General features: G+C 46.6%; 2 protein-coding genes across 4 annotated transcripts; one reads left to right on the plus strand and one right to left on the minus strand.

Moving 5' to 3' along the window:
• Nucleotides 1-31661: 31661 nt before the first annotated feature.
• On the plus strand, nt 31662-101065 carry LOC125326907 (neuroblast differentiation-associated protein AHNAK-like). 2 transcript variants are annotated; one of them, XM_048305542.1, is made up of 7 exons: nt 31662-31758; nt 70715-70803; nt 71564-71653; nt 72408-72464; nt 73071-73212; nt 73554-73729; nt 74513-101065. In XM_048305542.1, the coding sequence occupies exons 1-7, from the start codon at nt 31677-31679 to the stop codon at nt 100076-100078; spliced, it is 26202 nt and encodes an 8733-aa protein (XP_048161499.1). In that variant the 5' UTR covers nt 31662-31676; the 3' UTR covers nt 100079-101065. The 2 variants fall into 2 exon arrangements, with proteins under 2 accessions (XP_048161499.1, XP_048161498.1); XM_048305541.1 differs by lacking the exon at nt 31662-31758 and adding an exon at nt 52568-52691.
• A 3497-nt stretch (nt 101066-104562) lies between these two features.
• PLD4 (phospholipase D family member 4) lies at nt 104563-119861 on the minus strand. 2 transcript variants are annotated; one of them, XM_048305544.1, is made up of 12 exons: nt 119721-119828; nt 119041-119224; nt 116737-116826; nt 114364-114602; nt 113499-113682; nt 111979-112099; nt 111504-111631; nt 111135-111335; nt 110590-110729; nt 107429-107594; nt 106305-106401; nt 104563-105060 (listed from the first exon to the last, which is right to left on the minus strand). In XM_048305544.1, exons 3-12 carry the CDS (start codon nt 116797-116799, stop codon nt 104852-104854), a joined length of 1548 nt encoding a protein of 515 aa, XP_048161501.1. In that variant the 5' UTR covers nt 116800-116826; nt 119041-119224; nt 119721-119828; the 3' UTR covers nt 104563-104851. The 2 variants fall into 2 exon arrangements, with proteins under 2 accessions (XP_048161501.1, XP_048161500.1); XM_048305543.1 differs by lacking the exon at nt 119041-119224 and having other exon boundaries at nt 119721-119861.
• Between the last annotated feature and the right edge of the window lie 1539 nt (nt 119862-121400).

Here is a 121400-nt window from a genome sequence, read left to right on the forward strand (position 1 = left end):
GAGGACCAAAGGCTCCCCAGAGCCCATCAACCCAGGGCTGCCTGGAAGTGAGAGTTGCCCCAGGGCTGCATCCTGCAGGTCTTTGTAGGCTGCTTATTTGTGTATTTCTCTGTGTTAAATGAATTTAGGATTTTATCAGTAATTGCTACACTGAAAGCAAGCCAGCAGTGATGTGATGTAATGTTCAGACTTATTATTATCCCAGGGAGATTTTCTCTTCTGACTACCCTTGAACACTCCTGCTCTTACCTTGTCACAGTTCTTCACTCTCCTTCTGGATTCTTCTCTTGCCTCTAGGCCATATTTTCTCTTCAGTCTTTCACTGCCTCATGTGTGTTCAGGTGTGCTGCCTGTGTCCTTCACCCTGACCTTACTTTGTGCCATCTTCCATAGCAGCCCTTCCACCAAGAGCATCATCTCCAGGGTGTGCTGGTAGCTCCTCCAATAATCCATTAATACAGACCCACGTGCCAGTCCTCTCTCTTGCTGGTTTGTGCTGTGCTTCTCCCACACTTCCCCCCCTTTACCTCCATCCTAGAGGACTTTTCCAACATAAACAATTCTATGATTCCATGATTCCTGTGCCCTTGCATGAGATGCATGCACAAACCAACCTCTTAGAACTTTTCACCACAATTAGGCAACAACAGAGCTCCTGGAGGAGGAAAGTTCTGTACCTCTTTGGTGAGAACCATGGTGCCTGTGGGCAGGAGCACAGGAAAAGCTGAGGGAGCTGCAGAGCTGCTCCTGGTCAGAGTGGGGCTGTGAGTGGAGTAGCAGGGAGGCTTTCTGCACAGAGTCTTGACTGCAGAGCATGCTCCACTCATCCTCCCACTTCCAGGCACTTTGGCTATGAGGTAGTTGTGATAACTTCCTATTCTATTCATGCTGCCACACTTATAAATTAAATATAGTACGCTTGGACCAGAGCCTGCTGTCTGCTGGACATGACCCACCCATGGCCCATACTCAGAAATGCTAAAGAAAGGTAATAACAACATAAATGTCTTTTCATCAGTGGATCTGGGAGCGCTCCATGAAAAATGCAAGGGCAGTATCCTTTGTATGAAGGGGAAGCTGAGACTCTTAAGGGTCTTGTCCAAAGTCACCCAGCAAGCCAGGATTCCAATCCAGGGATCCTACACTACAGCACACTCCTCTTTGTTGTAGGTCTTTAAACAAAATGGCATGAAACCTTTTCCTCAATTCTCACCTTCCCAGAATAACAAAAATTACTTTGAAGTCCCAGGTCACATTTCACACATTGCCTGCTGAGAGTCTGCAGCCACCCTCCCCTCTGGCCTGGGACCAGGAGGATTGTTCAAAACAGCAGAGAGACTGTTGCATGGACAAAAGCCTCTGGCATGGGCGCATGAGGGTTATTGCACTTTCAAAAGCCCATATGTGAGTTCTGCTGGCACAATCTGGGCAGGAAATTTCACAAACATGCCAACTTTTCTTTGTAACTTCATCTCTCCTGACAGTGTATGTATGACTCATTCAGACATATCTTTACTACATACTTTTCCCATTCCCTTTCAATTTATTTGAACTGTGTCTCTTTCTTCTTTCCTCCAGAGAATGCCCTGTCATCTCACCAGTACACAGGAAAAAATGTGATTTTTTTTTTTTTTTAAGTAAAGAGAAAAAAATAATATTTCAGTCTATTTTTTTGTGAGTATTATGATGTCAGAATTCATCAACAACAACCTTCAAGTCAGGGATCACAAAACCAATTAGGTTGGAAAAGACTGACACAGTCAAGCTCTTTACCTCTTTTTTATTTATATTTTTATATATATATATATTTATTTCTTTTTTATATATTTTTTTCGGTTATTCATTACAATCTCTTCTTTTATAGCTTCCTTTTCCTTATAAACACATCTCTTTTTTATACCTTTTGGATCACACTGTGGCACATATTTCTGTTTTCTTGGGGTCTGAAACAGTACAGAGTGGTGCTGGCTGTGGAGTATGTTACAGCTAGGGAGTTATTAGCAGCAAATTAAGCGAGGATTAATTCCTCACCCACACATTTCTTGCAGCAATCCAGATCTGCTTATCTCTTTGGTATGATGAGCTGGCAAAACACACGGTGAGCTCTCGCCATGCCCGTCTGCAGGGCTGAGCAGCAGCTGCAGCAAAGTGTCAGGAAGGATCTCAGTAATGTCCCAGCTCACAGGTGGGACATTGGTTTGGACAAGGGAAGCCTCAAGAGGTCTCACCAGGGAGAGTCACTTCAGAGGTATTTTTTAACAGCTGGAGAGGTGACTAAAGGTCTACAAGCCTTCCATGACAGTGCCTTGTGTGGCTGATTGCCAGAGACAGAAAGTTTTGCCATAATAATAATTAGCATGTATTGCCTAATGTCTTCTCTTTTTGGAGGTGGATATTGTCTAGGATTTTGCAGGGAGGAAGCAAGGTCTGGAAAAAGGAGTTACAGCTCCCAAATACCCAGTTTAGCCCATCCTGTCAGAAAGATACCAGAGCATGTGACCAACCACGGGGCTTGGGCACGGAGCTGGAGGTGCTGAGGTGCTGAGGACTGAGGTGCAGTGCCTGGTGCTAACCTTTTGCCTTCTTCTGGCCAATCCAGCTCCTGACTCGGTTTCCCCATTTGTAAAGCAGTGTTAATGATATGTTTACTCCCTCTGTGAAATGCTTTGAAGCCTACTCATAGTATATGTTACCTACAGGGCTGGTAGCAGCTATTATAATGAAATTAAAATCAAATTATATATAGATCTATAATTCACATTTACATTATAATTAAAGTATAATTAAAACTGGTATTAAATTATTTTTTTCATGGCTTGAGACAACATACACAACAGCTCCCAGTAAGCCAGAAGATTGAAAGTTCATTCAATATAGAGCAAAAGTGACATTAATTTCAAGCTGGAGTTTTAGTGCAAGCAAACCAACAAAGTAAAGCCTAAATTAAAGAAAAAGTATCAAGGGATTCCAGAGTTGTTAGTACTTCCCTGAGCATTTAAGGTATTTAAGTAGAGGTGCTTTTCAACATTATTTTGACAAATACATAAAAGTAGAAGTAACAGAGTTCAGTCCTCCGCACCTAAACTGGAGATCCAGATCTGATTTTGTCCATTTTTGTCTGTTTTTTTCTACTTAAGCTCAGCATTCCTAATTCATAATTGAGACAGATGTGTTGACATTTTGTGAAACTGGCAAAAGGTTTGATTCTTCCTTAATTTAAGTGGCTGTTGGCTGCCAATCAGAGGAAACTTTACTCCTTCCCACTGGTTTCCAGTATCAGACTAGTTCAAGCTTTGCATTAATTTGAAAGCTCTTTCCTAAAACTATAACTTCCAGCAGTTGTTCAATCTAATAAGAAAAAGCTGAGCTGACATGTAAGACAAGTTGATTTATTTGTGACTCAAATTCTCTGGGAACATGATCTCCAAAGCAGAAAAAGAAAAGCATTAATATAATGAAGCAATGTCAGATGCAGGACACAGTTCTCTAGCTGAAGATGGAGTGAATTGCATTTCCAATTTACCAACACATCAGTCACCTCTGTTTCAGAAGCTCTGTGACATTGAATGAGTTTTTCTTCTTAATAGGGCACTGGATGTATTACAAAAAATAGGGTTAGATCCAGAAATGCATTTTTATCTGCTTAATGCCTAATTTCCATTAATTTCATTAAGAGTGAGGTGCAAAAATAATGTTGTGGGTTCTGTTTGCATTGAGCTGTGATGGCTTTATTTGTTAGTGGAACAAAATTTAACCTTTGCTTAAAATGTTCAACTCTCCAACTCTCCTTTTTTTTTTTTTCATTGCTCTGGCAAATTCACCAAATCCCATGCTCCAGTGGGCACCTTCCCTTCAGACCCTCCCCAGCAAGCCTGTGAAGAGCCACAGCCAGTACTAACAGATTGTGGGACTCCCTTTTTGCAGTCACCACCTAAATGTCCCCTCAGCAGTGGGTTTTCTAAACACAGACCACACCACGATGCTCCTCCAGCTTTGCAAGCCTGGAATTTGTGCAGAAATTGGGCACAGTGAACCCAGGAGAATAACCACACTGTGGTCTCACTATGAAATGAAAAGTCTGTAGTTTGTACCATGGACCACCCAGACCCAGGGCTGAGCCCTTCCCACCTGTTGAATGTCACCTAAAGGACCTGGGCAGCAGGAACAGTGCACAAAAAGCCTTCTCCAAGAGCAGGCAGAGAGAGCTCAGCTGGACTTGGCTGCAGCTCTCAGGAGTTATTTGGAAAACACTTGGCATGTTTAGAAAGATGCCCTCAGCTCACCTGCCTTCAAATGCCTCTCATTTTGCGTACAAGAGGTGCTGTGAAATCCCACCAGTTCTGAACTCTCAACGAAGGCAACACAGCTCCCACAGTCAAAGCCTGAACGTTGCTGTTCCTTCAGGAGAAGCTCTTGACGTGTTTGTCTCTTTGTGCTGAGACAGCAATCCACATTGCTCTGCTCTATGTGATTAAATAAATTACTGTTCTGTGGAAACTGCGCCTGGCACACGCTTCCAGCTCAGTATCTGGGGGAAAACTAGGGCTGATTTAGGTTATCTGCTGCAAGGAGATAAAGTACTCCCTGCACTTCTTGTGTAGACATGAAAGCTTTGCCACCACCTGTAGTTTATTTCTACTGTGTTGCTGTTCAAGGTGTGTTAGAGCCCCCAATTGAAGGAAATCTCCTTTGGTGGATGCTGCAGAGAACACAGTGCCTGCCACCTAGCCCCAATGGATCTAAATGAGTCTAAAGAAAGTCATCAGGAGAAAGGCAGGATGGCACAGGCTGGGCATTGAGGCTGAGCTGCACTACTGCAGGGTCCTTAGCAGATACTGCCCTAACTCGATGGGAATCAGGAGCCTGCGTATGAGAGAGGAAGTTTAGTCTGAGCAGCTTGCTGAAGATCACAGTGGGAGCCTGGGGTACTGAAAGGAACTCAAAGAAAATGCCAAATTGTTGGTCAGTGCCTGGACCACAGGGCAGTTTCCTGACCATGTTCTTTACTGTGCTTTTAGAACATTTCACAGTTGCCAAGAAAGAGGTAGAGGGCTTGGTCTGGCAATAATGCTCTGTGAGAATTTGCCCTTTAGGACCTGCAGGTTTCCTTCTTTCTCTTATCCCTGAGGGTATCTTTGCAGCTGTCAAACCTGAGTGAGTGCTTCCAAGCTTTAATTTCTAGAAATACAGGTAATTATTTTTGCCTTGATTTGCTTTTTTCCAGCAACAGGTGCTGTTGGAGAGTTTTGCAATGGCTCAGGTGGGAAAGACTTCAATGGGGGAGAAGGCAAGGAGCCTGCTGGGAGATCTGAAGGGCCTCCGGGTTGAGAAAGGAATTTTTGAAGAAGAACCAGAGAAGATTTTCTCCACAGATAAAGAGTGTGAGCAGGCAGGAGCCATACTGCAGCAAGAGACAGTGGGCAACAACGATTGATAAAGGTGCTTCATTCTGCTGAAACCTGGTTTATTTTGCTGAAACTCATTCAGTAGGAAACATCACTTTGGATGTGAGTTTCTCGTTCTCAGCTCCAAGTGAGCCCTCCCCAGTGCCACTAGGCTACTCAAGATGAGTCCTTTCGAGGCTCATGGACACACCAGGTGTACCTTTAAGACAGAGAGAGATTTTGCAAGAACTGGGAGAAATCAAGATTTAGCATGTGAGATAAAGGTGGAAGCTGCTTTAATTATAGATTCAGAGCACGTTGCATTAAGGGTTACTCAATGACGAGATGACCACTCAGTCCCCATATAACCTCATTAAAGACTGATAGGCTTGTCTTTTAAACATGAGCTTTTCCCTGTGCCAGATCTTAAATGCTTCTCTCCCGGTAATGCAGCTGCACCTTTAGCAGACCTTTAGCTTTTTTTAGGTTATTGAAGATGCATAAAAAAAATGAATCTGCAATGCTTCAAATCTGGGATCTTAAATGCTGACTGCTTAGCCTCTCAGAGGGCCTGGGGAGCAGCTGCTGGGCTTCTAAAGGTTAAATTCTGCAACCAAATCCCATTAGGTTTTTAGCAGCCAAGCCTGGCTGGCCCAGTAACCAGCCTGGTGAGTGCCACACAGGCAGCCCTGCGTGGTCAAAGGTTTGGATCGTGCCTCATGTCTGCATTTAGGTTTGCACTTGCTTTCCCTGGATCTCTCAAGACCTACAGAGTCTTTTGTGATGGTTGTGAAAGGACCACAGGGGATGTGAACCCACCAGGACAGATGTGAAAACTCCAGGGGGAAGGAGGAGAAGTGTTGGAGGCACCACCGAACAATGCCTGGGTGTTTCTGGCTAGCTCTCACTCATCTTGAAATGAGCTTAGGACATTTCCTACAGGAGGAAAACAGTCTTATGCATCCAGGACACTATCCAGAGTCAATGCCACCTTTTCCATAGATTCCTCCTTATTCAGACAAATAAGTTACCTTTTCCCTGCCCCTTTCTCAGAAAAAATAACAAAATTTGCCTCTGATTTGTCTCCCACTAAGTCATGAGCATCTCAGCTGGGGTCAATGGATTTGCAAGGATGTAAAAACAGGGGAAATAAACAGTGGTCAGTTACAAGTCTACTTAGATTTGAGGTGTGCCTGGCTGTCTTTACACCTCTCTGTATGATGTGTATATAATGCTTGGCACACTATGCCACAATCTCAGCTGGAGTCATTAGATGATTCTATCCTATAATTAATAAACACTGTTGTCTAAATATGACATGCACCATTTCTAACAGCAGAGTATTTTTCATCTGAGAGTCTTAAAACACTCTCAGAACAAACCCTGATTTCTGCTTTAGAAATATGTGCTTTTCACTGGTCTCATGGAAAGAAAACAGCCCTCCCCCTTGTCTCTCAATCTAGAGAACACAGGGTAAAAAAGCATTTCTATGTCTTTGCATTCTTGCCAAAGTGATTATCAGTGTCTTCAACAATTACAGTATTTTGAAGTGAATCACCAGCCTACATCTCATCTGAGCATCTATTTTTTCCCCATAATCTGCTTTTAGAGGGGCTTTTAACTGCATCAGATTTTTCTTTCCCATTAAAATGCTGTCTGGATGACTGGAAAATAGAATAGCCAGTCCTCACTGCTTAGTTTCCATAGTGAATGTCTGGAGCAAAGGGCTGTGGGATTATTCAATTACTGCAATAATGGCCTTTGACCTGCTAAAAACAATCCAGAAGACAGAATTCATATATTGGATTATTTTTAACATTAATCATATTCTATTTAGAAATCACAGTAGAGCAGCTAGGGTTGAAGACAGACTGTAAACTATTTGTGTATAGTTTATTGAAGTGGCGCAAATTTTTATGTTGCATAGTTGTACAAATGATGCCTTCAGGGATTTTCCTCCCCTCCCCACATTTATGTACTTTGCTAAATGTGCTTCAGACTGCAAAGCCTCCTCCCTCAGCAGTGCATTGCTAAATACAACGACCAGTGTGATCCGAGCACTCTGTGTAGATATTAAATTGCAGATAAAAACTGTTCTTGATCCTGAAACTGCAGAAGAGAGGGAAAGCAGCAACACCTCACACTTGAGGCCAAACTGTTTGTTTCCATGAACTACAGGAAGAGTAGGGGGACTGAAACTGTCCCCCCCTTAACTTCACCCCCTGTCCACATGTCATAACCTTCCCCACAACTCCACTTTTTGCTGGACATTACTTTGGAAAAGAGTGAATCTCTACCCTGGACAAACTCCAGTGAAAGATTCCTGGGCTCACCAACACATGCGTCATCTGGACGTGCTCCCCTGACGTCCAGAGCCACTGACTGATGCCACAGCACAGCCATGCCACCTCTCCCAGGGAAGGAGGAAAGACACAGGGCTTGAAAAGGAGGATATAAATAAGGATTAGGTTTTAAGTTCAAGTACCAGTTGAAAAACACTCATTATTCCTGCAACCTAATATAGGATCAGATGCCCTTGATGAAATTTCAGGTTTTTATTGGCACTAAAGCTACACCCATAACAAGGACACATTGAGGACACTGGCAAAACAAATAAACATCTGAAAAAGGAATTCACACAGCAGCAATGCTGGCAACTCGCAGCTTCCCACCCAGCTGTTGTAGAAACTACAAAATACATTTGCTTGGAAACCTGGTGACTGTAAAGAAGATGCACTCCTTATCAGGAGCACCATGACTGTTTTAAACATCTTCATCCCCCTGTGGGAAGAAGGAGATTTGTGTTTTGGCATGGAGGCAGTGGTACCATGGGCACCAATCTCTCCACACGGGCCCTCAAGTGGGAGCCACTCCCCAGCTGCTCACAGCAGGTTTGCTGGATGCTGAGCACATCTCACTGGTGCTGTAACCATGTGGCAGTGTGTCTGTCACTGACAAAAGAGTGCTCCTGCTGGGCTGATCGAGAAGGGATGGGAGCACCCTTGCCTCCAATGAGATCTCCCTCCTGCCATGTCTGCTCATCCAGCAGCTCCCAACAGCACCAAACACTTCTGTGCCTCTGCTCCCACACCCCTGTGACCACCAGGACTCTTCACATGCAGATGTGGATGCTGGTTTTGTCTCATCTCATGAAAACAAACATTTCCAGTGAAACCTCCCTCCTTTTGGGGAAGGTGTGTTTACTTCAGACACACAGTAAAACGAAAACTTTGGTGGTACAAAGGGAGGTCTGCCCTGGAGCTCCTGAAATATGAGGTGAGGCAAACCCTGCAAACTGCCACTACAGAGAAGTGGTTACTCTGCTGTGACTGTGTGGCTGTGCCTTTACACAGGGGCCAAGTAGAGTCCAAAGGAGTTTAGATGCTCAGTTTGTCCTGGCTCTGCCCCAGGGCTGGATGACTTTCAGAAATCCCTTTCAGCCCTTATTTTTGATGGTGCTGTGATAAAATTTCAGAGGACAAAGAAAAGATATAACTTTTTCCCCCCTAAATATAAACTAGTAATTTCCTAACAGAGGCATAGCAAATAAATCAGGTGTGTGCTCACTCTGACAGCAGGATCTATGGCACCTTGTGACAGGTTTGTTATAAATGGCCCAGCAGAAATTCACACTGGGTGAAATCAGAAATAATTGTCAGAGCAGGTGGCATGAATGTGCTGAGGGGAAAATCAGATGTTAGAAATAAACTGTTACCTAGAGGAAGAGGCTGGATGCAAAGGGGTTCTTAAAAGCTCAGCTCTTCTCTGAGAGCTCTCCAGGTCCCTTCCAAATCACTGGAAGCTTCACTGCTGCCTCCTGCTTGGCAGGAATGTGTGTGCACACACACATATACATATGTTTCTGTGTGTGGCCAAGATGCATGTAACAGAGCCCCCAGTGGCACTGCCCTGGTTTATCAGTCAGCCTCTGCTGATAAGGCTCTGTGCTGAGAGGAAGGAGGCGTTCGTGGGGGCAAGATTCAGCTGATCTGAGGGGATAGTTGCACAGAGCATGGTTTTGCAAAAGCTGGTTATGCTTTACCCCCTCAAATGCAATGGGATGGAAAAAGCAAAGCAAATCTGGAGCCCACCACAGTGCACTGCAAGGACAGACTCCAGGCAGAAGGGGTGAAAGCGAACCTGCAACTTCATATCCCTGCTTGAGGAATTGCCCCACAGGCAATGAGAAAAGCAGCCGACATGCAGTGCCAGTGGCAGCTGGGACAAAAGGAGTGCTGCCAGATCCCAGGCTGAGCATCCCAGCATGAGCCCCTTGCTCAGCTGGGGATGGTGTTAAACACCTCCTGCTGCACAAGGGGTGTGAGGGTTGGTGCAAACCAGGGCTGTGCCCCAGCCCATGGGGAGCAGACAACCCTCAAAATTGGAGTCTTCCAGCCCTCCCCAAAACCTTGGGCCCCACAGCAGCAGCTACAAGCCTTCCCTCCATCCATATGCTGCTTTCCAAACCCAGCCTGTAAATGAGACTTCTGTCCCCAGACCGCCACAAGCCAGAGCTCAGCTGCTGAGCAGTGTTACAGTAATCCCTGCTGAGGAAACACAGGTGAGCCAGGAGGACGATAGCTCTCCTGTGCTAAAATGCAGTCGAGCACCATCAGTTTTCTATCAGGTTCAGCGCTAACTGGATGTTTCCATTCAAGGTGATGGCAAACCACTTTGAGTCACCAACACTTGATGGCAAAACACTCTGTATCTTAGGACTGGGGACTTCCAGTGCCCTGCCTTGGAGCAATGACCTTGCAGCACCTCTGCCCAGTTACCCACCACCACACCAGAGCTTTTGGCCATCCAGCTGCTGGGAATGGCAAGCAAGTACCTAGAAAGAAAGCCACAGCTTCAAGATGGGAGAGGTATAGACAGGTTATAAAAAAGCCAAGCAAGCACACACTAGCACAGGTTCCTGTAAAAGTAGGGAGAGCTAACCCACCTCACCACAGAAGTGCTGCCTTCAATAGGGCTCTAACTGGGAATTTTTATTCAGCGTTGACTCTCTTTTACCAACTCCTTGTCTGCATGAAGTTCTTTTAGGCATGGTAAAATGAGATTCATATTACCACATTCCTGCTCCTCCGGGCATTTTCACATCACTTTTCCCCTCTGCAGATGAAAAGCAATGCAGTAATAAGTGGCATTTCTGTAGAATATACTGCCTCCAGACACAAACTGCATGCACAATTACTTCTCCCTGTGGGGAAAGTAAGGCGACTGAAGATGTAACGATAAGAGCACCTTGCCTTCTCTAGGCTGCTTTGATCCTGGAGGATCTCACCGATTTCCAGAAAATCTTATCCTGAAGCAATAAATCATGGGAACTAGGCAAAAATTACTGAGATTATTCTTTTAAATACAAACAATGGTCATACATGGACAAAGCCCAAGAGGTTCTGTCAGATGTCTCCCATGACAGCTTTGCATAAAAAGAGTGAGAGAGAATGAAAAATACCCATGGATAAGCATACACCCAAACATTCTGTACTTTCCTTAAAAACTGAATCTCTTCCTTGTGTTTTCTGCATCATGTCAATCTGCTATTGAGGAAATGTACAGGTAGGGAATATGGCCCCTCTAAGTGGGGCTGGGAACAGCCCAGAGATTTGGAATAAAAACGTTTATTTCTTTTGTGGCTGCAACAGAATGGAGTTACACCCATCTAGTTGTGGGGAGACTTGAGTGCCCAGCTCAGCTCCTGGAAACCCCTTATCCCAAGTATCCTATATCCTGGAGGTCAGGGAAATACCCCGTTAGAAAAGCTTGCATTGTACCATGTGGATAAGGGCTTTGGGTATGTGTCTTCTCTATCCATAAGTACGAGCTCTCTGAGAGTAGCTGTAGCCTCATCCCTCCAAGTTCTTGTTTTCAGGGCACAGGCAGACCTGCACCAGCCCAGAAAGAGAAATATACATGACAGCAGGGATCAGATCAGGCAATACCAGTGGTGTTGCATTTTTTAATGTCTCCATTTCCTTTCCTAACTTAGGTTAAAGACAGCTGATGTCAAACAGGTGCTTTGCAGTCAAATAGCACATTCAGTGCCTGGGATATTCCATGGGAGTAGTTTTAGCTGCAGTACTTCAGAAAATATCGTAGCCTGACCACCCAAGTCACTGACCCAATGTAGCTTTTTAGGAGTGAGCTGTAAAGCACAGTAGGGGGATTTTAGAAAACTTTTGGCGATCTGGCTCTCTTTAAGTAATAAAATAAATGTAGAGAGCCTGTGTATGAACAAATACTTCACAGGCAATTGGAGTTTCTGACCACTGCCTGAGTCATGAAAGGACACACTAGCAGAGGTGCAGAGACGCCGCATGCAAATTCTGCCATCAACAGAACTGCAGCTCTGAGAGTTTCCTTTGGTCTCATCCTGTGCTGGTGGAAAACTTTACTTCCATCACCTAGCTCTCAGCCAGACTTCACTTCAATTTGGTTTCAAACAGCCTCATTAGACCATTCCTGAGGTGGCTTTGGTTGGTGAAACTTGGCTTCCTGAGCCAAAGCGAAGTGAGAAAGGAAAACCTAAAAGGTAAGGCAGGATGATTTTGCTTATCAGCTGTCAGTCAGCAGGCTTGACTAGGAAAGTTTTCCCAAAATCTGCTTTCATAAGCTCTCCAATCTGCTCTCTGCTGGCTGGCTCACGGATACTTTGCTGGCTCGGTAATGAGCTGTTATAAGTGAGACTTCTGTAAATCAGATGACTCTGTAGTCATTTGATGCTTATACTTGGCGTGCTGAGTCACAAGGACAGGGGTTACATCATGTCAAGCTAATCATGCAAAACGAATTACAGATAGAGCAGAGCTCTGGGGTTCACACAGGGAAGGTGCATTTGTGCTGCACGGGTGGCCCTGAGATGTGGGAGATGGGCAGCCGCCATCCTGCCCTTATCCCACTGTCACTGTCACTGGGGCTCTGCCCCTCACTTCTGCTCCTGGCACAACTCTTCCTCCTCCTCTGGTAGGAATATCTCCTTTAAACAGTATTTACAGCAGACCTCTACAAGGCCCCTACCAGATAACATCTGGTCACACACCCAGGTTCAGAGCAAGGTCGGGTAGGGCATCCCAGCACAGACTTACACAGAGGACTCTATTTTTCTTTGAAACAGAAAAGCCAAATTATTTTATTTTCCAACACACTGTTCCCTCTAACAGCCTGTCCCTGACCCCGCCTGTTGGCTGTACACTTCCCTCCCTGAGCCATAGCTTCATCCCCGTGGTTTCTCCTCTGCTGCGCCTTCTTGCTCCCGGAGTGGTCCCCAGCCCTGCACCCTCTGTCTCCTCATCTTCACACCCATGTGCTGGCTCTTACCCACTGATAAATGCTAGGCAACCTGTAAAATACCTAAAGAAAACAGCCTTCATTTAAGGGCTTAATGCAGTAGGGAAGCCACAGCAGCCTCTCTCAGCAACCCGTTTGGATAATTAGAGCCGCTGTTAAATGCTGCCCTGTGCTGCAGCTGGAGGTACCCACCTTCCCCATCAAGCTGTGGGATCTCTTTGTACCTTCGGCAGCTCAGAGTTGACACCAAAACCACTCAGAAAAGCAAAGGGGAAAACAGCCATATTAACACCTATTTTTTTCATAGGGGTGCAGCAGTTTAGAAGAAAGAACATTTCTCTCCATTAGTCTTAGGGTAGTCTTGCATCATGAAATAACTCAAAAACCTGCAAGCCAAAGCCAGGACAAAAATCCCATAAGCTCATCAAAAAGCAGTGTTTAGATAATGGTATTCTGGTATTCCCCAGCGAAATATTTTGCAAGTTACCTCTGACAGGTCACTCTTTTTCCTTCAGATTATAGAAAGCAAAGAAACCTCAGCACATGCAGCAAGGGAAAAATGATGACTTTGATGTTTAACAGTCAAGCCACTCACCTAGAAGAAGGGGCACTCTGCTCCAGAAAAGCATTTCCTTTTTTTATGTGCTAAATATTTAATGCAAAATGTAGAACAAGGTTTGGCAGCCACCTACTTACCTCGACCATTAAATCACAGTCATATTTGCAGTGGTGCCTCTCTATCTGACCAGAGTCTGAGCTTCTTGCTGCACAGCAGACCCATTTTCAGGAAATGTGATGGGAATTCCCACAGATCCCACTGGACTACCTTGATGAGCAAGCATGGATTTGAATCCCATCACTCAGCAAATCTGGCTCCCCAATTCTTGGACCAAAGCTTCACTTAAAAGGTGGAATGGCTTAATTCAGAGAGAAAAGATTCAGCTCTGGTGAGGTCTGTGAGAGGTGGTGTGTCTGCACCTGCCTTCAGGAAAGGGTCCTGGGTGGTGGATCCCAGCTGGGTGTAGGTGTTTCCTTGCAATCCTGAGGGACAGGTGTTCAGGTCATATCCTGTGCTGGGTGGTGACACTCCTGAGGCAATGTCAGCCACTGACAGTGTGAAGAACCCAGTGAACTTAATGGGCCACTGCAGCTGGACACCGGGAGAAGGGCAGAGGGAGGTGGCCAGCAGACCCACCCCAGGTGGCTGCAGGAGAGGGCTGTGTTCCAGCACAGGGTCTCTGGCTGAATGCTCACAGTCTCTGCAAGGCTCAGTGCTGTGCTGAGCAGCCCTCACTTCCCACAGAGCAGCAGGGGGTTATTTCTTAGGGATTCCATTATCTCTGGTGGGATTGCAGTTACCCTCCCTCTCAACCAACTCTTATCTGTCCTCCAGACATACACATATTTCAGTTATGTGACCATTTTCTGTTTGGGATCACATTTTTGTTCACATGCAGGGTATTTTCCTAGGGAGATCCATTCAAGAGCATCACACATTTGATTTTTGTCCCTATTTTCTGGAGAACAGCGCAACCTGCCTGGAAGTGTCAGGCTATCCAGGGAGAACAGCCCTCCCTGTAAACCCTGTTTCAGAGATGCTGCTGTGCAAACCATGGCCCCTGTTAACATCAGAGTGGGAACTGGTCCCAAACTTTCATGGCAGGTGAAGAGCAGTGGCTGCAGCTGATGGTGTGTCCTTGTGCTCTGGTGGCATGGCTGTCCCACCCCTGTGCCTGGCTGAAACTGTAAATCCCTGTGGGAGCAGCTGAGTCACTCTCATGCTTTCCCTTCACAGAGGTACTGCACATATGAAATAAATAGCAGCAGCCCTGCTGAAAGGCTCCTGTCTTATTGAGGACCAGGTTGAAACACCAGCAGGCAACTCAGAACTGTCTCCCTCCTCAGAACTTGCTCTCCCTGCCCTCCTCTTGTGAGCAAAACCACAAATATCCCACAGCACAGCCAGACCCCATCCTGGAGGGAGAGTGGATGCCTGGGCTTGGAGGGGCACAGCTCTCACTGCCAGGGAGGGTAGAGTGAGGTCTGCATGAAACTTTCAGGGTTTCAGGCTTTGGCCTCTTGTAAGCAGGAAGAAAAACACTCTCCCAGCAACCCTGAGGTTGGTCTGCAGCACGAGCAAGCAGAAGGGTGCAGTCCCTCACCCGCAGAGAGCAGCCACAGTGCTTGCCTCAGTCCCTGGTCTCCGGGAAGTTGAGCCTTTGCCATGCTCAAATATCTGATCCCGTGTGAGTCACAGCTCTCCTCAGTGTGATAGAGCCTGGTGAGCTCACAGCAAACAGCTCAGTCAGATGTGATGGAGGTTGCAACACCAAAATCATCCCGCAGCCTTCTCTGTCCCAGTGTAACAGCAGCCCCAGGCACTGTCCCTCCTCTGTCCCCAAGCAGAGCTACTGTGCGATATGCAAGTGCTCCGGTCTTTGGAGAAGAACACCACGTACCACTTGATCTCTTGAGGATAAGTAATTATAATGCTGTCTGCTGGTGCCTGTGGGGACCAGCAATGCATGTCTTGGCAGCCCTCACGTGTTGTTCAAGGCAGATTTCCTGCTCAGATCCAGGCGCTGGATGACAGCCGCAAGCAGGACGGAGATGAACGCGCCCGCTCAGGAAATGATAAAGGAACCAAGTGAATGTTCTTGTTTGTGAAACAGCATCCTTTGGAGCACCATGAAACGCCCCTTCCAGAGGCAAAGGCAAAGTGTGGAAATCACAAGCAGCCCCTAGCCCCATGCCAGGCACTGGGTGTCACTGGGTGAGCTGTGCAAGTCAGCTAACACGAGGAAGGACCTTAATGGATTGTCACTTGTGAGCGGTGGTCCCTTTGGGAATCCCACTGATCAAGAAGGGAGATGGCAGAAGGATGGTGATCCACTTGTTATGAACTCATCTCTGTAAAACAATTTTCTTTTTCACAAAGCCAGCATTGACAAACCAGGAGCATGGTCCCGGCCTGGAGGAAGCTGAGAGAATGGGAGAGCAGGCACAACACAGGCTAATGGAGTGGGAGGCACTGCACAGGTGACACCTAAGTCTGCAGCAGATAGAGAAGACCTACAGCAAAGATGGTCTGGGCAGATTTCAGCACTGGGACAACACATGAAACCCTGGAGTTAAAAGGCCTTTTTCATGTGGGAGATTATTTTGCAGGGATGAGTCATGAAAATCTCACATCAGGCATACTCCAAGGCAGCAAGCTCTGTAACATGGCCTCTGGCAACACAGGAGAAAGAGATGCCCACCAGCCAAAACATTTTCCCAGATGTGCCAGAGCCCAGTTCAAACGCTTTTGCTGCTGGGTTGAGGGATGTTTCCATGCAGGGCACAGTGCCTCTCTCCTACTCCATGGTGTAGCCAACACTCACAAGGCTCTTGCACATCTAGAGGTCACCTTCAGCTGACCTTCTCCAGGAAATGGAGGGAATTGCTCTTCAGCTTCTCACCTTCCAGAAGTGTCCTGCGAACACTGAGCTGTTCCATGCAAAGGTAGGTGGGCCTCTCCCCAGCTGTGTTTTGTGACGAAAAGAGTGGCTTGGACATGATCTCCAGGAAAGAGTCTATAGTTACAGACTCCAGGTGAGAGCAGGGATTTCTGCACCTCAGAGCTAAGTTTCTATATCTCTTTGCAGGTCCCTGCTACTCTCCTTGCCATTTTCTGCAGGCTAACTTATGGGATTGCTCCTTGTTGGCCTCGGTGAATCCCACTTGTCGAGTTCTCCCAAAATCTACACAGGACTCCAGTCAGAACTGGATAGAGAAATGTAAGAGGCAAAGTCCTGAAATACTCAGCCCTGTGAAATCCTTTCTCTCTGGGCAATGCATGTCACCCAGGTAGCTAAAAGATCATTACCTTTTGACTGGTTAATGGAGGAGCGCTGATCTGACTGTTGTGGAAGAAGAAGTCTTTCTGCAGTGATACTTTCTCTTCAGCTGGGAAGAGGAGATTGGGAAACAGAGCTATGGAAAACTAGCGTATTTTAGGTAACCAATACTTCATACCCTGAGGAAAATAACGTTGAAAAATGTGTCCTTGTGAAAGGGAAGAAATTTCTGTAATTAATTTTCTGGGCCTCAAATGACTGAAACAGAAAGAGATAAATGAACTATCCTCATAACTGGACAAGTCAGTGTATGAAGACAGTTTCTTGTAAAAATGAAAGCTTTTATATAGTTGAGGTTGATATATTTCACTCAGAAATTTTCAGATACATTTTAATGAAGCTTTCAAAGTTATTTTAATAGAACCCAAACTAAGTGTCTTTTTGGGTGAAACATTGAGATATTACACCTGATTGTCTCAAAAAGGAAGCCTGAAAACAAGTGTATTTTGCTAGGAATATCTGTACTGCACTTTAGCATTACTATAGTGTAATGAGAGTGCAGGAGACTAAACCTGGCCTAAGTTTTTCTCACTGTTTAAAGCAGTGAAATCTCTTCTGCCCAAGCCTTGATCTCTGCCTAAAGACTTATCAGGAGGACACTAAAATCAGAGAGCAGAGAGGGGACTCTTCTAAAAGGCACAAAGAGCCATAGTAAGAAATTCTCCAGAAAAAAAAAAGAAATTTAGGCACAGAGGGTCCAGTTATATCAGCAGCAAAAGCCAATGTCTTTAAAAATAATAACCATGGAGGGATCAGTCTCTACAGATCTTGCCCAGTCCTCAGTCAGACTGAGACAGATGCTGAACTATATTGAGACATCCAGTGTCTAAATAGCTTTGAACAGCTGGTCAGTAGAGCTTGGCCAAAAGAACAGCTGAGTCAGGACATCAAAACATGACCCTACAGAAATTCACTGGGCACTGCATGTTTTCTTCTTTCCCTGACCAGTGGATGTACCAATACATGCTCACATGCATGCACCAAACACATACACATTAAAAAAAGAGAACAAACCACCACAACAAGATCCTTTACAGTCAGGAACCATATTCTGGAGTCTTCACTCATTCCAGCAAAACGCTGTGGTCCCAACTTACTAAGGGAAAAGATCTCAGGCCTGAAGGAAAACACCAGTGTAAAGAGTTGTCCCAAATTTCACTAGAAAGATCCATTTTTTCATGTGTCTGGACTCTGCACACTAAAGGCCAGTGCACCTGGGTTCCTTCTGCATCAGGGAGGCTGCAGCAGAAACCGAGGGTGCCTTGCATGTTCGTTTTGGATACTCCATGTGCACAGTTCCAACAGCGAAGCAAATCACAGACATATTTAAAAGGGAGGGATGGGGCTGGAAGGCTGAACTTGAGAAGGTTTGGGTTCTGTTTTTTTTATTTCAGGTAAAGTATTTTAATATTTTGTATCTAATTTTTCCATGTACAATTATTAGCTCTGCTTGCCTGTAGTAACAGTTTCAGACAACTTCTAAACTTGCTTCTAAGTTCCCTGTTCTGTTTTTGCTGTATTGCTTAAAAGAGCAAGACATGGCAGGAATGAATGACACCCATTTGGCTCCAGGGAACTTTGTTGTCTGACTTTCCCATTGCATTTGTGCCAGAAAGTGCATCTGAGATGAGAGCAGCTCCCTAAGCAGATTTTTACCTTGGGGGAGTGATGAGCTGAATGTTACTGTTGGAGGAGATTGTGTAACTCAGCAGATAGCAGATCACAAAAGTGAGGTGGGAAAAGTCACTGGAACTGGTCCATGTCACGTAGACTAAAACCTCCAATCATCTACAAAGTTATGTAAAAAAAAAAGCACAGAGTCACATAAAACTAACAAGAAAGTTGGTAATTCAGGCGATGTTGCAGGATCTTGCACATCTCAAATAGCTGAACTGGCCAGAGTACAAATCAAAGCAGAAGACATCTAGCAAATAAGAATGGGCGTACTTCAGGAGGCCATTGAAGGGGAGAAGCAAGGCTGAGGAGGGACAAGCTGGGCCTTCTCTTGGATGTGGCAATGTGAACCTGCTTCCCAGGGCAATGCAGCTCCCCTCTGATCCCAACAGACCTCAGGGGAAAAATCTCCTGCCACCCATTTTCCATAATTTCCCATGCAGTGGCAGCACCATCTGACCAGTAACCAGCCACTGAGGGTCAATGGTAAAGGACAGAAGGACTTTGAGAGCAAGAAAGAAGGGAGTGAAGAGACAGGGATCTGGGCCCTCAAAAGAGCAATGATATTAATATGGATGCTGGAGTGCAAATGCTGGGATGCAGGTAGGAATCAAGGCTGGGAGGTAGCTGTGCAACCTGGACAGTTACAGTGCAGAGTGACAGTGACACCCGTGCCCATGGGAACGAAGAAGCTGCTCCCACTTCAGCAATGTGCTGTTGGAGAGCAGCTGGAGGGCTGGAGAAGACACTGCAAGTCTCACGCAGCCAGCCCTGCTGAGAACAGATGCCTGTGGCTGAGCAGCCTTCCTCGAGCTCTGAGTTTCAAAGGCACAAGCTGTGCTCCCCATGTTTTGCCCAAGTATTTGAGGATCAGGGAGGCATTCAGCCTCATTAACCTTTCAGTGGTATGAAAACTGCAGAGCAAGAGGACAGCTGGAATTCTTCTTGCCGTACACACTGACCTATGGCAAAGTCATCTGAACACACTGGTGTGTGGAGGGAGACATGGTGAGTGCTGACCCAGCTGACATTTGGAAGAATTGCTCAGGATATAACATGGATCTGCTGGAGCAGGTCCAGAGAAGGCCACAGCGATGATCAGAGGGCTGGAGCACCTGTGCTACAAACACAGGCTGAGGGAACAGGGGTTGCTCAGCTGGAGAAGAGAAGGTTCCAGGAACACCTTATAGTACCTTCCAGCGCCTAAAGGGGCTCCAAGAGAGCTGGAGAGGGACTTTTTACAAGGGCATGTAATAGTGGGACAAGGAGAAAGGTTTTAAACTAAAAGATTAGATATTAAGAAGGTTTTTTTGCAATGAAACAGGTGAAATGCAGGTTGCTCAAAGAGGTGGCAGATGCCCCATCCCTGGAAGTGCTCAAGGTCAGGTTGGGTGGGGCTTTGAACAACCTGATCTAGGTAAAGATGTCCCTGCTTACTGCAGGGGGTTGCACTATATGGCCTTAAAGGTCACTCCCAACCCAAACTATTCTATGATTCTGTGATACCTCCAGGAAGTATATTTCTAGCCTCTACTTTCTGGTAGTATTTATATTTTTGGCAAGACTATGGTGTTATTGTGAAAATCGACCAGCTGGGGGAGGAGATCAGGTCTGTGCCCTGATCTCACCCTGCCACTGTGCTCCTGCACAGGCTGCCCTCCTCCAACAACACAGAGGGAACGAGGTGTGCCGTGCCAGAGCCATAAATCCTACTGGAGGAGTCTCACCTGTGAAATGAACTGGGTCACACATCCAGAGGAGGAAGTTTCGAACAAGAAGCCCAGTGAGGTGTTACTATCAAGGAAGCACACACAGGACAGAAATACAAGCTCATTTGAGGAGCCATCTTTTCTTGTGCTGCACTGTTTGGATGAGTTGAGCTGCAAGGGAAAGAGTAATTCAAATGAAACAAATAGGAATGAATGCAGAAAAACAAATATGCATCTCTGAACAATTTCTATGTACCCTTTATTCGAATTTTCAAGATCCAGAACAGATGTGTTCACTCAGCTTTAGCAATGTCAAAGTGCGGCCTCCCTGGCCAGGTTCAGCTGCCCAAATGTAGGCAAATGGTGCTCTCTGAGACAACTAAGATATGCTGCCTTGCCTCTGCTGGCCTCTTTGGAAGGGAACAGGTTTACCTCGAGTCCTGTGTCAGATCTGCCAGCCCCATGCAGATGTCTGAGGGCCTCAGATGTGGCTGGATGGGCATCAGGTACCTTTGTGTACACAAGGAAATGGAGAAACTGGACTGAATCGATCCTCCGGCTTCCTTGAGCAGTAACAGAGAGGTGTGTGTGTCTGCAACACCCATCTCTAGAGGAATCTCCCTTCAGAGGTGCACTGCTCTTTCCAGACACTATTAAAAAATCCTTGAACATTAACTTGCACAGTACGTGTCCCTCTTTAACAACTGAAGACACTTCAGTTACTCTCTTCCTTAGTCATGCAAGCATGCTCCCCCAAAACCTCACTTTTGGGTCTTTGTAGACTCAGTGGGAAACAAAGGGCCCAGAAATACCACACCAGCAAACCTTTCTGACACCAATGACTGCCTTGCTCTAGGACATTGCTCTGCTGGTGGCCTGGTCCAACTCAGCCTGGTCCAGGGGACATGGCAAGCGGTGAAGGGCCACAGAGCAGCAAGGCTGCACAGCACATGGAAAAAGGCTCCAGGACAGGCAGTGTTCCCAAACCGCAACCCACTTGCACCAGGGGCTGCTCCTCCCCCACTGCAACTTTTCTGGGGTAGGAAATGTCAGAAGAAAGGTCTGGTATTGTCTTTTTGTCTTACTTTTGTTCACAGCCCCTGAGGGAGCATTAGCACTTTGCAATTGCTTTTCCCAGTTCTTCTGTCATCTGTGGATATTTCCATGACACACTTGCCCTGAGGCCATCAGACTCAGCTGCCAGCCCTGAGGGCATCTCCACCTGCCTGAACATAATGAGCAACGGAGAGAGGACATTTTCAGAGGACAAGACTCTTGGATTTTACAGAGAAAGGGTTGATCAGAAAACTGTAGCATTAGCCCTACTTACAGGTTGAAAATGCTTGCAGAGAGCAGCAGAAAGGCTGGGAAGAGCCTAGGGAGGACAAGCTGAGCTGTGGCCCTGCAGAGGGTGGCCAGCAGGGCAGTTCTAAATCTTTGGTCCCTTCTATCAGCACCTCAGACCTTGTTTCAGCAGAGACTGTGGTGACATCTGGTCCATGGGCAAGGAGCTGCTGATCTATGGCCATTTCCTACAGAAAGGGGCTGTCACTTTCCCTTCACCTGCACTTGTGAAGACTCTGATGGAGTGCATTCAGAAAGCAAGAGACACAGAGCTTTCTTAATGGTGGCAAGAAAGGATGTTTTCCGGATGCAATGAAGCTCCATATTTATGTCTCTGGTTCTTCCACAATAAGGAAAATGTGAATCCAAACCCTCAGCCCCACAAAGCAAGCTGAGAACTGAACACAGACCACCTGCATGCCAGGAGAGTGCTCCATGGACTGGTGTGGTATGACAAAAGTGGGTACCACCCCTAAACCACTGCAGGTGGAGAAACCCAAGCCTGCTACTGTGGATAAATTATGCTCCAAGGACACAGAACAAAACATCTCTGGAGATCCAGCAGCTTAGCATGCTCAGGAATCCAGATGGACTGAACTTCTCCCACAGAGCAGCCCCCGCTGGGCCCATGTGGGAGAGATCCAATCTCTTGGGCAACAGAAACAAGGTCCTTCCAGAGGATATTTGTGTTCAGCACGAGGCAGCAGCCCAAGCAGAGAGCAGGGGTGCCTGGCAGTGCAGTGCTGGGCTAATTTCTGCACATGTCATGCTTCAACCTCTGAAACCTCATTTAAATCTAGTCCCCAGTTATGGGTCTCTTCCAGGTCCTGCCCTGCTGCTTCCTGTGCTGGATAGTGACATATTGGTGCATTCCTTACCCTGCACACTTTCTGTGTTTTACAGGAATTCACTACTGATATCAGAAGCAAAAATAAAGCTAACCAAAAATATCTGCCACAAGAAGTATTTTGGCTTTGTAGGTGCAAACATATGGCTGAAATGAGCAAATAGGAAGATCTTCCAGCTGAGCTGCTCTCCTGTGTGTGCGGGCACATGTGCTTGCATCTGCATTTATACTTGACTGTTGTCATCTTCACTAAATATTTTACCGTGTTCAAAAGTGTCTCTTTAAAGGGCTTTCAACAGTATGAAAGAACATGTGGATTTTTATCCCTCTACTGCGCTAAGAATAATTCACTTGTCGGATGCCACACTGCTCCCTTGATCAGCTGGTTCTGCAAATAGAGAGAAACCACATCCTATGCGCACAGAGAATCCCTGAGTCACCACTCTATCTTCTGATCCATCTTCTCCATGTTTGAGCCATGACAAACTGGGGCCTTGGACTGGCTCTGCTGCTCAAGGATTTATGCCATCAGGCACAGTTAGCAGAATGGAAAGGTTAGAGATACAATTAACAACATTGGATGACTACAGTCCTTTGACTACAGTGGGACACAGCATGAAGCTTTTGTTCTGCAGACATCTAAAGCCATGGCAGTTGAACCCTGGCCTTGGAAGTCCACAGACCTGACTTCTGATGGGAGTCACCTCCCACCAAAATCCCCACAGAGCTGGTGGGGCCAGGCTAACTGGTGTCATGGGGGTTATGCTCCTCAAGATAAACTAAGGGCTGGGCATGATCTAAGGTGGATGCCAGAAGCAGTACAGCCACACTTGTTGCCTTCTTGCCATAAATGCCAAGGAGATCAACTCTAGCACAAAGCCTTGAATCCCTTCCCACCCTGTGCTATTTAGCAGTACCACTGCCATACGCACAGCCAGAAAACAGGGGTGATGCTACGGACACACTCCCTGTCTTTAGCAGCACTGGCCTCCTGGCTCACACTGGCTGCTCTCACCCTCTCCTCAGCTTCCACTAGGATCAGGGAAACTTGTCTGATTGATCCAGTGGGCACTGGGTCAGACCCAATGCACATTCTTGCTCAGCAGCTGGTTTTGGCCCCAGGCTGGTTACATGTGGAATGGGCAGCATGATTTCTCTGTATTTTAAAAATAACCAATGAAATGTCTGAGCATTATAATAAGTTCAACACAGAAAGTCTACATATGATTTATATATTTTTCATTCTTGGTGGTGATAAGTAGCTGGCCATGAATACAAGTTCACTTCCAAGATGTGTCTCAAACCCCTTCTGCTGATAAATGTCCAGGGTTTAAGAATGTAATTTTAAGCAGATCAGTGGGATTCCCTTCTGCTGATTTCAGGGCGAGCAGTTGCATCAGACCTTGCTCACAGGGAAGGTAAAATCCCAGGGTCTGCTCACCCTCCTTGCATGCTCCTCTGCATTTCCTCAGGGAGGCATGCGGAACACTTCCCAGCCCCACTCCTCCTGGCTCTCTCCATCACCAGGAGGCTGCTCTGCTCTCGTGTCAGCGTGGCCTCTCCGCTGGAGCTTGGGGAGTGCAGCAGCCAATCGGGCAGCCTTCATCAATCTCCCTAAGTGTGTTCAGACTCTGCAAGGAACATCCTCACCACTCCTCTTCTCTCTCTGCAATGACCTGAACTCCAGCTCTGCACGCAGTGATCAGTGAGGCATAATGCAATGCAGGGCAGCCCGGAATAATCTGGTTGGCATCCAAGGATGTATATTCACTGAGAGGCTGAGGAGTGTGTCAGCATTTAGTTTCAGTCTAGCTGCACTTTTCCTGCAGCACAGAATCACAAAGTCTCCGTCTCCTCCTCTGGATTGGGACTGATTCTGCACCGGGATCCTCTGAAAAGACAAAGTTTTCCTCTCTTGTTATTGCTGTACCACCATAATCTACCAAGATGTGTGACTGCTTTCATCTAGTTCTTCCTAACTGGCAAGGATCTCCAGCCAGTGGTGGGCTTACGTTTTCTATACTTTTCTGTATTCTGCTTCTGCTTTCCTGTGCTCTGCTCGCTGCCACTCAGCCTCCCAGGCAAACCCTGCAGCTGCTGGGGTGTGGCTTTCTCTGATGCTGCATGAATCAGATAAGGAAAAATAGAGTTAAGAAAAGCCTGTCGTTACCTCCTCTAAACTTTCCTGCGTGTATCGAAGCTATGCTTAAAGAAGCATTTAACTTTGTAGACAAATTAAATTCAAGCTGTGTCTAAATGACCTGGTTTGGGTTGCATGCCTTAATTCACGAGCTTGCCCTTTATTTCTCAGAGTAGCAGGATTCCTGCATGATCCAATCCACCCGGCATTTACAATGGCTAAAGCTGTTTCTTGCAGTGTATGTTTGCAAATTCAACGTGTCCTATGTTCTGTATTCGGTATGTTGGCTGGACAACACGGCACTCTGGAAGTAGGGCTTATTTTCCTGGGTTTCCCTGCAGAGCAGGAGGAAATTAGCAATTTAATTTTTTTTTTTTTAAAGGGGAAAAGATACACATTTTAATATAAAATATCGCTGAAGCAGAACAGTGATGACTGGAGGAATGAGTCTAAAGAGTAATGCAAAACAGTGCTTAGCTGGCAGAAGAGTATCAATAAATTACAAATCTGCTCTTTAGTTTATGCAGAGATTGACCTGTTTTAAAACAAGCAACTTGTAGTCTTAAAGTTGTGCCTACAAAAATGTCAAGAATCTGAAATTTCTACAGTATCTTTTTCTCCCTCAAATATACAAAAAACTATGTTTATCTACATTCTGCAATAAATTTCCTCGCTATTTATTCTGGTAGAAGTTATAATCTACAAAACAGAGTCTGTAAGATTTCGATAGTCTAAAAGTGGAGTTACTTTTTTTTTTTTTTTTTAAATGCCCGATTATTTCTGTTTTCTTTTGTAAATAGTTTGGGATTATATTTTCCATAACAATGGAAAGTCAGAAATTGCTTGTCAGACTCTGAGTCCTATTATTGCCTAAGTTGACTTGCTGGAATCAAGGAGACAACTCAAGGAATAACTCATACCTCTCCACCCAGCAAAAGATACAGTCTTTTGTATCTTTTGCAGAGATAACTCTGCTGGTTACCTGGTGATTAGACAAACTAATTGAATTGCTATAAGGTTATAGCAAATATTTTAGGACTACACTCTGACAGTATTTAAATATGATTTATTCAAAATACATTTGACATAGTTTTGGTGAAAATATTTTCTTTTATAAATGTGACTTTTCCAGTAGTAGCATTTTCTTCATGTTTGTCTGCCTGCACAGATTTACTTGTTTAGCAAACAAACTAGTTTTGTGGCTCTTGCTACTCTTCCTATTTACCACATCAGAGACATTCTTGGTACTTCTAGGTGCTACCTAATAGAAACAAATACAACCAGAACACTATCAGAGCACTCCACAGACCCAGGCTTTCCTCACTGATTAGCAAAAGGTTTGGGTTGGGTTTCTTCGGGTTTTTTTGGCTAAGGAAACAAAGTTCTCCCATGCCATGAACACAGGTTGGTATTTCTTTGGTACCAGTTTTCTGATGCTGCAAAAGGATGCTGGGATGGGTCACATGTAAGAGGAGCATCTCCTGCACGGGGTCATGCCATGGCACCAACCTGGGAGGTGTCGAGCAGGATCAGGGCCATGGCACCTCTGACAAGATCTGTGCTGGGAAGGGATGAGGCTGGGAAAGATGGTTGCATGTGGAATTTGACAGGCATCTGCTTTCCAAACAGTTATTGCTGATGTTTCTCGACAATGGGCTATCATCCTCAGAGCTTAGGGTGTGGCAGGGAGAAGCAGTTCTGTTTTTCCTCAGACAGGTAGGCTGGCTGGCTGCCCAGGCATGTGGTATGGATTTCAGAAAAGAATATCAGTGTGGTGATGAGGCAGGATCATCTGAGCAAGGGTGGGGACAACCACACCATGGATCTCACATCAAGAAGTGCATATTAAATGCCTTGTTTCCTCCGCAGCATAGAAGGAAGGCTGGCTAAAAATAGGCTGGTTTTGTAAGCTCCTGTCTCTGCCAGCTATACTCATCTGCTCCTGCTTTAGCTGACTGTCATGATGACACAGGTGAGAAACAGATAAACAAAAATTTTCCAGTTTTCTTTATTAGCCAGGCAAGCACAGGCATGCACTTGGATCTGACATCTGGAGGAGGCTGGGAGCGTTTTGCAGTTGTTGATGAACATGTTTTTCATGGATAATTTTTGAGTCAGAGCAACAAATAAGTAGGAGGAGAGAACATCTCCATCAGCAAACTGTGGCAGTTGGCCAAATCCTAAAATATAGAGGTCTTTCTAGCACAAACGTTTTCTAAACTTTTTCTTTACCTTGTTTTGGGGCATGATCTAAATCCCCAGTAACTAATGGCCATTTTTAAAAGACCCCATTCAATAAGACACTTGAGCAAGTGTGTATGGCCTCCTAATTGCCACCAGATTGGAGCAAGGGTCAAAATAAAACATGTACCTTAGGCCTTTGCTGAATGGACATCTGGACCACAAGATTGCTGCTTTTCAGCAACTGCCAGGCTGACCTTTGCACTGTGTGAGAATAACACACCTGAGAGCCTGAGATCAGCTGGAGCTGTGGAAGTCCCTGGTCAGGGCTCCATTGCAAGCTGTGCCATCCAGAAAGACACTACAACACAGCAACACCTCCTCTCCTCTGTTCTTGTCTGCCATGCCAAAGGCTGTGTGTCCATTCCACCATATGAGCTGCTGAATATGGTCCACAAATTTTGAGATCTAAACCAAAATGCCAGCTCAGTTGCATTTCTTAGAAATATTTTCTCAAGATGTTTGACTATGAGCTGCAACAGCATCTATTCCAGCCCCACTAAGAGACAGAGATAAACAAAAACTGTAGGAGCCAGACTCCCAGCTTGGGTGAAGAACACCCTCCCTGGTTCTCAGGACATATCAGCATATTTCATTTTCCCTCCTTTTACTTCATTCGGTGAGTATATTGTTGAGATGACAAGCTGTTTCAGTTTCAGCAGACACTCTCTGCCCAGTAATGCTTCCCAATATCTACTCTTGCTCTATCCATGGTGACACCAAAATAACTGTGGTGCAGCACAGAATGAAAGGGAGTCTGATTCATCTGGCTCTGGCAGAGACCTCCCTGCCAGCATCATGAATCAGGCTCAGTAAATTGCATCCCTCTGGCTTCTCTCAGTTTTCCCTCCCTCCTGAATCATCTTCTTCCCTCCAGAGTTTGTATTTTTAGTTATTAGTTTCACACTTCTATTTCCAATGGGTATGCACAGGCTCTTTGGTGACTTATGAGCACAAGTGGAAACGAAACATCGGCATGACAGAGCCCCACAGGCAACAAGGCTTTCTTTGTCCATCCCCTGTCCAATGAAGGGTTTGCTGTTCTCCATCAAGCTGTAAGAAATGGGGATGGTATGTACCCGTCAGAGGCACAGCACATTGTGTTTGCCACAGCTTCTGATTCATGTGAGGAAGGGACATACCCCAGCAGCAAACCAAAACCAGCTGAAAAATGTTGATTTTTCTTTGCTGCTGCATTTTAAAAACTCAAGAAGGAAGGAGAATCAACAGACATCTCAAGTCCGCTTTGGTAGTGTGCTCCTCCCTGGGCACCAAAGTATTTCGCCCAGCAGTTTGTGCACCATCTGTTTCTGTCCAAGGCACTCTGGCTGCAGCAGCCTCTTTTCCAGGGCCCCTGTTGCTGTGTGAGAGGTGCAGGAATGTGAAGCAAAGGCCAGGGAGAGCCCCCACGGGCCAGGGCCTCCAGGGCTGCTGCTATTGCTCCTCGTTGTGGGGAGCGCTGCCACCACCGGAGATAAATGACACCCTTGGTTCCACGTGGAGACTCGCTGCCAAGACAAACTCTCAAACAAACAGCCAGGCTGGGCTTGTCCATACAGAGGAGTGGCTGCAAAATACTTCTGGATCCAAGCTTGCAGCACACATGGTCACCCAGGGCCAGTGTCCTGTGCAGATGGACCTCGTGTTTTCCTCGCTTCCGTGTTTCCCATGGCACAGCACCACGCACCCTTGTCCCAACCACAGTCCCATCCCCAGCACGTCTGTCCTGTAGTGTCTGCCAGCACAGCCCCCATGGGTGACCTGGATGTGTGGGGTGCTCGGGGCTGCATTACTGAGCAGTGGGATATCCCCATGGGGTTTTGGTTGGCAGTGAGGTTGCAGGAGGATCGTTTTCTCCCTGGGCCATTTTCAGCCCATGTGCCTGCACAGAGCCTTGCCATGCAGACAGCAGCCAGGTCTGAGGTTGGAGTAATTAGTCCTGGCTGGGCTTCCAGTTTTCTTTAGTACAATATTACCATTAGATTTCTATCAGCGTGTCTTCCTCTGTCAGAACAGGCTGTACAAAAAAAAAATAATCTATCTGGTTGTTAGAACTACTGTGGGAGAAATATTAGTAAATGAATGCTAGCAAATTAATTGTAAATTACACAGGTGCACTACACATGCACTCTTCTACCTGCATTTAATGCTGTGTTGATAGAATACATGAGAGACAAGAAACAAAACTGTTTCATCTGTCCTTCACTGCCATAGGGTTCTCCATCTCACCTCAATACAAACATTTTTAATGAAACACACAGCTGGGATGGACCAGCAGACTAGCCCAGTGTGAGAACATGATGCACAGCTATGGGCCAAGAAAAGTAAAGGAAACAGCCCTACCACCCTCACCCGTTTCTTAGGGCACAAAGGCAGATGCACTGCACGATCTTGGAAGTTTTCCAGGCTTCTATTTTTTTTTAAAGTTCATGACACACAGCATGAAGCAGAATGCTTTAAGCTACTGTGGCATCAGACGTGTTTCAGGAGAGGTGCTGTGAATGTGGATGAATGCAGAACAGATCACGTTCTCCACACTTTTGTTTTCAAGGTCTGGTAGCACCAAAGCTGTGCTTAGCTTGGACTGGTGACCAATATAAGTAAATCCCTTTGGGACTCAGCAGTAGCATGAAAGGGGGAAATCTATCCCCAAGTCCTGAGGGACCTGGAAGCCTGCTGCCATGGGCTGGAAGGGGAAATGTGATAGCCACAGTGAAGCCAGTGCCATATGGAGTGGCTTGTCACAGACATTTATATTTCCTCTGACCCTATTCAACAAAACACCAACCCCAAATTTGACACAACTGTGGCATGGGAAAGACTCAGCACCTGGCACCCATTTTCCCAGTGGGATCAACATTCTGGTAGGACATGGACAAGAGACAGGGACTGGTTTTTTTACTCCTATTGCTGATTTTGAGCCAATAAAATCAACATGGCGTTTCACCACAGAGCCAGAGGGGACTCTTTGTATGTGCCTTTGAGAACATTGCTGCTTTCTTAGTGCCTCACCCTGAAAATGATAGCCCTTGTCTTTGTTGGGCTCCTATACTTAATTAATGGCTGAAAAGCATCTGGAGAAGATTGAAGTAGGTAAATTATGCAACCTAACTCCAAGTCTGATGATCAGTATCACTGTTCATTCCCAGACTACAATCTCTCTTTGATATTGGAAACAACAGTGAGAAAGATGCTGACGATGGTGACATTGGTTTTGGCTCTGGCTCCTGGAAGCTACAGTCATCTCATATCGTATGATCCCAATTACACCAGCAGATTTACTCTGGATTTACTAGTGTAACTGGAAAAGGTAGCTGGACCACAAAAAGATTTAGTAAATGAAGATTACAGCTATGATTAGAAAAACAAAAAGGATTAAAAGAATCTATGGAAAAAGATGGAAAAGGTGGGTCAGCATGGATCTGAAAGAGCTGGATCTCAAGTTGTTGTGAAGAACAGAGCAATTGGTGATCTGGCCCACAGTCAGCATTTCTGAGCTTCCAACAGCTGTTCTCTGTACTACACAGAAGGGCTAACAATATGATGAGAAGAGAGAAGCGCGTGAGGAGGAGCAGGAGAAAAGATGAGATTTGGAAAGAGCCACAGAAATCCTTCATTATCAGAAAAGCAACAGTGGCATTAAAGGGAGGAGGAAGAAAACAGCCTAGGAAAGCTTTGCCATGAATGATCATTAAATGATGTCAAGCAAGCTATAAACAGTCTCAGGAAAAAGCTAAATAACAAAACTTTTTTTGTCTCCGTCCCTTCCCTTTTGTGTCCTCTCTTAATCCAGAGCAACCTTAGCAAAACAGCACAAGAATAGCTGGGCTCCACCTAATTTGGACTAAGGATAAGTCACCTCCTCCCTACCCTATTTCTAGTTCTTTGCTTGACTTGTGTCATGTTTGTCTCTTGCACTCTGATCTCTGGTACGTGCCACAGCAGGAGAAGTAGGGAAAGGAGAGATGTTAACCTTTTCCTTGAGAAGCAAAACATGACTGGCGTGAGGGGGAACACAGTGCCTTTTCTTGGCCACTGAATTGGGCAAGCAGAGAAAAAACTGCCATTTGCATGTCTCTATCCTGATTTCCAAAGGGGAAAAATTCATAAAGGAGAATATGCTTCTCACCACCATCAATCCTGCAATTAAACTGAACTTTAGCAAAATATTTGCTGGGTTATGTAATAGAGGCGGATTACAACAGGCTGCCACATGGCTGGAAGCTGCAGTTTTAACCCCTGGACAAACTGCCTTGTGGTAGGTAAAGATAAGTGGCATCATGGAGCTGTAAAAATAGTCAAGCTCAGACAAACCTTTAAAATACAGTTTGATGGTCCATCTGATAGAACATTTCCAAATATCTAAGGCTGCTTTTCTTCCTGATTTTCTTGGCTATACATGGCCTTTCTGTCTTTCTCCTACCTCTCCCTCTGAGCAGTCTCAGAGCAGTTCCTCCCATTCCCCAGGTGCCTCTTTTTCAGACTTCCCACTCTTTACGGCTGCTGAGGATGCCCTGGAGATGTTCCCTTGCGCCAACGAGTTTGTGGTGTCATCCTTTCTACCCCTCCTGCAACTGCAGGTGTTGATGGTTTCCCCTCTGTTACCTTAACCCAGTGATCTGTGCCAGGATCAGGAGCAAAGATGTGGCAGTTTTGGCTGCAGGGCACTGCAGAAACCAAGGTACAAACCCTACAGTGGTACTGGCCCCAAGCCACGGTGTCTTCCCTGATGTTCTCTATATCAGCTGGATGTACCTGCCACTGGCAGAGACCACCTTCCTTACTCAGCACACCTTCAGCCCAGGCTTTAAAGTCTCTCTACATCAGACCAACTATTATTTGGGCAGCACTTAAAAACTGGAGAAGCTGAGCATTCTAGCTAACTAGCTGAGCCAGAAAGGCACAAAGGATGTTTGAAACAGAAGAGAAAACAAACAAAGCCTTGGCGAGCACTCCAAGGCGAGGCAGACTGGCTGCAATTTGCTGCTCAACACGCAGAGAGGCTCCTCAGGAGGGCTCCCAGAGACATGGGAGACAGGAGCACCCTTTGGGAAGACCTTGCAGTGACGGGCTCACATGATGTGAGGCGGGGTTTGGAGCCAAAGCCGCCCTGCTGGCCCCACCCTGGGACCTGGGCCAGCATGAATGACCCAAAGCACCTCAACCGTCACTGCAGGGACAGCTGTCAGCTGGGACACTGGGACCAAAACCTGCCCATGGCTTCCAGGTAGGACCTCGCTTCTTGCAGCACATCTTGTTGCTTTGCCTCCTCTGCCTTGCTGCTGATGTGCAGGAGAAGAGGCACCTGGTGGCCTCAAGAAGATGTAGTTTCTGGCTTCTTTGAGCACACACCACATCAAGACTTTCTACCTGTGTTGTAAGTTTCTCCTCTCTCTTTTCCCCGGCTGCCGGGGTTTGAAAATCTTGTTGGATGTGTGCTAGATGTGACCTGATTTTATTCCCTTTTTGCCTCATATTGCTCTCATGACAAGCAGAGAAAAGTAGGATACCCCCTATCCTGACAGAGCAACCAACGTACTGCTGGGGCATGTGCATTTGCTTTCTTTACAAATGCCTACAAAATAGAGAGTGGCAAGGAGCTTCTTGAAATGGTTATGCATCATTGAATGTACTGGCACCCACCCAGACCCCCAGATGGGAGAAGACGAGTTTTTTCTAAGCCCTTCCCACATTCTTGTGCAAATAGAGAGGATGAATGATCACCATCCCCAGTGCCAGACAGTTTTCTGGGCCAAATTCACACACAAGTGTAGGAAAGCCAAGGGGAACTAAAACTGGTGAAGCTCTCTCTTCCTTCCGCTTCTTGCAGTGACTGTGTTTCGTATGCTCAAATCCTTCTGGGATTGCTTAGACTGACTTTGCGTAATTATTTTCATCCTTGGATTAAACAGGCCAAATATGTAAGCTGGATCTCAGCTTGCTGAGATCTTACTTTACACCATATTTTGTCCCTCTGGCATATATATTACACAGCAGCAGATTGCATTTAAGTAGTTTTTTCAGAATAAAAGTCTGTCTTTGCTTGAGGGTGTCAATTTTCTCATAATTCTTGCTGTTTTGTCTTGTATGGATACTTCAAAGGATCATGGAAAGGTCCTAAACCAGGCATCTATCCATACTGGCTTTCAGCACACTCAGTCTGACTGACACCTCTCCAGATTTGGAGCATGCACAGATTTCTCAGCCTAGAGGTTAGGGGGAAGGTGTGACTTGATGCAAAAGCCTGTAACTACATCCTTATTTCTACCAGCTATGCTTGTCCTTCATTACTTGTGATCACTGATGAGCTGGGCAAACTCATGGATGTGCCTAAACCACAGGGATAGCCCTGTTTTCAGAATGAGCACACAATGGCGCTTTTTGAAATAAAAACCAGAAGGATGCAAAGGGCTATGGGATCCCCAGGCAGGAGCAGTGGCTTTGAAATCAGCTTTTAGCTGCCTTGTGAGGTGCCAGCAGGTACAGGAGAAAGAGTGGCCATTCAGTGTGTCATGCTATGAGAAGTCCTGAGTCCATCCTATGCAGAGGGACAAAGTATTTATGCATTATGAAACATTCAGTGTGTTCCATCTGTCACCAGGTCAGGGTCAGCAGGTACAGCCAAAATTAAAAGCAGCATTTTTGATGTGCACTGCCTCTCTTTCTGCTGGCAAAGCGCCACTTCGACAAAGCTTAAATCTTTCATGAGTGAAAATTATTTGCTCAGCAGTCAGAGATTTCCAGGCTTTCCAGGGAAATAACAATAGCTTTGAAATCACCAGCTGTGGGTTTCTGTGTATTGATCAGTCATTGAACATTTGGGGTCTAAAATAGGAATTGTGTTGTTTGGTCATCACTGGAGACACCTTGGGTAAAAATCTTACCACCCAATTACTTCATCTACTATTAAGAGATGCTCAAAATCTTCCTCTAGGCTCTTCCCCATGAACTTGTGTGCTAGAGGATTTGTGAAATGCTGTTGTGGTGGGCAGAAAATGCACGAGGGGCAAATCCTAGCTACACTCCTGAGAGGATTGTTTCCCACTAGACCCATCATTCCAACACTCCCTTCCTCTTTGTTCCACACATTAAATTACAGCTTCTTCTGTATTGCTGGCATCTGCCTCCAAGAGCCCTGGAGGCTTCCACCATGCTTCTTGTTCAGTCCAGGTGAAGATGTGCTCTCCTTGGCTGAGCCTTGGATGGGTCGAACATGTACCTAATCTTAATCCCTACAGCCTGCCATAATTCCTGCCTGCTGTTCTCCTCTCTCCACCTCTACCATCTGCAGGACTGATCCCAAGCAGAGGCTGATGTTCTGCCACCCTCTCCCGCCCCAAGGGATGGGTGTTCCTGGTAAGGACATGTTCTGTCCAGAAACAGTGAAGTTTTAAGGAGTGAACAAGCAGGGCCACTGAACTGAGAAAATACTGCCATAGCTGGGAAAGAAGGGCTGCTTCAGGCCCCTGTCTGTCTCATGTTGGCTCTATCTGAAGTGCATACCCAGTGTTCTCTGCATCTTGGCCCTGGCACTGTTCTGCTCTGCCCAGTTCCTGGTCACTTTGTTCTCCATAAACTGTTTCTCAGTATTAATGGGTGGCCTTGCTGGAAGGCTGTAGCTAACATCTGTCAGGGCATCTTTCCTTTTTGCAGCTCCCTGGATGACAACTGTGGGCCTTGAGCTGCAGATTCCCAAACCTGTTCTGGTTCGTAGGCACCCCAAGGGTGTTCTGCAGTGCTGCTCTGTTGTAACTTGTTCCCTTCTTAAAAGCCAAAATCTCCTTGAGATTAAAAAAGTATAAACTAAGAAAATGAAAGATTAATGCTGTACCTGAAACTAATCTCTTTCTCAAGATGTCTTCTAAGGTCTCACTCCTTCTCCTCTGTGCAGTTAGTGAGGACCAATTCATCCATGTTCTCACTCCTTTGTCTCACAACCCTTGGTCCTGCACTCTCCAAGTTTACTGGAGAGTCAGGTGGGTGCTACAAACTACAGATAAACCTTTGAAGCTGTTGCTTGCATCTGCACTTTCCCTCCCGCCTCCAAATCAGTGCAGGGAGTTTGATTTGCAGCTTGGTTGAGATTTAGGCATTTCTGAGGCTGTAAATAAAACTCTGTGTGTGATATCCAGGTCATCTGGATTTGCTGATTTTGCGCTGGGCTCACGCTGCTGTTGAAAAGTGAATTGGCTGCCCTGCCTCATCTCTTCCTGAGTATCATGACTCACACTAGAAAACTCCTCTTGGGTTTCTAATAGCTTTATTATGGGATATGCACATGCAACATCTTTGTGATGGTCTCAGAGTTTGTGAGATGTGGCCAGATTTTCACAGAGACCACACACAATATGTTAATAAAACTGACTAATTGGGCATTTGGGATGTTTCACTCCTTCATTCCTTCACCAGTTTTAAAGTTTCAGTTTGATGCTTGGGGACTTCCTGTCACCTCCAAGGGCTTTTGGTTTTCTGTGGTGCATGATCAGTTTGGAGATGGTTGATGGGTCCTTCATTTCTCATCAAAGGATCTGTAAGAAAGGAATAAAGTTCAAAATCCAGGAGAGGAAATTAATTTTTTTCCCAAGAGAAAAAAAAAAAGCCATTTCTCTTTGAGTGAGAATTTTATATCTGAGTATAAACTGTGTTTAATTTGGTTTTCCCTGTTGAAATTTCCCTGTTCAGCAGACTGATGAGAGAAACTTTTCAGCAAGAAGTGAGAGAATAATCAAAAAAAGCCAATCTGCAGCTTTTCTGCTGTGTTTCCTTGGTAAAATGGACTATAAAAATATTCTAATGCAGAGAAAGAATAGTCCTAGGCCACAGCATTATGGATGTGTTTCCAGAATTAGTGTTGGAGCTGAAAATGATGGAAGCAAGGAGAGCAGAAAGCTGTTTCTGAGGGGGTCATGGTGGAAAAGCTGAGCACCCTTCTGCAATGTGCCCAGCCTTTCCAGCTCCTCCTGCAGTTCTGCAGGAAGCAAGGTGGTGGTGTTCATGTTTCTCACTGAACTCCCCAATGAGAAGGGCTCAGAAAAGAGAGTGAACGAGAAACCCTCTGAACCCAGCATAACTGCAGATGAGAGGGAATACAAACCAAATCAAATCTGCTTTAATTGCTGTTAGACTGAGTTTGTGTGCTAAGCAAAATCTGCTCTGTCCCCTTATCTGCCTGCTCACAGGAGAAGAACAGAGTTCCACCTCCTCTGCCATCTGTGGGGCTGAAAGGCACCTGGGGAAGCAGACACGGTGAAGGCTCACCCATGGTGCATGCGCTGTGCCCAGGCATTTTTGAGGACCGAGAGGAAGACAAATGTTGCTGTAAATGAGATAAATTATTAGACACTGTGGTTGTACTTAATTCTACAGAACTACAGGCCTACACCCAGTGAGGCCCGTTTTCCACACAGCATGAATCACTTGCTCGGTTTTGTGCTCACTAGTTTCACGTTTTAGTTTTCCATTCCTCTGGCTTTCCTCAAGCGGGTGGATAATGGATCGTTTATAATCCATCAACAATATCAGAGCGCACGGCCACGGCTGCGCTCCGTGTAAGCCCTTCAGACAGTTCACAGAGCACCAATGCCTGTCGTGCAGAGCCACATCCTATTTTCACAAAGAAAGCAGGAGGGAATGCCAGCCTGGCAACTTCTCCCCTCTGCCACCCGAAACAGCACTCAGGAGCTGAGTCATGCAGGGAGCCCGGAGTAATGGGTGATTCCTTTAACACAGGGACAATACTCAGCTGTGCTAACAATTACAGATGGAAATGGGCTCCAGGCAGTAGTTTATCACAAGACACTCTGAGCCCTTTCATTGCCCTAAGTAAAAGAAAAAGGCAGCCCGAGGACTAACCCCGGGCTGTTTAGCCATGTCGCTGCAGGACCTGTGCTGTCACACTCAGCATCCTTCTCATTCATGGATGCTGCTTAAAGGATAAGTTGCTTCTCTTCTTGCATCCAAAAATCTTCATTAAGGACTAACAAATCAGACTTGAGCAGGTGATGCTTGCAGTTCTGCTTTTCTATTTCTCTATCACACCTTTTCCTCTGTCATGTATATGTTGAATATTTGGAAAGGGAATAGTTTCCTGAAACCAGGATTTTGAGTTTGGAGATATGTAGGGCCAGTGCTGCTTAACAGAACCACTCTCTACATAGGAAGCCATCAGCACAAGGTGATGAGTCATGTGTCTGTTCAGTGTGAAATTGGAAGCCTTCACAGAGCTGCTTGTGAGGTGTCACATGTGTTTGTTTCCTGAGTCACTCTTATTACTCAGAATCATGGGCTGGGATGTGGCAAGAGCCCAGTCCAGGCAGGATCCTGCAGCTGCCAGAGGGGCTTGGAGGGAGTTCAGGACCATGTGAGGAGGAAGGATCACCCAAGTGATACCAAGAGGAGCACTACAGCCTCCATTCGAGTTCCTTGAGCAAGAACTGAACAGCGGCTAAAAAATACATTTTAGAAATTCCCTAGAAATTTAGAAGCTAACTTCTGTCTTAACCATTCATCCACAGGAATACTCATTTCAAATAAAGAAACTTCTAAGGACACTTTCCCCCATATTTTAAAAAGAAAGGTGTTTAAACAATGCTAACATAATTAAGCTGACCAAGCATGAGGTAGAAAAGAGCAGAGCTAAATCCCTTCTTCCGTTTATTTTGCTGTTGTATTTTGTCACTGGTCAATCCAGGTACTTCTTGGGATTCTTTTAATCGATAACATAACTTCTTATTTGAAACAAGACAAATAAAAAGCTAAACTATCAGTTATTCCTGATTTAGCTTTCCAAATCCTTTCATGAACACTGTATAAAAATCTTTAAGATTCAGTTCTTCTCCTACTCCCCAAATACATTCAATACCTTTTTAAAGGAAAAATAAAACTAAAATACTTTTATTTATAAGCAAAGAAAGACTGAAAACACAAGCATTTGTGTGATAACAGATTGTGGAAGAACAGGACTCACTGCTGGCAGTGTTCAGTTTGCTGTGATCTCAGAATAAATGCTCTTCTCTGCTCCTGACCCATTTTGGGCTCTTTCTTCTCAGCCTACATTTATAGGGTTTGCATCAGCAACTGAGAGCAGTTCTGCTGTCAAAACTCCACAATATATATAATGTCTCCCTTTAAAAAAATATGAGCTATTCTCTCTCACTTCATTGATTCCTATCTATTGGCAACTGCAGCCAGAACCAACATAGCACCATGTGCTGTGCAAGACTGAACAGTGACCTTGTTTACCATTAGCATCACTGAAAATTAGGAGGAATTAATTATTACACGCTGGGTTTCTTCATCTGACCAAGTGGTTGGCAGCTGAACTCAAAGGCACCAGTGCAGTGGTGTGGAAAGGTCTCTTTCTGTGTGTCACCGGTAGCAGGGCTCCTTCCTCCACTTCACACACAAATGCTACCCCACAGCTGAGGGCTTCAACAGAACCCAACTGAATCCTGTTCACACCTTTCAAGCTGATTTTCTCTACCAGGAGCATCAATCAGTGTTTAAATGCAATTTCTGGATGTGTATCGAGGAGTCCACAAGTTTCAGCAATATTTTACCCTTCTCTGGCACAGTGAAAAAGACAACATGAAGTATTTCTCACCCCTGACTGAGGCTGATTCCTGTTGTTTCCTCTGCTGTTCAGCGGGAGAAAGTCAGGAATGAAGCATTAAAGGGCTCAACATTGCCTCCATTAAAAGTCACAGGCAATACTACAGCTGATCTCAGTGACAGTAAATGGGATGAAAAGGCCTGAAACCAAAACATACATATGCCAAGACCCTTAAAGCCCAAAGATTTAATTCCAGCTATAGGAATTGCACAAGATAAAGCCAATGGCATCACAAATGCATTGTGGAGGCATTTTCTTACTCCCTCTTGGCTGCTGTTTCCCACAGTTTTCCTTTCTGGGTGCCTTGGGGTGACTCTATCCCCTATCACTGCTCTATGCCCAGAAATTAATTGAACTGGCACCAGCGAGCCAGTTCAGCTGAGTAAGCTGGAATGCAGAAGTCAGATAACTGTGCTGATTATCTGATTTTATTTACCCTGTACTTCTGGCTTTCCCCTTTCCAAGGGAAGGCTTTTTTGTGATGGGATGTAGGGCTTTGAGGTGAATTTCATGTTGTTGGAAAAGCAGTCTTAGCTCTGTGAGGAAGCAGGAGACTTCAAAACCCCAGATGGAATTAACCTAATGTATTTCCATCTCTCACTGATGTTGTTTACACAGCGCAAGCCAGTCCAGAGTGGTGAATGGTATATTTAAAACGAGGTCCTCTAACATTCGCATCCGCCCCGTCACTCAGCTTAACAGATACTTGATACCAATCAAGTGACTCACTTCGTTAAGAAATAAACCCTGCTGTGCTGCTGACATCGTACGGCAAACACTGAGCCCCATTGTCATCTGCTGAGTCCTTTCTCTGTCCCAGCCCACGCCCTGAAGATGCACACCGAGTCTCAGGCACAGCAGCAGCACTGACCCAGTTTTTCCATGGTGGTGTGTGCCAGCCACGGACACACAGCAACCCCTGTGTGTGTGAAACACCCTCCCTGAATCCCCAGACTCCCTCTGTGCCCCTGCAACGGAGGGGCAAAACAGGGTGAGCATTCATCATCTGGAGGAAAACAGTTTATTTTATTAGCAAGACAGGAGCTGGTGCTTTCTTGATCCCAGTTTGAGGGAGTTTTTCCCTCCTCCTGTTTTTCCCATTCACCTGGGTTTCTTGCTTGCTGTCAAAGGCAGTATCTGCCAGCTCCTGCCCACCAAGCAGGACCCAGAAACAGCTGCACGTAATCCAGTAACAGGTGGTATTCCAGGTTGGTGTGAGGGCTTAGGTTAAAACACTATCAAAAAAGAAGTAACTGTAAGAAATGTCTCCCCGTGCCCAGAGGCACTGCCAGCAAACAGCCCTTTCCTCAGTGGGGCTGCGTGGGCACAGCCAGGTCCCCAGGTCCCTCCCATCGCCGAGAGCAGGTTTCATCGGGACCCCGAAGCCAGAAGAAAGGGATTATTTCAGTGCAGTTACCAGTTACTCCTTCGACAAATGTACTAATCACTGGTGGCTCGCTAAATGCCATGGAAACCCCAGGGCACATCGTGAGATCATCTGCCAGGACTCTTTTATTTTAAGATCTTTGTTTAAGAACTTTTCTTAAGGCTTTGGAGAGAAAAACAACAAGGGAGGGTTCACTGAGAAGCATTTCCACAGCTGGAATGTCGTAAGCCACACGAGCACCCACAAAAAACAAGAGTTTATGCCACTCCGTACCGGGACGGGTAAAAAGCAAAAGGGAAAAAACCCCAACCTTTAGTGAAGCATCTGAAATGTGTTTTGCTACAGCAGATGAAAACTTCTGCTTTTTTCAATGGCATCTGAGCTACTGCATTTGATAATTATACTTGGCTTTTATTGATGTCTGCTTTTTATATGAGATCTTTTAAAATTATTTTATATGATACCACATCGGTGGCAACATCCTTAAGCTTTCAATTTGATAGGAAAAAAGTGTCTCGATCAAATATAACAAACGTCACACAGATGCTTAAACGTACTTCAGAAATATTTTACTCAGTAAATGATTGAAAATGGAGAGTTTGTGAATGTTGTATTCATACTTTGACAGTCCCTAGGGCGTTTTTCCCCCTGGATTTCGAAACAAGAAAACTTACTGACTTCGTGATATCCAGAAGTACCAGAATTGTGGAAAGAAAAGTGCTTAAGGCAACCTAATGACATTGCCGAAAGAGAAACAGTTTGTTACAAACAAGTTTTTTTCAGGTGCTTGAGTATTACCACCTAGTACAAACAGGTTATTCACGGGTAATTAACACCTATCTTTCCAGCTGGAAGAGATGTTTTTGTTTTCTTCCTGCCGGCTATTTGTCACTAATATTCACTTTTCAGGGAGGAGCCCAGGTCTGCTTTTCATACAACGTCACAGATTTTAAAATGGTAAAATAATAAAGGTCCACGGTCAGCCAGCTCTGAATTCCAGTTGGGCGGGGAACTGAAAACAGCAGAGAGCAGGGAACGAGATGGCTATAGGGAACATGGAGTAAATATTAATTTTTAATTAAAGCCCTCCAGAGCACAGTCTGGAGATGGATGTCCAGCAGCAGCAGTGGAGGAAGGTGCTGATGGTGAGGTGACCCCTCAGGACAGGACGTGTGAAGAGTTCTGCAGGCCGTGGCTTTGTTTCCCTCTTCTCTGAATGATTTAATATGCAACAGGCAGGGCAGGAAGGCAGCAGCTCCATGAGTGCCGTGGGTTTTGTATGAGCCTTGCTAATTATAGCAGTTTTCCCCCAGGTCCGTGGCCATGGCTGCGTTGCCCCTTGCTCTGGCTGGCTCCTGTTTTTCTGGTTCGTTCTGTCCAAGCTATTTTGGCTGCAGAAGGTCAATGCAAGCACTCTCAGGGCCAGTGGAAATGCATTTGGGGGACAAAGGGAGGTGGAGTATATGCCCGAGGACAAAATAGAAGAAACTGTGCAGAGTGAATTAGTTTCCTTTTCCTTGTCCTCCTGTTAGTGGAAGGATTGCTCTTTGAAATGTCTCATTTTGTTTCATTTCTAAATAATGCTTTCTCTGTTGCTGGTGGGGTTTTTGTTTATGCTGGTTGCAGATCTGCATTTTTAGCTTCCTTTTTTTTTCCTTCACCAACAATATTAACCACTAAAATGAAAAAAAAAAAAATTTTAGCCATCCTGAAAGAGAATATTTGAATTTCTGAAAAGAGACAACTCCTCCCCAGGTTTGTTTGGGTTATTTTGCCTTGAGTTTGGATTTTACTACTCCAGACCTGGATACCTGGAGTTGACATTTATTTATCTTCACAAAGGAGAAACCTCCTTCTATACAAAATATTATCAGTTGCATCTTGGTGTCAGTGCAGCACGCAGGTAGTGCTAGTAGAACTTGCCAAGGGCAGGTAGACACTGGAGCCTCTTTTGAGTAAATTCTCAGATGAAAAGACCAATCTATTTGGAGGACAGACTTCAGTTAGGTTACAAGATACATGAATGACACCCATTCACTTTTTTGGGGGGGAACTCATCTGAATTGACTAACTTCAGAATGAGGTCTTTGAGTCCAACTGGGAGGCTTCTTAAAAGAGGCAGTGATGGAACCTCATTTCCATACCTGGCTCTCTCTCTGTTTGTGAGGTTGCATGTCTACCTGCAAATGGAAGAGTTTTATGCAAAAAAATGTTGAAGCAAATCAATCAAATTAATGGCTTATGTATTGCAAAAGAGAAGAAATTCAGAGGAAGTTTGTGTGGGTGGCTTAAATACCTTTTTAGTTCAAATGAACTGACTGTGAAATAGATAAATATATGCATTCCTGTGTCGTAACAAAATGCAGTCAGGGGAGACAAAGCATGGGAGATGTCTGTAAATTGGTGATTAATGTTACATTTTTCTTCCTCTGGGCTTGAACTGAGAGTTGGTGGCCAGATGCCTCCACCCATTCATTCCTCTCATTGCCAGTCTGATGTTCGGTTCCATCCACTCTTCTACATCTTGAGTTCATACTGTTGTTTTCTCTCCCTTCCTTTTTATTTCTCTAATGGTTCCTTCTCTTGGCAGCACATTTCTCTTTAAGCTGGAGGTCCTCAGTTTTTTAACTCCTTTCTGAATTGTGCAGACAAGTTTGCTTTCTTATCTGGTCTTCTCTGCAACCCAGTCTTATCTACTTATGGAGATTTGTGGCTTCATATTTTTCCCCCAAACACCTGAAGATTTGTAACTGCTAAAAAGGAAAAAGAATAGAAATGATCACCCTTGCATCCTCCACACAGGAATTCGTGTTCCAGAGCATGCATTACTATAATCTCATGGAACATGTTGTCTCTCTCACTTTGGGCCAAAGAAAACACAAGAACATTCCCGTTGTTTTTCATCTCATTTCTCAATTACTACTAAAGCAGCACACCCTTATGCGTAAGTCTACCATGAGTCCATGCACAGGTCAGGATGTGAATAGCACTAGTAAAAGAAAGCTTGTGTCATTCAACTGTTTGTTTGCAGCCTTACCTGTGAACAGAGTAGAGAAAACAACGTTGTAACACAGGGAAGCTGGGAAATGGGGTTAGATGTGGGGTAGAGAAATGTGAGATACAATGGTGCTCCCTGGCAAGGCAGTAGAGCAGAGAAGAATATTTTTTAATATTGCTGCAGCATAACTCAAATAGCTTTATCTTTTAATGTTTAGATGTCTGTCAGGAAGAGTAAACACAAAGGCTGTTTGGAGTATTCTCACTGAATATTGGAATCACTTGGTGAATTGGGAAATTATCAGTCTGATAGCATTTTTTCAATAGTTCAGCAGACAAACAGTGGATTTGATAAATATTTAAAAATGAACCAAGTGAGCATTATGAATTCCTGTCAGTCAAATAATGTTGAAATAATTTGACAGTCCCAGAACAGCACCATATTGGTTGACAAGAGGGGAGGTTTTAGGCTTGAAGTTGTGTGGGGATAAATCTCTGACACAGCAGTTGTCTTCACAGGAGTCACAGCAGCAGGGCAGTGCTCAGACATCCAGCCTTACACCTTCAGTTCCGAGATGAAGCTGGAAAAACCAGTGACAGTGAATGTAGATTTCCCAATACCATGAAAACTAACAGAGTCTTTTCTTCCAGGTTTATGGACAAACAGTTGTCTTCTCTCATCTTAGCCAGGGTTTTGTCTCATGTGGGCTTTAAAAATTCTTAAAAGATCAAAACAACACCCATCCATATATTCAGCAAAGACAGCTGAAATGTAGCACTGAGTGGGGATGGAGCACACTGCAGCTGCTGCCACCCCACAGCCTGTGCCCTGCTGGAGTGCTGCTGCTGGCACCACTCGTGCTGGAGGTAGGAGCCAGATTTCTGCATCCAAATGAACTGTCCCCACATCAATCCACGTTGTAGGCCGAGCTTCTTGTTTTGCATGTCTGTTTCTAAAAATATATGTTGTTTGTCAGGATGTTGTAAGACAGCTCAGAAAGGCTGGACCTCCTAAAGACAGTGCATGGAAATAGGGATGGCAGCAGAGCAAGCCTGAGCTAGCTCTTAGCAAGGTCTTGCTCCCATTCTCAGACATCTCAGTTTACTTTACTGCTGTTGACTGCACTTCAGGAAACCTTCATTGCTTCTGGCCACCTCCATCCCTGAGCCAGCTGCGGGACATCTTGCTTGAAACACAGAATCATAGAATGGTTTGGGTTGGAAGGGACCTCAAAGACCATCTTGTTCCAACTCCTTGCCATGGGCAGGGACACCTTCCACTAGATCAGGTTGCTCCAAGCCCCATCCTGCCTGGCCTTGAACACTTCTATGTGCCACTTTCTCACTTCCCCTGTGCTGACACTGTCCCATTGTCTCTTCTTCCTCCTTCCCAGCATTTCCTCCCTGCAGTGGCCACAGCCAACCTCTGCTTTTAATTCTTGATGTGGATGCCACACTCACAGGAAGATAGAGGTTGCATGTGAACTGCATACTGCTTCACAACATATTTATATTAATTATATATGATTATATACATAGTATGTAATCACACATTATATGTGATTATATATTATTTATTTTTACAGATATACAATATAATCATATAGTAAATAGACAAAATTTCTGAAGTATTATTCAGTTCATGTGCTGAAAAACTGTTTATTAATTAAATAAAATTATATACAGTATTTCTAAATTATGTGATCTTCTGTAATTAATATATAATGTATAATTAGATGTAGTAATATACATTAATTGCACAAGTTAAAGAATTGGCTGTAGTACAGAATAAGGACTGTGGTTCTCTTAAGACCCAGTTTTCATAAAATGCCTGTGTTGAGCACCCATATAGGATGGAATCAGAGCTATACACTCAGTTTTCCCTCTATATTTTCAAAAGCCCTTTGTGGAAACCATGTGCACATGTTCTAAACCTGGGTCCAGAAACCCAACATCTGCAGAATTTCAGGTATCAAAATCTGTTCAGAGCCAACAGCATAACAATCTGCAGCACAGCATCTGCCTCGACGTGAAACGAGGCTGCTCTGTAAACACAGGGGTTTTCCTTCTCTTTTGGCTGGAGTGTTTTTTACCTGCTCTGGGATGTTGGCAAAGCAGCTGAAGCAATTGCAGGACACTCCCAGGGCTGCTTATATGTTGTTTGTATTTTGCACCCTCTCTCACCTCACCCCAATTTGACAGAATGCAAACCAGTAGCCAAATCCTTCTGTGAAACACGGAAACCCGGGCTGAAATCTGCTGCTGTGATTTTTTTAAAGCTTCAGGGGGGAGGAGTCAAAGGATCGGTGGAATTCCCGGGAGAGGGAGGAATCAGCTGTATTAGAAATTTCTTTCCTTTACATGGGGTGGAGAAATAGAAACAGGTGAGAGGAGGGGCTGGGAATTTTCATAAATCCACTTCTGCTGGCGCTAAGCAGCTTCCCTCAAGTGTAGAATATCAGGACAGGATGAAGGCAGCGCTAAGCACTGGCACTCCCACCCTGAGAGCCACCATAGTGCTTCACTTGGTGTAAGAATTGTCAGCTCAGCATTCAGGGGGTTTTCGGAAAGAATCAAACAGCTGACTAAAAGTGACAAGGAAAAAGGAACCTAGAGAGGACCTTGGAACAGCCCTGAAGCCCGTTTGAACCACGGTGTTGCGACAGGCTGACAGAGTGCGTCCTGCGTGTGTGCATGCTTGCATGAGAATTTACTAATCCATACAACGTTAATTACCCAGTTATGTCCTGAAGCAAGGCTGGGAATGAATTTCAGGAAAAGAGATGTTTGTTTTGCGCGGGCGCCCACATCCCATATACTTTCAGTCCCGCGGAAATTGCCCCGCATCTCCACCCTGCGAGCGCCCTGCAGCTGTAGGCAGCGAGCTGGGAGAAGACACGGAGCTCACGGAAACCCCCGTGCCCCCATTCCTCAGCGTCCCCCAACATGGAAAGCCTGACCAGCAACAAGCCCGGGGTCTATCCCCTGCTCCTGCCTCAGCTGAAGCCGTACAGCTGTTGCCTGAGCAGAGAAAGGGATTGGGTTTCACAGGCTGTGTAATCTGCGACAGTGCTCTTTGGCTTGGGGATAGCAACGAGCCTCACCCAGGCTTAGCCATCCCCTTTCTGCCCGTGAGGAACGCCCCGGTCGACATAGAAGGAAAATTGTTTGCTGAATTTCTGCACAGCCCTCCTTCCAATTGCTGGAGAGAGAGGGGGAGTGAGAAAGAGAGAGAGTTTGAGGCAGGCTCTGCACTGGTGTTCTGGGCTATTTCAACTTCAGGGCAACTTTAGAGAACTTCAGTTATTTTTGGTAAGTTTTTTTCTTAAAACCCAAACGTCTCTCTCTCTTTCTTTCTTTCTTTGAAATCTCTGATGCAGATTGCAAAAGTTTACAGTAGATGATGGGCTTTAAAAATGCAGAGAGGTGTGGGCGTGAGCATTTTGCGTCCTTTGGTACAGAAACCGGACTTTCCAATTGTAAGAACATAATGTTCCCAGCTGCTGTACTTGATAAGCGAAACCTGAAGATGTTGTGTGTAAATGATACTGCTGGGGGAGAGTATGCCCAGGGCTTCAACCAAGGTGCATCCCACCTGGTGTAAAGCTCTGCCTCTTTCTTGAGTATGGGAAGAGGTGAGATCCGGGATGAACAAATGTGTTCACCCTGATAAAAAGTTTCTGATCCACGTTTTTACGCAGGGGGTTTCAACCCTCTAAGCCTCCCAAAGCTTTCAGAGGGATGTTGGTTCTTAGTGTATACACACCCCTCCATTCAGTAATCTCTATTACAGATCACGCATGTTGTTTTTCTTACTTCCTCTGTCTGTATACTTAACCCATCGGGACGATCTCAAAGATAGTGAAACTCTTTTGTAGTGCAAAGAGCCAGTTCCAATTGTTGCAATGAATTGCAGGGTGCAAAGAGCAAGTTTCTTACAGTGAGGCTGGTTTCTGATGAATATGAGCTTTCTGTTACTTGTTCTTCCCCTAGATATGTCTGGATTTTTATAGTATCTCTGCTCCTATAAGAGGAATACTATTTTTGTGGATATTATATCTAAATAGATACCATTCGAAACATATATATATATATATCTCATATAATATACTGACTTGGCACTAGGACCTCTGAATGTTCATGGAATTTGAGACTAAGGTTAACCTTGAAGCATTTAAAAAGCAGATCCATAACCTTGTCAGTAGAAGTTGGATCCTGGAAGTGCTCACTGCAAGGCTGCTGAGGCTAGTTCATAAAGTGCTGGGAAATATGCAGGGTAAAATTATTCTGTCCACCTGTCTAGGTTCTGTGCCCCATCCATGTATCCTGCTATCTTTCTGAAGATGTGAATACAGATGGACAGAAGTAGAATTTATAACTGTAACCACCTGTAGAGAAAATGAAAAGTCTGTTTTCTCAAAGCCTCAATAGAAAAGAGAGAAAACATTACTCATGTGAGAGAAAAGACCAAAACTCATTGTTAAAACAAAAATAACCATTATTCTTTATAATTTATGACACAAGAAACACAGAAGTTTGGAAGGTAACTTGTAAGAGATACAGTACTTAGCTTATGATCATCTGTTGCACGCGTGAGGGAAAAGGTCTAAGTATTGCCTCACTCTTTCTTTTACTATAACAAAGAAAAACTACACAAAATTTTGCAGATCCAAGCAAATTAGAACTAAAGCAGCTAACAAGAGCCAATTTACTTCCAAAATCTATCCTAATGCAGGTCAAAAATCCAGCTTAAAAAAGTTTCAGCTGTTTAACAGCATGAGAAAACCTGTAACATCTCAGGATTTATTGGGTTTTATTAGCTATGTTTAAAAATGATAAGTGTGACTGGAACCCTTAATTGCAGAAAGTCTATAACAATGGAGTTAACAATAACTCTTCAGCAATAAACTGAAAACTATAAATCTGCGCCAGGCGCTCCGCAGTGCTGACATGCTCCATGATGGCTGTCGCTTTTCTGTGCAAGCATGTAGATTTGTTAGCTAAAACTGCATTTTACTATCTTTGGTGTGGCACTCTCGTAAAGTAAACTCTACTATTAGATTATGAGGCTTGTGTAAATCTCTGACTGAAGTCAGTTTGACTCTAGTCAGTGCTCATAAGCAATCCATCGGGGATGGCTGCCTTCCAACCTCCTCTGCAGCGGGTGTTAATGTCTTTTCAGTCGGACGGGGCAGCGGTAACTTCTGGCAGTGGCTCGCCAGGGGTTTGGAGATGGCACGTATTCCCTGCTTTTAATTGTCTTGGACGCTCAATCTGTATTCACAAAACTATGAGGTCAACGTGCCTCTATTCGCTTTTGGCTGTACTTGAAGCTCATCACTGAAACAAAATCCAACAGTCTGTAATGCATGGTTATGGGAAGAGCTGCAATCTGAGTTAACCTCCCGCTGACTTCAGGGGGTTCAGTGCCCCCTGCTTGGACACACCTTTCTGCAGGAAGCCACACCATGAAACTCACAGGCACTTCATTTAATGTTGTCACTGTGAGTGGAGGGAGCATCAGGGTCTTACTGGGATGTCATGCCTTACATGAAGCCACAGGAATGTATATTCCCTTGGTTTGAACCTCCAGATATACACAGAGCTTTGGGTTGTCTTTTTTCCTCAAGTTTTCTACTTGGGCAAAGAAGTCAGTTCATCCTATGCAAATGTGGAACACTGAGTGATTAGAGTAAGATTTTTTACAGGATTCCTCACATTCAGAGACCTAAACAATGAGAATATAAGGCAGTGTATTGGAAAGGTATGAACGCTTATAATCTAAGTAAATGTTTGAGTAAATAGATTCAATCAATTTTTTTACATCTAACTATTTTTGCATACCATAATGTCGCTTACATTAGGGAACAGCAAAATATGCCCTGAAAAAACCCAGGGTTTTCACCTTTGGAGAAGCACCTCACTGTGTTACTGGGCTCTGTATTGCAGGTTCAATCTGAACCAGTAAGGCTGTGAAAGGCCTCGCCAGTAACCTTGTTTGGAGCGAGGAGGGGACCTGGCCCTCTGCATCAGCACAGGCAGACCCAGCAAGGGCGAGCACTTGCTCTCAGGCAGTTTGCCACGTCCCTGACCCCCAGTGCACCAACAAACTGCTTTCCTGACAACACCAGCTATCAACTGCTGCCTTGTTGCTTCCCTGAGGCATAACTTCCAGTGTGCCCAGCAGGCTTTTCCCTCCACAGCCAAGTGGTGGAGCAGCGCTGAGCGAGGTAGGGGGTTCAGCTCCCAATGGAGCCAAGAGTAAACCTGACCAAAACTAGTTTGCCATCTCTCCACATGCTACAGAAATCAAGGCAACATCCTTGTGGCAAGAAAGGTCCTTTGCATAACCCGCAGCTGTGCCTAGCCCCAGTGTAGGAGGGTTATGCCTGCTCCAACGAAAATTTGCTAAATCAACGTGTTTGCTCATCTCACTCCGGATTTCAGAGTCAAGGCTGGAATTCATTATTTCATATTGGAAAACAAAACCTCAGGCTAGGAGAGGACCTTTCACATACTAAATACTTCCTACCAACATGTTTGCTTCCTGAAAGGAGACTACAGTTAGCCAAATATCTGAAAGTAACTGCTTAATTATTGCAGAGAATGGGTCTGCAGTTTTCTGTCAAAGACGGGGATGACCAAATGTGTAGTCCAGAGTGACTGAAACAAGTCAAAATATGCTGAGGTTACTATGGCATGTAAGTAATAAATAGGCCAAGATAACTGGTAGAGGACCTATCAGTCAGGGACGGCAGCTCTGCAAGGGAGTGAGTCCCAGGCCACGGTAACAGCCCAAATCCCAGCAAAATTCCATGGAGCAGGAATGCAAGTGCCTGAAGAAGAGCAGGCACCAAGTCCACTTCATCTGCCTAATAAAGATAGCAGTGTCTTCAGGGGGCAGAATTATCTGTTTTTCAGAAACACAAACAAGGAGATAAGGTTTATATGATTTCCAAGCTTGCTGATAAATTCTCAAGACTCCAAAGCTGCAGGAACTGCTCTTCACTGCTGGGCAAATGTTGTTTCTTCTCTGTAGTTAAGAGAGCAAGCACCACTTGATTTTGATAGCAGTGGTTTGTGCCTGACTTTCACAGAATCAGGGGAGCAGCTCTTATCCATGCAGCCCTCTGATTTTAAATACCTTTTACCTGCCCACTGACCTCCCAGTTCTCTCCCTTCGAACAGTGGTGTGTTTGCAGCTTCAGCCAGCCAGCATTGAAAAACAACATTTTCAAGCTGCACATATTTCTTCCCATTTCCACAAGTCCTATCTAAATAGTCTGATAAACTGTTATAGGTATAAAATATTCCACCTTCAGGGCATCCTGAAAGCTCACACATTTTGTTAGTCCAGGCATTCTCACTTTTCCTAGGATTCCCATACTCCATACCAGCCCTAGGAATCAAATGTCATTCAGGTTTCCACAGGTCCTCTCTTCACTTACTTGCTGTGTGGTTTGCTCCAGGTCCTGGACCTCTAACTGTCAGCCAGACACAATGCTCTACTTTTCCCTCAAATAAACACATACAGGAACTTTTCTTTCGCTTGCCTCACATCACTCACTTTTTAATCCAAAGAATTGGCCTTAGCACAATTACTCAGAGGAGCAAATTCCAAAATGTGAATTTTAGCCTAAGAAGAAGAAACTCAAAGGACATGCATGCAGGAGTAAAAATTATTCGAGTTTGGTAGCAAATGGAATAGTAACTTTTCCATGCAGCAGGAATGGCTTTAACTGATGCTTGCATTGTATTCTGAAGGGGAAAAATGGCTTAGTGGGACTAGGCATCAATATCTTTAAAATTAGCTAGAGATCAGCTTTTGATAACCTCAAAGAAGTTAGCAGCTCTCCCTCACATCAGATAAACATCCAAAAGATTGGGTTGGTTTGGGGGTTTTTTGGTGTGATTTTTTTTTTTTTGCTTGAAAAGTGAGCATGGCAGTATTAGGTCAAAGGTTGGACTTGATGATCTGGGAGGTCTTTTCCAAATTTAATTGTTCTGTGATTCTGTGTGTGTGTTTATTGGAAGGTCTGTAAGATGAAGATCTGTAAAACTATCACGAGAAAGTTGGTGGTTTCAGTTGCTGATGTTTCCTGATATGAGCTGAGCTTCCTCTATGCCTGCTTCTAAAATCAGCTGAAAGCAAATAATTTACAAGAACACAAAAATGTCATTAAACATTCCCCAAATACTTTCATATATGTTGGAGCTGATCTGATTTATGCTTCAGTGAAAGGTTGCATTGATTTTCATATGAACTGTGTCCTCACACTCCTTAAGACTGACTTTTTTCACATAAAGGGCTTGATTATGAGAAAAAAATTGTTTGCAGAATGAATAGCTCAGCCAACTCAGTGCCTAAAGAGCGAGTAAGAGCCCATTTTGGAGGCAAACTGGGCATTTTCACATGAAAATTACTACATGCAACACTTGGGTCCATGGTGATGCCTGCTACTCAGGCTTCCCATGAGCAGTGATGGGTAATACGTTCTTAGGTTCTGCTATCAGTCTCCTTTTTGGGGGCATGTCTCAGACTAGAAAATGATTGACCATGTAAGTGGTGTAGAACAGACTTAGAAAGTTATTTTACACACACGTATTTATGAGGGGACATTCCAGTGATCAGCAGAGCTGGATGGAGGCAGGACCCCCACAGATCTGCTACAAAAGGAATAAATTAGTAATGGCACTGTGATCTTACATCTGTATTTGTATTATATGTTCACAGTGGATTTAACCACTACTTCAGTCAGTCTAAAAGCAATCTGTGAATGAAAGGGTTTGGAAAGAGATAGCAGGAGAAATCATGTTCTTCTTCTTTAAATTATCCTTCCTCAGAGATTAAAAAGAAGCTTTTGGATGACTGTACTAGGTTATGCCAGGAAAGCTCATCACAGAGATCAGTGTGTTAACTACGTAATTACAATGTATACATTGCATGCTTCACCAACCACATATATAAACCTTATTTAGTCTAAATAAACCTTAAAGCCCAGAGAATAAGCCTAGCACTTTCAGATAAGCTCAAGGATGAATGTAATCTCTCCTAAATATACCAGCTTTTTTCTTAGAAAGAAAACAGTATGCTCAGTGCATGTGACAACAAATCATCCCTGGGTCTCATGGTGAGGAGATCAGAGCAGCCATCAGGAGTCCCTGAGAAGCCCAAGCAAACTGTCCACAGCGACGTTTTCCTGGGAGCTCTGCCCAGAGCTTCCCCCTCCTTCTCTCCCTTTCTCTCTTTGTCTGCTTTTCTACCGTGGATAAACAGCCCCAGTCCTGCAGAACCCCTCACATCCCAACTACGTGGCCAGCCCTAGGCCATGGGAGCCCTCCCAGGGACCTGGACTATCATTCCCCTCCTGCTGCTGCTGAGCACAGCAGGACTGGGAGCATGGAGGGTGTGTGGGTGCCTGAGGTATCCCTGTTCAGAAGTCAGGCTGCTCAGAGGGTATTGGAAAATACAGCATCCCAGACTGGCAGGATCTCAGCAGCAGTAGGTGGGGGGATCTGGTAGCAAAAAATGTTGTTTGGAGGGCAGCAGTGTTTTGTCATTCTGCAGACAGCATGAACAGGTACATGTGTCAGCACCATTTACTGTACATTAGCAAGAAGATGTCCCAGTCAACCTACAGACTCCAGAGCACCTTGTCACACAAATTCAGAAATGACTCTCTCTCGATTAGAAAAATGCTGCGGTCCCTCTGTCAGCACAGAACCGTGGCTCTTCCAGGAGAACAGTGCCTGGTGCAGCGGTAGGGAAGGCTGTGGCAGGCAGATGGCAGAGCAGATGGGTGATGCTTCTGCAGGTTGGGTGTTTGCAGGCAGGCAGATGCTGCCCAGCGCGATGCTGGCGGGGGCATTCGGGGCACTCAGCACTGCAGGTGGTCTGGAGCCAAGAGGGTGAAGTACCTGAGTCTGATTGGATGTGGATCATACTTGATGGCATGGCTTGGGTAGGAAAACCTGTGAAAAAAAACCTGATTTCTTATTTTCAGTTTTTAGAGCTTTTTTTCCCGAAGAAAAGTTTGAATTCATACGGCACCCATGAAGGAAGATTGCGGCAGGCCCACCTTGAAGTCCTTTGCAGCTGGTATCTCTGGGATCAGCTTGCTTGGCAGAGGCAGTGTTGAGGGAAGATACCTTGGCAAAAAGACAGGTATGGGAGCTGGGGAGCCCACTGCACACCCCACTACCACAGCCTGCTCCCTCAGTAAGGCTGCCTAAAGGTGCCTGCAAACCCTCGGGATGCAGTTGATGGAGTCAAAGACAACCCCAGAGCAGGGATGGAAGCAAATGGCATGGAAAGAAAACCAGTGATTTTGGATTATTTTTCAAGGGAAGGGCACTGAGAGAGCAGCCATCAGGGCCACACAGAGACACATCCAGCCACAGGCCAGTCAAAACCAGTGTGGGTGAGACAACCTCATGCAGCAAAACTCCCTCCTTGCCCCTGTGGGCAACCACAGCATCTTCCAGCCAGGGGAAACACCTTGTAGGAGTTGTATCAGATGCTGGTGCCACAGAACTGTGTTGCACATCAGCAACAAGATGCACCACAATGTATTTGGGGTATTCCTGCTGACCACTGCCCCCACCATTCTCAGCTGCGCTTCATTAATTTATTTGCCCTCCTGTGTGTCTGGGGCTTATTGCTGGTTCATGTTCAGTCCCTGCCTGATCTGAAAGATGGGGATTGGAGTCAGCAGATCTCCACCCTGGCATTTGATAGGGAAGCGTCACTTTTGCAATGATCCCCCAAGTTGTGACATGCACTGAAAACTGGTCCTCTGCCAGCAGTCCTCTGTGCAGGGAGCTGTAGCTAAGCTCAGGTCCTGCATGAACACCTCTCCACTACCACACTGTTATTTCATGGCCTGGGCTGACAAAAGTCAGGCCCCCGGACAGCACACACAGATACAGCCAATGGGTCCAGGGCTTTCATTTGCCCCAGAGCAAAGGGACAAGACCTATAAAAAAACATTATGAATGTCTCCCCTCCCCACAAATCCTCCTCTTTCAAATGCCCAGTAAGGGATGTAGAGGGAGGGAAAACCATCATCCTCTAATCCAGAACAGGAGCTGGCTCTCATACCAGCACAAACAGACCAAGCCAACTCCTCCACTAACTCTATTCTTGCGAGGAGACAGAGATGGACTGCGATAAGGTTTTGGCTCTCGGACACACTTGGAACCATGGGGAAGGCCAGTCAGAGCCTGTGCATTCAGGGGAAGGGAGCTGGGACTTGCTAAATAGGCACTGACAGATTGCAGCAAGGAGCAATGTCCTTGACCTGGCTGCAGTGGCTCTGAGGAGCAGGAGTGAGAGCTTCCTGCTTCACAGAAACTTTGCCGACAGCAGTGTCTCTGGCATGAACACAGGCTCAAATCTGTAAAACTTACTATTTTTGCACAAAAATGGCACAACCCAGCCACCTTTGTCAAGACCTATTCTTGTCATTTATTGCTGCTGCAGTCTGAGGGCAGGTTAAAGTCCCCACCGTGTTAAGTGATACAGTCTCCTGCCCAGGTACACCTCGGAGGATTTAGAAGCTTTGTGTCAAGCAAGTTGAGCAAAATGGAGGTGACAGTAATGAGGAAATAGCAGAAACAGTTCTACAGAGAGAGAAGGAAGGCTTTTCTGGGCTGCATTTTTGTCTATTTCATTGTCTAGAAGATCTCAGAAAATCTCAATCATAATAAAGCCCTGTTGGCTGGAGCAAAGCTGTGGATGCAGTTATCCAGCATGTGTGACCATGCAGAGTGCTCATGGTGGAGGCACATAATACCAGAGCATCTAAGAAGAGCTCTGTGACCTTGCTGTGTACAGGATCTCCAGCTGCTGTTCTGCAGAAGAGCAGAGGCCTCTGACAGGAGACCTGAATGCAAAATCTGGAGGGCATTTGTTTTCCAGTCAAGAGAAATGAGGTTGTTAAGTGTTTTAGGCAACCTGCAGCTGCTAAAGTTTTTGTTCCCACTGTCATGCCTCTTGAGTATTTGGGTGAGTGGAGGATACAACATGAAATGCTGCATTTCTTTTTAACTTCTGTCCAGCTCCTTCAGTAGGCAGAGCAGCACGTTGGAGAGTTATAGCAACAGCAGCACAATGCCTACAATCCCAGCTGGATTTGTATGATGACAGGTAGGAAAAATGGAATGGCATTCACCTTGAGGGCGAGAAAACAGGCAAGTAAGTGTTTAACTGCTCAGAGACATGGACTTACCTTGGGCTGACAGCAGTAAGGACATTTTGCTGACAGGACATGATGTATTCCATGGAAATGAGATGTACATTGCTTTTGGAAAATATATGAACAAGGCCTACCACACAGACACCATAGACAGCTTAATGAGAAAATTTTAAATATTTGGACATTCTGTTCATAAAATAAATTGATGGAAAATTAATGTTAATTGGCTATCAGTCTTTTGCCAGACCTGAGTGGGTTCAATTAAAGAAACATCCTGACAGGCTTTCGTACCTTTCAACAGAATAAAAAGGTGTAGAGGCTTGTTTTAAATTTATACTTACAAAAAGCATGTTGTAGCTTTTTTTTTTTTTTTTAATAGTAGTAAATCAGTTTATTTACTGCTTGGTTAAGTTGCTGTCATGGTTTAACCCCAGATGTCAGCTCAGCCCCACAGAGCTATTCACTCACTCCCTCCCTCAGTGGCATGGAGAGAGAATAGGAAAAGTCAGAAAACGCATGGGCTGAGACAAGAACAGTTTAATAGGTAAAACAAAATCCACATACACACAAGCAAAGCAAAACAACGAATTAATTCACTGCTTCCCATTGGCAGGCAAGTATTCAGCCATCCCCAGGAAATCAGGACTCCATCAGAGGCACTGGGGAAGATAAACGTCATGACTCTGAATGTGTCCTGCCCGTTGTTCTTCTTTCCCCAGCTTTATATGCTGAGCAGATGCCATATGCTCTGGAATATCCTTTGGGTCAGTTGTGGTCAGCTGTCCCAGCTGTGTCCCCTCCCAGCTCCTTGTGCACCGTCAGTCTGCTCAACGGTGGGGTGCTGTGAGGAGCAGAAAAAGCCTTGACTCTGTGGAAGGAAGCACTGCTCAGCAATAACAAAAACATCCCTGAATTATCAACAGTGTTTCCAGCACAAATCCAAAACACAGCCCCATACCAGCTACTATGAAAAAAAGTTAACTCCACCCCAGCCAAAACCAGCACAGTTACAAAAATTGCATTTTTGTAATTAGTGGTTCTTTGCAAAGTCATGAAATATATATATATGTATACACAATGCATATCTATATAAAAGTAGTATGTGCTTAAATGAGTTTTGCACTGATAGGCTACTTGGCAAAGAAATCACTTCTAGTTGTCCATTAGGGCTGGATTCAATAGAAATGTTGGCTGACTTTACCGCAAGCCTTGGAAACCATCGGAGTATTCAAGGCTTAGGCAGTCAGATGCCTGCTTTAATTTCTATTGACAAAGGAAAAGGAGGGATGAGTAAATGTGAGACATTTCCTTCCAGCATTGAGCTAAGAGAGGCAGCATGGTGCAGGGAGGAGGTGGAATCCAGGACATCTGGGTTGTATTTATTGCTGGCTCTGCTGCCAACTTGCTTTGTGACTTTGAGCAAGTAATTTTTTTTCACTTTGCTATCTTATTTTCTGCAAGGTAGGGAGAGCTCACCTGGTTTCACATGGTGCTTTGGGCAGATGGACTTCACCTTGGTGATCATGACCAAGATGCTGCAATTGCCAAGCTGGCAGATTCATACGTGCTAGGCAGTGCTGTCTGTGTGATAGAGGGTGCCAGGGGTAGCTGTGCCTTTTGAAAGCCCAAAGAGAAAGATGCTCATGAAGTAGCACCCTGCCTGCATAAACATGTGTCCATAAGGACCAGTAACCAGTCAGAAAGTACCCATCAGAAAGTAATTTGGAGCTGAAGTTGGGTTGGCAACCTCTACCTATGTTCTCCTATTTCATTTTCTACAGCACTCCCAGGAAAGAGCTACTGCTTTGGGGCTAAATCACAGAGAATGGGATAGCTATTTTGAAATGGTCTCTGTATGTGTGCTTCCAAAGCTGTTTCCAGGTTATCAGTGTGGAGGAAAGAAGCCTGGCAGCTTCCTTTTTTTCTTTTTTGTAAGATGCATTTTCTGCCAAATGTGAAGAACTGATAAGTCATGTGGAAGCAAAGAGAAAGTCATATATGGCCCTCTGCATATCATCAGCTCTGTAGCCCAGCAGTGATACTTAGGCTATAGCTGGAAAATTTCAGCTTCTCTCTTATTTGCCTTTGTTTCTCACTTTATACAACACTGGTGTCTTAGTGCCACTTGCTGTATCCATCAATGGAACTCATGGCTAATCTAAAAAAGACTTGCGGTTTTTTCTCAAAATATTTACTCTTACAAGGATGCAGGTGTGATTGCTGTGAGCAGTGATGTGTGCTCTGCTGGATTTTGCAAGATGAAATCAAAGCTGAGCTCAACCCATACCACAGTCTGAATTACAAGATTAATGCAATGTAACATGCCTTGTATCAGCTTCAATGAGGCCAATGGATGTTTTGCTTGAGTAGGCACAGAATGAAATCTCAATACTTCAGGATTTCATCCTGTGGCATGACCAGCAGGTACCATGTAAGTCCTATTGACTTCTGTAAGCTTCCATTTATGGCTGTGTCCTGATGATCCTACTGATGGGTCAAGATGTCTTTCATGAAACCTCTTGGAAAAACCTGGAACACGAGAGCTTGGACAGACCTATCTCTCCATGAAGTTGCACATGAACTCAAGACTCTGTTAAGCATCATATAGATGATGGAAGAACTTGCCAGGAATTGTGATAATCATGTGCCTTTATGCACTGTACAAATCTGAGAATAAAGATGCAATATGTAGTCCGGAGGCAGAGTGATTAATATCAATAGAAGACATTGATGGAGACTGATCTGATCTACACAACCTACTGTAATATTCCCTTTCTTTTTTTTAATCTATGAAAGAAAAAGGTTTTTAAGAATAACAGGGTAACAAGAGTATAAATTTTGCCTGACATAATGTAGCTTTGTTGTAAACTGTCCTAGTTTAGGTGTCACTTCAACTGCATTGATTTTCTCTCCTCTGCAGGGTATATAATGTATTCTTCTTCTCACAGTAACATATTTGGCAATTTGAATTAGTCAATTGAACTGGGGTGCAAGACACCTGGGTTCAACCTCTGACTGGGTGGGTAATGCAGTCACATCACCTCTCTGTCTCTGCCTCCCCCTCTGTCCAGCACCCTCCCCTTTGGCTCTGTTAGTTTAACAGAAAGCCCTTTGGGGCCAGCATTGTTCTCCATTGTGTATTTGTACAGCATAATGAGGTGTCAGTCTTGGGACAGGCTCTTGGAAACTATTAAAGCATAAATGGTAAAAGAAATTAATTAAGTGAATACCCATGTCCTAGGTGTCAAGGCACAGTGCAAAAATTATCTCCAGTAAAGTGGTCTGAGGGCTTTAAAGTGTGATACAAAGCTTCTCCAGATTTGAGAGGCTTAAATCCATCTCTTAACATACAGCCAGGACTTCCTACAATGTTCTCTAGTCCTGCACAGACAACTTTGTGATGTGAAGTGAAAGCTCGATTTGAATTGCTGTGGGTTAAAGGCGGTTATTCCCACAGTTCCCATTTCCTAATGTTTTCCATTTTATGATGTTCTTCTCTTTTAATGTTCATAGTAGCTCATGCCAAAAAAGGTGTTTCCTATCATGTTCTCCTCACATTGTGTGTTGTGGTTTAGGGATTTTTTTTTATTTTCAATCCCCAGAGAGCTAAGGTTAGTCATAAACATGCTTTTGGCTATCATATTCATGTGTGGTTTGCTATAGCAACAAACAAAAGCATTAGTCAGAAACTGGCATGAAGCTATAAACACATATTTTTTTGTGATATTACCCAGAGTTAGCTGAATTTATCTGGTACACTGTTGCCACAGAACTGCATTGTATTTATACTATTATCCTTGTGGAATAGGAACCTCGTAGAAAACCCAAATAATACATTATAGAGAAATAAGCAAGTCTGTCAACTGATGTTGTCGTCTGAAGATCACAGCCAAATTCTGCTATTGCACTATTATAAATCCAGCTGAACACCTTCAGAACACACATTTAGGTCAGAGGCTAAAATCTGAATTTTTATCTATGGAATAAGACGAAAATTATAATAATAAAAAAAAATCTTGCTTTTCTGTTTTCACCTCCATAATTCTACTGCAGCAAAATTATTAGAGGTAGGCGTTACCAGATTGCAGTAGATGGTGTAAGTTCATTGCCAGCACACTTGGAACACACTGTCTGCAGCATGGCAGGGAGGATGAGGATTGGTAAGGACAGTCTCTGGCTGGCTGTGCCTCCACAGCAATGGGAAGGTGCAGCTTGTGCAGAGCTGGTGTCTATCCAGCCCGTCCGGCCACGGGAGGAGTGGCTTGTGCAGCAAGTACTGGCTTCCCTGGGGAGTTGATTGGGTTTGTAAGGCGTTCACTGAAATCCCACAGCTACACAGCTACCCGTCCCTGAGCCAGCTAGTTTAAAGGTTGCCCTCAAGGCTCTACAGAAGTGGTGATTTTTGCCTAGGCAGAGTAGGCACATTCCTGCTTTATTCCAACCATTTGTCTTCTCTTCCCTGCACCTTTTCAGGAACATGAGCCCTGCTCTGTTTTGACAGCTGCATTTAATAAAAAACATATGCATGAAAAATGTGTTTTCCAGTATCCCTGAGCTGGCACTGCTCTGCAAGGAGAACTTAAACTTCCCTAGAAATTGTTCAGATACGTTTTCAGATCCCTCTCTTTGAACGTATACGTGTGAAGTGTTCACGACCTTCCCTGCTGCAGAGGTGTGCAGAGTAACACAGCTGTAATATCCACACCTGCCCAAGCAATAAGAGTAACAAATTCATTAGAACCTCCTTGTACCAACCAGTCCAGAATTTGTTAACAGGTCCAGTGGTTGCAGCTGCAGAGGATAAACCTGCAGCAACATGTACTTCGCACATGTGTGCTGGAGCCCTCTGAGAATGGGCTTTAGAAGTCCAGGGACCAGGAACAAGACCTAGCATTGGCCAAGCTGCGTTCCAAAAACAAAGAGCTCTTTTCCTGAACTAAACCCATAGCAGAAGAACATGCCCCGTGAGACCCTACAGTTTAACCCTCACTCTGTGCTTCACTTAGTTTTGTTGAATCTGGGTCCTACACATTTGAGATGCTGGCCCAGGTGTCTTTTCAAAACCATTTGAGATAATTTTTCTGTGGTAGATTTCCCTGATGTAGAAGTGTAGAAGAACCTGTTTTTCAGTTAGCAGGACTTCAGGAGGCTTTGAGCAACCTGGTCTAGTGGAAGATGTCCCTGCCCATGGCAGGGGGTTTGGAATGAGATGATCTTTAAGGTCCCTTCTAAACTATTCCATGATTCTATGATTCTGTGACTTACTCTGGGCTTATGTGTGCATTATCTTTACCCTTTTCCTATCTGTGTCCTGTTGCATCAAGCCCTGCACTTGATTTCTCTGAAAAAAAAAGAGTTCTGCGTATGTGTCTTCTAAGATCAGCAGAGTGCTTTTTTTGTACTCTCTTTTGGTCAAATGGGGACAGATCTTCGAAGTGGGATTAAGTAGTGTTCAAAGTATTTGCAATGAAGAAAAAAACAAATTCTGCTCTCAGTGTAGCTGCAGAATTCTGTCAACACTGCCCCCAACACCACTATATAAAGCAAATATTTCGGTCTCTGCTAAAACCTTAATAACATCTCAGTCCATGGAGGACTTTGGGACTGCAGTATTTAAAAATGTCACAGTAAGATGGTGGTGGAGCCTTTTGGTTTAGACGGGATAATTTCATGGTAGCAATCGTTCTCCTTTTCTGGCGTTATTGACTGTAAGCTGTGCAGAGTGCAAGGAATGCAAATCCACCTTCCTGAGGAGAGAGCAATGGTCTCTCTGCTGCACACAGAGCTCACAGAGAGCTGAACCACAGCTCAGAGAGAGCAGAGTCCTCACTGGGGCCATTGGATCAGGCAGGGTGCAAGAGAACAAAGGTAGTAAAAAACCATTGGTTTAAAAATACTCTTGCCAAAGATGCGTAGAAAACCCTACAGATGGACTGAAGGGCATCTCCAGGTGCCTCCCATTCTTTCCTTTTGCTCAAACTCTTTACAGTTCCACAAATCAAGGTGGTCATTGCTATTCTTCAGAGTTGGGATGAGCCACTGGATTGTCCTCCTGTTGCACAGATTTAAATGACTCTGAAGAAGCCACCTTGCAGCAGATCTCAAAAACTGTAACTGAAGCCCCGGGGTCTTCCTTTTCCTTATACTTTGTATTGGTACAAAGCTGTTTTATTTCAGTGGAGCCCTTGATCTGGCTGAAGAGCAAAATGTAATTTACTCCCCCTTATACATTAGCCTGAATCTGGCACAGCTGTTCATCAGGAAAAACCTTACCATGTGCCATCAAAAAGAATGCGTCCTGTTTTAATTGAGTTAGAAAATACTTAACCTGAGTGTGAACAGACCAGTATGATAAAGTTACTCATTTCCATTAGATATCATTATTTTTGTATTACAGAGAGGCTCTGGATGTTTAGAAATGTTATGAATCAGCTTTAGGGTTGATAATCAACTCCAAGAAATAGTCCTCTTAGTGCTTTCAAACAACTCCAGCCATCTCAATTCATTCACCAGTTACTACATGGATGAACCACAGCGTAGTGACATTCTTGCTATTTGAGTCTTTAACCAGAAAGAAATCCAGAACTGTAATAATGAGTCTTTAAAGAAATGGTTTCTCCCTGTCGTTTACACTAGTGTCTGTGAAACCAAAAACTGAAATCTATTTCCTTAACTAAGCTGTGTTTTTCTCTAATCTATTAGGCAAGCATTTTGGTTTGTTATTTTTGGGTGCTAGGAGGTACAGAAATGGAAAATCAGTACTGAACCATTTAAAAACCACATGAAATGATTCAATTTTATCATTTCAAAAATATAATGCAACAAAAGTTTGTCAGCACCAGTTTTTCCTTCTGCAAATTAATATGCACTTAAAATTCCAATGCTTTTCAGTCTCACATAATTATTTCTAATTTCAAACAATGAAAATTAAGTTAACATATTTAGTTTGTCAAAGAAGACATGAATCAAACAGCACATTTAGAAAATGCTAGGGCAAGGTATACATCTCTTAGGGAAAGGTGTTCAAAAAAGAGGTACAAACCAATGGGCTGAAATCAAGAGAAAACATTTTCGAAAAGAATTTGGTATGTGACCAATTCAATTATTTTGAAATCTGAACTTTTTGTGACTCAAACCCAAGTTTATAGTCCATTTATTCAGATTTGAATTACACTGATGTGGACAGAACTAAGCTAATTTATTTATTTATCTGACTCAATGGATTAGTTTATCTGTAAATGAGATTTTATGCTTTTGTAAACCCACAGTCTGCATCCAGAAATTCTCTCTAATTTTAAAGAGAATCTCCTACCACACAAAAACAAGGAAAAATGAGCTGTGCCAAATGCTATTTTGCTACTTTCACTGTTTATTGACAGAAAAGATTTTTATCTTAACACAGTGAGGGAACTGTTAACTTTATCTTTGATGTAAAATATTTTCCCATAATAATTTTCTGTCACCTTTATCCGGTATCTCTCGTATTGCATATACATTAAGGAATTTAAAAGCTTAAAAGATATTTTCTTCTGTGGTGATTTACATCCAAACAAGCTGACCAGGGAATTTTCTCTTGAACTGAAAACCTGTTTCCAAGGGCAGATATTTATATAAAAGCCCCCATAAAAGGTTGTGGAAAAACTACAAGGTTTTTTTCTGCATTCCTGTTTTGAGAGGGGCTATGCCCAGCATACCAAACAGATGGCCAAAGTAACACCACTCCAATAATATTGCTGTATCTGGGCACTTAATTGTGTAATGAATTTTATCAATGGAGTAAGGAGAAATACAAGTCTTCTAGACCATAAGGACCTTAAGACCGTAAGGATCATGATAGGAACTCTTTTTCTATATACATGTATGTATGTATATGTTTATCTCTAAATGCAAAAATTTTTACAGAGCATTGATTCTGATGAGGAGTTTTTTAAGAAAAGGGTTTGAAGAGCATTTTTAGCAGCTTGGGCTAAAAAGTCTGTTTCTAATTTGGAGTAGTAAATGCCATTTACATAAAGCCTGCATCAGTTGCTTTGGGCTTTTTGCAAAATGTTAGCAGATCCTCTATCCTTACTCTTAAGACCTATTCTTAGGGAACAAATGTTCTTTCTACCTAAACCACCAAGAATTAGCATCTTTCTTTAGTGTGTCGGTACTGGGCTACCTTAAGAGACAGCTTGGGGTTACAACCACTACTTCTTAAAAAATACTGACTCTGTGGCCAGAGAAATTGAGTCTCCAGGGCTGCCAGTCAAGCCTACACAGGCAGAGTGATCATTTTCCATAAATGCATTCATTTGATTCATTTATAAACCTGAGCAGGGCTGTGCTTTGGCAGTGGAACAGGCAATCTGCTCTGGTAGAAGCCTGAATTCTTGGAAGGGTGAATCAGAGTGGGGAAGGAATCTGGCAAAATTAATTTGTGTGATCTTTATGGGCCTTATCTGCAATAGGCACCCACCTGCCTGGACTTCCAGGTGAGTCATGGTAAGAGCTGAGTTCGCAACTGTCCAACAGGGAGGACAGCAGGAATCAGCTCCTGGCTCTGAGAGGAAGGCAGATGTGCTGTGCATTCACTTCCCAAGCCCAGTTTGTTGTATAGGTGAAGGGGTTTCTTTCAGAGGGGAGAAAACTGCAAGATGCCTAATCAATATATTGGATAACCAAATAGCTGCAGAGTAGTTCTCACTAGGGTTTCTGAAGCTAGTAAGCAAGTGAGAGCTCTTCATTTGCAACATGTTCCTGAAACCCTTCTTAAAACCCAGATTATCCAGATGGGCAGTGACACTCAAGGAAATTTTAGTTGGGTATCCATACAACTTTTTATAGCATGGTAGAGACTCAATTGCAAGTAAAACCCAACTGCAAGTATATCCCACAAGATAAAACTGTTGAGGGTCCCAGGAGATAAAACTGTTGAGGATCAGAGTAGATTAGACCAGTCTTTATTGCTTTATTTGGCTATGAATTGCTAACTCACTTTCTGTCCAAAAGGGTGGTAAGCAATTTTGGTTCATTCCAGGAGTTTGGCCACACATAGCAACAACTGCTAAAAATTGATTCCCTTCTCTTACCAACTTATTGAGAACAGTGGCCCTGCAATCCTGGAAAAATCATAATTGATAATTATCAGAGAGGGTCCTAATTCACTATCACAATAATTATGCAAGAAAGCACTGTAGGAATTCATGCAGGAAGTAAAACACAGACTGGATGCCCATTCTGTCACGTAAAACCTGAGGGAGAGGAAAATTCCTGCCTAAGACATGCAAGACAGGGACACAGGGCAGGAAGTTACACCTACTCCCCATGCAAACAGACTAAAACTAGAGATGATACAAAACTTGTGCTTCTGAGACAGAACTGTGGCCTAGGGGAAACAGCACTGAACCTCTGGTTGTCTGCTGGGTACCATGAGCATTTCTCCAGCTACCTTTTTCACTCTGCCATTTGTTGCTGTGCTTTAGTGAGGAAGGAGAGGGATGGACCAGGAAAAAAAACCTACAGGTATCAGCCACTGCTGCCTGCTTTTGCTTTCTCTTTTGGACATCACTCCATTCATGTTCTCGCAATAAACTTCAGTTAAGAGCTTATTTTCGAACTCTCTGTTACTTGTAGGAAATGTTATTCTGTTTCAGTAAGAGATGAAATATCAGATTAATTAAATGCTTTAGTAAATATTTGATTCTAGCAGAAGAGTTATGTGGATCTGGCCAAACTATATTTCCTATATAGCCAAGTAACCAATAAATGATGATAGCTAGATGAAAGTCATTAACTCAGGATCTGGGAAATTTCAGTTTGACAACTGGAAAGAAAAAAAAGTCCCCTGTGCTTTTCATGTTAAAATATGACTTAAGCTGAGAAGGTCTGTGCAGAGCCCCACCAGAGTGATTTATTTTCATGCTCTGAATTGTTCTATGGTTTCTATTAAGTTTATCTTTACCATCAGAAGAAAGGTGGCCCACTGTAAGAATAAAGAACTCCTCTCTGATCAGCTTTCCTAAAGGTTTTGCTCCTATTGTGAAGTGTGAGCAGGAATGCTTTTAATACTTTTAAATCTGTGGGCAGAGCTTATCAATAAACACACACTCATGGGAAAGCCATTCACTCTTCATCTGGGGGCTCTTAGTTTCTCTTTTTATGGTAGTGTTTATATCAGTTCTTAGTTGCCAGTGCTCTTACACATCTTTCCTGATATTAGTCAACCTGTAGAAAATGCCCTATAAAATATTACAGAGCTCAGTGTGGTCTGCAAGAAACCTTAATTCCTGAGACATTTCTCTGCTTGGATGTACTTTGCAGAGCAGAGTACTGTTCCTTTTGATAAAAGTATGTGTTAACTTCATGGACAGTCCTCTGGCTGGGCAAGGAGACTCATGCTTGTAACTCACATATATGTTCTGTTTTCAAAAGGTTTTGAGATTAAATGATTTGAAGGCTTTTAATGAAGTACTCTAACAGCCGACAAGGGCAGCTTAACATACCAAGGCAATGAATCAAAACATCTTGTTCATGCCTTGAATGGAAGGAAACTATTCACACACGTTGGTTATTCGGGAGTAGCTGCTCCTTTAGCACGACTGTGCTACAAGCCCCTGTTTTCAGCTCCCAGGTCTGAGCTACATTCATCACAGCACAAGTATGCAGCCCAGGGACAGAGTGCAGCCAAGGGGCACTGCCAAACCAGTGCAAAACAAAGGCAGGAGTGTAGCTTGAACACCGGCCCAGCTGGTTCTGATAGCATCCCGCTGATAATAAGGCCTGTTAAACTCCTTCAGCAGCAAAATCTTCATTCCACAGAGCAGTCCTTTGTCTTCACCCCACAGAAATTTCAGGGCTTGGTGGGGAGGGTCCCACTCCCAGCACAGGCTAGAGGGGAAACACTAAAGGGGCGGTGCTGATCCTCACTTTAACACTTTTTCTGGGGCAGAACGGCTGCTTTTCCCAGTGTGGCAGCCATTCCGTTCAGAGCTGCCAAGCTGGTTCTTCTAGGTGGAGCTGCTGGGTGCCCCCGCTGTCACGCTGGCAGCGGTTCAAGTGAAGTAACATGACATTCCTGCGATGCAGGGCTGGGAGAGGCAGCCTTCTCCGTGACTGAGTGCCCACATCTCCCAATGGCCACGGATCCTGCCCAGATAGAGTGACAGCCGCAGCATTCCCGCTGCGCTCCAGCCATGCCCCAGAGCCCTGCCCAGCAGTTGTTGTAACTCAGTCCGCGGGATCTTGCAGGACAATGGAATGAATCCAGGTCTCTGGAATGCACTAGGAAATCTCTGTAGAAGACGAACCTCTTTGATTTTTTTTGCTGGTGGTTTTCCCCAGCATCACTGGAGCTGCTTACTGGAAATCCCATGAACCTTCTGGAGCTCGTGGTCGAGCCTGCACAGACTGTGCGAGAGCCTGTGCCATAAAACGTGGTTTAAACCTCATGGCAGCTTCCTTCAGGAACACAGTACATGCATAACAAGGTTTATTTGCAGATACTTTCATATTCTTATCTTTGCAGCTGATGCTTGCAGGATCATTTTTCCTCCAGCATTGCTTGCTTGGAAGTCAGGTGAACTTACCTATCTGAAAAAGAGCTCTTGAGAGGCCAAGACAAATGCCAGGCATGTGCATAGTGTTCCTGTTATCAAGTGCTTTCCTGAACTGGGGCCCACGATTTAAAATATTCTAACTATTCTAAGTATTCCCTATTTCAAATACAAGAAGTGAATCAGAAGGGGCTGCAGGACTTCACAGCAGCACTGCTCAGGCGGCTGTGAGAGCTCTGAGGGAGGAAAAGGAATCCCAGTAATTGCGATACCTGCAAGAGAGGGAGAACAAGCTGTGGAGGAAAAAAATTAGGCAAACCATCCATCTGGAGAGAGGGATGTGGTTTTAAAAACAAAAGACATTCTGGGGCAATGCATTAGTAGTTACCAGGCATTCACACACGAGGAATAACAGGCCCACTGACAGGATGCCTGAGGGCAGAGGGACAGACAGACATGCAGGTACAGGGACTGATGGTTGCAGGAAGAGAGGAATGATACAGGAGCCAGCTGAAGCTGTCCATGACAGCAGCCATGCACGTCTTTGTTTACAAGAAGAGATAAGCACATGAGGGAGCACGGTGAAAACTGCCGACCTCCATGTATGAATTCTTTAGTGGGTGAAACACAATTCCAACAATGACAATGACATTAAATTATTACTGTTGTCGTTTGTCTTGAAAATATTCATTCCTCCTTCTCCTTATTAATAACACAAATGAGGTTATGTGCCCAGAGTGTGCTTTGCACTGTCAGAAAAGACCAGATCTAAAGATGTCCCAGCCTTGTGCACATGTCTAGGCACAAGTTTTCTAACTGGCTATGGGCTCAGAGCTATTTCCACAACACTGCACAAACAGACTATTAGTTCCTTGTCGCAGCTTAGAAATGGTAACTAGCAAATGCCAAAATCCTCATAAAGAAAAGGCACAGGTTGTGACCTTAAATAACAATAAGTGAGTGAGCAAAGCATAAAACTTTTCACCTGTGGACAGATATTTACCATGGATCAGGTTTCTTTCTGTTAAGAGAAACTTTTTTGAAGTAACATTGAAGTTGATGCAAAGAAAAGTAAAATGCTTAAAGATAAGAGCCAGTTACTTAAATTCATTATTCATATGCAAATATAACTTTAGTAGAAAATCTTAAAAAGCAAAAAGCCCAAATCGAAGAATTGCAGAGAAAGGGCTGTAGTCTGGGAGCAGAGAAGCTAGGATGAGCAGCTAAAGACATTATTGTTTCTTTTATTAACATTTCTGGTATTCTCATGTACTGTTTTATTTTATTTTGAAGTATAAAGACCACAGGAATTTTATATGCCAGTGTTCCGATTAAAGCCAGGTTTCTCCTTACACAATACATTAAAGCACACTTGATTTAAATTCAATGACACTGTCATACTTGGAATTCATTATATTATATCAAATGTGATTTTGGAGACTGCTGCCCACTGAATGTGAATACCAAAAAAATAACCTGTTTTTACTTTTTTCTTGTGGTTTTTCCCAAACAGTCCATCTGGGTTGCTAAGCTAAAGATAAAATAATTTTTAAATAATTGCATTTCAAGAAGCAGATACACATTTCAGTCACATGATATGAAAATGATCCAGCCTATATAACTCCTACTGCTTACTTTCAAAAAATTCCCTTGTTCTGAAGTCAGTCCAGTGGCTATTAGAAGTAGTCACTGATGTAAATTCCATCTTGTTTATGAAAACATTTTGAACAAAGCATTGATTGTCCAAGGTCCATAAAAAAAGTTAAAATCTATAAAATGTTGGCTTCGCTACTATTCAGGGCATGAGAATGACATGCATATAAATCATAGTTTATTGGCACAGGCTTTTCTACTCAGAAAGACAGCTTTGCTGAAAACACACTGTCATTCCCCTCTTTTATAGATTCCTTTTGAAAGTATTCTGAATTGGGAAATAATCAGAAGCAAATCTTAGTCTACAGTAGGAATCAAGGGCACAACAAGTCTTACATGACACGGGTTAACTATCGTAGAGGCACAGCCTAGGCAGAGTTTGGGGAAATTGGGGTGGATGGAAAGGCCTCAGTGTGAAGCTTTGGGAGGGAAGGTCATCTGTGTATTTGATGCCCCTCCACGCAGTCTCATTCACATCTCTGTCAGCCCTGGGGACAGTAATCTGTTCCTCGAGTTTTTTAGGAAAAGGCGCTACTATCACAGTTTAGGAGAGGTACTGGACTTGCATGGCTCTAGTTCCAGACAACTAAAGTGTCACTGAATTTACACCAGAGTAAAACAAGAGAAACAGCAGTGAACCAGCCTAAGAAGTCTCACAGATAATTCTTTCCTGTTTCTTTTCCAGTAGCAAAATCATTGGCAGCCACTAGGGATCAATGCTGCAGTTAACATTGAACTGCTGCACTGAAGAGCATACACTCCAGCAATCCAAGCAATTTTCTGTTAAGTCACTCTACTGGACTGCAGGGCTTGTGGGTGGGATTCTCCCAAGTGAAAAATATGGCAATGTCACAAAACTAAGTCCTTACTGTTTCTTGGAATTTTAGTAACAGCCATAAAATTTATTGTTGGCACCTGAATCTTTAGAAGCAGTAAGCAAATTAAACAATCAAGCCTCAATCCTGCAGCTCTTCCCCTCATATGATGCTTATTAAAATACATGTGGTGAAGTGCTTCATGAATGGATTCCAGAATTTTCAAACAGAAATGCCTGAAATCAGGTTCATAAATCCATGTCTAAATTTTTTTAACAAGGTTATGCTAATTTTCCAGTTTTCTTGAGCTTCTGAAGATTGCAAATGCTAGAGCTTTTAAAAAAAGAAATCAAGCAACATTTCAAGCAGGTCTTTAATCTGAGTTAGAATCAGCATTAAAACAATTTTCTAGAATTTTCTAGAATTGTCCATTGTAGGTGTCAGGACTAGTGCTGTGAAGGCTAAAGGAGGCATGGTCTGGCAGCCCTGATGTGTTCTGGGTTGATCCCAGTTCCCCCAAGCAAGACAGCTGATTATGATGCTGTACATATGTCTAATGAGGATTGCCTTCTACTCTATCAAGTCTGGAAATTTGACTCATAGACTGTTACAGGATATTCCCACTGGAAGTGCACTATTTCCATTCATCTTAACAAAGTGGTCCATCACTGATCATGGTGACATAACTCTTTCAAAACTTTGCCTGTACTATATAATTTCATATTCAAAAAATCAAGGAAAAAAGAAACAGAGGAGACCAGAAACTATGAAGAGTGACCAGCAAAATCCCAGCCACTTTAACAAGAGCTTGGCAATGTGTGTAGGTCAGAGTGATTGCAGACATGACTAAGTCGTGCCATCTTGTCTGCACACACAGCATGTAACATCCAGAAATGTTGTGTTCCAGCCCAAGGACTCTCCACTGAAAACAGACAATGAGTTGCACAGTTCTTCTTGTCAATTGTTTTCTCTAGTTTTTGAGCATATTTTTAAGCCAGAGGATCTATTTAGGAGAGCCAAAACTATGTATAGTAATGGCAGTTGCAGAACTGAGTGTCAGAGAGCTAGACAGCCTGATGGCTTGGAAAAAACAAGCATGGAGACAGGAAAGAGACATACTTATTAGGACAAGGACTTGGGTATGTGAATAGCTGGTGCATTAGGGAATATGTAGTTCAGCCACACTGTCCTCTACTGGCTAAGCCTGGATCTCTGAAAACATGTTCTAATTCATGCTGGTTTCATTCTTTGGTGCCCAATTTAAGGCATTTCAAGAGAATCATATTTTCAGACAGCCCATCTCCTTTGGCTCATCTCTGTCTGCCCTCAATACTTTTAAAAACTAAGAAAACAGAGTCTTTATGACTATCAACGCTTCATGATGTTTACTCTCCTGTTTTTAAGACCTTTGTCAGAAGCAGAGTTTCAATATGCAGAATTTCAGTCAATTTAATTTATTGGGAATTAAAAAACTTTTAATTACTGATTTTGATATTTTGAAGAATAAAATAACTCAGGGAAGAACACTTCAGATTCCCTCTGTACACCTCTCCTCCCCTTTTTCTGGTCTCCGATCCCTCTAAGCCTTCATTGTGGGCTACACTCAGTCCCTTTGGAAAGGTGGGGGCTGGTGCAGGAGTCAGCAGATGGTCACTGCTTTTCTTTTTCCAAAGATACCAGAAATATGAATATCCAGAAATGTAAAGGCTTTTGTGAAGGAGAAAAACCCCCAGATGGGAGACAATGTAGAACTAGAAGTTAGCTGATTATAACCCCTGCCCATGGCTAGTAGGGAGAACTAGATGGTCTTTAAGGTCCCTTCTAACCCAAACCACTCTGTGATGCCAGGAATCTAAATTAAGGCAGGCCTTTCCACTGGCCTGTGCACATCCTTCACCGTGCTGGTCCAGAGGATTTCAGCTTGCAAGCTGACTGCTCTATGCTCTGTGTGGATCCTGCAAGCACCAACAACCTGTGTGCTGCTTTCAGGTTCTGGACGACAGCTGAGACCAGCTGAGCCCCCAGGAGATGCTGATGCCGATGCTGATGCAGATGCTGATGCAGAAGATGAAGATTCTGTGAGTTTTTTAGAGTTGAATTTTTCTGTGATGACAGTTTGGCAAAATGGGATCTTAAATATTTTGTTTATAGCTGGGTCTTGCAGATGATCTTCCTCCCTATTAAAAATGTTGTATTTTAGCTTGGGATTGTCCTGCCAGCTCAAAAACCAGAAAGATGTTTCAATGTAAAGGCATCTGCTCTTTGCCATGGTTCATTGGCATAAGTTTACTACCAAGACTTAGCAAACTATTACATGGCTGTTAACTACAGTAACTCTTCTTTAAAGATTTAGACAGTTTAGGTTCCCTATTGTCTGACTGCAGAAGGAAAAATGCCAAGTGCTTGTCAGCAGAAATTCCTGCTGGGACTTTTCCATGGTTTGCTTGCTTATAGAAGGCAATAAAATTTGAAGCCATTGGATGCAAAGTTTAGGTGTGCAAATAGAGCAGGGAAGGGATTTTTTTTTACTTTTGTCAATTCTTACTAATTGATCTGTCTGTTTTTAGTCTGTTCAGTCTGTAGATGCATACAATACATAAAACCAAAATCAGTGTACCATTGGTTTTGTCTCTCAGAACTCTGTCCCTTGTGGTTTTGAATGCTTTGAGAACTGTATTTGTTCTTGACCTAAAAAAAGTTATTGGTTACTTTTTATCCACCATCACTGACAGATTTTTACTCAGAAGGACAGTATGCATACCTAGAGAAACACTCCTAAAAATGAGTCACTGTTTAATAGTGGATGATCCTTTACCACCACTCACGTCTTTTCCACAGGTTAATGAAGTGGCAGTAGAAGACATTCGTCCAAGGCCACAAGGATCCTCTCCAGTTTATGAGTATCCCATAGAAGAAGACTATTTAAAGGCAAGACATTGAATTTTCATGCAGGAACAGCTTTATTAAGCTCATTCAAGAGGCTTTAGCTCCCACAAGTAGCAGAGGGTCATATGTCATAGAATGGGATATTGTTGCAGCCATATTGTCTCCCTTCCCCACCAAAATTGCATCTCTATTCATTGATGGTTTTATTTTGTGCTAGACTTGCTGACCATGTTCTTGTTTATTGGCAAGAAAATGCATTTGACTTAATTCTATAAAGGACACAAGGCAGAGAGCATAAAGAAATTACAGTTTTTCCTGTTAGAATACATAACTTCCTTGAATCTAACTTGTAAGTATTTCAAAATTACCTGTACCTCTTGGTTATTCAAAGTTAAAGATTTAATTAGTACAGCCATGTTAAGGTAAGTAGCCAACAGTTTAAAATTCATGCTGAAGTTGAATAAGTAAAAAAAAAGTATGTTTAAAAAATTGAAAGCATAAGCAATATGCTACATTAGGACACAGAAAAGCTCCCAATATCTTAAGACATTTGGTCTCTGACATTCATGTAATGCAAATTTTGGTACAATGAAGGGAGGCCTTGGCATCTAATTTACCACTGGGATTAGTATAGTTAAATCATTCATGTTGTACATTGAACTTGATCCTGATTTTGTTCTGTTGCCATTAAAGTCAGCCTCAGTTCTTACTCTAAACCAGGAATTTAAACTGACTTTTGTTGTACTTAAGAACACCATGAATTTGGAACATTAAATAATAAAAAATTATTTTTCAGCTTCAAGAAGAAAACAAAAAACATTCTACAGACAAATCAAAACAGAGTCATCCACAGGTCAGTCTAAAAGCACTCCATAGTTTTAGATGTGAGCCTTGTAAATAGTAAAGTTTGTTATAACACAGACATGAATGGGTGGACAGAAACAAGGACAAATGGGCAAAGAATCACTTTGGACTTGTTTTAACCAGGAACTTCCCGAGTGGCTGAGTTGTGGCACAGGCATGAACATTTATTTGTCCTACTTGTGGTCCATCCATAATTCTTTTTAGAATTCTTTCTTTAGCCTTCTCTGATTCCAGTGCAGTACAGCACTAGCTCTTAGTCTGACTTTTCTGGCACATTGACTTTAATTCGAGTGGTTAACATCTTCACAGAAAATACAGTCTTTCAGCCCTAAAAGTTTCCATATGTCTCACATTTTAAAATTATAACCTATTTTCCCTAAGGCCCTGATCCAACATAACCTTAACACATGTGCTTAATTCTAATTTAGAACAGAATCAAACCCACACTGAGTAAGTATATCCTCTATTTTGGATAGTCTTTCTTGAACTATTGAAAATACACGTGAGGAGATGGAATTTTTTATTGTAGAAAAACTTAGAACCCTTTAATGCTAATTAATAAAAATTACAAATTCATATATTTTTCTGACTCTAGGAGACAATGGAAGTGACCCTGAAAACAGAAGCGGAAGCTGGTGCTAGTGGTTTTAGTGTGAAAGGTGGAGGAAATGAAGGAATATTTATTAAAAAAGTACTTAAGGAATCTCCTGCTTCAAAAATATTTAGTCTTAGAGAAGGTACAGTCTGATTTTTTATTTTGCTTTGGTTTTATTCTGTATCTTTAAATAATGAGATTAGTAGCTGCATGATCTGCCATCTCTTTAGGTATCAGAAATAGATTTCAAACCAACTAATGTTATCTGTGAGCTTAACCTGTCCATATTAATAATTTCTAAGACTTGCTTGAACAATAATGAAATTTGATGGTTTTTGTATACCATTAAAAAATCAGTTTTCACTGGAAGAGTGAAAGAGACACATATAAAGTAGTATATACAAAACTAAATTGAAAAAAAAAATTGAAAAAAACTATAAGAAAACACAAAGTAATTAAAATTATATATGATTCCACTTGCAGGTGATCAGCTTCTAAGTGCTACAATATTTTTCGATAATATCAAATATGAAGATGCACTCAAGATTCTCCAGTATTCCGAGCCATACAGAGTCCAATTCAGCCTCAAAAGAAAAATTGCCGTGCAAGAAGATCTAGAAGATCCTACAGCCCAGCACAAAAAGGAAAGAATACGTGAGGTAGATATTTGAATAGTTCACAAAGTTTGGGTAACACACTGTAATAATATGCTGTGCAGAAATAGATCAGAAAACACTCGTGTCTTCTTAAGACTTAGGCATGTGTTTAAACTTACTAGCATGAATATTCATGACAAAAAAAAAATTCCCACACAATATTTGCAGCTTTTAAAATATCTTGAGTGAGACTATAGATCTTACATAAATCCTGTGTTAGGGTATAAAAATATTCTTTAGTGAGTCAGCATTTTTTTATTGTTGATTGTCCACTGATCAAACAGACTTGGGTAATCACTGTAATACTTATATTCAATATGTTTAAAACTGTAATTTATCAGTAAACATTTTTCTCCAAAGCTCCTCCATAAGATTATCTATTAAAAAATATGTGTTTAACCACTGATATTTTGATACACATACAATCTCTTCATAGGTTTCCATCAACTTAAAGATTTTTTTTCTTCATATACATATATATAAATAGTATATATAATATATATTTGTACAGACATATATAGAGATACATATAGAAACCTCTGTTTACTGCAATGTTTTGCAAAGAATGAAAATCTTCAGAAATACATATATTGCAGTCCATTTGTTTCATGTAATTTCTGCCTCACATTACATACTTACATAATCTTCAGGAATTTTTTTATATAACAAGTAGATATGAGTAATAAAAAGAACGTTTTTCTACTTATTTTATAGTATGTTTTTTATTTTCAGTTGCACCTCTATTTAGGTTACTTCTAATCTTCTGACTACTATTTGTTCTTTTAGGAAAAAGAACTCAGTGAGAGCATTCCTGAAGAAACACTGCATGTTTCAGGAAAAGCCATTTCAGAAGAAGACAGGGAAACATTAATTGTAAGCCAAAGGGTAGGAAGAAGTAAGAGACCTAAAAAAGATCGATTATCATGGCCAAAATTTCAATCAATCAAAAATAAAAAGATATTGAGGCACAGAAGATCTCATAGTACATCAGATGCATATGAGCCTGCTACACAGGATATTTCCCCTACAAGCACAGACACAGAGTCTCAATTTCCACAAGAAGTCCATACCAAAGAGAAAAAAGGAAGCCAAAGGAAGCTGAAGTTCCCTAGCATTGGATTCAGAATGCACAGGTCCAAAACAGAACAACAAGAGAAGCAAAAAAAAGAAATAAAAACTACACTGATCTCTGGAAGAGAAAAAATACATAAAGATGATATAAGCCTGGAAAATCCTGAAATCTTAACTGTTGAATATACCACATCTCCTGTTTATGAAATAAAAACAGGGGAGGTACATGAAACATTAACAAAAGAGTTAAAAGATATGAAAAACGGCATTCCATCTCATGTAAAACAATACCCTGAAGTTGAAATAAGCATTAAAAAAGAAAAAGACAAAGAAGCAACATCAAAATTTAGTGTACCTGAAGTACCAGACATAACAACAGAGATACCAAAGCCCAGTTTAGAAATAGCTGATCTGAAAGTAAGCCCAACTAAAAAATCACCACAAGCCTCATCAAAATCCCGAAAAAAGAAACAGAAAGGATCAGCAGATAAAAAAGATGGAGAAAGTGGAATTAACATAGATGCGATGGGTCACACAGCTAAAGGATCTGTACAGGTAAAAGGCCTAGAAATAGGCACTGCTAAAGCAGAATTACAGACATCTGACACACTGGAAACAGGAGAAAAACAAGCAGAAGACGACACACAAAAACTAAATATTCAGAAAATAAATTTTGGAATTTCCATGCCCAAAAGAAAAGAGACAGAGACTGACACCACCAAAAAGGGAAGTGATGTTCCACAGTCAGTACCAGAAAAAAGAGCTGATATGACTTCAGAGGACAGCAGGAATTTCGATGTGAAAACTCATATGCCAGATGCAGAATCAGAAGTATCTACTTGGAAAATACAAATGCCATCATTCAAAATGGCCAAAACACCTAAAACTGACATGAAAATAACAAGAGAAGGAAGCAGAGAGGACACAGAAGATAGAGTAAAAAAAGAACAGGTGGAGGAAGATGGCATGCCCACAAATGACAAGGCCTTAAACATAGAAATTGGAATGAAGACAGGAGAAAAAGATACAGAGGGGAAAGAAAGCAAATTCAGATTGCCAAAGTTAAAATTCCCTACATTTACCTGGTCGACTACCAAGGAAGAAACAGACCAAACTGAAGGACAGATAACTGAAAGGGAAGGAAAAGAGCAAATATTAGAAAAAACAGGAGGACTTGAGGTATGTGGACCAACAGGAGAAATTAAGGTTCCAAGTGCTGAAACGGAAATAGAGATATCCAAAGGAAAACTAAATGAAAACAACATAAAACAAAAGCCAGAAGTCCAGTTGCCAAGTCCAAAAAAAATAATTATGAAACCTTCCCAAATGAAAACTAGTATTGAAGAAGCAAAAGGAAATATATTGATTTCAAAACCTGATACTGAAATACAGAAGAGTGATTTCAGTAAAAAATCAAAACAAAAAGAGGAAATGTCAGAAAATACACAATCTGATATCAAAGCTCCCAGGGTGGACATCAGCCTGCCCTCCGTCAACGTCACCCTTCCGGAGGCCAGCGTCGACCTGCAGGCGCCTCAGGCCGCCCTCGGCCTGGAAGGGGAAGTCAAAGCCCCAGAGAAGGAGGCCGCCAAGACCAAGGACAGCAAGTTCAAGATGCCCAAGTTCGGCATGCCTTCCTTTGGCTGGTCCAGCAGCAGAGAGGCCAAGGGCACTGTGGCCGCCGAGGTGGACGTCAGCCTCAAGGAGCCTCAAGTGACGGTGCCCTCGGGAGCCGCCGAAGTGGACGTGACCCTGCCCGAGGCCGAGATCCAAGTGCCCGGCGTGGAGGCGACCGTCGAGACGGCCGCCGTAGCAACAGAGGGTGAGAAAGGCCGATTCAAGATGCCCGACGTCAAGATGCCCAGCGTCAAGCTGCCCAAAGTCAAAGCTCCCCACGCCCAGGTCAGCCTGCCCAAGGCCGACGTCTCGCTGCCCAAAGGCCAGGAGGGCGAAGTCGCCCTGCAAGGCCCCGAGGCCGAAGCCAGCCTGGAGGTGGCCGCTGGAAAACCTGAGGGCGGCGGCATGAAAATACACATGCCCAAAGTCAAGGTGCCCAGCGTGGTCTTCTCCAAGCCCACCATCAAGGCTCCCAAACTGGATGCAGATGTCAGCCTCCCGCAGGCAGAGCTCAAGGCCGGCGACGCCGACGTCAGCATCGCGGCCCCCGACGTCAAGCTGCCCTCAGTCGAAGGCTCCCTTGAGCTCCAGGCGCCCGACACAGACCTCAAAGCCCCCTCCGCCGAAGGCAAGCTCGAGCTGGAAGGCGCGGGCCTCAAAGGCAAGCTCAAGATGCCCAAGTTCGACAAGCCCAAATTCGCAGTGTCCTCCCCCAAGGCCGAAGCGCCCACAGCTGAGGTCAGCCTGCCCAGTGCAGAGCTTGACCTCCCCTCCGTCACCGTGACAGCCGCAGGGGAGGGCCCCGCGCTGGGCTTCAAAGCCGACGTCCCTGGTGCCAAGACCGAAGGCGCCGGCTGGAAGCTGGAGAAGCCCTCCCTCAAAATGCCAAAAGCTGATATCAAAGCTCCCAAGGTGGACATCAGCCTGCCCTCCGTCGACGTCACCCTTCCGGAGGCCAGCGTCGACCTGCAGGCACCCGAGGCCTCCCTCGGCCTGGAAGGGGAAGTCAAAGTCCCAGAGAAGGAGGCCGCCAAGACCAAGGACAGCAAGTTCAAGATGCCCAAGTTCGGCATGCCTTCCTTTGGCTGGTCCAGCAGCAGAGAGGCCAAGGGCACTGTGGCTGCCGAGGTGGACGTCAGCCTCAAGGAGCCTCAAGTGACAGCGCCCTCAGGAGCCGCCGAAGTGGACGTGACCCTGCCCGAGGCCGAGATCCAAGTGCCCGGCGTGGAGGCAACCGTCGAGACGGGCGGCGTAGCAACAGAGGGTGAGAAAGGCCGATTCAAGATGCCCGACGTCAAGATGCCCAGCGTCAAGCTGCCCAAAGTCAAAGCTCCCCACGCCCAGGTCAGCCTGCCCAAGGCCGACGTCTCGCTGCCCAAAGGCCAGGAGGGCGAAGTCGCCCTGCAGGGCCCCGAGGCCGAAGCCAGCCTGGAGGTGGCCGCTGGAAAACCTGAGGGCGGCGGCATGAAAATACACATGCCCAAAGTCAAGGTGCCCAGCATGGTCTTCTCCAAGCCCACCATCAAGGCTCCCAAACTGGATGCAGATGTCAGCCTCCCGCAGGCAGAGCTCAAGGCCGGCGACGCCGACGTCAGCATCGCGGCCCCCGACGTCAAGCTGCCCTCCGTCGAAGGCTCCCTCGAGCTCCAGGCGCCCGACATAGACCTCAAAGCCCCCTCCGCCGAAGGCAAGCTCGAGCTGGAAGGCGCGGGCCTCAAAGGCACGCTCAAGATGCCCAAGTTCGACAAGCCCAAATTCGCAGTGTCCTCCCCCAAGGCTGAAGCACCCACAGCTGAGGTCAGCCTGCCCAGTGCAGAGCTCGACCTCCCCTCCGCCACCGTGACTGCCGCAGGGGAGGGCCCCGCGCTGGGCCTCAAAGCCGACGTCCCTGGTGCCAAGACCGAAGGCGCCGGCTGGAAGCTGGAGAAGCCCTCCCTCAAAATGCCAAAAGCTGATATCAAAGCTCCCAAGGTGGACATCAGCCTGCCCTCCGTCGACGTCACCCTTCCGGAGGCCAGCGTCGACCTGCAGGCACCCAAGGCCTCCCTTGGCCTGGAAGGGGAAGTCAAAGCCCCAGAGAAGGAGGCCGCCAAGACCAAGGACAGCAAGTTCAAGATGCCCAAGTTCGGCATGCCTTCCTTTAGCTGGTCCAGCAGCAGAGAGGCCAAGGGCACCGTGGCTGCCGAGGTGGACGTCAGCCTCAAGGAGCCTCAAGTGACGGCGCCCTCGGGAGCCGCCGAAGTGGACGTGACCCTGCCCGAGGCCGAGATCCAAGTGCCCGGCGTGGAGGCAACCATCGAGACGGCCGCCGTAGCAACAGAGGACGAGAAAGGCCGATTCAAGATGCCCGACGTCAAGATGCCCAGCGTCAAGCTGCCCAAAGTCAAAGCTCCCCACGCCCAGGTCAGCCTGCCCAAGGCCGATGTCTCGCTGCCCAAAGGCCAGGAGGGCGAAGTCGCCCTGCAGGGCCCCGAGGCCGAAGCCAGCCTGGAGGTGGCCGCTGGAAAACGTGAGGGCGGCGGCATGAAAATACACATGCCCAAAGTCAAGGTGCCCAGCGTGGTCTTCTCCAAGCCCACCATCAAGGCTCCCAAACTGGATGCAGATGTCAGCCTCCCGCAGGCAGAGCTCAAGGCCGGCGACGCCGACGTCAGCATCGCGGCCCCCGACGTCAAGCTGCCCTCCGTCGAAGGCTCCCTCGAGCTCCAGGCGCCCGACATAGACCTCAAAGCCCCCTCCACCGAAGGCAAGCTCGAGCTGGAAGGCACGGGCCTCAAAGGCAAGCTCAAGATGCCCAAGTTCGACAAGCCCAAATTCGCAGTGTCCTCCCCCAAGGCCGAAGCGCCCGCAGCTGAGGTCAGCCTGCCCAGTGCAGAGCTCGACCTCCCCTCCGCCACCGTGACTGCCACAGGGGAGGGCCCCGCACTGGGCTTCAAAGCCGACGTCCCTGGTGCCAAGACCGAAGGCGCCAGCTGGAAGCTGGAGAAGCCCTCCCTCAAAATGCCAAAAGCTGATATCAAAGCTCCCAAGGTGGACATCAGCCTGCCCTCCGTCGACGTCACCCTTCCGGAGGCCAGCGTCGACCTGCAGGCACCCGAGGCCTCCCTCGGCCTGGAAGGGGAAGTCAAAGTCCCAGAGAAGGAGGCCGCCAAGACCAAGGACAGCAAGTTCAAGATGCCCAAGTTCGGCATGCCTTCCTTTGGCTGGTCCAGCAGCAGAGAGGCCAAGGGCACTGTGCCCGCTGAGGTGGACGTCAGCCTCAAGGAGCCTCAAGTGACAGCGCCCTCAGGAGCCGCCGAAGTGGACGTGACCCTGCCCGAGGCCGAGATCCAAGTGCCCGGCGTGGAGGCGACCGTCGAGACAGGCGGCGTAGCAGCAGAGGGCGAGAAAGGCCGATTCAAGATGCCCGACGTCAAGATGCCCAGCGTCAAGCTGCCCAAAGTCAAAGCTCCCCACGCCCAGGTCAGCCTGCCCAAGGCTGACGTCTCGCTGCCCAAAGGCCAGGAGGGTGAAGTCGCCCTGCAGGGCCCCGAGGCCGAAGCCAGCCTGGAGGTGGCCGCTGGAAAACCTGAGGGCGGCGGCATGAAAATACACATGCCCAAAGTCAAGGTGCCCAGCGTGGTCTTCTCCAAGCCCACCATCAAGGCTCCCAAACTGGATGCAGATGTCAGCCTCCCGCAGGCAGAGCTCAAGGCCGGCGACGCCGACGTCAGCATCGCGGCCCCCGACGTCAAGCTGCCCTCCGTCGAAGGCTCCCTCGAGCTCCAGGCGCCCGACATAGACCTCAAAGCCCCCTCCACCGAAGGCAAGCTCGAGCTGGAAGGCGCGGGCCTCAAAGGCAAGCTCAAGATGCCCAAGTTCGACAAGCCCAAATTCGCAGTGTCCTCCCCCAAGGCCGAAGCGCCCGCAGCTGAGGTCAGCCTGCCCAGCGCAGAGCTCGACCTCCCCTCCGTCACTGTGACTGCCACAGGGGAGGGCCCCGCGCTGGGCCTCAAAGCCGACGTCCCTGGTGCCAAGACCGAAGGCGCCGGCTGGAAGCTGGAGAAGCCCTCCCTCAAAATGCCAAAAGCTGGTATCAAAGCTCCCAAGGTGGACATCAGCCTGCCCTCCGTCGACGTCACCCTTCCGGAGGCCAGCGTCGACCTGCAGGCACCCGAGGCCTCCCTCGGCCTGGAAGGGGAAGTCAAAGTCCCAGAGAAGGAGGCCGCCAAGACCAAGGACAGCAAGTTCAAGATGCCCAAGTTCGGCATGCCTTCCTTTGGCTGGTCCAGCAGCAGAGAGGCCAAGGGCACTGTGGCTGCCGAGGTGGACGTCAGCCTCAAGGAGCCTCAAGTGACAGCGCCCTCAGGAGCCGCCGAAGTGGACGTGACCCTGCCCGAGGCCGAGATCCAAGTGCCCGGCGTGGAGGCGACCGTCGAGACGGGCGGCGTAGCAACAGAGGGTGAGAAAGGCCGATTCAAGATGCCCGACGTCAAGATGCCCAGCGTCAAGCTGCCCAAAGTCAAAGCTCCCCACGCCCAGGTCAGCCTGCCCAAGGCCGACGTTTCGCTGCCCAAAGGCCAGGAGGGCGAAGTCGCCCTGCAGGGCCCCGAGGCCGAAGCCAGCCTGGAGGTGGCCGCTGGAAAACCTGAGGGCAGCGGCATGAAAATACACATGCCCAAAGTCAAGGTGCCCAGCGTGGTCTTCTCCAAGCCCACCATCAAGGCTCCCAAACTGGATGCAGATGTCAGCCTCCCGCAGGCAGAGCTCAAGGCCGGCGACGCCGACGTCAGCATCGCGGCCGCCGACATCAAGCTGCCCTCCGTCGAAGGCTCCCTCGAGCTCCAGGCGCCCGACATAGACCTCAAAGCCCCCTCCGCCGAAGGCAAGCTCGAGCTGGAAGGCGCGGGCCTCAAAGGCAAGCTCAAGATGCCCAAGTTCGACAAGCCCAAATTCGCAGTGTCCTCCCCCAAGGCTGAAGCACCCGCAGCTGAGGTCAGCCTGCCCAGTGCAGAGCTCGACCTCCCCTCCGCCACCGTGACTGCCGCAGGGGAGGGCCCCGCGCTGGGCTTCAAAGCCGACGTCCCTGGTGCCAAGACCGAAGGCGCCGGCTGGAAGCTGGAGAAGCCCTCCCTCAAAATGCCAAAAGCTGATATCAAAGCTCCCAAGGTGGACATCAGCCTGCCCTCCGTCGACGTCACCCTTCCGGAGGCCAGCGTCGACCTGCAGGCACCCGAGGCCTCCCTCGGCCTGGAAGGGGAAGTCAAAGTCCCAGAGAAGGAGGCCGCCAAGACCAAGGACAGCAAGTTCAAGATGCCCAAGTTCGGCATGCCTTCCTTTGGCTGGTCCAGCAGCAGAGAGGCCAAGGGCACTGTGGCTGCCGAGGTGGACGTCAGCCTCAAGGAGCCTCAAGTGACAGCGCCCTCAGGAGCCGCCGAAGTGGACGTGACCCTGCCCGAGGCCGAGATCCAAGTGCCCGGCGTGGAGGCGACCGTCGAGACAGGCGGCGTAGCAGCAGAGGGCGAGAAAGGCCGATTCAAGATGCCCGACGTCAAGATGCCCAGCGTCAAGCTGCCCAAAGTCAAAGCTCCCCACGCCCAGGTCAGCCTGCCCAAGGCTGACGTCTCGCTGCCCAAAGGCCAGGAGGGCGAAGTCGCCCTGCAGGGCCCCGAGGCCGAAGCCAGCCTGGAGGTGGCCGCTGGAAAACCTGAGGGCGGCGGCATGAAAATACACATGCCCAAAGTCAAGGTGCCCAGCGTGGTCTTCTCCAAGCCCACCATCAAGGCTCCCAAACTGGATGCAGATGTCAGCCTCCCGCAGGCAGAGCTCAAGGCCGGCGACGCCGACGTCAGCATCGCGGCCCCCGACGTCAAGCTGCCCTCCGTCGAAGGCTCCCTCGAGCTCCAGGCGCCCGACATAGACCTCAAAGCCCCCTCCGCCGAAGGCAAGCTCGAGCTGGAAGGCGCGGGCCTCAAAGGCAAGCTCAAGATGCCCAAGTTCGACAAGCCCAAATTCGCAGTGTCCTCCCCCAAGGCCGAAGCGCCCGCAGCTGAGGTCAGCCTGCCCAGTGCAGAGCTCGACCTCCCCTCCGCCACCGTGACTGCCGCAGGGGAGGGCCCCGCGCTGGGCTTCAAAGCCGACGTCCCTGGTGCCAAGACCGAAGGCGCCGGCTGGAAGCTGGAGAAGCCCTCCCTCAAAATGCCAAAAGCTGATATCAAAGCTCCCAAGGTGGACATCAGCCTGCCCTCCGTCGACGTCACCCTTCCGGAGGCCAGCGTCGACCTGCAGGCACCCGAGGCCTCCCTCGGCCTGGAAGGGGAAGTCAAAGTCCCAGAGAAGGAGGCCGCCAAGACCAAGGACAGCAAGTTCAAGATGCCCAAGTTCGGCATGCCTTCCTTTGGCTGGTCCAGCAGCAGAGAGGCCAAGGGCACTGTGCCCGCTGAGGTGGACGTCAGCCTCAAGGAGCCTCAAGTGACAGCGCCCTCAGGAGCCGCCGAAGTGGACGTGACCCTGCCCGAGGCCGAGATCCAAGTGCCCGGCGTGGAGGCGACCGTCGAGACAGGCGGCGTAGCAGCAGAGGGCGAGAAAGGCCGATTCAAGATGCCCGACGTCAAGATGCCCAGCGTCAAGCTGCCCAAAGTCAAAGCTCCCCACGCCCAGGTCAGCCTGCCCAAGGCTGACGTCTCGCTGCCCAAAGGCCAGGAGGGCGAAGTCGCCCTGCAGGGCCCCGAGGCCGAAGCCAGCCTGGAGGTGGCCGCTGGAAAACCTGAGGGCGGCGGCATGAAAATACACATGCCCAAAGTCAAGGTGCCCAGCGTGGTCTTCTCCAAGCCCACCATCAAGGCTCCCAAACTGGATGCAGATGTCAGCCTCCCGCAGGCAGAGCTCAAGGCCGGCGACGCCGACGTCAGCATCGCGGCCCCCGACGTCAAGCTGCCCTCCGTCGAAGGCTCCCTCGAGCTCCAGGTGCCCGACATAGACCTCAAAGCCCCCTCCGCCGAAGGCAAGCTCGAGCTGGAAGGCGCGGGCCTCAAAGGCAAGCTCAAGATGCCCAAGTTCGACAAGCCCAAATTCGCAGTGTCCTCCCCCAAGGCCGAAGCGCCCGCAGCTGAGGTCAGCCTGCCCAGTGCAGAGCTCGACCTCCCCTCCGCCACCGTGACTGCCGCAGGGGAGGGCCCCGCGCTGGGCTTCAAAGCCGACGTCCCTGGTGCCAAGACCGAAGGCGCCGGCTGGAAGCTGGAGAAGCCCTCCCTCAAAATGCCAAAAGCTGATATCAAAGCTCCCAAGGTGGACATCAGCCTGCCCTCCGTCGACGTCACCCTTCCGGAGGCCAGCGTCGACCTGCAGGCACCCGAGGCCTCCCTCGGCCTGGAAGGGGAAGTCAAAGCCCCAGAGAAGGAGGCCGCCAAGACCAAGGACAGCAAGTTCAAGATGCCCAAGTTCGGCATGCCTTCCTTTGGCTGGTCCAGCAGCAGAGAGGCCAAGGGCACTGTGGCCGCCGAGGTGGACGTCAGCCTCAAGGAGCCTCAAGTGACGGTGCCCTCGGGAGCCGCCGAAGTGGACGTGACCCTGCCCGAGGCCGAGATCCAAGTGCCCGGCGTGGAGGCGACCGTCGAGACAGGCGGCGTAGCAGCAGAGGGCGAGAAAGGCCGATTCAAGATGCCCGACGTCAAGATGCCCAGCGTCAAGCTGCCCAAAGTCAAAGCTCCCCACGCCCAGGTCAGCCTGCCCAAGGCTGACGTCTCGCTGCCCAAAGGCCAGGAGGGCGAAGTCGCCCTGCAGGGCCCCGAGGCCGAAGCCAGCCTGGAGGTGGCCGCTGGAAAACCTGAGGGCGGCGGCATGAAAATACACATGCCCAAAGTCAAGGTGCCCAGCGTGGTCTTCTCCAAGCCCACCATCAAGGCTCCCAAACTGGATGCAGATGTCAGCCTCCCGCAGGCAGAGCTCAAGGCCGGCGACGCCGACGTCAGCATCGCGGCCCCCGACGTCAAGCTGCCCTCCGTCGAAGGCTCCCTCGAGCTCCAGGCGCCCGACATAGACCTCAAAGCCCCCTCCGCCGAAGGCAAGCTCGAGCTGGAAGGCGCGGGCCTCAAAGGCAAGCTCAAGATGCCCAAGTTCGACAAGCCCAAATTCGCAGTGTCCTCCCCCAAGGCTGAAGCGCCCGCAGCTGAGGTCAGCCTGCCCAGCGCAGAGCTCGACCTCCCCTCCGCCACCGTGACTGCCGCAGGGGAGGGCCCCGCGCTGGGCTTCAAAGCCGATGTCCCTGGTGCCAAGACCGAAGGCGCCGGCTGGAAGCTGGAGAAGCCCTCCCTCAAAATGCCAAAAGCTGATATCAAAGCTCCTAAGGTGGACATCAGCCTGCCCTCCGTCGACGTCACCCTTCCGGAGGCCAGCGTCGACCTGCAGGCACCCGAGGCCTCCCTCGGCCTGGAAGGGGAAGTCAAAGTCCCAGAGAAGGAGGCCGCCAAGACCAAGGACAGCAAGTTCAAGATGCCCAAGTTCGGCATGCCTTCCTTTGGCTGGTCCAGCAGCAGAGAGGCCAAGGGCACTGTGGCTGCCGAGGTGGACGTCAGCCTCAAGGAGCCTCAAGTGACAGCGCCCTCAGGAGCCGCCGAAGTGGACGTGACCCTGCCCGAGGCCGAGATCCAAGTGCCCGGCGTGGAGGCGACCGTCGAGACAGGCGGCGTAGCAGCAGAGGGCGAGAAAGGCCGATTCAAGATGCCCGACGTCAAGATGCCCAGCGTCAAGCTGCCCAAAGTCAAAGCTCCCCACGCCCAGGTCAGCCTGCCCAAGGCTGACGTCTCGCTGCCCAAAGGCCAGGAGGGCGAAGTCGCCCTGCAGGGCCCCGAGGCCGAAGCCAGCCTGGAGGTGGCCGCTGGAAAACCTGAGGGCGGCGGCATGAAAATACACATGCCCAAAGTCAAGGTGCCCAGCGTGGTCTTCTCCAAGCCCACCATCAAGGCTCCCAAACTGGATGCAGATGTCAGCCTCCCGCAGGCAGAGCTCAAGGCCGGCGACGCCGACGTCAGCATCGCGGCCCCCGACGTCAAGCTGCCCTCCGTCGAAGGCTCCCTCGAGCTCCAGGCGCCCGACATAGACCTCAAAGCCCCCTCCGCCGAAGGCAAGCTCGAGCTGGAAGGCGCGGGCCTCAAAGGCAAGCTCAAGATGCCCAAGTTCGACAAGCCCAAATTCGCAGTGTCCTCCCCCAAGGCCGAAGCGCCCGCAGCTGAGGTCAGCCTGCCCAGTGCAGAGCTCGACCTCCCCTCCGCCACCGTGACTGCCGCAGGGGAGGGCCCCGCGCTGGGCTTCAAAGCCGACGTCCCTGGTGCCAAGACCGAAGGCGCCGGCTGGAAGCTGGAGAAGCCCTCCCTCAAAATGCCAAAAGCTGATATCAAAGCTCCCAAGGTGGACATCAGCCTGCCCTCCGTCGACGTCACCCTTCCGGAGGCCAGCGTCGACCTGCAGGCACCCGAGGCCTCCCTCGGCCTGGAAGGGGAAGTCAAAGTCCCAGAGAAGGAGGCCGCCAAGACCAAGGACAGCAAGTTCAAGATGCCCAAGTTCGGCATGCCTTCCTTTGGCTGGTCCAGCAGCAGAGAGGCCAAGGGCACTGTGGCTGCCGAGGTGGACGTCAGCCTCAAGGAGCCTCAAGTGACAGCGCCCTCAGGAGCCGCCGAAGTGGACGTGACCCTGCCCGAGGCCGAGATCCAAGTGCCCGGCGTGGAGGCGACCGTCGAGACGGGCGGCGTAGCAACAGAGGGTGAGAAAGGCCGATTCAAGATGCCCGACGTCAAGATGCCCAGCGTCAAGCTGCCCAAAGTCAAAGCTCCCCACGCCCAGGTCAGCCTGCCCAAGGCCGACGTTTCGCTGCCCAAAGGCCAGGAGGGCGAAGTCGCCCTGCAGGGCCCCGAGGCCGAAGCCAGCCTGGAGGTGGCCGCTGGAAAACCTGAGGGCGGCGGCATGAAAATACACATGCCCAAAGTCAAGGTGCCCAGCGTGGTCTTCTCCAAGCCCACCATCAAGGCTCCCAAACTGGATGCAGATGTCAGCCTCCCGCAGGCAGAGCTCAAGGCCGGCGACGCCGACGTCAGCATCGCGGCCCCCGACATCAAGCTGCCCTCCGTCGAAGGCTCCCTCGAGCTCCAGGCGCCCGACATAGACCTCAAAGCCCCCTCCGCCGAAGGCAAGCTCGAGCTGGAAGGCGCGGGCCTCAAAGGCAAGCTCAAGATGCCCAAGTTCGACAAGCCCAAATTCGCAGTGTCCTCCCCCAAGGCTGAAGCGCCTGCAGCTGAGGTCAGCCTGCCCAGTGCAGAGCTCGACCTCCCCTCCGCCACCGTGACTGCCGCAGGGGAGGGCCCCGCGCTGGGCTTCAAAGCCGACGTCCCTGGTGCCAAGACCGAAGGCGCCGGCTGGAAGCTGGAGAAGCCCTCCCTCAAAATGCCAAAAGCTGATATCAAAGCTCCCAAGGTGGACATCAGCCTGCCCTCCGTCGACGTCACCCTTCCGGAGGCCAGCGTCGACCTGCAGGCACCCGAGGCCTCCCTCGGCCTGGAAGGGGAAGTCAAAGTCCCAGAGAAGGAGGCCGCCAAGACCAAGGACAGCAAGTTCAAGATGCCCAAGTTCGGCATGCCTTCCTTTGGCTGGTCCAGCAGCAGAGAGGCCAAGGGCACTGTGCCCGCTGAGGTGGACGTCAGCCTCAAGGAGCCTCAAGTGACAGCGCCCTCAGGAGCCGCCGAAGTGGACGTGACCCTGCCCGAGGCCGAGATCCAAGTGCCCGGCGTGGAGGCGACCGTCGAGACAGGCGGCGTAGCAGCAGAGGGCGAGAAAGGCCGATTCAAGATGCCCGACGTCAAGATGCCCAGCGTCAAGCTGCCCAAAGTCAAAGCTCCCCACGCCCAGGTCAGCCTGCCCAAGGCTGACGTCTCGCTGCCCAAAGGCCAGGAGGGCGAAGTCGCCCTGCAGGGCCCCGAGGCCGAAGCCAGCCTGGAGGTGGCCGCTGGAAAACCTGAGGGCGGCGGCATGAAAATACACATGCCCAAAGTCAAGGTGCCCAGCGTGGTCTTCTCCAAGCCCACCATCAAGGCTCCCAAACTGGATGCAGATGTCAGCCTCCCGCAGGCAGAGCTCAAGGCCGGCGACGCCGACGTCAGCATCGCGGCCCCCGACGTCAAGCTGCCCTCCGTCGAAGGCTCCCTCGAGCTCCAGGCGCCCGACATAGACCTCAAAGCCCCCTCCGCCGAAGGCAAGCTCGAGCTGGAAGGCGCGGGCCTCAAAGGCAAGCTCAAGATGCCCAAGTTCGACAAGCCCAAATTCGCAGTGTCCTCCCCCAAGGCCGAAGCGCCCGCAGCTGAGGTCAGCCTGCCCAGTGCAGAGCTCGACCTCCCCTCCGCCACCGTGACTGCCGCAGGGGAGGGCCCCGCGCTGGGCTTCAAAGCCGACGTCCCTGGTGCCAAGACCGAAGGCGCCGGCTGGAAGCTGGAGAAGCCCTCCCTCAAAATGCCAAAAGCTGATATCAAAGCTCCCAAGGTGGACATCAGCCTGCCCTCCGTCGACGTCACCCTTCCGGAGGCCAGCGTCGACCTGCAGGCACCCGAGGCCTCCCTCGGCCTGGAAGGGGAAGTCAAAGCCCCAGAGAAGGAGGCCGCCAAGACCAAGGACAGCAAGTTCAAGATGCCCAAGTTCGGCATGCCTTCCTTTGGCTGGTCCAGCAGCAGAGAGGCCAAGGGCACTGTGGCCGCCGAGGTGGACGTCAGCCTCAAGGAGCCTCAAGTGACGGTGCCCTCGGGAGCCGCCGAAGTGGACGTGACCCTGCCCGAGGCCGAGATCCAAGTGCCCGGCGTGGAGGCGACCGTCGAGACAGGCAGCGTAGCAGCAGAGGGTGAGAAAGGCCGATTCAAGATGCCCGACGTCAAGATGCCCAGCGTCAAGCTGCCCAAAGTCAAAGCTCCCCACGCCCAGGTCAGCCTGCCCAAGGCTGACGTCTCGCTGCCCAAAGGCCAGGAGGGCGAAGTCGCCCTGCAGGGCCCCGAGGCCGAAGCCAGCCTGGAGGTGGCCGCTGGAAAACCTGAGGGCGGCGGCATGAAAATACACATGCCCAAAGTCAAGGTGCCCAGCGTGGTCTTCTCCAAGCCCACCATCAAGGCTCCCAAACTGGATGCAGATGTCAGCCTCCCGCAGGCAGAGCTCAAGGCCGGCGACGCCGACGTCAGCATCGCGGCCCCCGACGTCAAGCTGCCCTCCGTCGAAGGCTCCCTCGAGCTCCAGGCGCCCGACATAGACCTCAAAGCCCCCTCCGCCGAAGGCAAGCTCGAGCTGGAAGGCGCGGGCCTCAAAGGCAAGCTCAAGATGCCCAAGTTCGACAAGCCCAAATTCGCAGTGTCCTCCCCCAAGGCTGAAGCGCCCGCAGCTGAGGTCAGCCTGCCCAGCGCAGAGCTCGACCTCCCCTCCGCCACCGTGACTGCCGCAGGGGAGGGCCCCGCGCTGGGCTTCAAAGCCGACGTCCCTGGTGCCAAGACCGAAGGCGCCGGCTGGAAGCTGGAGAAGCCCTCCCTCAAAATGCCAAAAGCTGATATCAAAGCTCCCAAGGTGGACATCAGCCTGCCCTCCGTCGACGTCACCCTTCCGGAGGCCAGCGTCGACCTGCAGGCACCCGAGGCCTCCCTCGGCCTGGAAGGGGAAGTCAAAGTCCCAGAGAAGGAGGCCGCCAAGACCAAGGACAGCAAGTTCAAGATGCCCAAGTTCGGCATGCCTTCCTTTGGCTGGTCCAGCAGCAGAGAGGCCAAGGGCACTGTGGCTGCCGAGGTGGACGTCAGCCTCAAGGAGCCTCAAGTGACAGCGCCCTCAGGAGCCGCCGAAGTGGACGTGACCCTGCCCGAAGCCGAGATCCAAGTGCCCGGCGTGGAGGCAACCGTCGAGACGGGTGGCGTAGCAACAGAGGGTGAGAAAGGCCGATTCAAGATGCCCGATGTCAAGATGCCCAGCGTCAAGCTGCCCAAAGTCAAAGCTCCCCACGCCCAGGTCAGCCTGCCCAAGGCCGACGTTTCGCTGCCCAAAGGCCAGGAGGGCGAAGTCGCCCTGCAGGGCCCCGAGGCCGAAGCCAGCCTGGAGGTGGCCGCTGGAAAACCTGAGGGCGGCGGCATGAAAATACACATGCCCAAAGTCAAGGTGCCCAGCGTGGTCTTCTCCAAGCCCACCATCAAGGCTCCCAAACTGGATGCAGATGTCAGCCTCCCGCAGGCAGAGCTCAAGGCCGGCGACGCCGACGTCAGCATCGCGGCCCCCGACGTCAAGCTGCCCTCCGTCGAAGGCTCCCTCGAGCTCCAGGTGCCCGACATAGACCTCAAAGCCCCCTCCGCCGAAGGCAAGCTCGAGCTGGAAGGCGCGGGCCTCAAAGGCAAGCTCAAGATGCCCAAGTTCGACAAGCCCAAATTCGCAGTGTCCTCCCCCAAGGCCGAAGCGCCCGCAGCTGAGGTCAGCCTGCCCAGTGCAGAGCTCGACCTCCCCTCCGCCACCGTGACTGCCACAGGGGAGGGCCCCGCGCTGGGCCTCAAAGCCGACGTCCCTGGTGCCAAGACCGAAGGCGCCGGCTGGAAGCTGGAGAAGCCCTCCCTCAAAATGCCAAAAGCTGATATCAAAGCTCCCAAGGTGGACATCAGCCTGCCCTCCGTCGACGTCACCCTTCCGGAGGCCAGCGTCGACCTGCAGGCACCCGAGGCCTCTCTCGGCCTGGAAGGGGAAGTCAAAGCCCCAGAGAAGGAGGCCGCCAAGACCAAGGACAGCAAGTTCAAGATGCCCAAGTTCGGCATGCCTTCCTTTGGCTGGTCCAGCAGCAGAGAGGCCAAGGGCACTGTGGCTGCCGAGGTGGACGTCAGCCTCAAGGAGCCTCAAGTGACAGCGCCCTCAGGAGCCGCCGAAGTGGACGTGACCCTGCCCGAGGCCGAGATCCAAGTGCCCGGCGTGGAGGCGACCGTCGAGACGGGCAGCGTAGCAACAGAGGGTGAGAAAGGCCGATTCAAGATGCCCGACGTCAAGATGCCCAGCGTCAAGCTGCCCAAAGTCAAAGCTCCCCACGCCCAGGTCAGCCTGCCCAAGGCTGACGTCTCGCTGCCCAAAGGCCAGGAGGGCGAAGTCGCCCTGCAGGGCCCCGAGGCCGAAGCCAGCCTGGAGGTGGCCGCTGGAAAACCTGAGGGCGGCGGCATGAAAATACACATGCCCAAAGTCAAGGTGCCCAGCGTGGTCTTCTCCAAGCCCACCATCAAGGCTCCCAAACTGGATGCAGATGTCAGCCTCCCGCAGGCAGAGCTCAAGGCCGGCGACGCCGACGTCAGCATCGCGGCCCCCGACGTCAAGCTGCCCTCCGTCGAAGGCTCCCTCGAGCTCCAGGCGCCCGACATAGACCTCAAAGCCCCCTCCACCGAAGGCAAGCTCGAGCTGGAAGGCGCGGGCCTCAAAGGCAAGCTCAAGATGCCCAAGTTCGACAAGCCCAAATTCGCAGTGTCCTCCCCCAAGGCCGAAGCGCCCGCAGCTGAGGTCAGCCTGCCCAGCGCAGAGCTCGACCTCCCCTCCGTCACCGTGACTGCCACAGGGGAGGGCCCCGCGCTGGGCCTCAAAGCCGACGTCCCTGGTGCCAAGACCGAAGGCGCCGGCTGGAAGCTGGAGAAGCCCTCCCTCAAAATGCCAAAAGCTGATATCAAAGCTCCCAAGGTGGACATCAGCCTGCCCTCCGTCGACGTCACCCTTCCGGAGGCCAGCGTCGACCTGCAGGCACCCGAGGCCTCCCTCGGCCTGGAAGGGGAAGTCAAAGTCCCAGAGAAGGAGGCCGCCAAGACCAAGGACAGCAAGTTCAAGATGCCCAAGTTCGGCATGCCTTCCTTTGGCTGGTCCAGCAGCAGAGAGGCCAAGGGCACTGTGGCTGCCGAGGTGGACGTCAGCCTCAAGGAGCCTCAAGTGACAGCGCCCTCAGGAGCCGCCGAAGTGGACGTGACCCTGCCCGAGGCCGAGATCCAAGTGCCCGGCGTGGAGGCGACCGTCGAGACGGGCAGCGTAGCAACAGAGGGTGAGAAAGGCCGATTCAAGATGCCCGACGTCAAGATGCCCAGCGTCAAGCTGCCCAAAGTCAAAGCTCCCCACGCCCAGGTCAGCCTGCCCAAGGCTGACGTCTCGCTGCCCAAAGGCCAGGAGGGCGAAGTCGCCCTGCAGGGCCCCGAGGCCGAAGCCAGCCTGGAGGTGGCCGCTGGAAAACCTGAGGGCGGCGGCATGAAAATACACATGCCCAAAGTCAAGGTGCCCAGCGTGGTCTTCTCCAAGCCCACCATCAAGGCTCCCAAACTGGATGCAGATGTCAGCCTCCCGCAGGCAGAGCTCAAGGCCGGCGACGCCGACGTCAGCATCGCGGCCCCCGACGTCAAGCTGCCCTCCGTCGAAGGCTCCCTCGAGCTCCAGGCGCCCGACATAGACCTCAAAGCCCCCTCCACCGAAGGCAAGCTCGAGCTGGAAGGCGCGGGCCTCAAAGGCAAGCTCAAGATGCCCAAGTTCGACAAGCCCAAATTCGCAGTGTCCTCCCCCAAGTCCGAAGCGCCCGCAGCTGAGGTCAGCCTGCCCAGCGCAGAGCTCGACCTCCCCTCCGTCACCGTGACTGCCACAGGGGAGGGCCCCGCGCTGGGCCTCAAAGCCGACGTCCCTGGTGCCAAGACCGAAGGCGCCGGCTGGAAGCTGGAGAAGCCCTCCCTCAAAATGCCAAAAGCTGATATCAAAGCTCCCAAGGTGGACATCAGCCTGCCCTCCGTCGACGTCACCCTTCCGGAGGCCAGCGTCGACCTGCAGGCACCCGAGGCCTCCCTCGGCCTGGAAGGGGAAGTCAAAGTCCCAGAGAAGGAGGCCGCCAAGACCAAGGACAGCAAGTTCAAGATGCCCAAGTTCGGCATGCCTTCCTTTGGCTGGTCCAGCAGCAGAGAGGCCAAGGGCACTGTGGCTGCCGAGGTGGACGTCAGCCTCAAGGAGCCTCAAGTGACAGCGCCCTCAGGAGCCGCCGAAGTGGACGTGACCCTGCCCGAGGCCGAGATCCAAGTGCCCGGCGTGGAGGCAACCGTCGAGACGGGTGGCGTAGCAACAGAGGGTGAGAAAGGCCGATTCAAGATGCCCGACGTCAAGATGCCCAGCGTCAAGCTGCCCAAAGTCAAAGCTCCCCACGCCCAGGTCAGCCTGCCCAAGGCCGACGTCTCGCTGCCCAAAGGCCAGGAGGGCGAAGTCGCCCTGCAGGGCCCCGAGGCCGAAGCCAGCCTGGAGGTGGCCGCTGGAAAACCTGAGGGCAGCGGCATGAAAATACACATGCCCAAAGTCAAGGTGCCCAGCATGGTCTTCTCCAAGCCCACCATCAAGGCTCCCAAACTGGATGCAGATGTCAGCCTCCCGCAGGCAGAGCTCAAGGCCGGCGACGCCGACGTCAGCATCGCGGCCCCCGACGTCAAGCTGCCCTCCGTCGAAGGCTCCCTCGAGCTCCAGGCGCCCGACATAGACCTCAAAGCCCCCTCCGCCGAAGGCAAGCTCGAGCTGGAAGGCGCGGGCCTCAAAGGCAAGCTCAAGATGCCCAAGTTCGACAAGCCCAAATTCGCAGTGTCCTCCCCCAAGGCCGAAGCGCCCGCAGCTGAGGTCAGCCTGCCCAGTGCAGAGCTCGACCTCCCCTCCGCCACCGTGACTGCCACAGGGGAGGGCCCCGTGCTGGGCCTCAAAGCCGACGTCCCTGGTGCCAAGACCGAAGGCGCCGGCTGGAAGCTGGAGAAGCCCTCCCTCAAAATGCCAAAAGCTGATATCAAAGCTCCCAAGGTGGACATCAGCCTGCCCTCCGTCGACGTCACCCTTCCGGAGGCCAGCGTCGACCTGCAGGCACCCGAGGCCTCTCTCGGCCTGGAAGGGGAAGTCAAAGCCCCAGAGAAGGAGGCCGCCAAGACCAAGGACAGCAAGTTCAAGATGCCCAAGTTCGGCATGCCTTCCTTTGGCTGGTCCAGCAGCAGAGAGGCCAAGGGCACTGTGGCTGCCGAGGTGGACGTCAGCCTCAAGGAGCCTCAAGTGACAGCGTCCTCAGGAGCCGCCGAAGTGGACGTGACCCTGCCCGAGGCCGAGATCCAAGTGCCCGGCGTGGAGGCGACCGTCGAGACGGGCGGCGTAGCAACAGAGGGTGAGAAAGGCCGATTCAAGATGCCCGACGTCAAGATGCCCAGCGTCAAGCTGCCCAAAGTCAAAGCTCCCCACGCCCAGGTCAGCCTGCCCAAGGCCGACGTCTCGCTGCCCAAAGGCCAGGAGGGCGAAGTCGCCCTGCAGGGCCCCGAGGCCGAAGCCAGCCTGGAGGTGGCCGCTGGAAAACCTGAGGGCGGCGGCATGAAAATACACGTGCCCAAAGTCAAGGTGCCCAGCGTGGTCTTCTCCAAGCCCACCATCAAGGCTCCCAAACTGGATGCAGATGTCAGCCTCCCGCAGGCAGAGCTCAAGGCCGGCGACGCCGACGTCAGCATCGCGGCCCCCGACGTCAAGCTGCCCTCCGTCGAAGGCTCCCTCGAGCTCCAGGCGCCCGACATAGACCTCAAAGCCCCCTCCGCCGAAGGCAAGCTCGAGCTGGAAGGCGCGGGCCTCAAAGGCAAGCTCAAGATGCCCAAGTTCGACAAGCCCAAATTCGCAGTGTCCTCCCCCAAGGCCGAAGCGCCCGCAGCTGAGGTCAGCCTGCCCAGCGCAGAGCTCGACCTCCCCTCCGTCACCGTGACTGCCACAGGGGAGGGCCCCGTGCTGGGCCTCAAAGCCGACGTCCCTGGTGCCAAGACCGAAGGCGCCGGCTGGAAGCTGGAGAAGCCCTCCCTCAAAATGCCAAAAGCTGATATCAAAGCTCCCAAGGTGGACATCAGCCTGCCCTCCGTCGACGTCACCCTTCCGGAGGCCAGCGTCGACCTGCAGGCACCCGAGGCCTCCCTCGGCCTGGAAGGGGAAGTCAAAGTCCCAGAGAAGGAGGCCGCCAAGACCAAGGACAGCAAGTTCAAGATGCCCAAGTTCGGCATGCCTTCCTTTGGCTGGTCCAGCAGCAGAGAGGCCAAGGGCACTGTGGCTGCCGAGGTGGATGTCAGCCTCAAGGAGCCTCAAGTGACGGTGCCCTCGGGAGCTGCTGAATTGGATATGACCTCTCCTGAATCTGAGGTCCAAGCGTCCACTTTTGACATTCCCCTAGATTCTTCCTCCAGTAAAGAGGATGAAATGGGCAAATCTAGAAGCTCTTTATTTAGAATGCCTAAAATTTCTCTGTCTAAAAGTTTCAAACCTGATATAGAAAACCAATCTGGAGTTGATCTTACCGTTTCAGAAACTCTTTGTTATTCTTCAACAGAGGACACTTCACTTCCTTCAGAGAGTGTTGGATCTAAACCTTTTTCTGACATTAAGGGTGATAGTGTCTCTAAAAGTACCAAATTCAGAGTTCCTAGCATTGGTTTCTCTAAAGCTGAAGTGAGTTCATCTAAAATTGATGTGGAGTCCTCATTACATAAAGGGGATATTACTCTTACTAAATACCAAATTAATCTAACAGAATCTCAATCAAAAATAGCATCTCCTGTTGATGAAAATCTTTCGGATTTTGAAATTTTAAGTGAAGATGGTTCTGAGGAGCAAGGAGGTCCAAAGCTAGAAGGTAAAACAACATCTGCTGAAATATCTTTGGTTGACACAGAGATCACAGTTAAAATTCCTAAATTCCGAAAACCTAAATTCAGAATTCGATCTAAGGGAAAAGCATCTGAAAGTGACATTGTTTCCAACATGGAATCTGAAATTTCCAAGGGAAGGATAACATCTGATATGACTGATCCTGATATTGAAAAACCAGCTCAAATCTCTGATGCCCAACTTGGTGTAAAGTTGCATAAGCCTTCACTTGAAGTTGTTCTGGATGCACCAACAATGGATCCAAATTTCTCACCAATGGAGGTTACCTTGCCAAAATTAGAAGCAGAAATCCATGGCTCAGATTTAGAGTGCAAGGCAGAGCAGGAAGTAGTTTCAGGAGAGAAGAGTACTGAGGAGAAGGAAAACAAATTTAAATCATCAAAATTCAAACTACCTTCATTTCGGTGGTCACCAAAGAAAGAAGCTATTGCTCCTTCTCACATTGAGGAACATCTGGAAGGACCCACTTTGTCTACTTTATCTGGAGACACAGGATCTGAATTAACTTTTCTTACTCCTGAGAATCAATACCTCCATGCAGAATTTGATACAGCAGAAAAAGATGGTGAAAAGGTCAAAACCAAGAAGTCCCAATTTACCATGCCAAAGATCTCATTCCCTAAAACTAAGGGTCAGAAAGTCCAAGTCTCTCTGCCCATCCTGGAAACTGATGTTTCTGGACCCAAACAAGAAAAAGAAGTTGTTTCTGTTCAGAAATCTGAGAAAGGGAGTAGTGGAGAAGGGGCAGGACTGGGCATAAAAGTTCCAAAAGTTACAGTCCCAACTTTGGAATTTTCCAAACCAGAAGCCAAAGCTCCCAAAATAGAGATGGATATTAGCATGCCTACAGGTGAGGTCACACTTCCTACCTGTGAAGAAGATGGGTTTACACTGAAATCAGCTGCTGCTGATGCCAGCCTCTCCACCTCAGATATTAGGATGATAACTGAAGGTTCGCTTGAGGTGAAGAGTCCTGACAAAAGTGTTGAAAGAACATCAAGTGAAATTGCTGTGGGTGATGTAGAGATAAAAGCTGAAGGTTCTGAAGTGAAAACAAAAATGTCTAAATTCCAAATGCCAAAGGTAGGAATTACACTTTCTAAAGGGAAAGGGTCAGAAAAGGATGTTGGTCAATCTAAATCAGAAATCAAGGTTCCCCAACTAAAAGCAACAGTAGAAATATCTGACATTGCTGTTGAAGCACCAAACTTGGAGGTGGAATGTGGCACTGGAACAGAGACTTACAGCCCTGAAGTCAAAATGACCAAAACTGACAGTAAGGCATCAGAGGTTGATGCTCACCTCCCATCAGCTGACATTTCTATTCCAAAAACAGATAGTGATATTCAGGATTCAGATGCAGCAGTAAAAATCAAGGGGGAAATAAAGCAAGATGGAGATGGAGAGGAGAAAGAAGGACATTTCAAAATGCCAAAATTCAAACTTCCATCCTTCAGTTGGTCACCAAAGAAGGAAGCAAGTGTTAAATCAGATTCTGGAGCAGATTTGGAAGACCAAAAGCTTGCTGTCATGTCAAGCAGAATAGACACAGAAATGAAAGGAACTGCAACTGATGATCATGGTAGTGGGCCAGACCTTGATCTGGAAATATCTGCAGGAAAAGCTGAACAAAAAAGTCCAATTAAAAAGCCTCAATTTGTCATGCCTAAAATTTCACTCTCCAAGATCAAGGTTCCAAAATCTCAGTCTCGTTCACCAAAAGTTGAAGCTGATGCTCATCTTCCTAAAACAGAAATAGAGGGCGATGATTCAATTAAGATACCTGATATAGAAAAAAGTCATCCTGAATGGACCATGGAAGGGGCACAAATAAGCATAAAACTGGCTGACACTAAAGTCCACACTCCGGAGTTTTCCAGAATAGAAACTGAAGCCTCTAAAACTGAAATGACAGTCAGCTCAGCAAAGATTGATGCTTCTTTGACTCCCTCAGAGGGGAGTTTTCAACAGCTTGACTTAAGTTCTACCAATGAATATAGCATTCAAAAAACAGGTATTAAGCTCCCCAAAGGAGAAGCTTCAGTTAATTTGAAGAGCCCTGATATATTAACAGAAAGCTCATCAGTTGTGGATGGAAGACAAGTGAAATTGGAAGGTCCTGAAGGGAAGATTAAAATGCCCAAATTCCAGAAGCCGAAGTTTGGAATCTCCCTAATAAAAGGGAAAGGCCCAGAGACAGAGATCAGCTCTCCAACTATAGAAGCTGAGCTACCCCAGCTAAAAACGACAAATGAAATTGCTGACATTGCTGTGGGAGTTCCACAGTCAGAACCTACACCTGATATGGCAGATCCTGGACTAGTTGATGATAAGATAAAAACACCCCAAACTCTGATGGGTGGCATTGAAGATACAAAGGTAGACATAAGCACCCAGTCAGTGTCTAAACCAAAGACAGAGGGAGTTAGTGAGAGTTTTGAGGAAAAGGAAATCAAATTAAAAGAACATGAAATAAAAGCTGGAGAAGTTCAGACTGAAGAACATCAGGGATGGTTCAAAATGCCAAAATTCAGAATACCTGCATTTGGCAGGTCATCCTTAAAGGAAAAAAAAAGTGATGCTGATATTGAAAAAAATATGGGAAAAGCTCAGGAAACTATTCCTTCTGCAAAAATACAAACTGAAACAAGTATTCCTGAAAGTACCTTCTCATTACCACATGCAGTTGCTGAAATTACTATTGGAAAAGAGGGGATTCAAAAATTAGCAGATTCTGTGAAGAGTTCTGATGTTAGCTTGCCAAAGATGGAAGGAGATATTTCATTATCCACAGAAAGAACAGATAGTAGAGTGAATATTCCAAAAACTGAAACTTACGAAGACGTAGTTAAGTGCAGTGCTGAAGGACATACTTCAGATATCACAGTGTCTGCAGCAGAGTTGTCTAAATCACACGCAAGTGCTTCAGAAACTGACAAACACAAGAGTTCAACAAATAGGTTTCCTACATGTACTCTGACTTTTCCAGAGCATAAAGGCAAATCACAGGACATAGAAGTCCCAAAGGTAGAAAGTTCCATGAAATTAGAGACATCAGGATTAGGAGGCAAACCATCATCAACTGAAATTACTCTGGATGAAACACAGAAGAAAACACATGTCAGTCTTCCAAAGGAAGAGCTAGATATTCAAAATAAAGAGGCAGCAAGTAAAAAGGGAAAGATAAAGGGTGAGGTGAAAATCATAGGAAAAGACTGTGAAGAAAGTCAATTAAAGAGGACTTCGTTTACTACAAAAGGATCAGAAGATGGTACTTATGTTACTGCTAAGCTGGAAGATCTAAAGGTAGAAGTCCCGACAGTGAAGACAGATGTTAAAATTACTAGAGTAGAACCTGAAATGAAATTTCAAGTGAAAAGTGTTGAAAAGGATGTGTCTGCAGGAGTGGAAGTGCAAGTAGAAGACAGAGCAGAAACGAGTAAAATTAAAGCATACAAGTTTAAGATTCCAAAGTTTGGAATGTTGCATTCAGAAATCAAGGGGTTTGAAGATGACACCAATTTTCCAAAGTCAGAAGCTGATTCAGCACCTAAAAGTGGAATAGGCACAGCAGAAATGCAGTTAAGAAAACCAGAAGGATCTATTGGCCTGAAAAGTCCAGCTCAAGATCATACGGAAGCATCTGCCAGAGTAACAGGGGAAACAATGGACCAAACACAAGGTGTCCCAGAAGTAAGTGTAAGAATTCCCAAACTAAAAATACCAAGATTCACTTTCAGAACTCTCCCAATTGAAGCTGATGTTTTACTGTCAAAAGTGGAAACAGATCCAAAGGGCTGTAGTACTGACATTGAAGTAGTGCAACTGCAAGCAAGCTCTGCTATCCCCAAAGAAACACCAGGAGCTCTAGAGGGGGGTATTCAAAAAGCAAAAAGCAAAATTGTTACGCTGACTGAACCTGACATTAAAACAGCACAAATGACAGCTACCATAGAGTCCTCACTCTCAAGTGCAGGGCAAGACATTCATTGGTCTCATATAGAGGGCCAAGAAGTAAGTGAGAAAGTAGAACCTGAACATGTTGCTATTGAAAGGTGTGAGATTTACACTACTGAAATACTGAAAGAATCAGAGATTCTGTCATCAGAGGTCAAAACTGCTACTTTGGGATTCTCATTGCTCAAGACGAAGTTGCCTGAATCACACAGTGATTTAGAAGTGCTGGTCCAGCAGCCATCTCCGCCAGGGGGTTTGTCAGTGAGAAAACCTACAGGTGCTGGTGAAAGCCTCGGAGTGGCAGCACAGAGAACTGCCAGTGCTGAGCTTAAACTATCTGACAAACCACACCATGAGTCTGAAGAATCTAGAGGAAAAGTAAGTTTGACAAAGTTAAAAACATCTGCTGCTGAAGTAAAGTGTTCCAGTAAACTTGAAGAGAGTTTTCCTGAAAAATCACCAGAGGGAGTAACAGCAGCTCCTCTCTCTAAAGATGAAGATGTAGTTGAAGCAGTGGAAGGTGAAGAAAAAGACATAACCAATGAGAAAGAAAAGATTGATAGTAAAAGATCTCCTGGAAGATTCAAATTTTGGCTTCCAAGTATTGGCTTTTCATCTTCTGGGGATGAAACAAGCACAGATGCAAAACCAGAAATAAAAAAATCAGTTCCAGAAGATGTGAAACCTGCTGACACATCAGATGATTCCTCTAAGCAGGCTGAAAAAGCTGGATGGTTTAGACTTCCCAAATTTGGTTTCACATCTCCTTCCAAAAAGGCTAAGTCAGTTGACAAAGAAGAGGTGGGTCATAAAGAGGGGAGCCTCTCAGATGAAGACAGCCCAACAGATAAACCAGATGTGTTTTTTGATGCGCAAGAAAGCTTATCACCTAAAGAAATAGGAGAGGGTGAAAAAGCTGAAATTGATGGGGCCTCATCTATTGTGACATCTTCAGCAAGAACTGAACTAATCTTGTTGGAGGAAGAAAAAGATAGTAAATCTAATATTGTTGGAGATAAAACCAAATGAAGTTGTATTTTCTCAATCCTCAATGAAAACAGAATCATCCATATGTACAGAAGAGAATGTTTTCTTAATTTTCTGCTAACTGAAAATTAAACCCCAAAGCTGGTTTCATGAAAACTTGAACAGAATTCACCATATATAAATTTTCAATTACATAGATGTACTAGATTGTACACTAATAAAAATAGTGATTTCTCCAAATCTACCCCAAAGGCAACAATTATGACAGGCACAGAGGAGCCCATGAGTCTGTGAGCAAAGTCTGAGTAGATACCTGAACCATGAAAGTAAATCATTGAAAGCCTCAAGGACAGCAAAAGACTTGTTAAATAGGCTTCTCAAAACACACCAGTTATATTTAGATTACAGATTATTTCTAGAACGGGTTATAAACTAGTACTATGAGAACTATACTTACCTGTTTAGATTTTGGACTTTTTTGATCTACTTTGCTTTGTTATTAAAATGTTTTTCTTTATTTCAGCTAAGGTAGTATGTATATTCCACAAACATTCTAAAATACAAAATAAGAATTAAATACTAGTGTAGAGAGACTAATGCTTTGCCTCTTCCTCTCCTCTCATTTTTTTATTATTGTGGTGGGTCATAGTTAGCCTTACAATAATTAAAAAAAAAAAAACAGCAAAAACCAACAGATTAATTCCAAGACCAAAAAACATGTAACTAAATCATGTTTGTAAGATACCAGAATAAAACATGCTTACAAAGAATATTATTCAAATGTGGATAAATAAATTTTAATGTATATACTTATGGGATAGTTTAATGCTTTGAATGATCTGCCACACTGGTGGAATTGCTTCAGAGATTTTCTGGGAAAGGAGGTGTATATAATTATTTGCTTCTTTGTTTATATTAATGCTTCTCTCAAGTGCACAGTGAAAACCAGAGTGCATATGTGACAGCCTTCACATGTACCATTAAAACACTCTGTATTCTCAATTCACAATAAACTCACCATACGAATAATAACTTGAGTAGTGTGAGTTACTGACATTTCTGATTCTGAAAATGCCAGCTTAAATTTGCAGAAGTTTGCATGTACTTCATTGTCTGCTGAGGTGGATGATTAATGACAGCACAGTTCCAAAATATAGGGGTAATGGAGACTTTTCACTCATTACAATCCCAAACCGAATCATAGAATATGTTGAGTTGGAAGGGACCTGTCAGGATCCTTGAATCCCGCTCCCAGCTCTGCATAGGACACCCCAAGACTCACACCATGTGCCTGAGAGCACTGTCCAAAGGCTTTTTGAACTCTGTCAGACTTGGGGCTGTGACCACTACCCTGGGGAGCCTATTCCAGTGCTCAAACACCCTTTAGGTGAGAAACCTTTTCCTAACATACATCCTAAACCCCTCATGACTCAGCTCCAGCCATTTCCTCAGGTCCTGACACTGGCCATGAGAGTGAAGAAATTGGTACCTTCCCCTCCATTGGCCCTCATGAGGGAGTTGAAGATCCCAGTGAGCTCTGCCCTCAGTCTCCTCCAGGCTAAACAGACCAAGTGACCTCACCCACTCCTCATATAGCTTCCCATCCAGACCCTTCACCATCCTTGTGGCCTCCTTTGGATGCTCTCTAAAGTCTTTTATTGTGGCATCCAAAACTGCTCACAGGACTCCAGGTGAGGCTGCCCCAGTGCAGAGCAGAGCAGAACAATCCCCTCAAATACAAAAACATTTTCCCAGGGGACTTTACTCACTAGTTCCCTGAGCAACCTGAAGTCAGCTCTCCTCCTGTCTAGAACTGAAGTTTTGCTGTCCCTTTTCCTCCTGTCAAAAGAGATTTTAAACTCAATTTCTTCATGGTCACTGTGGCCAGGTCTGAACCTCCCCCAACACAGGTTTCAACTATTCCCACACACCCTATCACTGGATACCAGGAAGAAAGAATTGGCCCCTCCCTCTCCACTTCCCCTCCTCAGGAAGTTGCACCACCACAATCTACCTTGCAACTAAAGCCAATTTTCCTGGCCCTCTGCAGAGGTCTATGGGTCAGTGCCCATGACCCAACAGCTATCCTTTAGGGATTATGGGGATATTCATGACTGATATGGCAGAAATGGTGGATGAAATGTTTTCTCAGTACCTGGATGAAAGCAACAAAGGTATGTTTTCTCTGGAACAGCTGGGAAAGGAAAATCCTGGGCAATGGCAGGGAGAAATGAGAACAGATAGTACTAAAGCTTTTGGAACAAGCCGGTGTCCAATGTGTGAAGCCAGGTGACTTTGTGGCCCTGTCAGTAGTCATAACCCATGGAGCCAGCTAGGTTCTGTCTTGCTGTCGTCTGCATTGCTGTCAGCAGTGCTGTAGCCACAAGGCACTGCACCAAACCAAGAGCTTTCAGAGATGATCCTACTGGAAGAGCAGTGCAGCAGTCCCTCCTGAAAGCCACTCTGGTAAAGCAGGGCCAGTTCACTCACCTTGTAGTCCCTCACAACACAGGTACATGGGATGAGCTGATCAGAGGAGAGTATCCATGCTCAAGAGCCAAACTAGTGACTTTTTCTAGACAGGAATACACCAATACTGACAAAAATCTGAACAGTCTGCAATCAGACTGGAAAATCATAGAATATTCTGAGTCAGAAAGGACCCACAAAGTCCAATTCCTGGCTCTACACAGGAAAACCCCAAGAATCACACCACATGTCCACGAGTGTAGTTCAAATGCTTCTTAATGTGACAACTTCCCTGGGGAGTCATTTCCAGTGGCCAGCCACCCACTGGGTGAAGAACCTTTTCCTAATAACCAATCAGTCCAAGCATGATGCTAATGGATACCACTGGAGGCCCAGCTTAGGTTTGGTACAGTCCTTAGCTTGAAGAAATCACAATCTAAATGAAAGAGACAAGTAACAAATGAATGGATAAGGGCTGTTATTAACCCTGTTTCACAAATGGAAAAGAACTGAGACTCAAAGCCTGCTTATAATTTACATGATAGTCTACATTTCTAATAGAAAACAAGTAAATAAGAATCAAGGTATGAAGGGGCTTCAAAAGTCTCACAAGAAACCAGGGAAATAATCTCAAGTTCCTCTTAGATCCAGTTCATTGTCTTAATTGCAAACTCCCCACCCACCTCCCCCACACATAAAGGAAGCCAAAAGTGGTATCAGTAGAGAAAATAGAAGAGCACTCTCCTAAGCATCTATTTTTCTTTTATAAGCCAAACCTTAATCCACATGAGGCTTATATGGCCATAAGAAAATTCTGCCAGCTTGTCCAGAAGCTCTGTCCCACTGAACAACTAATCCAGCACTGTCAGATTTGAGCTCACAAGAAGAGAAAGAAGTTTTCTTCTTACTCCTGCAATATCTATCCCTGCCAAAACAGAAAAACACATCTTGGAGTGCCATCTAGAGGAAGGCACTCCTCTACAGAAAATGGTTTTGTTGGTTGAAGATGTAAATTCTCACAAAGATTTTCAAGCTAACTCTAGTAAGGAAATAGGGGGTGAGAGCACAAAAAGCACCTGCATGTTCCTCAATATTTTGGCATGTATATGAATACCCACAAAATTCCAGTGATATCTGTACATGTAACTACATGGCTTAAAAAATCTGCCACAGGGACGAGAAGCATTGATTTGTAATGATGGATAACATACTCCAAGGAATCTTGGAAGTGTCTGAAGAGATAGCTAAGGAGCAGCATGGAAACCAAAAAATGGAACATTGATGGGGGTCATCTCCAAAAGTCCTTATTAGTATGGGGATTTTTGTGTATTCACAGAGGTGTAAATCAATACCTAAGTCAATGACTCCACTCCCAGTGTCAGGCAGAGGTGCACAGCCCTGGCAAGGCTCATGGAGCTCCAGCCCAGTGTCACTCACACCACTCACAGCTGGTGCCCTGTTCTCCTTTCCTGTCACTTCAGAAAGTCACCCAGGGCAGAGCAGTGGTGGATACAGATATAAGGCACCAGATGGCTCAGGGTTGTGGTCCCTGAGTGACTGCAGAAGGAAAGGCAGCCCAGAAACACCACACTACTCAGAGCCAGCACCAGGGCAGCCCAGAAGGAGCAAGGAGGCTCTACAAGCACTGCACACAGTGCAGGAATGCCCTAGCCACAACAGCACCCATGTAGCAGCTTTGCTCTGCTCCCCCATCCTGTTTGCTGCACAAGACCGACATGCAGACACATCCAAACATCCCAGACTTTCAGGATTCCAGGGCAGCTGAGTTGGAAGCTGGCCCCAAGGTTTAAATCCCAGATATTTGTCTCTAGCAGCTAGCCTCAACACTTAGAAACAGGTATTTCCCTGTATCTATAATTCCTAAATGCTTTTAAAAATCTGCCCTTGCTATTGTAGGTGATCATATACATGGCTCAAATCTTAAGGTGTCCAGGAGCTCATTAAAAATGTGTAAACACATGTAAGCAAACACCATTAATGGAACATTTAGGTTGAAATATATAGTTTCCTAAGATAAAATAGCACAGCAATAATGATCTGTGTCTCTGATGTTTGCTTTAATATAAGACAGATTGCCATACAACACCGTATGCATTTCATTAACTCTGGGATGAGGTAATCACACAAAAAAATCAAACATCACACACTGACTAATGGTTTTGCAGGTAGAGTCAACTATCAGAAATTCTCATGTCATCAATATGGACACCACAAGAAAGTGATTTCTCTGACAAAGACAAAAAGAAGAGAGTTCCTTGATTTGCACGGAAACAAGATTCATATACATTTTTTTGTTTCTATTTTAAATGTATATCTCAATTCACTTCAGAGTCTGCCTCTCCAGTTACAGTCTTTCTGTCCCTGCACATCTTCCAGATTCACCGCATATTTGGAATTCCAGTCTCGCTCAAAAAGATCTTTCAACTGTTCCTGGACAGGCTGTTGCCTTCTTTGCGGGTTGGTTGAATTCTGTTTGATAATTAGTCCCACGCCAGCTGTATCAGTGAAGTAGTTTTCTGACCAATTGGAAGTCCCTATGCAATGGAAAAGTAGCTGATTAGAAAACATTCATTTCTCAGTGTTCTGTTTGATCTCTGTGCTTTGTTGATTTGCTCTATGACTGCATATCTCATTAGGACCAACAAGGCAGCAAAAATCAGGTCACCTCCTTCTTATACCAGACCTCAGGTTTCGGAAACCTGGTATTAACTGCAACCCTGAAGGCTCATAACCTTCTGATTCCTTACAGCCTGTGACAGAATGCACAAATCTACTCATAAACATGGTAATAAAGTGCAATATTTGAGGGGTAAAAGGTATAAAAGCTGGTGTTTAACATGGGTGTTTAAAAAGTCTTTAATGGACTTAATTCTCTTTACTTGTTAAAGGAAAACAAAAGGAGAAACTAGACTCTTAATCCGTAAACCTTCAGGAGCTGTTCTGAGCTTGACATGCTTCTAAAACAGGCAAAACTGGGAATCTAGCTGCAGACATTGTCTAGGGCTCCCTCCAAAGCTACCTCAATTCAGAAAATCAAGCACTGTGAAAAATACACATTTTATCACTTAGCATGTCTCCTCATGATCTCCTTAGCCAGAAAAATCTGTCAATTCCAGAAGGTGCTTAGGCATGAAAACAAATTACGTGCATATCTGCCTTCAAGTATGAAACAGGTTATTAAAGTATTGAAGGCAATTGTAGCTGTAAACCCTCAGCCAGTTGGAAGATCAGGTTATTTGCTGGTGTGCATTGCTGGGAGGATGAGCTGGCCGAAATGACAGAGCACTTTCACATTCCCTTTTTGAGGGTTCCTAATAAAAGAGTGAAATGTAAACATCGTCCCAGTTTTCAGAACAGTTGACATTACTGTTTTCTCATTTCCTTTCCTAGAGTTCTGTTCAACAAACAGTGCATAGAATTAATTCCTCCCAGCAGTTCCTTTTTTATTAAAGCACGATAATGTTATATACTGGAGCACCAGCTATCCCAGCATCGTTCTGAGCACACGGGCTGTGAAATTCCCACTGTGCTTGTCACAGGCTGTGCATTCAGCCTTGTCATGCTCTGTTCCTAATGGTTCACAATCATATGAAATAATCTCTTACTGAACTTGACCTACATTATTGTCTTCCCTTCACATCTGTACTTCTGTACCTACAACACACTTTGCTTTATATGGCAAAATGAGGTATTTTTTACTCTTGCAGCTGACCCTATCTCAGTCTCAGTCCAGTAGATCTGGAGATACTGTAAGTATTTGGAATAATGGAATACATACCGATGTAGGCTACTTTATCAGTGACCATGTATTTGTTGTGATTCACTCTCCCATGAGGAATGTTTGTGTGATTCAGAACAGGAACAATGAAGAGTTTCTGGAGGGAGAGAAATCAAAAATATAAACAGAAATACTAGAGTGAGGAACAGACTTCATGATTGGACAGTGCATGTTTTCTATAGTTTCAAAGAATATAGTATGGGAAGAACAGAAGAGAACATACTGCACTCTGTTATTAAATACACCATAAAAGAGATTTTACTCCTATCCAAGAAAACTAGCAAACAATACTTCCACTATACATAAAATTGGATAAGCAATTGAGATCAGATACAGATAATGTTTGCTTCACAATGTTCCATTAGTGGAACAGCTATTATCATTACAGGGCAGACAATTAGATGCAGTTTTAGGCAGCTGTTTAATAGATCTGCATTTACCACTGATTGCTGCTCTTATTTTGTGTGAGAATGGGCTGATCACAGACATGAGGGGTACTGCAGGCAACTATAATGCCTAACTTGTTGTGTTAACTCTTACCAAAAACTACATTTTTGTCCCTTTTTAGTTTTTTTTTCTGAAACCCACGCCTCCTTCTGTGGTGTCTCTCTGTTGTGGTTACTGCATCATGTTGGGAGCATTCACACCATCCCCACTCCACTTGATGCATTCCAGCCTAATGCCTATGGCCTGTATGCAATATTTAGTGTTCAAAAATAGGTCTATCTATATAGGCAGAGAGCAGATCTCTCAATTCAAAAAAACTGATAGCAATTAGACCCATTTAAAGTACTCCATGCAGGAAAAGGTCTCTGAGAGGACCACTAAGTTATCATATCAACTGTTACTGTCACAGTGCTCAGCAAAAGCAACTGCCAGGATAATGTCTCAAGTGCCACAGCCAGGCACATCCCTGATATCACTCATAGCTTGAAATAGCTGCTTCCTCAAAGATTATATATTGGGCCTCTTTTTCACAAGAATGTGAAGCAGTCACTGCAAAAACAGACAACCTGCTTCTCTAAAAGCTAATATTTGTACACACAAACTGCAGCTTAGTCTCAAAAACCAGTATGGGGCCATATCCTCAAGCTGTCTTTCCAAAATCAGGTTTGTTATCATACCACTTCGACACTGATGTGGGCATGTGGGTTGTTGAGAGCACGCAGGGACCTCAGATAGTGGAGCATGGCTGGGTCAGTGTATGCCCAGCAGCTGACCAGAAGCCGGACTTGCACTCTGTGGTTGAAAGCTGCACGTCTCAGGGCATTGTCAATGGCTGGCCAGTATCTGCAGAAAAGGAGGTGCAAAAAGGGATATTTTTTTAAACAGTTCAGTAGAAAGCTGTGACAATAAACTGAGACTACAAGTGATGATGCACAGATGGGATCTCTGATGTCTAGTAAGTAAAGCACTTGTGGCTTCCCTGGAGGTACAAACAAGATTTCTGCCTTCTACCAAGTCCGTTCTTTTCACAGAACGTGTTTTGAGACCTCCAGACTCTGCCAAATTGGGGTGAAATTCCTCAAAAATTTAAAGCTTAGTAGAGTGCACATACACAGATACAGCATGGTTTCACCATGCTCATTTCCTAGGAAACTAAAGATAACAATAGCAACTCCAGGGTAAAACCTGTTCGTACAGCCCAGAGTAAAAAGGGCAGTGCAGAGCCCGGAGGAAAGTCTAAGAACCATTTTGCAGAATATGGCCTTTCCAGGGCCCTGGAGACTGTTTCCAGTGTTTGCAGTGGTCCTGTGCCATCAGCCAGTGTGGGCAGGCTCTACCCCTCCCCACTCCTCCCTGCCCTTGTCATGTGTCCCCAAGGTAATGGACACGGCTGTGCTCTCCGTGTTCCCTGAACAGGGGAAAATCCATTTTCCTGACACTTGTGTTGTCAGGAGCTGTGGGGAACATTTTTAACATCCTTCACCCAGCTACACAACACTAAGAGCTGGACAATGTACATCCTAGGGCTAGTAAATCCAAACCCCCACATGGCATTTTCATTCCGTAGATCCTAAAAAATGCTGCACGGAGGGAGACGACCATGTTTAGTACAGATTGGAGGGCTGATACAGAGAGAGGTTTAGCATTTGCTCACAGTCCCATGAGCAATGATGAATTAATTTGCCTAACTTAATCCTTTTGGTCTTATATACAAAGGCCTGAATTATCTAATCCTCCCCTGTGCATCGTCCTATTGCGATCAATGGCCTGGCCACATGCTCTGAGGCTCAGGCTTGACTTATAGATCCTGAAAAACTTGGAAAATCATGCTATTTGAAATGCAATTTTTGAATGGTTTAAATTTTTCAAATGTATCAGTTTCCAGTTGATTAACACTCAGGCATTAGACAGCAGCTTTGTTTCCTCTGCCTCAGCTGCTGGAGGAACCTAACCTGAACTAATCAGCTTCAATTCATGGCACTACAGCTGGTTGCTGTGGAGATAGCCCGAGGCCCTGCACTGCTTTCCCTGGGCCTTTCAAACTCGTTTGCATCTGATCAGCCCTAGATGTCACAAACTGTGGATTAAGCCTTCAGATGAAGAATAAGGAGTATTAACTCACTCAATCCTAAGGGGGAAAAGAGACTTTTCTGGGCTTATTCTTGGCTAAAATCAGAAGATGAGAAACCCAGAGACTCAACCGTACAACACAGAAACTGAAAATCCTCTGAGCTGTTTGATTTATTAAATATATCCTCCAAGTAGAAGCTAGTCTTGAGATTTTGTTTCTTGGACAGTAGAATTATCTGTGTCTCTCTATTATTCTAAAATCTTCCCCAGAACAAGCTGTTGCCCCAGCTGAACAACAGAGGCTTTACACAGTTGTGACAGAGGACATAATGCATGGTATCATTCTGGCTAAGTGGCAGTCTAGAGCTTACCCTATTCAGCAAGTCATGTTGTACATAATTATTTCACTTGAACTTCTTTCTCAGATTATTTAGATGGTTGGTAAACTCAGAAATGTTATAAGCAGATAATTCAGAGCACTTGGTTGCATGTAAACACCCTAATTCAAGCATATCTAAGAGGATTTGGGAGTCTTAGTGATGCCCCATGACTGACTAACTTTCCATGTTGCTCAGGTTTGGGTTCATGTGCAGAGTCTGCATCGTTCTGCTGTGACCTTGGGCAGTCTCTGGGACCGTGGCAGTGGTTCACCACACGCAGGCTCAAGGCCAGGCTGGATGGGGCTTTGAGCAATCTGGTCTAATGAAAGGTGTCCCTGCCCATTGCACAGGAGGGGAGAAGCTGGATGGTCTGTAACCCAAACCATTCTATGATTCTGTGATTACTCCAGATCACCACTATCACCTTTTCTCTGAAGCTGCTGCTGGAACTTAGGTGGAATTATTAAAAACAAAACAAAACAAAACAGAAACCCCCAAACAACAACAACAACAAAAAACCCCAACAACAACAAAAAACCACCAAGCCCCAAACAAACAAAAAACCCCAGGAGTTTCTTTTAGAGGCTGTTTCAGCTCTCACTGCAAAGGTCAGGACAGTCAAGAACCACCCTCTAAAAAATGGGTCAAGTGCATCAAGCAGGAAATAGAGCAGGAAACCAAGACTCTTCAGAAGTAAAGGACATCAAGAAAGAAAAACAGGAGCAAGAAAGGAGAGCACAACAATGTTTTCTCTGAAAAATCTGATGTCAGATATATTTCTGGTGTTCCCTTTCCCCTCTCTATTCATAAAGCTGCTGTGTTGAATTTTGGAGGATGCTGTACCTGACTGTCCCTAGTCTGGCACTTCACAGCTTTCCTGCTGTGCGTAGAGCACAGGAGGCTGCTCTAAAACACCAGCAAAGCACACAGGTGTTGGATACTATCCTTCCTGCAGCATCAGGATTGGACTCACAGAATCCTAGGATTGTTAAGGCTGGAAAAGACCTTTAAGATCATCAAGTCCAACTCAGCCCAGCACCAGCACCATGTTCACCACTAAACCATGTACTCAAGTGCCAATCCACAGATTTTTTAAACACTTTCAGGGATGGTGACTCCCTGGATAGTCTGTTCCAATAGTTGACAACCCTTTCCATGAATTTCTTTTTCCTAATATCCAATCTAAACCTCCCCTGACACAACTTGAGGCCATTTCCTCTCATCCTGTACTTTGGTACCTGGGAGGCACAGTCCATGGGATAATTGTGAATGCAGAGCAAAGCCTCAGTTCTCTCCACTCTGAATATTTTAATTGCAGAAGGAAGGGAATCATATTTTTTTTCTTTATGTAGTGCAAGTAACTGATTTGCTCAGGATTCAAATTGTACCTTTTTGGATGAACGAAACGGCTGGTAGGGAAATATTCCATAACAGAAACATAGACAAACTTCTCTGCCTGACTGATAATACTGAGTATGGCATAGAGGTCATGGGTGCGACCTTCTGGACAAAATGCTGGAGGGGAAGCCTGTAAAAAAAAAGAAAACACATAGATCAGTGATTTAATTAATTTTTTTCTCTCAGGCTTCGACTCATTTATGTTTAGACTTGTCTAGTTTTCATTAAAATATCACAATACACTTGAGATGGACCACCATCTTTCCTCATGCCTTCCATGTCCTGCTGGGTCAGATACTTATTGATACATTGAGCCTACAGGTGACTAAAAGAGACCTGCACACTGTTCCTGCCATACAATTTGACAGCTAATGCTGGGGTTATCCTTATTCTTTGAAAAGTTCCAGAGAAACCTAAGGAACAAATTATTAACCACCTGGAACACAAGCAACTGAGGAGGATTGCTGAAGAACCTTTTCTGCTCAATCCTTAAACACAGCTTACAGTCTGTCATGTTATTTTCAAAGGTACTTACAGAAAAATAGGTTTCTGTCAAGATTCCATTAAATTCTACTTCCAGAGGCCGATGATTGTTAATGTGGGTAGAATAGTTAAGAGGCCAAGGGAATGGGATGGTTGCATTAGGATATCCAACATCCCAATAGGTACTAAACGTTTTCCAGAGGTCTTTGGCCAAGCAGCTGCAGTTATACATCACAGCACCAAACTCTTTCACCTGCAAAGAGAGCAAGCTGTGTCACAGCCCCAGAAGGAGCCACCTCCAGGGCTTTCTTTGCTGTTTCTTCCACACTGGCGATATTTTACATTATTACAATTTTTCTCTGTTATCTGCGAGGACATGAATTTTCCCCCAGATTTTTGAATATGCAGCAGCAGAGGTTACCTGAGATAAAGATCTCCAGTCCATGTTTGCACTACCAATATATACGTGTTTCATGTCTATTATCCAGAATTTGCTATGCAACACTCCTCCTGTCAAATGTCCAAAATCAATCTTTTTCACGTGAGCGCCTAAAGAAAGAGGGGGAGGGGAACAAGGAGTTTAGATATAGCATGGAGATGGTTCCTTGACAGCCAGAATATGTCTGCATGTCTGACTCTTGCAGGTAGTAATAACTACCAAAATTCACAAGCTCTCATTCCTGGAAACACAGTAACTTCTAAAAAATACACAAAATGTGAATTTTCAGGAAAATCCTAAAGAGACACAGACAAAAATCATGAATTAGTGAACAGATAGTGCTTATCCTGTGAACCCATGCAAGCACCACACCAGAAGAGGCCTTGGAGACCAGTTTACCTAGGTGCCCTTTTACAATATGGAAGCTCTGAGTGGATCACTGAAGGGAAATAATTACCTTTTTCCGCTAAAAGCTCGAGGTCCCTTGATTTTGTAGCCAGAGTTGGTGAACTTGCTGCAATATACAAAGAGACATTCTGTGCGAGTAACCTCTCAAACCTCTGCAGAATATCTTCACCCTGTGTGGTACATTGTTATTTTTTAAATTTTATTACAGAATGTTTAGTAAGATATATGCAAGTCCAGTGTTACTAATGGGTGCTTCCTTTGAAGAACCCCTGTGCAAAGCAGGTCAGAAACTTCACCTATTTCAGGAGTGTTTCAAGTAAAGAGGGAATAAAGATTTTGATCCAATGTATGAATCACAGTTTATTTTCTGTCATTTAATGCTATTAGATGTAAGGTTTAAAAGTATGACCATAAACATCCCAGAGTTCAAAGGTGAATGTCCCAGTGAAAATCAGCTGCTGGACCCTGATGCTCAACAGATGTGTGGGGTCATTTCTCCCTGAGGATAAAGGTGACAGAGACTGTCCAACACTGAGCTGTCCCTTAGCAGAGAGAGGGCTCAGCCTTACATCTGCCACTTTTACTTCTTGTGTGCAGTTAATGGCACCTTATACCACCAGAAACACCTAGGGAGGAAGATAAATGGAGCAGCCCCAGAGCCTGTGAGGACAGTGAGGAAGAGGTGCCAGGAAGGAGGCAGAGACTGGGCCCACAGTAATAACCAGGCCAGCATGTGGTACTTCAGCAAACAGCAGAATTCCCGACACAACTAAGCTCCATTCCTGCCTGAAACAGCGTGACCTTGTCCCATCTGTTTTTCAGAACAGTCCCCCAGACCCTGCTCAGGATTGTCTGGGAGTTTGCTAGCTGCCACAGGCTGAAGTGGAGCCAAGGGACAATTAAACATGATGGGTGGTTGCAAGGTGAGGCTGTGCCATGGCCTCTGTCATTTATTTTTGGTGGTAGAGCCAGAAAGGTCCCGCAGGAAGCCTGACCACTCAGGGTGCCCAGGAGGAGAACCCTGCAAAGGAGAGGGAGCCTCCTTAGCTACTGTCCAATGTCCTCCTTAGTTGTCCAGTGTCATGGCTCCAGGACAGCTGCCCAGTGGGTGGATGCAGGTCCTGTGTCTGCACACAGGGGAGAAGAAGCCTCTGCAGCTGTCAGAAGTCCCTGAGCAGACTTTGCTTCCTGACCCTTCCCACTAACCAGTGGGAATTGGCACCATCACTCATGTACACGGAATCCTGTAGGCTCCTCAGCTCTGCCACTGCCTGCCCCTTTCACAGGTCAGCCATCCACAGGGTGAATGTGGGTTTGAGGCTGACAGCTGCTCGCTCTTAAAACAGCATAAAAATACTTAGAGACATGGGCAGAGCCCAGATGGAGTCTAACTTGACTGGAGGAGGAAGGTTGGAGTGTTGCTTCAGAACAGCATGGAAAACCTTCCTGGGTTTGCAGGAGGAGTCAAGCAATGTCTCTGGGAGACAGACCACACAGCCAACCTGCCCTTTGCCACATGTACATGAGGAAAAACAACCACAGACATGCTTGTTGTTGATTTTACCTTACCTGCTTGGAAGAGGAGTCATTGACACTGATATCCTTCCCAGTAAGAGACCAATAGTAAGAAGCTACATGAACTTTTTCCTGGGCTAGATCAAGCAGTCTCTTCCAGGCTTGGTACAAGGGTTTGGCTGCGGTGCTGTTTATCTCAAAGGGTAAGTCATAAGGAACATTTTCCACAAGTTCAAAGCTGCAATGGCAATTGCATTTTGTGAAACAAGTGACTGTGACCCTAACAGGACACCAAGCACCTGTCAGGCCATACAGTTGGCCATGCTGCATGTCAACCTCCACAGCAAACAAACTGAGCTGGACAAACAGGCTGGGAGTGCTTTCTACCCCTAGTTTTTATAGCCAAGCTTATATTGTACAGTGTCCTCCCTAATTCAGCAAAACAGCTTCTCAGTACCCACTCTGAAATCTGTTTATTTTACCATGCCTAAGATATAGAGAAAAGCAAACCCCCTTAGCTGGATGTCACTTAGGTAACTCTTCACCCTCTCCCAGCACAGATATTCCCTGCCCCTCCAGCCTCTGAGAAAGGCTGCTTTGCCAGCTGGTCACTCTGCTGCCTCCCACTGCTGCCACAAAAGGAGGATGGCCTGGAGGTGGCAGAGGAGCAACCGAGCTGAGCTAAACATACAAGCACAGGACTGGGAGAGGAGCTGTGACACTGCCCCTACTGCCCCTCACAGCAGGCAACTACCAATTACCCAGTGCCTAAACAACACCCCCACTCTTCCCAAATTAGTGGTGCTTCATCACTTATGATACAACAGGAAGAGAATAAAACCCTTGCTGATATTATCAGCACTGTAACTATTTCTCCATCTGGTGATGACTTCTCCAAGTGCCATCTAACCTGACTCACCTGCAGGAGTCATTGGATCTCTTGGTGTCCTCCTCAGTTATTGTGGGTCTTGGGAGATCTCTGTAGAGTCCTTCTTCCTCTGGGAGATCTCCGTAGAGTCCTTCTTCCTCCTCCACCTTTCTGTAAATGCTGACAACTGCTGCTTCTTCTCTGTTAGGATCAACTGTGCTGTCCATACTCATGAAGTAAAGAGCCATCAGGACAAGACTAAGCATCAAAATTGCCCCTAAGATTTGAAACTGGAACAGGACCCACAGAAAAGAGAAGATTTAAGTGATCACCAAGACACTGAAGCACCACCTAATGGATGACTACCTGTGCAGGTGAATAAATCACAGTCTTTGAAGAGGAGATCTGCTTGCAGCTACTAGCAGATGGTGTTCTTAGATGCAGCACTGAAAGTGAGGAACACCTGTTCAAGGTCTGCTTGGATGGGGCCCTGAGCAACCTGATCTAGTTGAAGATGTCCCTTCTTTCTGTGGGTGGTTGGACTAGATGACCTTTAAAAGGTCCCTTTAAACTCAAATGAGGTGCAGTGAAAAGGACCAAAACGTGCCAAAATTATTCACATTGAAATCCCAAACTCAGGGAAGAAAGGTAAACAAAGAGACAGGAGAAGATATTGAAGAAATGAAATGCTAAAAGAAAGAAGAGAAAATTCTGAAACGAAGTGAAAACAATAAAAGCGAATGGGATGAAGTGCAGTGAAATGGACCGAAGCTTGCCCAATTGATCCTCCTTGAAATCACAAGGTTTCATTTCAGGAAAGGAAATGAAACCTTGAAATCAGAGAACCAAGTGGAACAAACACTCTGGAAAGGAGATATGATAAAATAAAATGCACTTGGGGAAAAAAAAAAAGAAAATTTGGAAATGGATTTGGGTTGGTTTTTGTGAAGACTGTGATTTTAGTTCAGTTTTTTGGTTTAATTTTTTTGTGCCAACATATCTATCCCTTGTTTTTTCCCAAGCCTTATGATTAATTTGACATTGATTAACTTTATTTTTGCACAAGACCAATGGATGTTCAACAAAATTTCTACCAAAATCAAAATAAGGACATTTCTAACACAAGATTAGCTGTGGGATCAAGCCAAGCATTACCATAAAAAGGAAATTTATGAAGTCAGGGGAGAAAAAACAGTTCAGAAATTGTCAGAGGCAGAAACACATTTTGTGGTTTCTGAACATGTTCTGGTTTTGTCTTAAACCTCCCTTAAGTGAAACTACACAAATCTTAATTATCTGTGTGAACAGTATTCCCATGTCATTCTAGTGTGGTGAGTTAGTTTCGTTTCCCTTTTGCTGCACTTTTATTTTTTTTCCTGAATGTAGATGGAAAAAAATAAAAATAGCCTGGCTACCTGGTAGATTCAGATCTGCAGTCCAGCCACTCACATGCAGAAAAGCATAGCACCAGTCTCTAAATGCTGCCCTGTACTGAGCAGGAAAAACAACCAACCACGCATGCAGATCTATTTCCCTCAAATAATTATCATGTCTGGCTCCCCATGGCAATTCTTGGGAGCTGGGACCATCCACCACCAGTGACAGGCAACATGCACTTCAGAGCTGAGCTTCTGAACTTCCAGGCAGGAAAATCGAGTCTGGGGTGGTCGTGAGGCACCCACCATAGCCATAAATCTGAGCTCCCAAAAAGGCACATGGGAAAACTCCACAGAAATCACTTGCCTCTGGAAGTTTCTGTTTCAGATTCTATGTGGATAACACTTCTTGTTTTTAATTTTGCTCTGCTTTTCTCAAAATCTACAGTCCTGACATCGATTTCAGGCAGTGATTTTAATTAAATAATCATTTTTAAACTATCTACTTAAATTTTGACCCTCTGGCTTGTTCTCTGCCTCATCAAGGGCAAAAAAAACCCTCACTCATTTTTAACAGCTCTGCATTTCATCACATGAACACATGAGCAAGACTTAAACATTGCCCAGGTTTTAGAAGACATTTCGAGGTAAGAAATCTATTTTGAAGTCACATCGTAGCTGTCACCATGCTACACACTGTGATGTCCAGGTACTCTGGGCATGTTGAATAAGTGAATAAATGAATACATGAATAAATGCTGTGCCAATGGTGGAAGTGAGGCTGTTTGTACGAGCATGATTTCCTTGTCCTGAGCCAGACAGAGCTGCAGGATTTAGCTCCACATTACTCCCTCTGGGCAAGGTTTGATCAGTCTACTGGATAAATCAATGAGAGTTTTGTCACTCACTTGTTTACAAATAGGATTGAAACCTAGACAGATTTCTGAAATGGGCAGTAAGATCATTCTTCTTAACCTGTTATTTCTTTTCAGAAATGTCAGCGCAATCTCAGTTCTTGTAAGCAAATGTGGTGTATCCCAGTAATTACCGTTTTGACGTCTTTTTGATTGTTCACGCCTAATTTCATGTTGGAGGACTCATTAAACATCATGGATGTTTTTAATGCTTTTTTCACAACCTGAAAAATAGAAATGTATGCAAAGGGAAAAATAAAGCTTTATGACAACATTTGTGTATAGCCAATTACAGACAAAAAGTGCAGGTTACTGCCACTGCTTTACGCAGTGCTCTGAGATTTAAGTATGGATCTGTGCAACATCCTCCCTGTATTATGGGTCTTGAGTGACATTAACAGATTCCAAAGTGACAGAGATACAGGTCCCTGCAGTTTTTCCCCGTTGCTGTCTACACACAAAAATCCCTGCAGTAATTAATGTGTAAACAACTGCATGGCTGCCTCTTCCAGCCATCCTTCAACACCCACCCAAACATATTTGCCAACAAGCAGTAATTAAATGCAGAAGCTGTGGGTGATAGTGTGCAGCATCAGTCTCATCTTGCATGTGACTCTGTCAGGCTCCTGCTCTCTTCCCGTGCCTGTGAGTTGTCTTCAATGCCAGCGTGTCTTCCAGAAGTGACTCTGTTAAGGGGACAGGGACCAGGCTGAAATACAAACTCCCCTGTTGCGGCCATGACTCTAGAAAATCAGTTGTCTTCTTCTCCTCCTCAGACAGTATTTCTCCAATCTTGTGTTACCACCAGCAGAGGCAACCGTAAGAGCAAATACCAAAATATGCCAAAACTCACAGCAGATGGTCAGGCAAGGGGAGTTGGCACTTGCCTCTTTTACCTTCTCAAAAACTTGACACATGCCCAGCAGGTCATGAATCATCCCTGCATTGGCAGAGGTGAATTTACCCCACAGGAGCCAGCTGACATTTTTCATTCTCAGAAGCAAGAAGCAGATCCTGGGGTACAGCAGATCTCAGAAGGTGCTACCAGATGATACCACCACCTGCCCAGTCCCTGAACAACTGCTTCAGACCTGTGAGCTGCTGGGCATTTGCAGCCTGGAGGATGAACCTGCTGCAGTGCTATTGGATATGCAGTCGCTCCAGGGGTGGCCACACTCAACTTTTAGGTAGGAAGGATCCTGCCAGACGTGTCCCATCCATCTTCCCATGTGTTCACAGCTGTTGTCACCTGAACTGGGTGGGTTTATGGTGTCTGCCTTCCCCCAGCAGTAAAGCAGCATGGCTGTACACGTTCCATGCTGCATCCAACTCCTGCCCACTCCACCTTTCAGTATGGATGCTGTGACTGTGTGGAACAAGCAGGGGTTGGACACTGCCCAGACACAGCCCCAAAGGCTTCTGTGGGACCCAACTCACAGGTACTGGTGGAGCTGAACCACAAAGGTGGAGGATGTCTTGGAAGACAGGGGAGGTGGGTCTGAAACAGTGACTTGGGGAACACAGGGGTGTGAAAAGGGAGGGCCTGTGGTAAAAGACCAGACGAGAGAGAATGACAAAGATGGAAAAGGTGGACAGGTAAGAAAAGGTATAAACACTCCTGCTTAAAAGCATACTAGAGCTGCAGAGCAGAAAGCCATGTTTCCATTTCAAGACCTGCTTGTTGTTATCAGCTGTAATCACTGTAGCAGGGCCCACTTCCCAAAGCAGTTTTACTTACACTTTTCACTGTCACTTCCTTTTGCTGCCCCAGGCTCAGCTGCAAGCTTTTACACTAGACATAGTTACAAGTGCATGCAGATAAACATCCCTTCTCCCAGACCCGGAGAAATGGAGTGGCTGCCAGCAGTGAAGGACAGTTGGCCATTTCCATACCTCTGAAGTCCCAGTTCATGTTTTAAGCACAATATAAAGACCCACTGTCTTACCTCAAAGAGCTGACAGTCCAAGCAGGTGGGGGATATAACCTACCACACAGTGAAAGTGTGTGACAGCAACACACATGAGAGGAAGTGGTCACATACCCACCCAGAAAACTTAGTGGGAAGAAAGGCAAGAAAGAGCAAGAGAGAAGATGTGAGAGTTGGGTGGGAAACTGAGGCAAAGGAATTTTAAAGGAGGAGGAGAAAGGCAGCTGACAAACAGCAGCAGCCCTTCAGGCTGGGCCAGGAGAGCCTACTGAGGCTGCAGGTCACACTCCACAGCCCGTGGCTTTGGCACAGATAACCCAATCAGCTGGGCTGGCCAGGAACAAACAGCCACCATGGATACTTCTCATCACAGAACTGGAGCTGAGAGGTGTTGCCTTGTCCCTCTGGCTCCTGAAGTCACATTTGGTAACCCAGGCAGTGTCTTGTTAAGAAACTGCAGGTGTCAGTGCTCTTAGAGCCACGTGATGGCCTCAGACAGATGGAGCTTACCAGAAACAACTTGTTTCGCTTCTCTTTTTCAGCAACAGTTACAAAATGTCTTCAAAAAGCAGCATTTTTCTTAAAATATGAAGGTGAACAGATCTCGTATGTGCTGTGGTAGAACCATCTACATTCTGTTCAAACAAAGCCCTTCTTGATGTCTTTGACTGGTGATGGGTTGGAGTCCCACCTGCTGTACAGAAGCCATGAGAACTGCTCTGAAACAGGCAGTTTAATTTTCAAGACGGAAAACATCACAGACTCAACCAGAAATCCTAAGAATAATATTGTAGCTAGTCAGCAATTAACTCTGGCTCCCTCGAAGCTTTCAGGGATCTGCCAGCTGCCAATTTCAATGACTGAAGTTCAGCCAAGAGCAATAAATACAAGCACTACTTAGCATTGCTTCACAGGCTGGGACACCAGCTAATGCCAGTCTGCTGAGTACCCACAGGACACTGCTGTTTATAACATTAAGGTTGCTTTCTCCTTGCCTGCACAATACCTCTTGGTACTTCTTCACCAGAAACAAACTGTGTCAGACTTGGAATTCCAAACACAAGAATGTGATTTTTCACTATACAAAATCCTCCCCAGGAGCTGTTTGAAGTTCCTCAGACAAACAAGGTGCGTTCATCTCTCCATGGCCACCCCCCTGCTCTCTCAAGATGATGACAAAATGTACTTACCATGCTGGAAGGTCTCCTCCTGTGCGGATGTCCCACTGCACTCGGATGTTACTCCCAGCCTTGTGTACAAGAGGCAGTGCTCAATGCCCTTCATCAGCACATTTGTTCAGGGTTCTTCTTGGTTTTTTCCCCTCCTGCTGTAAATCACTTCCTCTTAGACACTGAGTTTCACAACATGCACTGACAGGGTGCTAAGTTACCATCCAGTTGTTGTGACCCAGTTCTTAGACTCCAGGTCCTGATCTTCACCTGTTTGCCATAACTTGCTATGTTGGATGGCAAAGCTCCCACTCAGTGGTGTAAAGTCAGAGTCCAGATCAGCATGAGAAGATACTGTTTGAAAGGACTGCTCAGCTTTGGTGCTGTTAGCAACCCAAACATGGAACTATTCTTAACTGCATTATTCTTAACCCACCAGAAGCTTCATTTTAAGCAGACAAACCCTCCAAAACAACCTCTCTGCAAAGGTTTTCTTGAAAGCACTTTCCTGCTCAGTCATGCTTGGACAAATATAAGGGAGCAAACCAGCTCCTTTGAAACAATGCAGCCCTCACCTTCAACACATGGCATTTGGAATTTGCAGTGACAATGTTGAGGGGTTACATCTGACATTGAGTTTGGGGAAGCTCCTAAGAAATTATGCCTTCTTTAAAAATACAAAGACTGCACCTCAGCCAACACAAATCACTCTGGGGACACTGCTGTTGTTCTCCAGGCAGCCCCTCGTTCCTACTGAACCCAAGGATGCAGTTCCCTGGTGCAGTACCAGGGGAAGGATGCTGTAAGGAGTCAATGGAGAGACAGCTTGGAACATGAGACTTTAGCATACCTTGTATTAAGCTGCTGAAGATGGAAAAAATAAGGAGCCAGAGGACAGGTCTGGAACAGCAGAAAGAGGATTTTCCCTGGGAAGCTGAAAGTGCCATGAGTCCTCTGCTTCCCTTAAGACCAAAACACAAGCACGAACTCAAAGAAGCCCAGAAGGTAGTTGGTGGAGCAGATAGGACACCTGTCTGTCCAGCCAGCTTGCCCCTGAATTTACTGCTGTGCACAGATCACTTATCATGGCAGCCATCCCAAATCTCTGTTACAACAGGACTTAAAAACGAAGCAAACGCCGCTGATGTTCCTGTAGATTTGGGTTACCAGAAAACTGAAGGCAGGATCTGCAGCCAAAGAAAACACAGCTCCAGAAAGCCACCCTGCTAAAGGTCCCCATTGTCCCCAGGAAGTGTCCCTGGCCCTCAGATGACTTCAGAGGCTGAGCATCCCAACTAAATATTTCAGCTAAGCTCCTGCTTGTGTGGAGGACAGAAATCCTGGCATGAACTATGTCAACACAAGTCACAAAAGCTCCCACTGACTTCGGAATTGAACCACACAGGCAGTAGCACCTTTGTACAAATTTCAGGATTTATCATTTATTTCTCCAATATCACCAGTTTAGTTCAAGCTGGTTGTACCAGAGGAAGGGCAGCTTCCAGGAAAAGGACCTGTATTTCTCCTCCTCTTTGTCAGCTCTCTCACCACTTGCAGCACTGATGAATTCCACTGTCCTCCTCCTCTCCAGCTTGCAAACCCCTGGTTTCCTTCTGCTCATCTGATCTCACATACCAGCCCAACAATTCTGCATTTCTGATCTTACTAGCGGTGTCATAGCTATGAGAATTTCAGGATGGA

The sequence above is a fragment of the Corvus hawaiiensis genome, chromosome 6 (assembly GCF_020740725.1).
Source record: "Corvus hawaiiensis isolate bCorHaw1 chromosome 6, bCorHaw1.pri.cur, whole genome shotgun sequence".
NCBI lineage: Eukaryota > Metazoa > Chordata > Aves > Passeriformes > Corvidae > Corvus > Corvus hawaiiensis.

Coding starts and splice junctions, on each gene's coding strand:
- PLD4 (XM_048305543.1), bottom strand. Junction 111,336..111,503: donor ACTGGAGATCTTTATCTCAG/GTAACCTCTGCT, acceptor CTCTCTTTGCAG/GTGAAAGAGTTTGGTGCTGT. Junction 105,061..106,304: donor TGATAAAGTAGCCTACATCG/GTATGTATTCCA, acceptor TCCATTGCATAG/GGACTTCCAATTGGTCAGAA.
- LOC125326907 (XM_048305541.1), top strand. CDS start 52,580: ATGAAGGAAGATTGCGGCAGGCCCACCTTGAAGTCCTTTGCAGCTGGT. Junction 52,692..70,714: donor ATACCTTGGCAAAAAGACAG/GTATGGGAGCTG, acceptor TGCTGCTTTCAG/GTTCTGGACGACAGCTGAGA. Junction 73,730..74,512: donor AAAAGGAAAGAATACGTGAG/GTAGATATTTGA, acceptor TTGTTCTTTTAG/GAAAAAGAACTCAGTGAGAG.